At 39.9% G+C, this 144,179-nt stretch overlaps 6 protein-coding genes across 14 annotated transcripts in view; 4 read left to right on the top strand and 2 right to left on the bottom strand.

The window, feature by feature from the left end:
• eevs (2-epi-5-epi-valiolone synthase) overlaps nt 1-165 on the top strand; it is a 2,785-nt gene extending 2,620 nt beyond the window's left edge. Inside the window, exon 5 of the mRNA XM_063473204.1 lies at nt 68-165. Within this exon, the coding sequence (XP_063329274.1) occupies nt 68-165 (98 nt within the window). The remainder of the gene's footprint in view (nt 1-67) is intronic.
• A 27,342-nt stretch (nt 166-27,507) lies between these two features.
• mitfa (melanocyte inducing transcription factor a) lies at nt 27,508-46,579 on the bottom strand. Of its 4 annotated transcripts, none has more exons than XM_063473200.1 (9): nt 46,326-46,579; nt 31,515-31,715; nt 31,323-31,418; nt 31,073-31,178; nt 30,697-30,780; nt 30,292-30,348; nt 30,015-30,090; nt 29,638-29,785; nt 27,508-28,294 (listed from the first exon to the last, which is right to left on the bottom strand). In XM_063473200.1, the coding sequence occupies exons 1-9, from the start codon at nt 46,509-46,511 to the stop codon at nt 27,890-27,892; spliced, it is 1,359 nt and encodes a 452-aa protein (XP_063329270.1). In that variant the 5' UTR covers nt 46,512-46,579; the 3' UTR covers nt 27,508-27,889. The 4 variants fall into 4 exon arrangements, with proteins under 4 accessions (XP_063329270.1, XP_063329272.1, XP_063329271.1 ...); XM_063473202.1 differs by lacking the exon at nt 46,326-46,579 and adding an exon at nt 32,393-32,518; XM_063473201.1 differs by lacking the exon at nt 30,697-30,780.
• Nucleotides 46,580-63,242: 16,663 nt separating this feature from the next.
• frmd4ba (FERM domain containing 4Ba) lies at nt 63,243-105,511 on the top strand. 6 transcript variants are annotated; one of them, XM_063474756.1, is made up of 24 exons: nt 63,243-63,460; nt 82,791-82,856; nt 82,970-83,064; nt 83,211-83,303; nt 83,575-83,659; nt 84,875-84,931; nt 85,317-85,339; nt 89,233-89,316; nt 90,097-90,162; nt 90,672-90,729; nt 91,171-91,257; nt 96,345-96,421; nt 97,836-97,974; nt 99,124-99,265; nt 99,363-99,496; nt 99,576-99,692; nt 100,094-100,322; nt 100,462-100,518; nt 100,606-100,741; nt 101,577-101,741; nt 101,837-102,597; nt 102,701-102,827; nt 103,202-103,418; nt 104,391-105,511. In XM_063474756.1, exons 2-24 carry the CDS (start codon nt 82,791-82,793, stop codon nt 104,445-104,447), a joined length of 3,072 nt encoding a protein of 1,023 aa, XP_063330826.1. In that variant the 5' UTR covers nt 63,243-63,460; the 3' UTR covers nt 104,448-105,511. The 6 variants fall into 6 exon arrangements, with proteins under 6 accessions (XP_063330826.1, XP_063330820.1, XP_063330821.1 ...); XM_063474750.1 differs by lacking the exon at nt 63,243-63,460 and adding an exon at nt 78,441-78,734; XM_063474751.1 differs by lacking the exon at nt 63,243-63,460 and adding an exon at nt 78,441-78,734 and having other exon boundaries at nt 103,202-103,434; nt 104,391-104,504.
• Nucleotides 105,512-109,159: 3,648 nt separating this feature from the next.
• arl6ip5a (ADP-ribosylation factor-like 6 interacting protein 5a) lies at nt 109,160-114,068 on the bottom strand. Its single transcript, XM_063473199.1, has 3 exons — nt 113,835-114,068; nt 110,235-110,452; nt 109,160-109,978 (listed from the first exon to the last, which is right to left on the bottom strand). The coding sequence occupies exons 1-3, from the start codon at nt 114,011-114,013 to the stop codon at nt 109,824-109,826; spliced, it is 552 nt and encodes a 183-aa protein (XP_063329269.1). The 5' UTR covers nt 114,014-114,068; the 3' UTR covers nt 109,160-109,823.
• An 88-nt stretch (nt 114,069-114,156) lies between these two features.
• trnt1 (tRNA nucleotidyl transferase, CCA-adding, 1) lies at nt 114,157-123,688 on the top strand. Its single transcript, XM_063473198.1, has 8 exons — nt 114,157-114,267; nt 114,452-114,581; nt 116,731-116,924; nt 118,050-118,188; nt 118,852-118,978; nt 119,095-119,288; nt 120,041-120,294; nt 122,960-123,688. The coding sequence occupies exons 2-8, from the start codon at nt 114,452-114,454 to the stop codon at nt 123,203-123,205; spliced, it is 1,284 nt and encodes a 427-aa protein (XP_063329268.1). The 5' UTR covers nt 114,157-114,267; the 3' UTR covers nt 123,206-123,688.
• A 291-nt stretch (nt 123,689-123,979) lies between these two features.
• Nucleotides 123,980-126,520, top strand: avpr2b.1 (arginine vasopressin receptor 2b, tandem duplicate, 1). The gene is made up of 2 exons (XM_063473197.1): nt 123,980-124,844; nt 125,373-126,520. Exons 1-2 carry the CDS (start codon nt 123,980-123,982, stop codon nt 125,579-125,581), a joined length of 1,074 nt encoding a protein of 357 aa, XP_063329267.1. The 3' UTR covers nt 125,582-126,520.
• The last annotated feature ends 17,659 nt before the right edge of the window (nt 126,521-144,179 follow it).

The raw sequence follows: 144,179 nt of genomic DNA, 5'->3' as shown, positions 1-144,179 counted from the left end.
AACTGTTTGAGTTAGTCTTTTGTACTAAATATTTAAACATTTTGCTTTGCTCTTCTTTTTATTGCAGAAATTTTTAATAACACATCATATGAGATCCTGCACAGAGCTTACGAAAAATGGTGCGAGGAACTGAGCGCCGCTTCTGAGAGCAACTGTGACCCTTAATAGTGTCATCCTACAACCCCCTCAATACTGTTTTTTTTAATGTTTTGTTTTTACATTTTTAAGTGTGTATTATGTACTGTACTTTTAAATGTTTCGTACTGGTAGGAGAAACTGGTTTATAGCATTGGTCTGCTGCATTTTCAGAAACAGTCGCATTGTGAGATAACTATTTTTGTATTGATAATCTTAAAGCCTGCAGAAATGGCCTACAACTGTCAGAATTATTGCTAGTGTGTGTTCCTATTGTTATTATTGTCTTAAGTGTTCTCATTGTTGTGTGATGCAGTCAAAAATAAATTGTCACATAAGGGCAGCAACAGCTAGCAAATAATATAAGAAGCCACAGAAATATAAGAAGCTTGTGTTTGTTGCTTGTTATGTCTGTCAAATATATAAGCGCCATTAAAGATTTTTAATTGGTTATCATAGTGGAGTTTGTGTTTGTAACAGTTCACTCGTGTTTTACCCTTAAAACCTTTTTAATAGCATTATTTCAATTTTAAAATTGATTTAACATTTATTTAAAAAAATTAAATGTTAAGTGTATTTATTCTCTTATTTCATAGCAAACCTGATGTGCTAAAAACGTCAACATCAAGGCAATGATTGCTTTTGGATTGTTTTGCTCTGCTGCTTCATGAGAAACTCTGGATAAACTCTAATGGCGGCTACAACCTGATGAAAATACTGACATCAACATCTTTAAGGCCTCTGCTAGCAGTGGCCTTAAAGATGCTTTAGTCATTGTAGGCATAAGTAAAAATGAAAAGTGGAAGTAAACAATTGGACACTTCCGTAATATATATAGGGTCTAGAGGTCCCCATAAAAAGTCCTCAATTTCTGCACTGCCTATCCTTTTGGATTTGTTGTGTCCATATATAAAAGTTTATTATATTAATTCTATAAGTTAAGTGTCAGGACTATGTGAAGATGGTCAAGGTGTGGCTACGAATAACATGATTTTTTTCTTCATTTAACATATTAATCACAAACTATATATTTCAACAAGAAGATGTTTTTTTTTAAATGTACCTGTTTTGTTTTTTTTGTTGTTTTTTTCTACAAATGTAGAAACAGCATCACACAATCTTACCACACGTGTTTGTTTTTTTAAATGAATGATTAAAAAAACAAACAAATAAAAACACAAAATGCAGTTTCAATCCTGATACTGTTCCTGATCCTTTCTTCTGGAAAAAAAAGGTGCAGTTGGAAATATATGATTTGGAAAGTGGGGGAAATTGCATTTTTATCAACATCAAAATGCAACACAAAAATCTATAAAATGCACATTATTGATTAATTTCCTCTTCCTCTGCATGTCCCACATTTCCTGATATATCCTAATACTCCAACTGCCACATCCTTACACCAGCACCCTGGCATTAAGTTTTGTTTATGATAGTATGACTACTTATCTTCTTTAAATTTCTCATTTTGGCTGAAGATGCAATTACAGGTTTTACTTAAACAATTTATGGATGGATGGATAGGTTAATGTAAAATATAAACTGACTAAATATTCAATTCAATTTTAATTATACAGATGCTTAATAATGTAAGGCACAGACCCTTCAATAAATAACATTGCAGTGATAAATACCTAACCACGGGCGCTTTGATACAAATACAGAGGAGTTGTTTAAATGGCCAGTAGTTCTAAAGAAGTAAAGTAGGAGGCTTGAGGGAGACATACAGACCAGCCCGGTGTTTATTCACCAATACTGAATGATGTTAACTGGCATCCTTCTACAGGCTGCTACTTCTGCTATTGACCCCCAAGCCATGCCATTGTATCATCAACTATTATGTAATTACTTCCTCACTTGGCCTACAAGCTATATATAAAATAAAAGTCTATCCTGATTCCTCATTCATTTTTTCTAATAAGTATTTTTCTTTTATTCTTAACAGTAGTAGTTTCTTTATTAAAGTTCAGTTCTTAATTCTAATGGAAAATTCTATTTTTGCAGCTTTTAAATAAGTTTATAACTTTATAAAAGAAATCAATCAGTGTGAAAGTTTAGAAGTGAATGGTTTTTGGTTATTAGCAGGGATTCAATGTGGTTTGGAAAAGAAAGAAAGAAAAGAAAATGAGCACAACTGGCCTGAGTTGAGGACATAGTTTGTACACTGTGACACCTGGTGGACACTGCATGCTTTTTTGTGTACTTTTTTGCTCACTATCTAGCAAAATCTGCTTGAAACTGCAATTCCTCTAAAGGTCAATTAGGTTAAGCGGTGATTCTAAATTGGTCTGAGATGTGAATTTGAATGGTTGTCTCTCTCTCTCTCTCTCTCTCTCTGCGAAAGATAACAACCTCTCTAAGGTGTATCCCAAAGACATGCATGTTAGGTTCATGATTCAAGGTTCAAGATAAGCCAGGTGTGAGTGTGAGCATGAATGGTTGTCTCTGTGTTTTAGCCCTGTTATGGATGGGCTAAAAACACAGAGCCTGTCCAGGGTGGTCATGGGGAGGAGCCTCCATGACCCTGAATTGGTTAAGTAGAAGAAAATAAATATAGGGGCATGCAACAAATACATGAAATAACAAGTGGTGTATAGTTCAATGAAAAAAAAAAAATACCATAGGTGTTTTTTGTGCATCTATTTACAGAACAATCAGGTGTTGCAATAAGATGCAACACAAACAGAGGAGCACATTGCAGGCCTGACAGCAGGAGGTCCATCACTCCTCCGAGACATCATTTACATTGCAATCTGCCCTTGCTAGTTTTTTGGCAGTAACTGTGACATTCAGTTCAAAACTACTACACAACAAACTAACTCTACATTCCAAACACACAAATCTCTCATATCTGAAAACCAGGCTGCATCTTGCTGCTATACATCATCGGTCATGTGGCCTGGACACCCCAGAGGCTTAAATATTCCCTTAGCAAGTGACACACAACCAGATGCTTTTAGCAGCCACCAAAAACCTTCTGGTATAGGTCTAGCTGGATATCTGACCACTGTTCCTGAGAGATTTGGCAGAGCTCATTCATAGGACACTGAGAAAAAGTTTACAGTTTTATTTACAGGTTGCTAAAAGTGCAGAGAAAAAAACTGTCTGAAATGCAGTGGTTTCTAGGCTGCATATAAGTCTGTGTACACACACACACACACACACACACACACACACACACACACACACAACAACACACACACACACACACACACACACACACAACAACACACACACACACACACACACACACACACACACACACAGTCACATTTACTGGAGGTGAGGTCTGCACAGAAACAGAGGTTAGAGCAAACTGACAGGAAGCATTAACAGCAGTGATGGCAAAACAAGGCTTATGAAGCTCTGATCCCTTTTTCTACAACTGTGTTAAAAACTGGCCAACTACCCCAAGCTTCATTCATTGCACTCATGGTGGACATCTACTGGCAACAGTGGTTGTTGCACAGCCAAATCTGACTTCATTTGATAGGTCTTTGTTGTCTATATCCAGTACTAAAGACATATGCCTGAGTAATTCCATCTATAAAATAATAATAAAAAACATAAAAAATATAGTGAAATGGGTTTGTCATTGATTGTAAATTACATAATTGACATGGAGGATATTACATAATACAATGAGGCATTAGGTATGACTATGTTGTGATGTGTTTATATACAAACCCTGCACTGATGTCGTCAGTTTATCGTTTTCACCCACATTCCTTTATCTCATTTCCCAATATTCATCTTACCATCTTCCCATATTTATTTCCCAGCGAGTAAGAAAGGCAACTCTTGAATAATATGCCACTATGAGTATATTATATTTGAATAAATATGGAGAATAAACTAATTCTGTAGCACCAACTGTAAATATTCCCACACTTGGGAACGTTTCATCAATGGCTCTATTATTGAAAAGTCCAAAATACACCAAAGCAAAAGCTATTAGTAACGCTCAGTGTGCACAGCACAAGATGTGAAACAGTGAATCAGTCATCTTAAGTACACCGAGTGTCACAACTAAGTTTCAAAGCTCTGCTTATTGAATCCTACCAGTCAGCTGATAGTCTGAATGAAGCAGTGATGTGGTTCAAACCTAATCACTGAAGCAAGCTCTGGCCCACTGCTTCACAATAAACAAATTAACAGCTCCATGGTGCTGAAGGTCAAAAACTCTACTGGGAACTTTTGATTGGAAAAGGGAGGAAAACTTTCATTGATTTTTATTCACATATTAGACACACAGGCTGTGTGTGCTGACTGCACAGGCTCAGGCTGAAGCAGTGCAGCGCCTGGCCCTTTTTCAGGTACCATTAAAGTTACAATGTCACCAGTAGATTGCAGTCAACTGAATTCAATTCTCTTAACCCTCCTAACTCCTGTAAATCCTGCATTTGTAACTCTGCATCAGACTTTAAATACAGCTCATCTGTGGAAGAGAAAACACTGAGTTCATTCACACCTACATTTTATCTTACGCAAGTTTTGGAGAGTATTTAACAGGTATTGTTCCCAACTTTGATACAACAGCAACATTTCAATGGAAGCAAGCAGAGGACTCTACAAACCCATCAGGTTATGTGACAGTCTTAGTTTTTGCTGCATTTCAACAGTTTGAAGAATTTGATGTAGTTTTAAAAGCTGACAAACTGAGAATAGACTTAAGTAACAATGAGTAATTTTTTATTTCTTTGACAGGTGTTGTTCAGCACACCCATTTATAACGTGGCTGTGAAGCTCTGCTGGCATCTTCTGGGCTTCAGAGCTCAAGTAAGACCCACATCCATCCAAACAAAAACTGAGATCAAATATCAGATGATTTCTGAGGACCGGAGCGTGGTGGTGATTAAATGTCTCCTTTTATTTTTAGATTGCAATGATGATGGAGTTCCTTAGACTTCAGCAGGAAAATCAAATCCCACTGCACATCACTGCTGAAGAGCTGAGGGATGATTGGTGGAGAAGAGCAAAGAGACACTCAGAGAGCAGTGAGTTACTGTGACACCTACAGACCACCCACCTCACACCTAAAAGCCTGTTTGTGTGTAAATACTTTGAGAAAACCTCTCTTTTGCTTTGCTTTGAAGACTTTGGGAATTTGAATTCCCAAAGGATTTGGAAGAAAAAGAAGCCAAACCTCTTCTGAAACTGGAAATGTATTTTATTCATTGTGTTCACATAACCTCTAAATGAAACTGTACCGTAAATATCCTTTCTGTTTCAGGTGTGGGCATTAAACATAATTAATAAAATGAGGGACAGAGTTTCAAGCCTGAATCCTGCTTAAGTTTCCAGAGGCCATACCTCCTAAATTTCAGTGATTTACAATTATTAACAGTCCAGCTACAGTGTTTCAATATTTCTGTGATTCTTTAAATAGGTTTAAAAGATAATTCTTCTAACTTTATTCTACCTAAACTCCTCAGCAATGTCAGAAATGACATCCAAACCCTTAAAGAGAAGCAGCAGGAAGCATAAAGCTCCAAACTGCTCACCGCACAGGAAGTGGTGATAGAGGTAGTTCCCCCGTGTCCTTCTGGAAGCTTCCTCCTTGCCCCCTCTTGAACATGGCCTCCCAGAGTCTGAGCATACTCTCCAGCATTGTCACAAAAGCCACTTTGGATCGAGTCTCCAAAACCCTCAGAGAAATGGAAAGCCAGGACATCTTCTCCTTTTCCACCAGAGATGACATGGTCCAGACTGTCCTGAGGGAGATCAGAGAGAAATATCCAGAAGAAATTCTACTCAACAAAATTGCAAACTTTGCACCAGAGCTTCTCAGAACAATTGCGGATGTAGCAAAGAACACCATATGCAAGATCTTCAAGCCCCCTTTTGAAAGTCCACCAGTGTCTGATGTTACTCCAAATGAAGAACCTCCTTCTAAAAGTCTGCCAATGTCTAATGTTCTTTACACTGAAGAACCTCCTTTTGAAACTGAGTCAGGATTTTAAAGGGTCCTTAAGGGTTAACTTCACTAAATCCTACAAGGACTAAAAACATTTCTTATGCACTGGCTGAGCATTTTAAGTAGGCTAAAAAATCATGCAAAATATATTCAAATAGTTTATATCATCTAAACTATCACACTCCGACATATAGCATAAGTGAAAAAGTGAAAAGCAATTATAATTGCTACACACAATTATAGCTTGGAGTGCATGAAGTTGTAGAATTTCATTTGCAGAGATAGGCATTATTGCTAAAGGTTCAAGGATGCATAAACCATCACAATCAGAAGCACATATTCCACGTTTGTTTTGTGTCCTCTTTACTAATATTCAAAAGAATATTGTTGCTAACTTTGGTTTCCAATTAAATTGAATTTGGTGAAAACGATGAAAAATTGAAAGGGAAAACACGTTTCCAAAAGTTCAAGAGAGCACTGACAAAACGATTTTACAAAAAGAAAATCGCCACTGGAAGTGAAGTAAAATCCAGGGATTCTGAGAGTGAAGATGAAAAACCGAAAGAGAAAACATGTTTCCAGAAGTTTAAGAAAGCAGTGAAAAAACGATTTGACTAAAGAAAATAGCCACTTCAGAGGGACCTGACGATGAGAGTGAAGGGCAATTATATGCCTCTTCGGAGTCAATGCTAACTGACAATGAGGTTGTGCAGGATGCTGCCATTATGAAAGATCAGCTGTCACTACCAGTGATGTCAGAGAGCCCCCTTGACACAACAAAGAAAACGTTTAGTCAGAAATTATTGGATGAGAAACTTGAAGACTTGCCAATAGGACACTACGAACATGACGAGATAAAGGCTGGTCATCCGATCACTGATAGCCCGTTGTCAACAAATACCTGTGAGAGAGACACAGAGGATGTCAGTGCTAGAAGTGAACTGGGAACTGAAAGGGAAAACATGTTTCCAAAAGTTCGAGACAGCATTACAAAAACGATTTTACAAAAAGAAAATCACCGCTGGACGTGAACTGGAAACCACAGATTCTGAGATTCAAGATGAGAAACAGGAAGAGAAAACACATTTCCAAAAGTTAAAGTAAAACTATAGGTTAACATCATTAGAAACACCCAGGCCGAGCTTGGCTCAGTTGTTTTACAGCTTGATTTCCTTGTCTTCCATGTGTTTGTGAAAAGCAAGCTCCAAGGACACTAACTTCTCCCTGAAGACAATAACTGCAGTTCCAGAGCAACATCATGGCAGACTAGAGACAATCGCATTGTCCTGAGCAGTGAGACCCAGCAGCAGCAGCAGCAAGGAGGAAAAAGAAAAAAAACATCATCAGACACGTTTCCAAAACGTTTGAGACAGCACTGAAAAAACAATATTCCAAAAAGAAAATCACCACTGAGAGTGAACTGGAAACTAGAGATGGCATGTATGGGAATACATTATTATAACTTTAGGGATTTAGCTGCATAACTGTTAGCAAAGCATTATATTTTTTATTCATTTAAGTAGGTCATATTAACACTAACACACACACACGGCATAGAGAGAGAGAAAGAGAGGTAGAACTGGTAGAGTGAGCATAGCGTGCATGGAGGCAGACACCCCCTAACCCTATAGTTTCTGTGAGAATGGGAAACAACTACTGAAAAGGAGATAACAGTGAGCCTGTGGGACCCCAGGGAGGATTTCAGTACTGGTTGAGAGTCAGGTGACAGGAGGTGGGGGTGCAAAGGTATAAGGGTAACTGCTGAGTCAGGGGGGGTTCAGATCAACTAGTGTTATGTACGGCATACCATAGTTTGTGTGCAACTGGTTGATCTCCAAATGCGCATTTGTTTAATATGAACCCTAGTCTATTGTCTTGTCGTGCTCCATCTGCCAACATCAAAGGATCGGGGAGAGATAGGGAGAGCTCTAATCTCAACACACAATACCAATTTTTATGTCCGATACCGATATCATAAATTTGGATATCTGCCAATACCAATATGAATCCGATATGGTGTATTTTATAATCAATAAAACTGTTTTTATAAATATCCTGCTGGATTTTCTATAAGTTCATACTCAAGTTTAAAAAACAAAACAAAACACTAAAGCTATTCTGTTATACCTTTATGCAAAAAAACACTGCACCCAAAATATTTTATAGTTCAGCAATACTGATCAATCTAATAAACTTAAACCTACACCATCCTCCCTATTATGGTATTTTAAAATTTACTTAGCAGAAATATTTAACAACCTTACCAATAGGGTTTCCTATGGTGGCCCCTAGAGACAAAGCACGTACAAATTCCAAAGCACGTACAAATTCCAAAACACGTGCAATCTCCAAAACACAACGGAAGTGCTCCAGGGCGCTAGGTGCAGTGTTGAGCTTTTTTTACCTAGTGGCTACACAAGCCAGGAAGTACCAATGACCGGATTTGGTGTGTGGTAGTAACAGGTAAATGAACATATTTTTTTTAATTATTTGAATATATATGAGTGTGGTTGTTCTATCCTTGCAGGTGTTTTCCGCCGGTATCCAACTTCATGTGTTTGCAACAAACTTGCTGTTTATTTTGCAAATCGAGCTCAACACTGCCCCTAGCATCCTGGAGCACTTCCGTTGTGTTTTGGAGTTTGCATGTTTTGGAGTTTGCACGTGTTTCGGAGCTTGTACGTGCTTTGCAGTTTGTACGTGCTTCGGAGTTTGTAAGTGTTTTGGACTTTGCATGTGTTTTGGAGTTTGTACATGCTTTGCAGTTTGTAAGTGCTTTTTGAAGTTTGTACGTGTTTTGGAGTTTGTACTTGCTTTGTCTCTAGGGGCCACCGTAGTTTCCAACTCCCAGCAAAAATATTAGGGAACCACTCCCCACCCTCCACCTCATGATGCTTAATCGACATAATCAACTTTAATTTAATGCATGTGTAAAACAAATGCACAGAAATTTATTATTTTCCTACAATAATGAAATAGATTCAACATTTTTCTTCAACAGAATTACAGACTGCACAGATGGTACCTTCCCAAAGGAAAAAGTGCTATAGGTACTACTATTACTAGGGTATATATTAGACTTAGTATTTACTATATACAATAATGGATTTCTATACATTTAATCAGATGACCACTTTTGTTGTAAGATTCAGATAATTATTTATTAAAAGTTAGATATTTTAAATGAAATAACAATCAAAGTATTTCTTTGTGCCCCCCTTTCCCTGTTAATGTTGAATTCTCTCGCAGTTGCTCTATTCCCATGTTGTTGCAGTATATGTTGTTCCAGTGTTTTTCTAATGTTTGCTATGGAACTTTGAACTGCCCACTTTCAGCTGTAACAAAACGAATGCAATTGCGTTTGTCAAAAACCATCGGGAACTTGTATCGAGTGGAAAAAAATTTAGCGTTCATTCTCCTACTTCATTGTGTTATGCTTTATGTTATGCTAACACAGTTGTTTCGCTAGCGATCACGTAGCACAGCATTATATACCAGCTAGCCCAACTTCAGTAACCCTACATGCTGTGTAGGTTTCTGTCTTCACTTATGCTGGAAGTGATAGTAGAGCTGTACGTTTTATTTTTTTTCCAGAAATCTCTCAGTCAGAACATGATAGGTCATGTTTAGGGTAACTAGCTAAACCAGCGAGCTAACTTCCTGCTAACTTCTAACTCCGTTAAATTTAATAAATTCTGTTTTCATGGATGCCTGGATGTTAAACTTAATTGTTACACCTGGTAAAGCAGCAACGCTGATCATTTTATTAAAGATGAAAGAATTTAGACAGTTTTTAACTCTCAGTGATGCCGCAGTGTTCGTTTGACTTTGAGACCTGAAGCGCACGGAGTTTTGGACCCAGATTACTACTATGAGTCCGCGAGGCTCCTGACTAGGGTAGCCGTAATGCTCCAACAATTCATCAAGCTGTGCGGCTTCGTAGCTTACCAAAGATGTACTAAAACATTTCTGACAGATTTTTGAGCGCCATGTACCACATAAAATCGGTTCGAGGTCAGTAAACACAATCAGAATTGATACCTAAGGCGCACCGGATTATAAGGCGCACTAACGTTTTTTGAAAAAATTAAAGGATTTTAAGTGTGCCTTATAGTGCAGAAAATACGGTACACATTGGTTAGTCTTGTGGCAACTGACGAATTGAAACAAATGAGCATTCTGTGTGTGCAACAGAGCGACAAACATTACCTGTCCTTTTAGTAACTGCACAAGTAGTGCTGGTCATAGCTGCCACCTAACTGGGTAAGGGTGTCATGGGTCTGTAGCTCTGTTAGGGTTGATCATTAATATGCAAATTTTCATGACCACTGATCAACAACCACTGATCAAAACCCATTTATCAAAGACCATTGATCAATAGCCATGGGTACTGTTAAATACCCCAACTCTTTGATCTTTGGGCCGAAGGAAGAACAACACTCGGTGTTAAAATGCTCAATCAACAATCTCTTTATTCCATACAACACTTTGAGCATTATGTCCGGATGGGAGATTTGCACAGGAGGGTGTCCAGTCAATCTCGAAGTGTCTGACCGTTTCTCACATTCTTATAGCTTCGGCCCCCTCCAAACTAAGCATGCACATTATTTCTCTCTCTCAGTGAGGCTAAGTTACGACCTTGGCTGTCTGTGCAGTATGTTTTGTTCTTTCTAATCAGACAAACAAGGCCATGATTCTCTGCAAACAGTATTTCTTATAAATCAGCAGTATAATGCATCATAAAACAGTGTATCATCCCATTCCTGTTTTTTTCCTCAGAATAAACAATCAATTAAATCAAACAATCAATCTGCTGGTCCCTCTCTAGTCTAAACAACAGTGTTTTCAGTAACTTTCCACTAGAAGATGGTCCCCTGTTATCTACTTTCTCCCAGGCAAGCGTGAGCGAGAGTCTACAGCAGTCTTCAACTAACTTTAAACATCTATGAAATAGATAAATGTATTTTCATGAATAACAGGATATTTATTCCATGTTTTTTTTTTTTTTTGGTTATTATCAAATATGACATGATACAGCTTACCTTTCTCTTTGACTCTTCTGCACCTGACAATGGGAGAGCAGGTTGTCACTTGTAACCAGCATGATTTACGACTGTTGTTAGCTAAGAGATTCTTGTATAAAGTAAAATTAAAAATACTTAAAATACAACCCTAAACATGTTAAAAATATCAAACAAATTGTAGAATTTCAATCATAAAGCTATTCATAATTGCTAAAGGTTCAAGGCTGTATAACCAGTGTAGGGACTAACGCGTTATTAAGTAACGCGTTACAGTAACTACGTTATTATTGTGGTAACGAGCACGGTAACTAGTTATTATGCCAAAACCAGGAACGCGTTACTCGTTACTGGGATTTAGATAGGCTCGTTATTCGTGTGGTGGATATCGCGGAGGTTCCACAGATTCAGTAACATTAGCAAGTGGTGGAGGCCAGCAGGTGGATGAAGGAAAAGGGAGGCAAGAGGAGAGACCGGAAGCGGCCGCCGGTCCGCGTGTCAGGTGAACTGAACTTCAGGTAAGAAGTTATGACCTGCAGTCTATCGGAGTCAGATATAAACCAAGTTTAGGTGCAGTTTATTTTTGGTATGCTGACATTTTCGTACTGCGTGCTAGCTAGCATGACGGAGTTTCTATACAGCTGGGTGGGTGCTATGTTACTGATGTTGAACTTTATTTTGTTCATATGGTTAATTAGTAGAGTTGCCAACCGTCCCCTAAAAAACAGAATCGTCTGGTATTCAGAGAAAATATTACGCGTTTCGTACTGAGGTGAAAAGGAACACAGTTTGTCCCGGACTTCAGCTACAATGAAAAAGACACAAAGCTGGAGCTGCACAGCTGCCACTTCTTCTCTCATTCGCTCCTGTTTCTACTTCAATCACGAAACTGATCAATGATCAGCTGATCGTCTCTCTTGTTTATTTATCGCCCACTTTGCGCCAGAAAGAGGAAACCAGCGGATGTCGCGTTAAACAGCAGCAGCACGTTTAAGCTTGATCAGCTGTTGTTAGAATTTATTTAATATTAATTTCTAGTATCAGCTGATGTTTGCCGGAGCCACAGCTGTAAAGCTGCTGGTCATGATATCAGTTTGGTTATCTGGTGAGAGGGAAACATGAAGATGAAAGCAGGAGATGTCCTTACTGAATCATCAGAGCTGAACAGGTGATGTAGAAACAGGTTTACCTTTTAGGTGACATGAATGAGTTGAAGTTATGAACTGTTTCTGAGAGACAAATAACACCAGCATCCTTTTCTAAGTAGCTGACAGCTGGTAACTGTGCAGGGGCGGGTCTAGCAAAGTTTTGCCAGGGGGCCAGGTAGGGCATTAACAGGGAAAGGGGGGGACAAGGAAATACTTTTCTTTATTATTCTCATTTAAAATGTCTCGCTTTAAAAAAAATAATTATCTGAATCTTACAACAAACAATTGATAGATTGATACATATATACCATCAGAACAGTGTACATCACTGTCACAACAGTGTTTGTTTTCATTCAAAGGCTTTATGATTTTTCCTATAATGGTGGTCAAAATGCCCGGGACGATTTTTTTGTCCCAGTCCAGCTCTGTATGCAGCTCATCTGCAGTCTGGTGTTACCTACATCTTCCTATTCAGAAGGCAGAATTTCTGAGTTCTGAGTACAATCAAAAGCACCACGACTGCAGTTTTTGTGTTGGATGTAAAAAGCAGGCTAGAATCATGCGGCGGTCAACGACGGTCCAGGCGTGGGATTTCTCTCGTGGAAATGTGCACATTATTTTTTCCTTTCTATTGGTAGGTGGCACAGTGCACTTGTGGCAAGTAAGCAAGCTAGAAGACTGGCAATCTTGCTGGGTATCCAGTTACGGAAGCAACACATTACCAAGAGAATTCTGAGTATAACCAAAGTTATTTTCCCTAGTAACTAGTTACTTTGAAAGTAACGAGTAACTTGAAGTAACTGAGTTACTTTTTTAGAGAAGTAACTAGTAATGTAACTAAGTTACTAATTTAAAGTAACTTACCCAACACTGTGTATAACCCATCACAACCAGAAGCATATATCACACGTTTCTTTTTTGGTGCATTTTATTTATAGACTATATATATATGTATATACACACACACACACACACACACATATGTGTATATATATATATATATATATGTGTGTGTGTGTGTGTGTGTATGTATGTATATATATATATGTGTGTGTGTATGTGTGTATATATATATATATATATATATATATATATACACACATATATATATATATATAGGGCTTTGGAGTTGATGTCACGCCGCAGTGCATTGTGGGATCGCGGCGCCATGTCAGAAGGCCACAAATCAAAACAAACACACTGTGTTGATAGCAGGACTGCCAGAACCATGCTTAAAATCAGCGCAAAAGACAAAGGGCTGTATCGCGAACGATTGCGCCCATACGCCAAGAAACGGTACATGGAGACCCTCCAGTTGAACCATTCTCAGGGAAGGACAGCTATGCCGTGACTGGTTGGGGAATTTTATTTAATCTGACTGTTGTTTTGATATTATACTCTTGACAAACACACAATGCATATCAGTCAATATTTTAAAATTACAATTTTGTTCCTCAAGATCCAATTGGTGATTTAAGTGTTCCAGAAGTGTTTTGAGCAGTGTGTTTTGCCGATTTCTTTACATTGGCACAGAAAGGTGGTAAGGAGAATGGTATTTTGTTAATGTGCTAGATGGAAGTTTGACTGGGAGAGTAAGGTTGTGGAAGAATCACGGATGTTCTGCAGCACATCAATGCATACTTCCATGAATTGTTTCTTTATATCTTCAATGTCGATTTCTTCATTCAGACTAATTTTTATCATCCTCTGCAAGTCCTTCTCCCTCTTTCGTATTTGACATCGAAGGGTTTTCAGTAGATTGGTCACTTGCCTTCATCATTCTTTGGTTTTCATGACCAGTGGGCAAGTGTTGAACTATCTGATGCAAGTAATTCTGATTTGATCTTTCCTTCAGCAAGGTGTCTGACGGCACTGGCTCTGTGATGGTTGCACCATCATGAAACAGAGCTGATTCAGGAGGGGGATCTAATAACCCATCTTCAGGTGCGTCTGAAGCAATTAGGGATGGGTACCGGTATCTGGTGCCACTATGGCACCGGTTCTGACATAAACGGTAGTAACCAGACCGAAAAGCAGCGCACATTTCGGTGCTTTATTTCGGTGCTTTTTTTTCCTGAGATGTCATACTGTTTGGATTCTAGCCAATCATTTTACCTTTCCGAGGATAGTAGGCAGGCCCAGTTACGTACGTTCTTTTAGAGCAGAGCTACAGATTAAAAATGCCCAAGGCGAAGTGGTCAAAAGTCTGGCTGTACTTCACAGCAAAAGATGCAAACTCAGCAGCCTGCAACAAGTGCTTTAAGCTGATACTGTGCAAAGGAGGTAAAACCTCGAATCTGATGAAACACCTGGCGACGTATAGCATTTTGTTAAAAGCCTAGAAATGCACCGTATTTGATAGCTTGCTGCAAGACCGAGCACCGAGCACGTCTACTGCGGGTGTGGTGCCTGTTATCGGACCTGGAGTTAGCAACATCCCCCAAGAACCCGAAGAGTAGAGTCCTGGCCCCTAGCCCTGCCAGTGTAGCAGAAATGATGACGGATGATGATGGCAGCAGCAGCCGTTCTTCTCTGGGCGAGTAGCTTAATGTTGTTCGTGTGTAATTTACGTTGAGTAGGCTAACCACGTTATTAAATGAATGCATGTAAGGTGAACTAGCAAACACCGTCGTAGTTACATGCGACTGTCTTCTTGTTTGATGGCAGATACTCCCTTCACCCTGGCAAAAAAGGCTAAAATGACCAAAGAAAAAGTGGAAAACAGCTAAACATGAGAGGTTTTTGGACAAAGTTTGTGTTTTTCCATTGTTTAAGCACTGCTTCCAGCCAAGAGTGATACCATATATGCCCTATAGCTGCAGAGAAGACTAACATTGTTATCTTTTTACAAAAAAACAGCTAAACATGAGAGGTTTTAGGACAAAGTTTGTGTTTTCCATTGTTTAAGCACCAGTTCGAGCACCGTTTAAGCACCGGCACCGTTTCAAAAGTACCGGTTTGGCACTGGTATCGGATAAAACCTAAACAATACCCATCCCTAGAAGCAATGACTGTAGAAAACATGGACGACATGACAGCTCCCCAAAAATGAAGCCAAAACGTCTCTATCACCCCCTGGTGTCTGGCTGCAGTATAGGTCATAAACCCCACTTCCTTCATGTTAGCGGATGGGACTGGGGTCAGACTAAAATAAATTCTCCTCAGATAGATTTTTTCCAAAGATTCTTTCTTTGTTTTTTCAATAGTTCTCATCACACTGATTTATGTCCAAGGGGTCTCCTTTCCCATAAGTTTGATTCTAATTCCTACTGCGGCGATGTTAAATTGGGGTGTAACATCATCATAACAGCTTTGACTGGCAGCTGCAGTCACGGGGAAACTTGCGTATCTCTGTTCGGGAATTGCAGATAGAGCGTAGGCTCTGAGAGGAGGGCCAGCGTTTACGTTGGGGCGTTCGTGGCTCAAGAGTTGGGAGTTCGCCTTGTAATCGGAAGGTTGCCGGTTCGAGCCCCGGCTTGGACAGTCTCGGTCATTGTGTCCTTGGGCAAGACACTTCACCCGTTGCCTACTGGTGGTGGTCAGAGGGCCCGGTGGCGCCAGTGTCTGGCAGCCTCGCCTCTGTCAGTGCGCCCCAGGGTGGCTGTGGCTACAATGTAGCTTGCCATCACCAGTGTGTGAATGTGTGCGTGAATGGGTGGATGACTGGATATGTAAAGCGCTTTGGGGTCCTTAGGGACTAGTAAAGCGCTATATAAATACAGGCCATTTGCCATTTACCATTTACAAAACCACGACCGACTGTGTTAACCTGACAGCCTGAGGTGTTCTTCAGTAAACCGGACTACCCGACAGAAGGACCCGAGGCCCCGCTGCACTTTTTCGGTAAGTTAAACGTGTTTGTAAGCTAATCCGTAACTACCGTCCTTAGCTAGGTCCTGAGACCTAGCTAGCTAAGATGAGCACTCGGCTGTCGGGGAAACTTGTTTTGTAAAGTTCGTTTAGCTAACCCGTGCAGGTGAATGAATTTACGCTGACTAAAGAAATCAAGAGAAACGCCCCGGGCCGCTCAGTCACTAATTACTGTTACTGTACTTTTATTACAAGTATTATACTGTAAAAGCAACAGGCTGCACTCTGCTTCAGCTCCTGTGCAGAGCTTCCGTCTCTTGCCACATCTGTAAAGACAGTAACACCAAATTTAAAAAAAAAGAAGCTTGTACTTCAGTAACTCCTGATTAATCAGTAACTATAGATTAAACAGTAGAACTGAAAAAATGTAAGAGAAGAACTTCAGATCCTGGGTGTGTGAGGACAGAGAAATATAAAGTTTATTTCAGATTTAAGAAATAAACTTTATATTTCAGTTTGTGATGATTCTGTTCTCTTTGTGATTACAGGAGCTGCCCTCAGATTCAGACCTCAGCACCACCCAGTGACAGCAGACAGATCATCCAACATGTTCACATGTTAACTGCAAAATGAACTGATGAAAACAGTGCAAAGGTTAAAGTACCACATGTGCTGTCAGTGAACGCTGCAGCTGTTTTATTGATAAAGTTAAAGGCAAAAAGTCAAAACGATTAATCACCCATGTAACTGTGTAGCTATATATCAGCATTAACAGGACCTCAGTTTGGTGTTTCAGAGAGCTGCTGATCTCAGACCTGCACAGCTTCCGTTTTAAACACTGAATGTACTCTTTTCTTCTTTCACAGTTTTTTGCAGATAGTGTGTTATTTACCATAAAGTAATTCAGAGTTATTCATACCAGAGTAACCAGAGAGGATAATATATATATATATATATATATATATTTTTTCTTGACCATACCATAATTCATTTATATAGCACTTTAAAAAAAACACATGGACCAAAGTGCTGTACATCAGTCCAGCAGATCTGCCTGAGAAATATTCTGCTATTGTTTTTTCTCTCTTTCCTTTCTCTCCCTCTTTTTTTTTTTTTTTTTAACCTGTCCCGTTTGGTTCTTTTGCCATCAGAATTATTGTCTAAAGGCGAAGAAAGATGCCCAACGGATTTACTTTACCAAATGGACCATCCCAGCCTTGCCGTAATGGTCCATTTGATTCAACTTTTTATTGTTTATTTTATTTTCACTTGCTGAATACGGGACAGACTTGACTGGAGGAGAGAATGTGGAGAAAGAAAGAGGGAAAGAAAAAAACCTGAGAAGAGGGACGGGGAAAAAGGGCAAAAAACAAAAACCAACAGAATAAGCAGACAAAAAATACATATATCGATCACCTGGATCACCTGTTGAGAAAGAAAAAAGAAAGCAAGCAGAAGAAAACGAGAGTAATAAACAAGATCACAATGATATATGAGAATATGACAGTAAATACTAAATATTAAACCTTATTGTGCAGCACGTGAGATCGACAGCGCACAGTGTGCTTTGAGGTAGGAGCCAAAAAGGGTGTAATTTGTGTGTGTGATCACCCGTGTGTACACCTGTGAGCATGAACGCGCTTGTTTTTAAAAGGTTCCTTCATGTAATGATCTGCTAGAGGGTGTGGGGGGCCACTGCCCCGACCTCCAGGGCATGAAGCAGGTATGGAGGAGATCAAGACTCCAGACATCCAGAGGCCCCCAGAACACAAGAGACCAAGGAAGACCAACAGAGGGGCAGCCGCGCCACTATCCCAGAAAGAGCTGAGGAGAGTCCCAGATGAGGGGTCACTCAGCAGCCGCGGAGCAGAAGCCAGGGGGGGTTGCAGTGACGTGCCCGTGAGCAGGATAATATATTTTTAAATATCTAACTTTCTACAGGACTGAATATAATATCTTTATGTAAAAGTCCGGAGCCTCTGGGGAGTATCCGAGTATTTATAACATTACACAAACCAAAGGTCTCCATCACAGTGTTCATGAAATGCTGGGTTTATCCATCTTCTGGGGCGGGCCTACAGAGGATTTCCCTGTGAGGGAGCTGCTGATGAAGATCATGAGTCCTGCTTGATCAATGCATGAGCTTCAGTCTTCTTGGTGTTTCTTAAATGAAGCCTCTCTCAGTGGGTCAACAGAACTTGTGGCACAGGACAGCTGTGATGAAAGAAAGGGAAGAGTCGTCCATGTTTTCTATAGTCATTGGTCTGAAATGGTGATTTTCTTTTTGTGAAATAGTTTTTTCAGTGCTCTCACAAACTTTTGGAAACATGTTTTCCCTTTTGGTTTTTCATCTTGAATGTCAGAATCTGTGGTTTCCAGGAGAAATGGACCGATCCGATATTGCGTATCAGTATCTGTCCGATACTGATCTAAATTACTGGATCAGATATCGGAGAGAAATAAAAAATCCGATCTGAAGTGTCACAAAATCACCACCCAAAACGCGCTACATGGCCTAACCCAACTCAGTGCATCGGACCAGTATGCATCATTTGATAGAGCGGCTGTTGTCTGCGAGACCTGTCGGCGGTCTGGTTGAGCATTTGGAGCTTCGCTATGCGTTTCCAAACCGCGGCATTTCATCTCGGAGAAAACTATCCCAAAGAAGTAAAGCAAGTGTGTAAGTTCATCTCTGAATGTTTGTAAGGTATTTCCACATCAAGCTTAACAGCTGATATATGAGCCACAGCTGGACTGATCATCGGAGTTCCATATTGAGGTGAAAAGGAAGCGATTTGTCCCGTACTTCAGCTAGAATGAAAAAAAAGACACAAAGCTGGAGTTATTTTGTGTCTTTACGCTGCACAGCTGCCTCTTCTTCTCTCATTCTCTCCCCCTCCCTCCCCTGTTGCTACTTCAATCGTGAAACTGATCAATGATCAGCTGATCGGCTTTTCTGACGCAAGTCCCGTCTCTGTTGTTTATCGCTCACTTTGCGCTAAAAAGAGGAAACCAGCAGATAAACAACAGCAGCACGGCACTGTTAAGCTTGATCAGCTGTTGTTAGAATTGATTTAATATTACTTTCTAGTATCAGCTGATGTTTGCTGGAGCCACGGCCGTAAAAGCTGCTGGTCATGATATCGGTTTGGATATTTGGTGAGAGGGAAACATGAAGATGAAATCAGGAGATGTCCTTACTGAATCATCAGAGCTGAACAGGTGATGGAGAAACAGGTTTACCTTTTAGGTGACATGAATGAGTTGAAGGGAAGTTATGAACTGTTTCTGAGAGACAAATAACACCAGGACATACTTGCCAACCTTGAGACCTCAGAATTAGGGAGACATTCAAAAGGGCTGTTGGGGGGGCGGGGAGTGGTATACATATATTATACAAAACATTTGAATTTTACAGTGTTTATTTATGGGATAAAATAAGTTAAATGTCACCGTTATTATTATCCGGCCGGAAAAAGCGGGGGTGTCCAAATTCAGAGGCTGCGTCCACCCGAGGACCTGGCCTTCGCGGTCTAAGTGGGCGGGTAGACCAGAAGTGAGCGACTGTGACATCAGAATTACGTCACGAGCTCTCTTGGTGGAGTGAAACTCTGCCGTCTGCTCCTTGCTATCTAAATATAACCGGATGCTGGGGTAAACTCTTGACCGTCTCACACTTCTGTTTAATCAGTTTTCTGTTTGACGTTTATTCAGCTGTGTGAAAACCCCAGAGGAACTTAATAAAGTTTTATTTAATCTAATCTAATCTAATAACTTTAATCTCAGCCAAACCGACTTACTCCGGAACAAGTAAAACACTGAAAAAAGCCAAACAATAACATGTTTAAGTTATTTAAGTGACTTATATATATATGTTTAACCTGAGTAGCGAAAGACCGCGGGGGTTTGAAAACGATGTGCCGGGAGTTTGCTGTCGGCTCAGATATTTGGAATTTACACAGCTACATTCTCGCCAGAAAATATGTTAAAAGTTCATTTTGTGACCCAGAAAGAGTAATAAGAGTAATATTAAAACTAAGTAACTGCAGTAGTAGTGGCCATTGTTGGAAACTGGAATTGGCTGGGTCAATCTGGGATACGGTTTTTCAATTTTGTTGTCCGGGTGGAAAATCGGGAGAAATTCGGGAGAATGGTGGCTCCGGGAGATTTTCGGGAGGGCCACTGGAATTCAGGATTCTCACGGAAAAATCGGGAGGGTTGTATGGAAGCCCGTTTCTGCCACTAAAAAAACAAAAACAAAACAAGTATCCATAACTCGAAATTTCGAGTTATTTTCTTGAAATTTCGAGTTAGCTCTGCCAATCAGTAATCTATGTGAATGAGGTCACTTTCTTGTTACCCGGAAGCATATGGTGCAGAGTAACGCTCACTCAAAACCGGATTGCAACAAATTGGCACTTTCGCGAATACGTTTGCTGATAGTAACGCCATGTGATTCAGCTAATAACACAAGGATTTCATCATTTTTGAAGCCACGCTGAAAATACTCAGCAATCTGTGCATTCATGACTGGACGTAATACCGGTAGCTCAGCTGTAGCATTTCTACCTGAGGGCTTCAGCTTCCGAGTAACAAGGAAATGACGTCATCCATGTAGATTACTGATTGGCAGTGCTAACTCGAAATTTTGAGTTACTTTTCTCAAAATTTTGAGTTAATAAGTCGAAATTTCGAGAAAATAACGCGAAATTTCAAGAAAATAACTCGAAATTTCGAGTTATGGATCCTTTTTTTTTTTTAGTGGCAGAAACGGGCTTCCATAGAGTTGGCATGTATGTACCATACATACTGTTTTGATTTTTGATTTTAAATACTGTTTTGTTTGTTTGTTTGTTTGTTTGTTTGTTTGTTTGCTTGTCTTAATCAATTTTAAATCGTGCTTTTTATTTGTTTTTGTTTTTAATGTCTCTGTAAAGCACTTTGAATCACCTTGTTGTTGAATTGTGCTATATAAATAAACTTGCCTTGCCTTGCCTTGCCTTACCAGGATCCTTTTCTACGTAGCTGACAGCTGGTAACTGTGCAAGGGCGGGTCTAGCAAAGTTTTGCCAGGGGGGCCAGGTAGGGCATTACCTCTATATTTCAGCTTTAAAAACTGTTTATCTTGCCTTGTTTGGTATCATTATTTTCAGCACAACCTCAAATATCTGAAATTGGAGTTATTTGTTTCATTTTGACATACTATATTAGCACAATTGATCTAAATTCAGCCAAAAAGTTTAAAAACCGAGTAGAAAAAAATTATATTTTTTACTGTAAAAACCAAAAACATGTTTAACGAATCATTTTCACAACTTGAAATGCAAATAGAAATGGTACATTTCTTAAAATTATGCACAAGTTTTGCAAACAACAAAGTTATATGGTACTATTTACCTAAAAATGCAGCCAAGGCCTCAGGCATTTTTTATTTAACCATTTAAAACTATTTACAGAACAATCGCCGGTGTCACTTCCCCCTCTTCCTAAGCAATCAAATGCCACATGTTGCGATATCATTTTTTGATTGGTTGACATGGTACACTTTAACACCAATAGGGAAGGAGTTTTTATTTTTATTTTTTCACTCGCAAGCGGAGAGTGTTTGCTAGCGCTGTCCTCTGAAAATGCAGTTTTTACCGTTTCTTCCTGCTGTAAACATCACTGTTTTGTTCAGAAAAAAACATTGCATGTATTTTATATCATAACTCTGGCTTTACGTGGCCTATCGACACAATTTAGAAACTGGTATATAGTTCGAAGTCCACACTTTCGACCCAAGTTGAAATGGAGACTCTGGGTCGCTGCATCTGTGTGACACCGGTGCGTCCATCGACCCCAGAGGGTTAAGTAACGCGTTACAGTAACTACGTTATTATTGTGGTAACGAGCACGGTAACTAGTTATTATGCCAAAATCAGGAACGCATTTATTGTTACTGGGATTTAAATAGGGTCGTTATTCGTTACTTCGTGAGTTGCATTCGACTTACCTCGGAAATCGTAACATGGACCTGGGAATGATGTCACACTCGAGTAAACGGCGTTCTGGTTAGCCTTGTCAGAGAAGTCGGGATTCCAATATGGCGACGCCCTTGAAAATGGTTGTTTTTCTAGCCCTCTACAAAAACAAATTACTACTAAACACATATGCAGCTCATCTGCAGTCTGGAGTTACCGACATCTTCCTACTCGGAAGGCAGAATTTTGCGAGTCCCGAGTACAATCGAAAGCACCACAACTGCAGTTTCTGTGTTGGACGTAAAAAGCGTACGTGACGCTGTGACATAAGCTAGAATCATGCTGGCCGGCAGTGACGGTCCAGGCTTGGAATATCTCTCGTGGAAATATGCACATTATTTTTCCTTTCTGTTGGTAAAAGACAAGAATATTGTGGTGAACTGTACTCTTTGTGGAGGTTCTAAAACTCTTTCAACATCAAAGACCAGCAATTCTAATCTGATGAAACATCTTCAGAAACAGCATGCATCTACCAAGTTAGTTGAAAAAGAACCTGAAGGTAACGTCGGTGACTCTAGCTCTGCTGAGCTATTCCAGCAAAACAACGAAAGCTTGATTTCACACAGCCTGCTGCACAGTCCATCACCCAGCCACAGCTACACAGGCTGATTGGCAGGTATGTTGTGGAAGACATGAAACCCATCTCAACGGTTGAGTCCCATGCTTTCAGACAACTGATTAGTCATATACCTGGGCGAGGGAGAGCTGGGAAGGCACCATGCAGAAAGACATTTTCCAGTTACCTAGACCAAGAATATGCCAACATGGAGTCAGAGCTCAAAAATACATTTGACAAGCTAGACTATATCCCCACAACAGCAGACATTTGGACTGTGCATAATAATTTTTTTTCTTGGTGTGACCGCGCATTGGATAAATGCACAAAACATGAAAAGTGAGAAAGCAGCGGTGGCATGCAGGCGATTTATGGGTCGACATAAGTATGACAGGATTGCATCTGAGCTGAACAACATTAACTCACCTGATGGCCTATCGTTTAAAATCACATCAACTGTAATGGATAATGGCTCCAATTTTGTCAAAGCTTTTAAAGTGTACCAGCCACCACCTGAATTGAATGACTCTGAAGATGAGGATGATGAGGTGACTTTTGTTTCTATTGGGGATGTGCTGCAGAATGGTGCTGATGATGCTGATGGCGCGATTTCTTTACCGCCACATCAGAGATGTATATGAATGATGAATCTTATCTCTTGCTCTGATGTGGAGAAGTGGCTATTGTCTGAAGCTGCAACAAAAACCATCTACAGAAGTGCCACCACAAAATGTGCAGGGCCAGTCATTCCACAGTGACTGCTGAGATTGTGAAAAACATTATTGCAAAGAAGCTACTAGTACCTTGCACAACAAGGTGGAACTCGTTCTATTATGCTCTGGCGAGAATTTCAAAGATACCTTTAGTGGAGCTGAACACAATCTCGTCTCAAAAGACTCTGGCTATAAAGAATGATCTGCAAATCCTTGTTGGGCTACCAGATGCAGTTGTCCAGGTAAGAGATGATATTTTCATTTCTGTTTATCTTTAATGAAATTTATTACTCAATTGCTTTTTATATTGTGCTGTGCTGTTGTGTCACATGCAAGTGAATGGTGTTACAGTTTGAGATACTTAACCCCAGTAAATAATTAAAATAAATACAACGTAGTAAAATACACACTATTTACAAATTAAAATACATTCTGTATAAAACTACAGCATGCTGTTAATGTTTAATTAATTTAATGTTGAAACAATGCATACTTTCTCATGCAAAAATGTTTTTTGGACTCTTGCTGTGTCATCATTACAGGCAGTCAAAACAAGGTTTGCACATGTCCTTGGAAGTGAAGATGCTTTGCTGGCTGCTGTGACACTACCAAAATTCAAGCTTCATTGGTTACATGACCAGGCGTGGACGGACCTCGCAAAGGCACGTCTGCTGGTAGAGTGTCGAAAACTTTCCCCAAGTAAGATCAGCTACAACCATGTTCCAGCACCACCAAGACAACACAGCACCCGAGTTCTAGCAAAGAGGATGAGTTCTTCTCCTTTGAAGAGAATGAGGACATATATGCCACTGCTGAAGCTGAGGTAGCCGAGTACCTCAAATCAGGAGCAACAGGGTTAGACTCTCTGAAGCATTTCCCGATGATAAAGAAACTCTCTGTTAAACTTAATGCAGCCACTCCTTCAAGTCCCCCAGTTGAAAGGCTTTTCAGCCTGGCAAGTTGTCTGATCATAAGTTTGAGAAGCTTCTCCTCTTGAGGTACAATTGTTAGTTTGAGGGAACCAAAGTTGAGTAGTGCTGATATGATAATGATGTGTTTCCTTCAGTGGTGCTCTACAAGGTCAAACAGTTTAATATTTCCAAGTAAAACTTAGACCACTGAAGCACTTAAAATACCATTATATTTTATTTATCTACATGACCTGTATGGAGGAAATATTATTTTGGTTAAATATTGACTATTTATGAGGCTGAAAATACTTATTATTTATTATTTTATTTTATTTATTTAGAATTTATTTAATTTCTCTTTGTGAGGGCTGAGGCTGTAGCCCTCTGGGAGGCACTACAGGAGCCTCCGGACTAAGACCACCAGGTACCGGAACAGCTTCTTCCCTACAGCTGTCACACTCCTGAACTCTGCCTCCTGACATCTGACCCACATTAAACTCACGGACTGAACATACACACACCCACAACCACCTATAACTGAACACACAATGGACAAAAACAAACAAATGGACAACTATACCCTCATACACACAATAATAACATGGACTGAACCAACACTCACAGCCACTAGCACTTTATACAATCTGTGTAGAAATTAGCCACATATCTCACTGATCTAACCTGCACCACTGTATAGACAATCATTCTGTACAATACGATAATTATAATTCCACAACTGTTTACAACTGTTTATAACTTGCATAGTTCATATTTCTGTATAGTTTTCATATTTATATCCTGTTCATAGCTTGTACACTCACTACAGCCTGTACGTACTTATAGTTATAGCATATTCATAACATACCTTCATACGTGTACATTGCAACATACCCATAATAGACCCATATTTTGTACCCTCATACCTATAACAGACCCATTTCTGTAATATATCTATATTATTGCTAATATATATTTTGTAATATATCTATATTATGGCTAAAGCACTCTAAATGGATGCAAACTGCATTTCGTTGCCTTGTACTTGTGACATGTGCAATGACAATAAAGTTGAATTCTATTCTATTCTATTCTATTCTAAAATACTTTAAGTTTACCCGTCATTACTGAACATGAGGTCTCCAGTTGGTGCAGTTCAGCAGTTAAGTTTGCAAAGAATGGACAAACCTCACTGTGTTTATGTTGAACCATTTTTGCACTATTCTGATACCTACAGCTCCTAAATAGTCTGAGGCACAGTTTAATGTTGGCACTGCTAAAAGTATACTTTCTATCCATTTCAATGGCAAAAATAAATATACCTTTCAAAAGTTTCAACACACTGTATGTCGTCTTTTGTGATCCACTGCTTCTTCCTAGTGATACTTTGTACAATGATTTATAACACTGCTGCACCAACCCCAAAATGATGTGTTTGCATTTGTAGAGGGTTGAAACAATAGAAATAGATTAAAACAGACAGATAAAAAAGTGACACATAAAACAAACATTGTTAATTTTTAATTTAGTTTCATTCATTTCATCATTAACTTGCACTCACACTACGACACTGCCATTTTAACCATTTTCGGTTCAGGCCATTAGGTGGCACAGTGCACTTGTGGCAGGTTAGCGCTAACATGTAAGCAAGCTAGAAGACTGGCATCCTTGCTGGGTATCCAGTTAGGGAAGCAACACATTAATAAGAGAATTCTGGGTAAAACCAAAGTTACTTTCCCTAGTAACTAGTTACTTTGAAAGTAACGAGTAACTTGAAGCAACTGAGTTACTTTTGATAGAGGTAACTAGTAATGTAACTAAGTTATAATTTAAAGTAACTTACCCAACACTGGTCATAAGGGTGGTTCTTTAAGAGCCATATATTCAATGAGGTGGTAGTTATTGTGAAAAGTTTGAGAAACACTGCTATAGACTATAGTGTACACTGTACACCCTACTTACTGGTTTTTGATGCGTCAGTCTGCATCTTTCAATTGTGTGTTTCCTCTACAGCTCTGCACCACCCAGGCGGCAAAAATTTGCCAGCTTCTTCCCAACTCGTAACCAGCGCGATCTGCCGTCAAGGGCGAGCATTGGTTAATGGTTATCATGTGACTGATGCAAGCCAGATCCTTTTGTTTAGCAAAATTGTGATTAACAGTTAAATGTTATTGTTGAGGGACACAGACAGGACTCCACACCCATACACATGTTAAAACTTAATAAATAAATAAATAAATTTGCCTTTAGAAAAGAGAATCAGGAAAGGGGCAGGTGCCCCCCTCCCTGCATGTGCCTGGAGGGCCATACTGAGAAATGGCTTCATGGGCCAGACATACAGTTTTCTAAGATGCGTTTATGTAATTGAAATTATTTGAAGCTAATTAAATTACATCTGAATAATCCTTTTTTTACATGCTGTGGACGAAAATGCTTAGCCAGTGCGCCAGAAATTAAATCTAAGTTAAATACCTTTTAATTACAGTTTAATAAGAAGGCTAACAACCTGTCAACACAGAACCACATGTTTCTCAAGGCTGAATACCAAAGCAACTTGTAGTATGGGGCAACATAATTTAATGAAATCAGCACATCCTGATGTAAAAGAGCAATTTTAATTTGATAAAAACCGCTGTTACCTTCACCCTCCACATCTTCTTGCTCTCTTCTCTGAGCCCTTGATATTTCTAAAGCTTCTTGTGTTCCTTCTTCCTGATGTTGCTGCCACATCTATCACTACGGCCATCTTCTTCTGTTTGTCTACCACCACTATGTCCAGTTTTTTAGCCATCACCATTTTGTCCGCCTGTATCCGGAAGTCCCACAGGATCTTAGCTCGGTCATTCTCCACCACGCTCGGGGGCGTCTCCCATTTTGACCTCAGGACTTCCAGGCCATATTAGGTACAGATGTTTCTGTGTACTATGCCGGCCACTTGGTTATAGCGTTCCATCTATGCCCTGCCTGCTGGTATCTTGCACCCTGCTGTTATATGCTCTATATTGTCATTTTAAAGAAGCAAAAGGCAAATCTCAAAGCACCAGCACCAGATGCTTCTCCACTGCTCTCATCAGCATAGAAACCACATTCATATAATGTAATTTCAAAAGTTCTACCCAGTAAATGAGTATAATGTGTTTTATTATGTGGCCCTTTTTCTAAAAGATTGCTCTTTCCTCATAATACAACGACCATATAGTGTAAAAATTACTTTCAATAATACATGGATTTCTAATACCAAAACGTTTATTTCTAAATATTTATTATATGTAGTATTTCCAAATATTACAACATGTGCCAAGTTTTGGACTTTATCAGCAATACATTTTTACATATGCGTACTTTAGTCTTTTGGCATTGCCACCAGGTTCACTGTGTATTTAGAAAAGATATGAAAAGTTTGAAATATGACAAAAATAAACAGATTTGCAAGTCCAAAATAAGATTGTAGTCATGTTTCACAGACACTGTATATTACATGTCAAGTAATTTTGAGCTGTCTATGTAACACTTAAAACTTCTACACCAGTGTGGACAAAAATAAGAAAATATTTAAACATACCATGAGTTCTTTAATCCATTCACATTGATATCTTTAATGTAGGCGCCACACTGGTGAGTTGCTACAAATGTAAATGTCAGTGCAGCTCATGCTGTTGGGCTAACATCCATGCTCTTTCTCCTCCAAACTTGAGCTGGAAGTGTGGTGGCTGTCGATGTTGCTGGAGATATCTGGGGACATCGAGGACAGCAGGGGATCACTGGGGGAAATTGGCCCTAGGGTGTTGTCCCTTACCAGCTCCTTCATTTTACACGCACTAGAGCTGCCGTAAGGGCCAGGTTCCCCCGCATCTGCTGGTATATGGTCAAAGGTGATGGTGCCGTTGTTGAGGTCTAATGTGGTTGGAGGGGACATGTCAGGGGCAGAACTATGCTGGTAGAGCTCTGATGGGCAGTCACCAAGGACGGGCTCCTGCTTAATGGCACGAGCCATTAGCTCTGACGTACAGACAGTTGGGGATGACACCACTGTAAGACCATGAGCACGGGCTTGGATTTCCAACTCCTAGATAGAGATAAAAACGGTGGAAATATTGCACTATGTTTTAACACTGGAACAAAAAGTACATTTACGCTAATCAACTTCAAAATCATGTTTTGTGCAAATTTGCTAAGTCAGCATAAAACCTGGAACATAGAGCAAAGAAGAAAATCCAACTAAAGGCATCTTTTGAAACTCACTAATGGTAGTGCTGTATCTTGTTTGTAAAGTGCACAACAATTGGTGAAAAGATGAAAAGGGGGAGGATGCAAATACACTGCCTGGCCAAAAAGTCGCCACCTGGACTTAACTAAGCAAATAGGTACGAGCCTCCTATTGGACAATTACTGCATGGGCGATTATCGTTCAGCTGGCAACAAGTTATTTAACCCCAACTGGGCTCAGTGCTCAGGGTAAGAAGAGAGGCAGATGAAGTGATGGAGGGACAGTAACTGCATGTGTATATGTAAGTGTGTAAAAACTTCAAATAGTCAGATTAACAGCAACAGTATTTTGTCTATGTCCGCCATTGTAGAAATAATCACATATAAACAATAACGTGGCGCACAGCATCACGTCAAAAAAGGGGCACACCTTTGACGTTGCATCTCCGTTTTCCTCGTCCGCACGTAAACGCAAAAACTGAGTTTTCGAAAGTCTCCACCCTGGCAGGAATTTTTAAAAATCTCAGTTTTCAGTGATCGAAAACGCCGTTTACGTGTGGATGAAAGGTGCAAACGCATAGAAAAATCTGCGTTTTCAAAAATACTACAAAAATAATACATGTGGACGTAGCCATAGATTGGCCACCACAGAGTCCAGACCCCATTGAGAATCTGGATGGAAATAAATCTTGTGACACTGCAGAAACTTATCGAAACAATACCAGAGCGAATGCATGCCGTAAAGGCAGTCCAACGAAATATTAGAGTGTGTGGCCTTTTTATTTTGGTGACGACTTTTTTTTTGGTCAGGCAGTGTATGACCCAAATTACTCAAAATTGGCTGAAACGTCTTTTGAATAGAAGAATTTTTTTTTCCAGATAAAACGTTCTCTGGTTTTGCACACAGGTTCTTTTGCCACCCTTCATGCTATAGCTGCCAAGCTATACTGGCTGCTGGCTGAACAGGATAATTCCCTTATATATTAGAATGTCAAACACAAGTAGCTTTCTACATATTACCTGTAATAGATGCATTAAAAGAACAAGCATTTGTTAATTTTGTGTAAAATACTGTACATCTGGGATCAAGTAGATCTTTGCAGATTACTGTACTAATTTTGTGGTTTTACTTTAAAAAAAGAAGCATGACCATAATACTTTAAAAAACCTACATAACGTCTGCAAAGCCTTAGAGTGACCCACCTGTATACGCAGCATGAGATGCCGATTTGCATGCTCCAGCTTCCTCTGTCTGCACTCAAGCTCCTTGGCTCTCTGCTGCTCTCGCTGTAATTTCCGAATATAGTCCACCGAGGCTTTCAGAATAGTGCCCTTATTCCAGCGCATGTCTCTGGGGTATACATGAGACAAATATCTACAGTCAGACTCAGCTGACCAGCTGACCAGAACACCTCAGGGTTCTTTACATCCTGCTGAGCAAAACGGCAATTGCATTTTAAAGAGACTTTGACACATTAGGATGTTAAAACACGGTTAATGCATGAATCACTACAGTAGGCAGACAAGTAGATGGCTGGGCACATGCATCCATTAGCATAAATACATGCAAAAACACTTACGGATCATTTGACTTGGGTATTAAGGTTCCCAGCTCTTTAATGCGATCGTTGATGTTGAATCTCCGTCTTCGTTCAACTAGAATGCAAAGTAAGGACATGAACTGTGAACACGGATTAATATAACTTTAAAAAACAACTAGAAGTAGAAAATTAAGTATAAAAATAACAAACTATTTGCTTTTTAGGATATTTAGGCGATTGTGTAAACCACTACACAATGAAGCTACTAAAATTAAACATAAAAAATTGAAATTCAGTTATATTGTGATTGCCTTACTTAAGTTGTGGTTGTCCTTCTTCTGTCTCTCTTTTGCCAGAGCACGAACTTCAGCCTCTGTGAAGCAAAAGAAGGCTGAATAGCAGTACTTTAGACAAAAGCATCTGATTACAATGTGATTTAGTTTAAAGTAAATGATTGCATTTTATAGGTTTGTATTTCACATGCTTTGAGGTTTGTTTAGCATATTTGAAATCTGTTAATCACAAGCAATACAAAAAATAACAATCTGAAGGCTAGAACTGGAAAAAAGTTTAAAGTTTGCATCTCAGTTTTTGCAATATACAGTAGTATAATGTGTGCAATTTAAAAATACACAAAACACTCAACATACAGTTTCTGAAAGTGAAGTTTTACAGTTTACAAAACATTATGTATTTTTTTCTCTTCATTTGCTTTGCTTACCTACTGGAAAGCTCTCTGGCCTTTGATAGTTTTCATACTGGCCACAGGATCCAGGCTTGTCCAGTACTTGCTTCATGCCAGGAGCTGGAGTAATTATTTGGCACATGATTGACTTAACAGTATTTTGTGCATTTCTAAATTGCACACAATATTGACATCAGCCTAAAGTAATCTATGTATTTAGATGTAAAAGCGTCTGAGTGGACTGGGATTTCGTCATACAAAACAAGGTTATGCATGTATTTTATCAGCAGTAAATTTTTAGACACAGAAAGGTCACAGAAAAGTGTACTAATCTGAGTGTCCACAAATATACCTGTAGTAAAGGCTTATACTTTTTCTAATCCAAACTCTCATAAATTGAGTGTTAGTTTACCAGTGAATTCCCTTTTAATGTTGGGTGGACAATTGTTGATGGCGAGGCCTGGTAGCTGGAGACTTTGGTTGGTGTATACATCCAATAAATTTCCTGACACAGGTAGCTGTTGGTGTTAAAAACCTGTCATTATAGTGTCCTCTTGAAAAGAGCAACTGTCATATATTTTATTTAAACTCAAAGAAGAAGGTGTCAACATTACACACTTTGGTATTTATTGTAGTATTTGTTTTATCTTAAAATAAATTACCTGGTTGTTCATCTGGAGTCCTGGATCCATCAGTCCAAGAACATCTTCGTTGTAGCTTGACTCCAAGCTAATAATATCATCAATGACATCATCCATCTGTATAACACAAAGGCACATTTCATGAACTCCTCACTCTCTGTCGAGACATCTGCATGTAAGGATACTGAATGTCCTTGAAGTGAGCAGGTGTACCTCTTTCTCACAGTTGGAGCTGAGGGTGAGCAAAGCCATGGGACTATTGGGTGCACTGCCGCCAGGACCGGGTGGCATACTGTGTTCGGGGGGCTGGCTGCCAGCTTTACCACCCAGGGTGGTTGACAGATACTGCCTCACCTGCTGCCGCTGAGCCTGCTGGATGTGGTATTTGGTGGGACTTTCCAGGTGGGTCTGGACCTAAGTGGCAAAGTCGTAAACATTACACCACATTAGTTTTGGATTTATTCTTTGACTAAGCTCGTGTGATACAGTTAAGGGTAAGGACAAAAATACACTGACACGTAGAGAAAAAAATAGATTTAAAAATGAATGTTTTCATTATAATAATTCAAAACATCTGTCCCAGTGTGGTAAAAGCACACATTAAAAATGCAAGAACTTAAATGTTCAAATGTTTCCAACTTCAAAGTTCAACTTACAAACCCAAATTAATCACACTATACTCTGTTACATTAAAAGTTCCCCTGAAAACAGCCTTTTAAAAACCAAATAAACTTTCTTGCTTTGCAACATTACGGTGATAAGATGTTGAAATGTCCAAACAACATTTCTTTTACATTTTTTTTTACATCAAGCTCCCTTTTTTTCTAAAAGAGCACTATATAACATTTCAGCACCTCCCCAACTCGTGCAGCAATTTAAATACGACTCAGTGTAAAAGAGCTTCCCTGTCTTCATTTAACCAAAGACTTGTGAACTGAGTACACATAATTAAGTATTTAGAACTTAACCCTAGTCCTCAACCTTATGCCCTATTTTCAAGTGCAGCAAAGATATTTTTGACTCTTTTGGTGTAAAAATCGCATCTACTCTTTTTTTTTCTAAAAATATTAAAATAAGTCAGCCCATCTCACCTGATAGTGGCTGTATTCAAGCATCTCCAGCATGGTTTTTAGGTATTTCAGAAGTTGAAAATAATGCACATACAGTACAATCCCTTTATCTTGTTAGCTTACACTGTGGTCCACAAGTTAGCTTGTGCAAATCTGACAGCAGTCACTGGTCCTGCTTAATTTATCTGATATTTAAGGCTCATTAGTTATGCAAGTTAAGAAATGGAGGAGGACACCAAGACTCATCCTCCCACTCCTGTGTTGTTCCAGATTAGCTATGAATTTATGTCTTTATAGAGCCCATTTGACGTCACAACCTGCAGCTCACAAAGGAGTCTTTCTACTGGTTGGCCAGTAGTCTGCGAACCGAAGCTTGCTTAAGGCCAACTAACATTTAATCTTTAGTTCTGCTCATCCAGTATAAAACATTATTTGTTCTGAGCACCCAAAACACAATTGACACCATTGTTTCACTACGATCTGGCCATAGGAAAACTCAAACGTATGCTGTTTTCCCTAGCCCCATCCATTTAAAACATTTTTTAGAGGTTAATTACATTTGACCATCAACAGGTAAAAGTTAAAGTCACATTGATATCATGTATATATCTAAGGTGAATGTCTTGGTTTAGCAGCAAAGTATTTTTTCATTCCTGTTTTTCCTATCTGGCTACAGTTTTGTGCTGCCTAGGTCAATTCTCTTTGTATTTAGGAAAATTAACTTGGAACTGAGCAAAAGTGAACAGGGGTTTGTTGCTTTTCAAATCTTTTATTGAACACGCTTCATTTTTGTGAATTGGTTGTCACCAAGTTCAGTCAATGGTGCACTGCATTGAGCCCAGAGGGTGTGCTGAATGACTTGGAAAAAATGTTTTGGCCAGAGATGCATGAAGCGTAACGCTGGTGGAAGTCGCGTTGTTTTCTTCAAAAGCAACTGAAACATTTACACAGATGGTCCTGATATGAATAAATCTTTTGGACAAAAAAACGACAAGTTGGCTTGTCTTATATAAAGAACCGAAACGTACTCCTTATTGGCCCTTAACAAGCATAAAAGATGGAACATGCAGATAATAATACTGAAAGCTGGGAACCAGTGCTATTTTACCCACACTTACCAGAAATGGAACTATCAGGAACCATAGATAAGAAACAAAGACGGGGAAACAGCAGAAAGGCATTACCCAGGGTCTAGAATAGTTGCAATGCTTGTCCAACAGGTGGTATAGAGCCACATGTTACACACATATTGATGACACCTTAATGATCAATATTTATTATATGAGTATATTAGGTAAACCATAGGTGCTGTGTTTATCCAAAAGGTTGATGCTTAACTTGTGTTACATGTAAAATAATATCTGGAAGCAACAAGGGAACAATGGTGTAAAAAAATATAACATTGCATTTTTATGCTGGCTGTGCTTTTGTCCTTTAAGCATGAAATACATAAACTGGATGCTTCAAATAAATATGTCTTGCGGCCAAGCTGCAACCCCTGGAACTGGAAAATGAATTCAATGTGGAAGTGACACAAACTGCAGCTCTTCTAGTGGCCCGTGTGGCTAACTTCAAAAGCGAGTCAGAGCGCAAAAACGTACATGTTAATTGGCTTTTTAATGCCAGGAACAAAAACAAAATTGCTCTTTATGACTATTTTCCTTTCTCCTTAATAACAGGCATCGTTTGACCTTCAATTTGACCTTCTTCTGTCAAGAGTGTCCCACAGTGCTACAATAATGTCGAAGTCCAGGAATCAAATCACCTTGTTGGTGCAAACGTATTATTTTAGTTATGTAAAACTGTGTTGTTGTTGGCATTTTTCACAGATTCAACTGGAAAAAATGGGAACAAATTATGTGTTTGCAGTTTTTTCTTGTGATACAATATTTGAAATTTTAAAACTGTCACGGCTAACAGAGTGAGCCGTGTGGAGAAATAAATGAGGACCCAAGAGCAGGCACTCGCTGAGATGCGAAGGAGGTTTATTGTAAAATAAAACACAAGGAGAGAATGTCAAAACGGAACTAAAAATGATCTATACTGGGTTAAACTAAACGGCAAACCTGAACACAAAGGAAGGCGGGCGAAGGCACATGAAGGTAGACAGCAGGGAGAACACGCACAGGTGGGGAACACAGCTGGAAGTAATTGACAAGACGAGATAGGGCAAGCAAAACTGAATACACTCACATAAGACACGGACCTTCACAATAAAACAGGAAACAAGAAACAAGGACGCAGACTTAACCCTGAACTAAACCTACACTAAACACGAGGGCACAAGACACAAAACCTGAGAACAAAACCCTAAACCAGAATAAACTGAAACAAAGGATTATAATATTCAAAATGAGATAACTAAAGAATCAGAACATCAACCATAATACAGATAAATACCAAAATACAAGAAACTGAAAATGCTGGGTCAAATGACCCAAAACCGTGACAAAAACAAACAAAACACTACATTTTCAGAAATATTTGTGGGTGCTTTCTTGTTTGATTGGTTTTTTTTCTTTGTACTACTTGAACACTAAAGTGGCCGTCACATGAGATGACAGTGCCAGCAGTGGCCCACGGGTCATTTAAGTTATAGATGCTTCCACTAGGCAGTATCATTCGAAAGCAAAGCATACATTTTCATTCCTATGCAGATGATACCTAGCTTTCACATCTATGAAGCCAGATGACACACGCCCATTAGGAATGTCTTAAAGAAATAAAGATCTTGATGGTCTCCTGTTTCCTGCTTCTAAATTCAGATAAAACTGAGGTTATTGTACTTGGCCCTACTAGCCTGATATAATATATTATTATATCAGGCTCTCCTAAAACCTCCCTGAAAATCATTCAGGGTCGATTCAAAATACCGACAGGAAATAGAAAGAGAGAGCACAATTCTCCCATATAGGTTTCTTTACATCAGCTCCTTAAAGCAAGATTTGGAAATCTCAGCCCAAGGTCTTGGGTAATCAGGCCGCATTTTATCATAAAGACCCCATAGTAGCATATCACACCAACAGAGCACTTTGCTTTCAGACTGCTTGTTTACTTTTGGTTCCTAGAATGTTTAGAAGTAGAATGGGAGGCAGAGCCTTCAGCTTTCACTACAGCTTTTCTCTGCTTTTAAGATCAGGCTTAAAACATTCCTTTTTGATAAATCAAATGACCCTGAAACCTCCCTTAGTTACGCTACAATAGGTCTAGGCTGCTGGGGGATTCCCATGATGCAACATGTATACACCATCTGCATTTAATCATTAGTTATTATTAATCTCTGGCTCCCTTTCCCAGCGTGGCATTTGTTCTGTTTCCTTCTCAACCCAAATTATTATTGAACATTTTCAGTGTTAATGTTGCCAATGTTCATGAAAACAGACTAACCATTTTCACTGTACTGCTACTATTAAGAGTTTTTGCAGTTTTTATGAGAAACTTCATCACCACATTTATTACATTACATTTTATTTAAGAAGGGCAAATAAAGCCCACGTTCACAGACACCTGTCTTTTCTGTTTGTATAGTAGTTAGGGTTGAGGACATTTCACTCATGATGACAAGCAACATTAGACTAGCTGTGCATGTTCTTGTACCACCGACATGGTGTCAAATTTTCAGGCCATACTTCACAGAGGGGTAACATTGATGTCACGCCAAATTATTTTCCATTTTGGGCCCTGCAGATTAACCATTAAATAAAGTTCCACAGTGCTACCAGTAATTAAAGCACTCATTTGAAAGCAGATTCAATGTTTTTGCTAGGAAAACTGAAGCATCAATTATTTACACTATTTCACATTGCATTTTGTGATTGTCAATAATGTTTTATGTCTTCTTTTACAAGCAGAAAACAACAGCAAAGCAAGAGGTACTCTGCACTGAAAGCTCTTTGTGTGCTTCTTTTTTCATGATGAAAAATAGTACACTATCTCTATAATCTCACATTTATTCAGAGATCCTCTTGATGACGCTTTTTTGACGAGGGAGCTCATTAATGCCTATATGAGCTACTGCATCTCGTGTAACGCTGATAGAACACGGAGCGTCACGCCTTTGTCTGAATTAGTGGAAACTCAGTAAAAGCTTGAGAGGTGAGCACAAACAGAGGAGGAGCCCCCTGGCTCGACAGAGGTTTATACAATAAAACAGAGAAAGCATTCTTTGCAAACTCATAGTAGAACGTTTCTTTGTCTCTTCTTCACAGCTTGGCCTTTTCCTTCAGCAAAACCTTTGGGTCTAGAGGGAACTATTAACAAGGGATGTATTTCATCTATCCCTACAGCAAGACGAGCTCTCACTTTATTCACAGACTCTTTGTGAGACAGAGGTTTATTACCTTCTCAAGGAAAGCACATGGGTTCGTGCTTTAAACTAATGCCTTTAGGACCAATAACATTTCGAGATAGTCGTCACTCTTTGACCCCTGAAAAGAAATACATCCATTCATATCACTCCACCAGCCCCACTTCACTGTTTCTAACTTCCTTGGCAACCAGCCACACTCAAAGCATTCAGTCAAAAGGAAGATGCTAATTGTGTGAGCTAACATTTAAGAATATGGCTACAGTAGCTGTCCTGACTACTTAAGGTCTTTCCTATCTTAGGCAATGCGAGTCAGTAGCAGAAGTAAAGTAGATGGATTGAAAAGTCAGGCATTAAATCAATTATTTTAGAGTTCATATCTTGAGTTTGACAGAACAATATTAGTGCAGTAAAATATCCTTTTCTCTGATTCGGCCATGTGCTCACTGAATTTGAGCATGGTAGCAGCAAATCAGTTTGTGATATTCCTTCCCTCTTTGATATCAGCTCTCAGTGATAATATTGCAAAGTGGCAGCATTTAGGAACCACAACAAGTCAGCGACAAAGTGGCAGACCACGTAAAGGCACCAATGCTCTGTAGACTCAGTAACTGCAGAATCCAGCCTTTCACGGATTTATATGTAAAACTACAGAGCCCCATAGTTTACAATAAACACACGCACACAAAAAAAATTGATTTCTCTGGTCACTGGTCAAGCTAAGCCCGACTGAAAGTAGTACTAGATGTATCCAGGACATACAAATTTCAGTGCTATCAAAGCACTACGCACAAGTAATGGGGGTCAACAAAACTATATAAAACATATAAACAAAAACGGAGGACCACAAAAGTTAAAATGAGGTCCATAAGCAACAAAAAGTCATCTGTAAATTCTTTTTTTCTTTTCTTTTCCAAGTAAACCCACAAAAACAACACTAGTCATGCTTATATTTTGGATCATTTTGACTAATTTTTTTATTGTGTTAATTTAAAAGAAAAAAATTAATAACACCTTATAATGAATTTAAAAATACTAAAAAAAAAAAAAAAATACTAGCAAAAATTTTTCTTTTGTGTAATTTTCAGTAGTAGAATAATCGATCTCCAACATAATATCATTTTTATAAATATAAAGCTGTTGTATTTATGGAAGGAATTCACATAAATACAAACACAAACATAAACGTTTGTGTTTAAGGTGACAAATTTCCCAAAACATATTTTGCTGACAAATGTAAGACATAAGCTGTGAATATCTTTAGTACAGGTATTAGTACCTTGACTTTTTCTGATAATTCAGTAGAGAAAATGTCAGTGCCCATAAATGATGCACTGCAGGATTTTAGCGTGTTCAGTTAACGAACAACTAAATCTGCTATATTAATGCATGGTACCGTCAAATTCGTTTTTTCCATGTCCTGTAGCCTGATATTTACACCTTTAGCATGTTCCCTTTTCCTCCATTTCCCTTTTCCTTCTCTCACGGTGCAGAATTAAATAAAGTTGTGGCCAAAGTACTTCAGAGTGTAATTACTGCTCTACAAGGGGAGTACTACAAGCGCAAGGAACATCAGACTACCAGTACAGATCATCTCATCTCTGGACGTTCACAAAGAAAAATCTATTGTGACATACAGAACACATGATGTGACTTATTTGTAGTTGATTCTTCACTTCACTCTGCACTGCTAGACTCTATCGTAGGGTTCCTCCACCTGCCAAGAACTACTCATAACACTGTGAGACATAAAGAAGCAGACAGAACATATAGGTTAAAAAGGTAACTTTCACCACAACTTACAGTTTCCATTCTTTGTTGGTGAATAACTGTTCTTAGCTTAAATAATAAAGTTACCAAAATGACATGCTGCTAAGCACAACAATGCTTATTTTGATTTAAATGTCAATGTGGCCATTCATATCAACGAAGAAGATCTAAAAATGACATTTTACTAGTCATAAAGTAACTTTTACACATCTGAACAGACCATAGTAGAATTATTAAGATGGAGTTTTCACATTTCTGCCGTGCCTAGTATTGTGTGTATTAAATAACTTTTCTAATAATAATAATTCCGCTTATTATTATTAGATAATAAGCGGAATTATAAGTCACTGAGTGGGCATCAATGAGATAAGAGAGAGACTCAGAGAGACCGAGACAGACCGAGTCTGTGGCACCCTTGTCAAATGAAGCTGAACTCCCCACTCTATCTCTGAGGGAGAGGCCAGCCACCCTTCGGACAAAGCTCATTTTCGCCGCTTGAATCTGCACTCTCGTACTTTCAGGCACTACCCAAAGCTTGTGATCAGAGGCTCCAGTGCGAGCTGGACGCCACCACTTGATGAAGCCAACAGAACCATATAATCAGCGAAAAGCAGAGATGAAATTCTGAGACGGCCCAAGGTGCAGCTTTCCGCCACTTGGTTACGCCTAGAAATTCTGTCCAAAAAATTATGAACAGACTCGGTGACAAAGGGCAGCCATGGCAGAGTCCAATGCCCAGTGGGAACAAGTCCAACTTATTGCCGGCTATGCAGATCCACCTCTTGCAACGGTTGTATAAGGATCGAATCGCTTGTAGCAACAGGCCAAACAAATACGTGAACCGGGAAATTCATTGCCACAGAGGACAAAATTGGGTTTCTTTCAGTGCTTTTTAATATCAATAAGGACCAAAATCTGTAAGAAACTTCTTGAATAGAGGCTTTATTATATTCCTCATTTGCCATAATTTACTCATGTTGACATGATTTACTGAGACTGGCACACCAAAATACCAACATATTTGGCAACATAAGCAGATCACAAGAATATGACAGAATACACTTTTCTGGAAAATGGGAAGTGCTTTTCCACTTTGCTGTTTATTCATTTGCACTGTGAAGACACTGAGGATTCCAATGAAAGCTTCATTCCTCCACATATTTATGTGTTTAATTTCTCATGAAACAGCAAGCTTCCATCTGACAATGAGCCATCTCATTCAATTGTCCTGTTACTTTTGAAACTATGTATGATGGTAATAAATGAACATTTAATGTAATGCTTTTGTTAAACCCCTTGAATTAACGATGACAATCAGCCCTTTAACCAGATTTTACCCTGGGTTAAATTCAAATGGCGCTTTAATCAGGAGAAATTACGGAAAAATAAAACTATTAAAAAACGCTGTATTTGTCTTTGAAGTTCACACAAAGATATAGCATTTAACAAGACGAAGCAGTCACATATTTTTACACAACCGCGACCACTGTTATTCCAGAAAACCCCAAACGCAGAACACAATCTGCTTTCTACTGAAGAAATGGCCCCCATTAAAACTTTTAATGCTTTAGTATAGGTCGCCTCCGCCTCCCCCATAGCTGCCCACCCTCAAGGGCTCCTCTTTTTTACAAGTACCAATTTAGCCTTTGTTCAGACGTTTTGTTCGTTTGATGTAGATACAGTTATGAAATCCTTTGCGTACGTTGTAACAGAATACATAATAAACATAATAAATAAAATGTTACTGCGAGGCCTCTTTTTGAGAAAATTGTTTATTTTTCAAGAAGGCAGCAAAAACTCTCATATCCAAAGTGATCGTAAGAAGGATTTTGAGTTGAACAACCACACTATGTTGTTTTGACATGGCCTGAAGGAGTCAGTTTGCTCTCTTGCCCAATGCCCTCACTAACACTTCTCTTTAGCAAAGAGCAGCTACAGCAGAGACAGGCCAATTCATTAGGAGGAGGAGCTTGGGACAAAGACGTGTTCTTTTTTCTTTCCCTAAGGCTAACGGGTAACATTAGAAAGAATGTAACATCCTCTTCCAAGAATGAGACACACAGTCCAGTCAGTGTAGGATTAGAAACATGCACTTGCTTAAGTTACAAACAACAGAGCTTAATTTAGCAGCTACATAAACACGCTGTCTGGCTGTCATGTCTGATGTGGGAGCTTTGCACTCGACTAAGCTTTGAGTTTTAAAATTGAAATTTTAACCAAGCAGCGTACATTTCCATCTTGCCATAATGAGAAGGGTCACGCACTTCCTCAGTATCAGAATTTACAGATGAAATGCAGTAATAAAAGAATATACAAATGCTATATTTTAGGTTTGAAAATTCTTGTCATGGATTTTGAGACTTGTTGAGACATGTCCTACTCTTGGTAAACATTATCTCGAAGGATCGACTGGCTCTTCGAAATTGAGAACAGAGCTTTAGGTATACTCTGAGAAATGTAACAAACAAAAGACTCTCTCTTAGCTCGTTTACAGCTCAGTCTGAGCCAAACCCAAAAATCAAATAGTACAAAGATCTCGCATTATTCAGCTTATGTGCCTGAAGTTTGAGGAAAAGGTCAGTGTAAACCACAAAGGGCTGCACGTGGACTTGAATCTGATGGGTTTTTTTATTTAGGGCTACGCAGTGCCATCAAATGACTTTGGAAAATCTTTGATGGCACTGTTTAATAAATTCAATTTTTATGCATGAAGATTTATGAATTTATTAATTAGTTTACATGTTATTTTAAAAATCTAATATAAAACAGATCATAAAATAATCTTTTGCAAATAAAAGCATACTACCAGAAAACATCCTACTAGAAATAAGAACCATGAAAACATAAATACAAGCTCAGAGTTTAGCACCGAACATTATATTATCTAAGCAAAGATGGTTAGAACTGCCACATGAAAACATGAAAAATGTGACTAAAAATACAGTTAATACAATGGACAATGTACACTCGCCTGACAGTTTATTAGGAACAACTAGTATAGCATTGGACTCCCTTTTGTGTACGGAATTGTTATTCTTAATTCTTCATGGTATAGAATAAACAAGGTTCCACCACTCCCTAAAGGTGCTCTGTTGGACTGATATCTGGTAACTGTGGATGGCATTTGAGTAAAGTGAACTTATGGTTATGTTCAAGAAACCAGTTTGAGATAGTTGGAGATTTGTGGCATGGTGTGTACGTGCAAAGGGATGTACATGGCCGGCAACAATACTCCTGTAGGATGGGAATGATGTGCATTCAGAGATGCTGCAGAGATGCTATTCTGCATGCCTTGATTATGGTTATTGTTGCTTTCCAATTGGCTTGAAGCAGTCTGCAATTATAGCATCAATAAGGCATTTTCACCCGGAGATATTTTCTATTTGTTAGACCATTGTCTAAACCCTAGACATCGTTGTGTGGGAAAATCCCAGTAGACTAACCTGTGGGCTTCAACAACCATTCCATATGCACTGAGTTTGTCCCACATGTTTGGTTTAGATATTTGCATTAACAAACAGTTAAGCCAGGGAAACCAAACATAGTCAGGTAGTACTGGTCACAGTACCAGGTAGCAAGGAATTGCCAAAAAACTGTAGTTCCTCTAATAGCTTAAACTTAAGAAAAAATTGTGCAGGGGTTACATATTCATACAACTCGCCCATTTAACTTGTATTATTATTGTTGCAAATAATTGAGGCACATGGCAACTTTGAGTGGCGATTACCTTCTGACTCAGAAAGTAATCTCCAGCAGTTTCAGGTTAAGACCACTTCCTATTTGCACCGGTGTTCCACAGGAATCTATTCTTGGACCTCTTTTATTCACTTTCTATATAACCAATATTATCTTTACCCAACCCAATATCACAGTGTAATAGACATGCCAGTCAACATTTGCCCCTTAAACATCATTCAAGAAAATCAAAGATGACGATTGAATTTTTACATAGGAACAAATCTTGATGACACGTCGAAAGATTGTACAATCTACAGTTTTGTCTACCCTAGCTTGTGGCACTATTGTTTATATACATGCTTCCACATCCACCTTGAAGGCTTATGTATTACAATTTATTACAGGTGATTTTTTTCTTACTCATCATTGTATCATACATAAAGAAGCGGTATGATGCTCCCCGGGAAACTGAAGAGAGTAGCATTTTATGATATTTGTTTACACGGCTCTGCTGAAAAGATTCCCTCCTTCCCTCAGCTTCTTTACGGAATTTGAGGAAGCTACTTACAATGTCACATTACGACCATAGATACTTTGATGCTTATAGATGGACTGAACTACAAAAAATTATGAAGCTGCATTTTCTGATTTCACTGGAACATTTCCAGAGATCATATTTTGTATATCTTTAACTTCTTTTTCACACCTTTCTTAATGTGTGATCATGTATAATGTGTCCTTTTATTATTTTTTTGTATAGTTTTTGTATAGCCTTTGTGTACACTGGTCTCACCTGAAATATAGAGCTCAATCTCAAATAGACTACCTGTTAATAATAACCTATTTACTCAGATATGGTCAGTTCGAAATAACTGATCTCTTTTTATGTTCATAGTTTTTATGTTCATTTTTGAATAAAATGACAGAAAACACAAGTCTTATGCATAATGAGCTAGATAAATAAATAAATAAAATTATTATTAATCATTAATCCTTCAAACGATACCATGCAGAGTCCTACCACAAACTCAGAAAATAATGGCTTTTGAGCAACTTTGATAGGAGAGAAGCCCGGTGGGACGTCATGTGCGACAGAGCTGTAGAAACAGGTGTAATGCCTTTAAACAAGTTAACTGATACCCTCGGTCCTCTTGCTTCTCATCTTTCTCACACTGTAAGGAATCTCTGAGTTTTTAGATAGCTCCTTTGAATTAGAGAAGCAAGTGTCCACAGTTGTGAAAACAAGTTTTTATCAGTTACGTGAAATTGCCAAAGCTAAGCCTTATCTTCCTCCAAGAGACCTAGAAACACTTATTCATGTCTTCATCACCTCTAGACTGGACTACTGCAATTCTCTCTATTTGGGTCTCCAACACTCATCTCTCCATCGCTTGCAGTTAGTCCAAAATGCCGCTGCACGTCTTTTAACAGGTGTTAGATTGTATGAACACATCTCTCCAGTTTTAGCAAATTTACACTGGCTCCCTGTAAAACATCGTATTGATTTTAAGATTCTTTTACTTACTTTTAACGTTTTAAATAATATGGTGCCTAGTTATTTAAACGAACTCCTCAACATGTATGACCCCAAAAGAGCACTGAAATCATCTAGCCAGATGCTCTTAGCACAACCAAGGTCTCGACTGAAGCATAGAGGAAATCGGGCCTTCGCAGTAGCAGCACCCAGACTCTGGAATAATCTGCCAGAGGAGATTCATACTTCAGAGTCTATTCAGTCTTTTAAATTGCGTCTTAAATCTCACTTTTTTACTGGCTGTTAATTCGAGTTCAGTATGAGTACCATCAGGCCTTTTTATGCTTTTATTGTTAATTCACTGTCTTCTTATTTATCTATATTTGTTTCTCTATTGTTTTCTCTTGTTTTTAACCGATTGTGAAGCACTTTGTTCAACTCTGTTGTTTTTAAATGTGCTATACAAATAAATTTTGAATTGAATTGAATTTGAAATTGCACCTGCACACATAATAAGGGAATTTTATTCAAACACAGCCGAAGCAAACAAGACAAAGTTCTGAAACTTAGAAGGTGGACTGGCAGGCAAACTTTAAATAGCTGCTGATGGAGCTTTTTCATGTCCGTATGTTGTTCCATGGAAAGTAGAACAGACGTTTTGTAACAGCTCTGATATGATCTTAGAAGCCACAGTGTACACACAGCACAACCCCAAGAAGAACAGTTCCAGCTCATAGGCACAAATTAAGGAAGCTTTCCTATCCGTGGTGCACCATGGAATCAAAAAGCAGTTATTATTGCATACTTGCAAAAAAATCACCTTTAAAATGTTTCTCTAACAAGTTTTCAAACTGAGTGAGATTTGGTTTTTAGATGACCTAAATATAATTTTATAAGCAGTGCTGCCAGTCTTAAGGAGTCTGAATTTTAGCTGGTTCTTAAAGCTTGAGAGCAGTGTAAATATCCCAAACATGATATAGATCAAGTATTTCTAAGCTTACATTTTACCAACAAATCAAAATGATCTAAACTATTAAAGAAACATTCCACTAAACAATCCATCCTGATGTGGCATTGCAGGAAGTCTGGTTACTCAAGTAAGACGTTAGAGTTTTGTGTTGCTACAGTTACTTCCCAAGGATAACATAATAAATGGACTTTAGTTAATTCATCCCACTATTTAGCAAACACTTTTGGTTGAAGCAGTAGCTCAAAAAATGACAAAATTTCTGTAGGGTTACGAGTAGAAACAACAACATTATCAATTCCAATAGGGGTCCACAACATGCATTAAAAAGATGAAATGGTAAAGGTTAAGGACGTGGAACTACATTATTCTATTTGTTAAAAAAGGGTGAAAACATTATCTCAACTCAGGTTATTTTTTATTAATATTATAGTTGGTCTTTTTTCCTATAGGGTCTTTTCTCCAGCCATTAGGTCTGACAAAAAAGAGGCATTTGCGTAAATTAAAGTTGTTTTTTTTTATTAACAACAATATGTCTTCACTTCATGTTTTGGTGTTTTATGACCCAAATTTCTCTGCAGCTCAAAGCTGTCTCCTTGGTTATGAAACTGTCAAGCATCAAACCCCTATCGTCATCAATTACCAGCCGTCTGCACCAAAATTTTGGCCATAACTCAGTCAAATCCAAAAACAAAGTCATATGCAGTTCTGTGAAACCCAATTGTTAACACTGCTGAGTGAGTGCCTTTGTCTCAATCCCTGAACTGGTTTTACACTCGATTCTCACAGGGGTCAGAGGCAGCTTGACTAATTAAGGGCCCCCCATCCCCTTTTGGACTTCAACTGAGCTTTATGTTTTCACTTTCATGCTCCAGCAGCTCTGCCTGGTACTTCTAAGCTAATTTTGCACTGAATACATGTCTTAAGGGGGGTCTCTCTGATAATCCAGACAGACAAGGTTCAAACTGTCAGGAAGTGTTTGCCCACATGGCATTTCTGTCTGGGTTGTGTGAAAGTTATGAAGTATAAGAAAAAGATCCTCCAAAAGAATTTCATAAATAATCTGCTTTATTACAGTAATGTTGTGTTTTTCCATGTACCAAGTAACATTATGGCAGGTTTAAACACAATGATATATCAAAGGTGCAACACATCAGCAAAAAGACTGAGCAGCAGGAATGAACCCAGTGAAACAGAGCGATGGTAAAGACATTTTACTTTAACTCAGATACACATCAAATCTATAGAGCCAATCCATCAGCTACACACCAACTATAGTCAAAATTTTCTTTAACAGCCCCTTACACACTTAAAATGCAGAATGTAAATACTCATACTTTCTCTTCATCTCAAACCTGGAAAAATAACTATATTTGAAGACCTCTTATTTTAGGAAACTAATATTTATAACTAGCGCAGACTGATAAATGTGTACACTCACACTTTCAGGGTCTATCCGGTCATTCCAGGACTCAGATGAATGAAAATATGTCAGTGTAGTGGAGCAAATAGGATTAAATGAGTTTAATGCCAAATGTCTGGAAACAGGAATTCTGTTGAGAGATAATCCCCTGTATGGAATTAACACAGTCCCCTCTTAAAAAACTGTATTTGTTCATAGTCCATAATCGAGTTGAAATTGTGATTTAAAGAAGAACAAAATCCTTAAGCAGTTTTTGGAAACAAGGATCAACTGGAGAATACCCATTACTGATCATCAGTGACTCAAGCAGGTTTTCCAGAGTCTTGGAAGTCTTACCTTCAGGTCCTTTATGGATGACTGGCTCACAGCAGAAGGGCCAGGTGGAGGCGTCAGGTGGTGGACAGACCTGTGTTGGGCGCCGTGGTGAAGAGGGTCACCGGACTTCTTCTTCCTCGCTTCCCTACACTCTCGAACCTGGTAGGAGGAAAACACTGGCATCTCTTGGAGTTGGACCTGTGACATCACGGCCAGTAGAGGGGGGGAATCCTGGCAGCGCTTGTAGAGGCCATGCTGGTCCAGAGGAGCACTGAAAACACCGGCCCACCCAAGGGCAAAATACGGAGGGAGGAGTTAAATAAGCCAGGCTAAACAAAACGCTGGTGTGTATGTACTTGGCCAATGGCATTTTTTCCTGAGCCATCCTGAGTCACTGAGCTATATGAAGTATTGTAGTAGAGTACAATGCAATCATTGAGCAAGAGGGAAGCCAGAGATTCTTTTACTGAGAATATGTTATTGTTCTACGAATGAGGGTGAATGATGCATTTATGCTTCATGGACTGTTATACACTATAAGAGGCTGGGTAATTATCTATACAACCCTGAACACGGATGTAATCTAACTGATTAAGTATCCTAAAATAATATAGAAAGCATTACTGCAAGAAATGTCCGTTGTAATGTCTGTTTTCTTTTGTAACTCTGCTTTTGGTTTGCAAAAATATCAAGATTTGGGAAATAGCACCTAATGAACATCATGGTGTAACTTTGGCAGTCCTGTAGTGCTACACTGGGCTTTACAGCTATTCAAATGACCAGTGCTATCTTTAGCACTATAAAAAAGTGCCAATGCTAATAAGCATTTAGACCAAACTATTAAATTACCAGGCAATAAATGTTCCACAAAGCTAAGGGAATTGTGCTATAATTCCTGGTTATGGGTTCGTTGCATTATGCAACTTCTACCATGTTACTCATAGTAACTGACCAATGGACCAAAGGTCATTCAATGGAAAATCAGTAATTGGTTCCAACTTGACCCCCTGAAACATGAAACGTTTTTTTTGTACAGTAACCCTAACATTTTTAATGAAGGCATGCAAAACTTTACCTTCATAATGTGAAAACATTGAATTGTTAAATCAATATGTAAGTCAAAACAAAGTTTGTCATGGGTCTGTGGCCCAGCGTTTATGTGTTTGGACTCTATTATATTAAGGGTTTCCTTTATGCATACATTTCGATGCCAGGAAAAGTACATTTCTAAGCTGAGCAACTGTAGTTTTTAATTCTGATATTTACCTCACTGTCAATAACAATGGCCAGATAAGATTGGTAATATCATTGGGTCTGCTTGGGTTTCCATCTATACTCTGCCAAGTCTGAAAATGATTTCAGGGAAATTTAATGCTGACTATGAACCGTCAGACTCCAAACAACCGATCAGCTTTGAGGTGTGAGGCAGTGCCTTGGGCCTTTGGAAAACCTTTAATAAACATCGCAGATTTACTCGTGTGCAAAAACTCAGTCTGTCCACTGAGAGTTCATCCATTCGAATCCATATATATATTTCAGCAGACAGCAGCTGCACATCCCAAACTGAACTGGGTCTGGCATTGCACACGCTGTCAGGATGAGGCATTCCCTCAGAAAATGATCCTTTTGATAAAACCACTTCAAATCCGCTCAGCCTGCGCAGCTGTGTGATAATCGCACTAATTAGGCTGGCATGTCAAATCTAGCCTCGGTCCACAGCTATTGCTTTTACATCACCAGTGAAAGAGCTTCAGGAGAAACTCTTTTTTTTCTTTTTTACGCAACCTATTTCACAGAAATCTACATCTTGTTTCATTAAAAGTGATTATTTGGGGTCTTGCTTATGAAAAGTAAGTTCCAGTTCATTAAGTCGTTTTATAATGTTCAGCGTTTGTATGTCGTATATTGATTTTCCACAGAAAAATACCTTCCATTCGGCCTTTTAGAAGATACAGCAGTTTTCATGCACTTGCTATGGTTTAAATCATACTTGTGTTATAACCATATTTAAAAAAGCTGAGTCATGCTTAATTTAGTCTGCAGTTCATTTGTTAAGGTTCAGTGAGACTGGCTCTATTCTCATTGTTGCCTTGCTGAAAATATCAATAAAAAATCTATTAAAAATCTAAATAATTTGGATTATTTTTCTCATTTCACAAGAAGCTGAGTTACTGTGAAATAATCCAACTTTGTCCTTAAAATACTGTTCACCACAGACAAAAAATGATTTACCCTGTCAGGGTTTAGGACGTATGTACTTATGAGTCAAAAAAAGCAAACGCGCAAAGTAACATATTTTTTTATGCACAGATTTTATATCCATATTATGCTCATGAGCTATTGTTTTTAAGTGTAAAATAGTGAGGTATACATTTAATTTCTTTATATTTTGTTTGGAAAATGGGAAAGTCTTCTTGAAGGACATAAAAAGCTCTTGGATGTTGGCTGCCTTTTGTTCTGGTCTCTATCAAGATGACCCTACACTGCTTCAATAATGTTGGGGTGCAGGCTCTGGGGAGGCAGTTTGATGACTTCATTGCATGTTTTTTATTCACCTATGCTTTGACTTTTTTGGCAGCATGTTTGTGATCATTGTTATTTCTGAAGAACAAAGCCAGTTCCAATCAGACTGTTTCCAGATGGTGTTATATGGTGGATCAAAATGTGACTTTCTGAGCTCATAATTCCATAAATTTTGAAAAATCTCCATCTGTGAAACAGAGCCTCCGCCATGTTTCACAGATGGGTTTAGACACCCACTGTTGTACGTCTTTCCTGGCCTCCTCCGTTGGATTCACCACTCTATAAGACCTCTTGCCAATGACTTTAAATATGTAAATATGGCTTTCTTTGAAAGCCGCCCTTCTACTGAGACCATTTCTGATGAAAGTCCTGCTTCAGAAAATGGATGGATCAACTGAACGGCCTGATATATCTGCGTCAGGAATTTGCTAGATTTTTTTTTCCATTTTCTTAAGGACCTGATTCTCAGATACTCTTCATCTGCTGTAGATATTTCAAGGCCTCGTCTAGTTTCCTCAAATGTTTTAAGGACACGCTTTGTACGATGCCAAGTTTTCAGCTTCTTTGGGAATCATCTTGCTGGTGCAAAAGTACAATTTTATATCTGTCTGTTAAACTGTGTTATCTTTGGCTTTTTCCATAGATACAACAAAAGAAATGAGAAAAAAAATCACATGCTTTTGCAATAGACAGTAACAGTAAGTAAGTAAAAGTGCCTAAAGACACAATTTAAAAGTCATCAGTTATGTGTAGATCAACACTGTTTCATCCCTTAAGTTCTTTTCTTATGCTTGAATGATTAATAAGTCAATCGAGCAGTTTAAAAAAAACAAAAAACAATTTATTTTAAACGTTCAGGTACAAGGATTTTATTTTTATTTTTTTACATTATTAGCCTGCCAATTTTGTCGTCTGCCATAATGGGAACACACTGTCCAGGGAGAAAGTAAGTGTGGAGTAAAGTTAGCCTCCCCAATAAGTTTTAAGTCTAGAATGACCAGATTTCCAACAAAGGACTGTTTTTGTGCGAGGTGATGTGGGGCATGTACTAAGTAGAGATGGACCGATCCGATATTAAGTATCGGTATTGGTCGGATACTGACCTAAATTACTGGATCGGATATCGGAGAGAAATAAAAAATGTAATCCGATCCATTCAATATCACGAAAGCACCTCACAAAACTTGCGACATAGCGTAACCCAGCTCGTAACCTTAGCAGTATGGGAGCAGTATGCGTCTCGTGATAGAGCGGCTGTGGCGTGCGAGACCTGTTGGGGGTCTGGTTGAGCATTTGGAGCCTCGCTACGTGCTTCCAAACCAGCACTTAATCTCCGAGGAAGTTATCCCAGAGAAGTAAAGCAAGTGTGTAAGTTCATCTCTGAATGTTTGTAAAGCATTCCCACGCTAAGCTTAACAACCGATATTTGGAGCGACTGCCTCTCTCTCCCTCCCTCTCCTGTTGCTACTTCAATCATGAAACTGATCAATGATCAGCTGGTCAGCATTTCAGTCGCGACTCCCCTCTCTCTTGTTTGTTTATCGCCCACTTTGCGCCAGAAAGAGGAAACCAGCGGATAAACAACAGTAGCACGTTTAAGCTGTTGTTAGAATTTATTTAATATTAGTTTCTACACCAGGATCCTTTTCTATGTAGCTGACAGCTGGTAACTGTGCAGGGGCGGATCTAGCAAAGTTTTGCCAGGGGGGCAGGTAGGGCATTAACAGGGAAAGGGGGGCACAAAAACATACTTTTCTTTCAAATTGTCATGTCTAGCTTTTAATAAATAATTATCTGAATCTTACAACCAAATTTTTTTCTGATGTAAAATGTATCGAAATCCATTACTGTATATAGTAACTATTAAGTCAAATTTATAATCTAGTAAGCTATAGTACTTTTTCCTTTGGGAAGATACCATCTGTGCAGTCTGCAATTCTGTTGAAGAAAGATGGTGAATATGTTCAATTATTGTAGAAAAATTATTGATTGCTGGGAGTTGGCAACCCTATTAGTTAGGTTGCTTAATATTTCCACTAAGTACTCTTTAAAATACCAGAATAGGGAGGATGGTGTAGGTTTAAGTTTATTAGATTGATCAGTATTGCTGAACTATGAAATATTTGGGGTTCAGTGTATTTTTTACATACAGATATAACAGAATAGCTTTAGTTTTGTTTTTTAAACTTGAGTATGAACTTATACAAAATGCAGCAAGACATTAAAAAAAAGGTTTTATTGATTATAAAATACGCTATACTGGATATTGGATTTATATCAGTATCGGCAGATATCCAAATTTATGATATCGGTATCGGACGTAAAAAAGTGGTATCGTGCCATCTCTAGTACTAAGCTGAGAAGTAGTCTGAAATTCTGATACATATAATTAGAAAAAAAAGCATACATATAGGCAGGTTACAGTATGGTCTTTCTTTAAATGTATTTTTTCCCATTTTAAATGGAAGCTCGAGTTTGTTTTCTCGGGCTTGTGTCCTCACGTTCATTTTTCTCCTGCTATAACAGCTGTTATTCCAGCTGCTGTTCTATGTACTAATCCATCAATGAATCCAACTACGGCCACAATGTATTTTTTTCAAAGATATGAAATGCTAAAGGATGAGGACATTAAAACACTGTTTACATTGTTTAAGTGTAGACAGGCCAAAAAAGACTATTGGAAACAAACATGTAGACACCCACATTCCCTGCCCAAGTCGATCTTATCAGTCACTCAACATCCTACGTTTTGTCATAATTAAGGAAACGACGATCTTCTTTCCATTTACAAAAACATGCTGATGCACAGTGTACATGGATAGTCATGTGATGTACATTCATGTGTCATAGTTTGAGGTTTTTGTTTAGTTCCTACTTTATTTTGGAATCTGTGATTTTATTGAATGTTGGTTAGTTTGCTTCCATCTTTTAGCTTTATTCATACTGTTATACCATATACTGTTGGAAAATTGTCTTTCAGTGTTCCACATCAAACTTCTCTAAGTTTTTGTTTCCATTTTCTTGCTCAGGTATGAGGTTTTGCATTTTCCTTAGTTTCCTTATGTTCGTAGTTGAGTTTTTGGACTGTTTTGCTTTGCTTGCCCCTTTGCTACACTGACTGACCTCCTTCTTGGTGTAAATGTTTCAGACTTCACTCTATAGGCGTGTTGTGTTTGGGTTGATCTCCTTATTGCAGTATGGAACAAGATTTCAGAAAAACAGCTAAAATAAATCTCCCTGAAAATGTTTTGTTAAACATGTCTTGGAACAGCAGACTTCTGATAAAACTTTAAGGACTTTAAGGACACATTTTATACATATTTTCACCAGTCATAATGATCCCAGAAAGTGAATATGGCCACTGTGTAACAATACTTAAGCTTAACTGGTTTAAAAAAGAGAAACGCCATTAGTCATGTTTTGCTTCTCCATTGTGGTTTAGTTTGTTCCTTACATCTGCGTGTGTTTGTCACTTTTAAATACAGAACCAACTATCTGTCATAGCTAAACCTTTAAAAAAGGTGACTTCTAATTGCATATATGCATAAACGTGCCCTAGCAGATTATTATTTATCTTATTGTAATTGCACACCTGTGTTTCCTAAATTGATTGAACATATATTTAGTGCCTCCGTGGAAATTTGACTAAACAATAATGAGCTGATGCATCACAAATATAAATAAATGGATTGTGTCTACAGCAAAATTAGTCCTACAGAGTTGTTTGTGAAATTAAGATCTCAAAGTCTCCAAAAACCTTTTGCCTTTTGATTTTGTATAACCACAAGCCATTTCTCTACAATCGGCATTTAAGAAAAAGATTTACATGCATGTGCAGCGCAGAAAAACAGCTGATGTGTTGCCAGTTGTTGACATAATAAAGCACCAATTTAGTGAATGACAAATAAGCTTCAGTTGAGTTCAGTTTCCTTCGGGATTAATAAAGTATTTTTGATTCTGATTCTGATGTAGAAAAAGGGCACATGAAACTTTAGCATTAAGGGAAACCCAAGAGGGGCATCGACCCAAAATAAAAAATCAAACAAAGACAAGAAGCTATATTTACAGAGAATAAAGGAGGCTTCTTACCTTTTTATTTTCATGATAGTGACTCCAGGATTCACCCTTTACCACTGCTTCAGATTGAGCAATTAGATCCTTTCCTTTTTTTTAAAGAGCTCTAAAATGTCAGAAGTGACACAACGCTGTCTCACTCATGAGCTGGCCTAAAGACGAGTGACGGACGTCTCCACTTCCGTGATTTAATTGAACATATTGATTTAGGGAAGGAGAATGAGCAATTTTGGAGTTTTGCAATAGCACTGTTATCAGGCAACATTTTTTCCATTCAGAGCTGTGATGGTGAACAGTTTTGCAACCCCATTCACATCAAGAATGCAGAGGCTGCATAAAATGACAGAATTCAGTAGATCTTCTTATCATTTAATATGAAAGTAGGTAACAGAAAATGTTGGAACAGAAATTTTGCACTGCTCATTTTGAGCAGAACTTTTAAAAAGGGACCTTTTTGATGAGCTGGAAGCAAAGACCAAGAGTAAAATAAAATACAATTTTATTTATTACAGTAGAAATCTAAAAAAAAAATAAGATATAAAACCAGACTAGGTATACTAAAAAGTATAAGTCAGTAACCCTTTTTTATACAGCACCTTTGAGACACAAGTGTAAAATCAATAAGAAAATTAAGGACTTGCTGCTGATTTTTTTGTTTTTGTTTATTTGTTTGTTTGTTTCGGATGGTTTGGTTGGTTTTATAGTCACACACGTGCTGTAAAGTGCTGATTATTTGTTAAGTTCAGTTTGGAATTTGACCTTTAGTTCTGTGATTTGAGTGTCTTGTTGTTGTAAGAGACTCAAAGCAAGTTGAGCATACCCAGGGTATCTTCCTGTTATCTGGAACACTGCCAATCAGGATACGGGGTCATAGGAAGCCGGTCGGCAGCTTGTTGAGTTCACACAGGCTTTTCTGATCTGGGTATGAGTACACTCACATTAAAGGTGAGAAACTGGCAACATGTGACAAATTACACTGATTATTTATTACTGAATGGCTGACTTTACAAATGTTATAATATTAGGAAAAGGTTACACACATAATAGAATGCAAGCAACACAGCTGCTGCAGATGTGTGACAGGAAAAGTACTGTACACTAGTTTAGTGTTAAACATGCTGAGAAACTGCTGAAGAATGATTTGTTAATGAGGAGGCGATACATAAGAAGTGCTCATCAGTGCACAGGCGTTTTAGGAGCAAAATAAAAATTTAAGTGAAGATCATTATGTCTGTCCTTTACTGTATTTTATATTGATATATACATTGTTTTCATATTTGCTTGCTTATTGATCACTAGCCTTTAAGCAGTGTGTGTTTCTCTGCACTGTGTTATGTAGCAGGATAGCTTATGTAGGTCTTCCTACCATGCTGTGTGCAGCACTTGTGCCGAAGGCAAATTGACCATGTTACGTTATGCTATCGCTTCATAAAAACCTCCTGTATCGTTACACACAGCTTTTCAGTTCTGTGGTGATGGCAGCTCTGAACCACCAAACGAACCGTGATATTTTCTCCACGGGGGTCAGTGTCCTCATTTCCTTCATTATCAATAGAAAGTCTTGTCTCTAGCTTGACATCATGTTGTGTGCTCCAACAGTGAACTAAAACTAATGAAAACCAAAGGTAGAAAAAGTGTTGTGTTCTTAGAAATCTAATTAATTAGAAGTATGTCTTTTGGTGCTTTATTACAAGTAAGAAGTCTAATGACTCTCACTCACATGTGTTAAATGATAGATGCATATGGAACACAATGATATGGCAAGAGGCTATCCTTAGTCTTCCTGTGGAAGCCCAAATTTTCCGAGGTTGTAAACGCTGCAGCGCAGCCGCTGAGAAACAGGAAGCATGAGTTGTGATTCAGCCATTTCCATGTTGTAACTTGGATCTAAAATTGGTGCTTTCCTTCCCTGACTGTTTCATCACCTTCTTGCACTTGGATGATCTGACTGTTGAGTACCTTCACAGAAGATTTTACAACCCAGTATTTGTCTTAATCTGTGTGAGCACAGCAATTATCCAGTGAGTTTTTGGAGGCCTGGTATCCTGTGGAGAAAATAACTTGAAATGATTTATGGTTTAGTTTTTGGGATCAATTGTCAGAAGAAGAAAAAAACACATTTGGCGCAAAAAAAACCTGCTGTTTTGCCCTTTAGCACATTAAGTTACAGTAATGCTAGCCACAGACTGTAAATATGGTTTGTCAGATGTGTTTTGCTTCTTGCCCCGCCACCCCCCATGTCTCTCTGCTTTATAACTGAGTTAAGCATGCAAATGAATTTTACTTGTTGGTGTGTGAGGATGCAACTTGTTACAAGCTCAGTTGTGTGCACACAAAAGGACAATTCAAAGCTACATCTTGTGTTCTTCCCCAATGATAATGGGTTATTCACAGGATCTATTGCAGAATAGCACAGATAATGCTTCCTTTTCCTAGCCCATCAGTGTGTGGTCTCGTAACACACAATGCCACCAGCAAGCACAGACTGCATTGTAAACCTAGTTGCTTTGTGCTGTAATTCCTTAGGTAGCGCAGAAGTGTCTTTTAAATTTCAAGTCGAGTAGAGAAGAATACAGTAAAATGCATCTTCCCACATTCATTTGTCAGACAGACCCTTCTTTGTCGTCTTTATCTTAGTTCCTGTGTTAGGATTCCCTAAAGGTTCGGTCACGTTTCAGCAGCAGTTTATGGGAATGTCATGACTCCAAGTATACTCCAAATATCCAATCATTTCATGCTCGTGTCAAAGTGAAACGGCAAATAAATTAGAGTGTAAGCTGTACTGTTAGTACTAAAGTGGATGTACAGTGTATCTGAAGCATGTAATGAGAGTAGAGCTAGAAATTTGATTGATAAAGGGATTTTCTTCTTCTTTTGGTAAAGTAACAAGATGGTATTGAGAGTTGAAGATGCTAAGATGTTCTTTGGGGGTTACCTGGATGAACCTGGATGGATGAAGATTAGAAATGAGCATGTCACAGGGACAGCTCAGGCTGGACACAAAGTTAGAGTAGCGAGGAACAGATGGTTTGCCCATGTGGCTGTGGTGACCCCCAAAGTGAACAGCCAAAGGAAGAAGAGTGATGTAAATCTTTTATTAAGTTTACCCATAATCACTTACTTTTGAGTTTGTTACCATTGTATCAGTACTCTTACAGGATCACAGTGCAATAGGCTAATTTAACAAATATTTATACCTCGACCAACTACCTAACTGACACCTTTCTTAGTGTTGACTGTAGCTTTTAAGTGTAAGGTAAGACTCGACACTGGGGAAACAAAAGCCCATGATCTTGATGAAGACCAATCAGTGTCTTAGGAACTTCCTGCCAAGAAGGTCGCAGCTGTAGGTGTGTTTTACATGACCGTTTGTCACTGCCTTTGCTTGCAATGACAGGAACAACATCATAAATACATAACAAGCCAAACTGGGTTTCAAAGCACATCACATTTTGGCTGTTTTCCCTCTTTGAAGCTGTTGAACTCCTGTGGTTCATTATTTGTAATGCTGCAATCAGTCTGTGTTGGGGAGTAAAGCAAAAGAAGGTACCAGTATATATTAGCCAAGAACAAATATATATGTTATCTTTTGCCACTTACTAAATACTCAAAAATAGTATGATGAGGAGCAAAAGGGTTAAACAGTTATGGTATTTTTTTAAAAATTGGGATTTCTTTGTTGTAACCAATCCACGAAGCCGTCAGCTGGTCTGCTGACTTGGTGTCTGGGGCCACGGGCAGTTTCTCAGGGCTTTCCATTTACCCAGTGGTTGTTAAGGCCAAGACATTCAGTAACACCCGCTGGTAAATGTTCACGAATGCAGATATATTTTGAAAAACCAATGAAAAGTTAAATTGTTGTCAAGTGATAGCTTCTGCTTTTATAGACTTTGGACGGATTTATGTTGCCATTGTTGGAGGAGCCATCAGACTCAGTGCTTCTTTATATTGTCTAAAGTCTTTGTGTTTCTCTGGTGAGAATCTATAATAAATATAAATTCTTAGGATGTTATTTCTTGATTTTTTTCCCCCCACGTTTTTGTTGCAAATTATTTTACAGTTTCATTGTACTGTAAGCATCAATATAGTTTGATATTTTAAGAAAAAACTAAATACACCACATGACTCCGTAGCTGGTAGAATTACCTTTTGCGTCATGAATTTGAAGTAATCATTTTCTTTTTGACTTTTAAAGTCTCACATTATTGTCGAGGAATAATCCCAAGCATGAACGATATCAGCAATGATCTTGGGGAAGTAAGTGTTGCAGGCCATCAATCTGGGATGAGTTATGAGGTCATTTGAAGTCCATCATTCCACAGTGAGAAAGATTATCCACAAGCGGGCCATTGCTGCCAGTCTTCCCAGGAGTGGACTTCTCAGCAATCACCTGCTTCTCCAATCACCAGAGTATTTTTAAAGCAACTCTTTATCTCCACTCACCTTGATTACGGCAGCTCTTTCCCTTTTGTTGTATTTCTTCATTTCTTTTACAACATGTTGAGAATAATTTAGGAAGGCTGAACCTTTTTAGGCTGTAACACTTCACCATAATTTATATGTTTAAGAACAGTGAGACAGTACATCGATCTCATGTTGCATTAGAAAAAAATGTTCTGCTTTTCGGCATCTTTCAAATAAGCACTGAATTTTAGAACAAATATAAGTTACATTTTGACATGTGATAGCTGAAAAACCTAAAACAAATATGTGGGACCACACTGGTAGGACAAAATGACATACATTTATAAGCATTCAGGTGCCAGTATACAAGCATAGAGCATAATAGCAGTTTTTCATTTTCATTTTTCTTGCATTACCCACTGACATGTTTTCTTTTTACTGTGTGAATGGTTGTTGTGCAAGACCGCTGTTGGTACGTCACATAGCTGACTGCAGTGCACATTATCTTGTAGTCAGGAGATAATGTTAAAGGCTGTGTGAGGTTACTCAACTGGTACAGAAGTACTAGAATAAAGCAGCTCTGTGTCAGTGAGTAGGTCCTGCAAAACAAACAGTTTCAGGTCAACTTTCACTAGAGGGCGACAAAGCCAAAAAAGAAGCCGAACAACTTCACTCCTTTTGACCTGGAATGTTGTTTAGTGTCCAGGTTGCTTTTTCTTAATATTGTATCTGAATACTATGACCTCTTAGGATTTGGGCTAAAAAAGACTCTGTTTTCAATTAGTTGATTAATTGTTTCAAAAGAGAGTAGCAGCAAACAGAGGGAAAAGTGAGAAAATAAACAGAATTGTGTGTTTAGTCATTTAATTACATCAACATGCACCCCCATACCTTCAGAAACGCAGGCTAAGTGAATGTTGATAACAAGCTTCTTTGCATAATGGAACTTTTACCGGCGTTTGTTGATGGCACAGGGAACCGCGTTCACAGATAGCGATTTTTGGAAGTGTTCCCGAGCCCATGCAGTGATTTGCATGACTGGATCATGCCTGTTTTTCATAAAGTGCCACCTGAGAACTCGAAGATCCCAGACATCCAATGTTGATTTTTGGTATTGCACAAAGAGATTTCTCAAGATAAACAGGGAGAGTTGTTGGAATATTATGTACTGCTGCTGATGAGGCATTTTGATTTTGTTTAAGTTTTACATTGAGGAACATTATTCTGAAATTGCTCCACAGTTTGTATTTGCAGTTTTTTCTTTGCAGATTGGTGAATCTTTGCCCATCTTTACTTCTGAGAACCTCTGCCTCTCTAAGATGCTTTTTTTATATCCAGTGATGTTACTGATCTGTTTCCACTTAACCTAATTAACAGTAAAGTTTTCCTCCAGCTGTTTCTTTAAAAATATAAAATATGAGTTTATAAAATTTGCAGATCATTGCATTCTGTTTCAAGTGAGATTTTGCGCACCATGCCAACGTTTTTGGAAGTGAAAGTGTGTGATAGGAACTGATTTGTGTTTTGTGTTGATAAGCTCCTGTCTACATTTAAAGATTGCATTACACATCTAGTCCACATAGTGGCACTGCAACAGCGTGTGAATGCTGCTTCTCTCACTGCAGCTGTTGGATTGAAGTTGAAATTTATTTTAAAAAATCTAGTGTTGCACATTAGATTAGAAAACAATTAGAAAAAGAACACATTTGTACATAGGGCTGAACAACATTATAACACACAGCATGTGATTTTGTCCTGTCAGTGTGAGTGCTCTGTCTTTACTTGGCTTCCTGTTGAGTCAGTATCTCTCCAGCTGCGTCCTAATAATCTCAAAAACCTGCAAAAGGTTTCGATTCTCTGCCAGTGTGATCACATGAGATTTTGTGGCAAGAAGACAAAAAAAAGGGAAATTACCCATCCCATACTGGCTTACCTTTAGTTTTTACTACATGATCATCATCATCATCACCTTTATTTATAAAGCACTTTAAAACAACCACAGCTGACACAAAGTGCTGTACATTGGAACTATAAAATAAAATTACATGAGATATAAATAAAAACCAAATAAAAGAAAAGTAAAATAATTAATTAAATAACTAATTCGATTAAAAGAGAAACTAAGTCTCACTGAGGTTAAAAGGCAAAGAATAAAAGTGGGTTTTAAGACGTGATTTAAAAGTGGACAGTGAAGGTCCACTCATACCGAGGTACCGAATTATGATATCATAATTACCCCAAATATAACTCGAGAAACAGACTCGGGTTCCTTCTCAGCAACTATACAAGATATAAAACATGACTTTCTTGATACAAATACATAGATAGCCTGAAAAACATAAACTAGAAGATATTAAGAAAGGGGTAGAAATACATTAGGACATCTCTACATAAAGTGGCATCCTCATATCTCAGGGTTTTGGTTTTTTTGCACATTTGTCACACTTACATGTTTCAGATCACCAAAGAAATTATAATATTAAACAAAGATAACTTGAGTAAGCGAATATTCAGTGTCTAAGGGATTACTTCATTTGTTAAGGGTAAAACGCTGTCCAAAGCTATTTGACCCTGTGTGAAAAAGTAATTACCTTTCTTTGTTTAATTTAGTAAACAACTGTTAATGTTACATAACAAAATTACTCCAAGAGTGCACCGACAATTCATCCAAGAGTTCACAAAAGAACTAAAACGAACCAAAAAAATACAAACTTGTCTCATATTTGCCGGGGGAAAAAAAAAAAAACATCTTGATGATCCGCTAGACTTTTGGGAAAATATTCTGTGGACTGAGAAGGCAGAAGCTGACCCTCTTTGAAGGTTTGAGCCCTGTTATGTCTATTATAAAAGCAGTATTCCATAAAAAGAACATCATATCAACAGTCAAACACGGTGTTGGTACTGTGATGGACTCACAAGCTAGTATACTCATAGTACTGGTGCCAAGATTGGATAAATGGAAGCGGTGTGACAGCAAGGACAGGAAATCTGTACCACATCAAACAGGAGATCTGTCAGCTGTGGTGACGCCTCGGGAAATAAGGGAGCAACTCAAATTATCTACCTGTGTGTTGTGCATGAAGATTGCTGGAGGCCTAATTTTACCCTAAAGACTCATCTCCCCTTCCCTAAAGAAATAATTACACAGCCTATAAACTGCATAGTTGCCATGAACGTTGAACAGCTAGCAGAAAGGAACGTGGCAGATGTTGGCAAATCATCAATATGGTTTGAGGAATATAATAAAAACAGCCATAATATTTAAAAATGCAAAAAGGTTTGTTTTTCTTTTTGCTTTTTCTTGGCTGGTTTTGATTGTTCTTTACATTTAAACTTCACTGTGTATACACAATGTCTGTGTTCTATGAACTGTTTTTTCCCACAACAACAAACTAAAAAGCCCTTCATTTTTACAGAATATGTGGGGGTTGGGTTTCATTTAGTGAAAACTCACTTAATTAATTCACCCTGACCTGGAAAATACTAAAGACACACTGAAAAGGCCAAGCTGTGAGGAAGAATGATAACTGGTGGCACAGGACCACGGGACAACAGCTGACCTGCTTGAAGGTTTAAAAGAGGGGAACGAGGGGTCAGTGCTCGTTTATTGTTGACTTTACTTATTGTCATCCAGTCTTTGTTCATATCAACCTATTCATGAGCATGTGGAATTTGCTTGGAGAGGATCTTGGAAGTTGGCCGGAGTTAATGTCTGTCAGAACATAAAGGAAGATGACATTAGCAGCCCATCAAGGTCAAGGTTGGTGTTGGGTGAGTTAAGCTTTACTGGAGGGGGTGGGGGCAAAATGCAACAGAAGACCCAGAGGACAGGATGCACACCGACAATGGGCCAATAACTGTGTGACAGTATGTCAGTCAGAGGCCACTCTCAGGAGGGTAGACTTGTCTACGTGCTAACATCTGTTCCACGAGCACAACATAATCCCTTTGTGTTTAAAATTCATGGCTTCCTCCCTGCGCACAAACTAAGGCCCTCTTTAGAGAGTTTTCCCCGTCTTGTCAGTTGTTTAACTTCAGCTTCAAATCAGCTGCTTCGCATTTATTTGGCTTAAACAGATACATTTTCAGTTTTCAGATCTTCAGTTTTCTGTGAAGTAAAAATGAGTTCATGTAATGCAAATAAGGGTTTTCTTATCTTGGTTATTCCATTTTCTTTTTGCATGTATGTGCTTTCCCTCTGTGCTCCATATAGGACATTTTTTTTGTTACTGTTTTTCTTTTTTAAATAACTGGGTAACACAATGGTGCTGTTGTATTACCATAATGAGAGTACAGCTTATTTGAAGTGTCATCAGAACAATAGCGGGCTAATCTCAATGGGAGCCAAGGCCAAGCAGAGATTTGGAGTGCATGTGAGGAGGTTTGGGGGGGTTTGGTGCACACATGGCACTGGGGCGAGCCTAATCACAGGCTCGCAGAAATCCTCACAAATAGGAGGGGGGTTGGGGATGTCCCTGGGGTTACTCATTTAGGTTTGGTGGGCATTTAGCTCCAGTAGCACAGCACGCCTTCGTTTAAACATGAGGACCTTTTTTTGTTCTCTCCTCCGTGCATATACAAGGCTGAGGTAGCCAAGGGAACGTCACCTTATAGCAACACCAACACGTACTTCAGCTGGTTCATAATAAAATGGACAGTTTCATCCCTCCCATTTCCTTTCTCCTGGAGTTTCTGTGGATTACTCAGCTTTCCTATTGTTAAGCCAACCCCATGTAGGCACAACAGTGTGGCACTCCTTTCCTTTCCTGTGATCACTGGAAAGTCTGTAATACACTGGTGTTCTTACAGGCCTGCAATCTAACCTCAACTCCCTGCACAGTATTTCAAATATGATTGATTGATTGATATACCTTTATTAGTCCCACAAGGGGAAATTTCATGTATTGTAAATGTATGTAAATATGTTGTGATGTCAGATGGATAAACATGATGTGATGAATGAGAGTGAACCAAAGCATTAAAGCAGCCTGTCAGAAAAGCAAAACAGTGAGTAAAAACATGCTAAAAGGCTCCAAGGAGAGGAGCTGTGGGAAACTGGGGTTTTGATAGGGTTTCCCTTTGAATTTGGCACTGCAGGTGCTCCATTTGACATGAGCAAATATGAGCAAAATAAAAATGAATGGTTGGTTATATCAGAAGTTGTTGCACCTGGCCGTCCCCAAAATCTACTGAAAACCTGGTGCTATGGAGCTTTTTCAGCTCTCACCGCCAAAGTATTGTTGTTGTTGTCATTGTTTTATTGATTTGTCATGTGATGTTTTGTACAGCAACCTGTTTGGATCGGTTGGACTGGATTGGAGAAGGCATTTAGCTGGTCGTGTGCCATTTTGCATCCCTAATCCTTTTCTAAAACTCACATTCATTTTTCCGTCGTTTAAAAACTGAGCTGTGGGAAATGTATAACACTTTATTCCACTTCGACAAAATAATTCTCTGACTTCTGGTAAAACTCTCATATGATCGCCATAAAAGCTGCTTGCTATTTGTGTGTCTATTGTGCAGTTAACAACAACATAAATATATTGGGGAGGTACAACCGCCAGTGCGAAGGGATTAACTATGCCTAATGGACTAAAATTGACTAAATCTGGTGCAATCGGGAATACATTTAAAATTACAGCGGTCTTACGAACATAAATTGCTGAATCGCTTTTTAAATCGCCATTACTGAAAGTGGTTAATCTTGGGCTTACTCTGATACAGTGTTTTGTTTTTAATTGTCTCTTCCGCTGAGCAATAGCGGATTTGGGCAGCAGAGACCGCCTCTCTATTGGCTCCCAACAGCAGCAGTGGGAAATTCATCTGCCCCATCAGGGCATCAGTGGAAGGTAGCGAAGAGGAGGAGGAAGCCGGCAGGAGGCGGGGAGTGTGAATGGATGGGACTCGCCGTGTGTGTGGAGTGTGGCACAGAAGGTTACTATGCCGAGCAGGCAGCAGCCTCTTCTCCTCCTGGACTTTTCAGCACGACTTCCTCTGAAGCGGCTCTTCATTTTAGCAAGAAGTCTCATTGTGAAGAAGCACCCGCTTTTAATAAGGAGCGCGTTTTTTGTCCTTTCAAACTGACCGGTGTGCGCTCAGACGCTCTGCGGACAGACAATAAGTAGGAGCGATCACATCACAACAAAAGAAATACGGTAAGAATGGTTTCTTTTGCACGGGGACATTTGCACCGTTTTTTTCTGGAATAATCTAATGTAAACACAGTGTGAGGGGACCTGTAACAAGCTTTCTGGCAGCCACACCGTTTGTTTTGTTTGTCTTGGATTGTCGGTATGTGCTTATGTGACACCTGACAAGATGTTTGCTCTTCACCATACTCCAGGCTTGTAAATTAAACACTTCATCAACTCTTTGAAAAACTATATTGTGTGGCAAAAGTTTAAAAATACAAATCTTATGACTGTGACTATGACTGGATCCTATGACTGTACAACCCGCCTGCGTTTCCGTGACTACTACTGACCCAATGTCAGCTGGGTGCTGAACTGTTGACATGTCAACATGAGTGACTTGCCGGTGTGTTTATGACGTTGTCAATGATTAGTGTGTCCCAGTCATTAACAATTGTGGTGCGCCGTCAGGTCAGCATAAAACTGAACTCGTGAACATTTTTTTTTAAATTTAAAAGTCTTAAAGTACTCTGTGGTCAGCCGGTCACTCTCCTGTGTGTGAATATCCTGTTTCCTGGCCAAAACAAACAATGGTTATCCAAGCACGTGATATCCTGTATGGGTCTCATATGAGTGTATTGTGTAAGTGTGTGGATGGTGAAAAAACAAAAATACTTTAAACTGAGCCTCTCTAGATAAGAAAAGAAGTCAAGGCAAGAGTTTCTCTTCTCTTAAAGTGGAATTCATTGTGATGATACAGCTCTGGCATGAGGAAACCCAGTGACAGGAAGTGTGTGAGTGATACAGAACAAAGGCACGGGGCTGCTTTGTATAGGTGACTATATTGAAATTGTGCCTCATGAGTGCAACATGTGCTGCCTGTCTTTCTCTTTTGACTCACATACAGAGGCAAACTGCAAAGGCAGCGCTGCTTTGTGTTGACTTTTAGTCTAGGATGTTCAGCTGCTTTTAATGGGGTCAGCGCTTCTGATTCAATAAAGCTATTAACCGTCGCAGAATATTCCAACGCTTGCCTCGGCACATAGGAGTCATTTGCCCATCAGAGTCCATTAACAGCCTTAACCACAGGGCCGGCTTTGAAAGGGTAAACAGTAATAAACACCGCGTCAAGTCCACCTGTGCAGTGTGACCTAAGCTGCTGAAGTGTTCTCACCTCTCCTCACAGAACCTGCTTTGTGTTAAAAGTTGCTCATCAGCATTTTTTTCTTTCCCACGCATCTAATCATGCATAGGTTGGAATGATAACATTTGTCAGTTAGAATATGTGATACAGTCACCATGCAGGTTCATGCAACCCAGCACTTTCAGCAAGCAGAGATCCTGCCAGACTGGTCTGAGAGATGATGTCTTCCACACTGGGAGATCAAACTTACTATCAAAGAGTGCCATGTGACATGACAATGTAAACAGCAATTCTTATTCTTTATACAGAAGTATAAAATTTGCTTGCTCCTTTAGCAAGCTTGTGAAAACTTTTAAAAGCGGACATCAGGTATTTCAAGGGCACGAGATTCAGACAAAATATCATAAAACTAACTTAAAGTATGTAAAAGCGACATATTTAACAGAGCAGGTGTCATCTTAATCTTAACTTTAGTATCATTTAAGCACCAGCAAAAATCTGCATTAGTGCATTAGTACTGTATTGTCATGACATTTTTTAACACTTCAGAGGTACAGAATGCATTCTTCACTCATTGTAACTAAATGTGTGTAAATCCAATGCTTAGATAGCTTAGATAGTTTTACTGAAATGTTTAGATGCTGCCGGCCATTTACAATTTGTAGCTACTCATAAAGAAGCTACCAATTTGTGGTAGGTAGCATCAGTCTACAGAAACTCTAGCAGAATCTCTAAATGTGTTTATGCTAACTTTGTTTTCTCCCTCTGTTAAAAGCAACAAATCACAGAAGAGTCTCTTGTGTGACTTGTGTTCAGATATTTCTTTTAAATTTAAGGAAGCTTGAACTCGTGGCTTTAAAATGCATTGTTTTTGTGCGTCTCCTCATTTCCTTTAATTGCTACTGCATGAGGGACTTCTGGAGTCTAAATGACTGCATTAACGGGAAATGAGTGAAACTGAATTCTTCATTTGTAAAACGAGAGTTAGCTTTGCAGAAATTCCAAACATAAAATAGATGTTGCCCTTTGATTATCTGACAGTATTCAAGTGTTGGGTCAAAAAGATTTCTCATAACTAAAGCAACAAATGTTTGTTGATTAGACCTCTCGGAGTGCTTGAGGCCTAATTAAAAGGTCAGTCGCTGGAGTGTTTTTCAGTTCTGTGTTTGTGGGTCATCAGTAATCTATATTCACAGTGGAAATCTATTCAGATCACCAGACCCCAGGACATCTGAATGAAGAGGTCATGCGGATGTTTAGTGAAAATATTTAGTCCTAAATGTTTTATCACTAATGTGTCAGTCCTCCAGTGTTTGCAGTAAATGACTCTAGTTCTTTCCATAACATAATCACCGAAAAGTTGTGTCAACAGGAATCTGTTCCTCATTGGTAGTGAAACAGCCAGGCGGTGTGCAGACATCTCTTTTCCTTTCAGAAAGGACATCCTGAGTAAAACAAAGAGTCTGGACCACAGTTTCGCATTCAAAACACAGACACTGGGAAATTTCCCACTTTCATTGCCAGTTTCAAAATTTGCAGTACCAAAAATGCCACATGTGTACAGTGATAGTTTTCGCGTGGTTGCTGAGGGATGCGGTCCTTTAATGCGGTGTGCTCAGACTCTGTTTGTGTGTTTCCCTTCAGAATAAAGCAGAAAACACTTGCATCAACCTTGGAGAGTGGATCTGAGCTGGGTTTGGTATTCCTCTGGGAGTCTGTTTCCATATCATTTAGATAAAAGAGACTGCATTAAAACAAGCTCCAATCTGTTTAAGGGCAGGCCCTTCCCAGTTTGTGGACAAATTCCCCCCCAAAATGCATCATTCAAGACCACCTCCTTATGAATTATTTAAAGGATGGACACAAGGTTATATTCACGGGTTACCCACGCGTATCAGTGGCTACTGAACCAGGGACAGGCACAGAATAAAAGGGTAACATTTGTGGTAAAATAAATCACAGTTTCAACTGTGCATGGCTATACCAACATAAGTGTGTTCAAATTGGGCGAAACAGGCAGTTGGCGACCGTCTTGATAAGAAAGCTGGTCCACTTCAGAAGACTTTTGCACAGTATACCACAGCCCACCTTTTTTTAAATTTTTTTTATCTTTATTAGATATTGCTATATAATGTTTTGGTTTTTTTTACACACAGCTAATGTATATACACTCCACTCCCAGTTCAAACTCCCAGTTAAGTCCAAAAACTAGCTGTGATGCATTACATTCAAACTCCTGCTTTCTGGGTGACACTGCTGTCTTGTCAGTTTTTCTACTTCCTCATTTGACAAGATGTTTATCTGGAGCATAACCCTGCAGGCTGTACGGGAGCCCAGTGAGTTAACAAATGACAACAAGGGGTCCCAACAAAGTATCAGTATCTGAAGAGATAGGGTGACAAGGTGCTGTTAATTAGGCATCTGAAATGTTGCAGTATCACTAAAGTGTCAGTGAATACAAGCCAAAAATCCCATCTTGCAATTTGTCTACTTGTATCACCAAAAGTGTTATTAATTCATTTATGGTCATATTTCTGCACCCCTTTAAGGGTCATGAAAGGATACTGCTCGGGATCTAAGGTTGTCCACTCCACTGTTTGGTGTCACAGTCCAGTGCTTTATTCATCCACCGTCAGCCTCATCCTCTTCCCTCTAACGTTTCTTTGGTACATGCTTTGTTTATCCAAAGAAAGTCATTGCCTGTGACCATAATCCAGCCAGCGATAACATTTGCCAACCTTGTGTAATTCGGAGAATAACTGAGGGTGTACAGATAACAGAAGAAGCAGTTTCAGTAATACTTGTTTCTATTGCTGCAAAACCCTGTCGTGGTAGTATTATTTTTTACTATGATTCCAACAGCAAGCGGGTCAGTAATGTTCCCATTTATTCCAGAGGATGAACAGTAAAACCCACATAAATGTGTTCGGGAATAACTGGTTCCCTTAATAAAGCTTCCAGGGAGATGCGTAAGCTAGAGCAGACTCACTAATTTTATCACAAATGTGGGAAATTATGAAGCAGTGGATACCAGTTTTTTGACATCATCTGATTATTTTTAAAGAAAAAAGCATTGTTGTTAATTTGAGCCAGATACAAACACATACACTCAAAGTAATGATTCTTCATCCTAATTCTAAAATGCAAAACGCAACTGAAATATATAAAAATCAAAGATTTATTTATTCAAATAATTAATAATGAAAGAAAGTTTGAATGTGTACCAATTAAGTACATTTCATTTGACCTGATTGTACTTGTGTAATGAAATTAGTTAAAGTCAGATATTTATTATTATTATTAATTTATTTTGAGTGTATAGACCAGGGATGTCAACCACATACAGCCACTCTGATCTTAACTACATGTTAAATGAGTAAAATTGCAGAAAAAAGTCACAATAGTTCATTGCACAGACTGTAGGAAAGTCTGTGCAATGAACTATCAGGACTTTTTAATAAAATATAACATTTTTGTTCATTTATCTTTTATTTAATTACTTTGGTGGAGTATGAATGGTAATGGGAATGAACAGTCTTTATCAACAGGAAATCGTTGACTCCTTCATGGATTAGAGTTTTTGTCGGGCCAATTTGGGCCCCCAGGCCTTATGTTTGACACCCCTGGTATAGACAGACACAGGCATTTGAGTGTCACGTGGGTATCAGGATAGGCAAATAACCATTTTTAAACAATGTCTCTCCAACCACTTACATTTCCTGGTTTTCCCAACTGTCTGTATTCATAAGACTTCTCGAATCATAATACTGTGTACTGCTGCTCAGGTGTGCAGTTGAGATGTGGATCTTCTAGCAGACCTGAGCAGAGGAGCGCCTTCCTCCTCCCAGTTTCAGCCACATCCTCGGGCATTTAAGGGAACCTTGAACCCAACAGCTCGGTGCACAGTTCCGCTCCAGAAGTGAACACCCCCGTTTCTGTTCTTCCTCCTCCTCCTCCTCATCATCGCGTGTTTTTCCGACTAGAATATAATTGCTGTGAGGCTGAGAAAATGAAAATAACAACAAAGCAAAGCCCTCCACCACCTTTCTTTCTATCTGTGCTGCTGCTGTCGGCTTGCCCGGGAGGTTTTTTTTGGGGGGGAGAGATGGAGGGGAGTGACTCTCCCTGAAATGATGCCGCTTGTACACCTCTCTCTATCTATTCAACAATCCCTCTCCTGTAATCATTCCCCATTTCTCCATATTTCACTCCTGAATACACACTACACCCAGATTACACATTAGGAGAGCTGCGAGGTGGTGATGTAAAGGCGGGTGCTTAAAAGCCTGAATGGTAATGCTCAGAATGAGAGTCCCTGCCCGGCAAATGTGTGTAAGGTAAAGGCGGAGGGATGGACGGAAAGGGCCTGAGTTGCTATTATTATCCTCTCAGGCACAAATGGAGAGGTACATGGTGGTGGAGCTGGAAAGAAAAAAAACAACCGTGCTTCCCAAGCAGACATACCCCACAGCTTCATACCCACAATGATCAATACTCCTCAGCTCTTAAAACCCCATGTGAGTGTTTCACACATTTAGTGCCAGAAGGGTTAGAGGCATGTTAAAGACACACACTGGAGACTTCTGTGAATATGCGATGCCCTCATAACTCCTCACAAAGTAATTTCCTGCTGAATTGGCTTGATTTTTTTTCAAATCATATCTCTATAAATAAATTTTATGTGCATCTGTGGCCGTACAGAGTATATATATTGATGGCTGGATATCGCAGGTGCTCGCTCACTAGAGCGTAGCATTCATCATTAATAGAGGGGTTACCTGAGCTTCCTCTTGTACTGGGTTAATAGTGGAAAGCAACGCCCCCGCTCCAGCTACTACACATACACACACTAGCTGCTCACAGTTCGCGTCCCCCGCAGTTTAGAAAGACAGAAATCATCCAGCTGCGGTCACCTTCACCATGGCAGCTTGGGATGAGGGGAGGAACTGGAGGAGTTGGGGGCAAAGGGGGTGGGGGGTGGGTTAGAGGGATCTGCGGGAAGTAATTATCACCTGCCCTGTGGACCGAAAACGAGCATCCTGCTGGTTCACTCAGACAGATCAGACTGAGCTCTCAGACATGGATGAGCGTCTGCATTTTAGCTCTAACATGCAGGAAAGATTTAGGAGTGTGACACAATGACAAGGAAACTGCGTCATAGGGGGAAAACCTGTAATTCAATAGAAAAATACGACTTTGATCTAGAGGGTTTTTTTTCAAGGTTGCATTGTGTTCCTAAGAGGCTTGTGTACTGGGTTTGTACAACGTGAGAGTACCCTTTAACCTACTTTATACTATTGTATCATGCTTACTAAGCACTTCATAAAAGCGTGCTAAGCAACAAGTTGAGGTCTTCCCTCAGCAATGTTACCCGCAGAATCAGACCTGGACTAGAAATAAATGATGTCAGGACAGCATTTGATGACACTTTACACTGGACTTGGATGGAAAGGTGATATGGGGGTTGTGTGCAGGGCACAGTTATAACAGGTGTCGAGCACACCGGGAAGAAAGATGACACTCGGTGTCCTCAGGGGCAGGCGGTGGTTGTCATAGTGGCGAAGATGATCAGTGGTTTAAAATTTGTGTGGTTACATTTAAATGGTTTTCCACAATGGACTTCTGAATATCATCAAAATTAATCACATTACATTTTAGACATGCCAGAAATACCAGACATTTGGTAGTTTGTGGTAGTACCAGTAAAACTGCATGAGTCTCGATATCAAACCAAAATTTATCCCATGTACTTAATAATTGTGAAAAAAAAAAAGTAGACGGGGTACTGTACTGTACTGTAGCATTAGCAATATTAGCGTCATTAAGCTAGCTTACGCATTTAATGTTAGTCATTACAAACCATTGACTGTAGAAAAGATCTTTTCTACAGTCAACGTTACAAACATTTTGGCGTATGGAACGTAGCAGCTAAGGGCAACGCTAGCTGTCAATATGGTACAGTGTATTTCCAGATAACATAAGCAGGATAATACTTTGGATTTTGTTGAATACTGGACTGAAACTTGAATTTGTTAAAAAGATCTAGATTCCCGTCTTTTAGGCATTTCCTTAGAATAAAGTGTTTCCTGCCTTAAACAATGATTTGGATATTGTCATTTGTGAATCAGTTGTCAACTTCTGGCTCCAGATCACACCTGACTCTTTCTTATCAACTTGTTGGGGCAGAGCTGTCAGTGCAGCTACTTTAGTTGCATCTTCCACATGTTGTTTTTCCTGTGCTAGCGAGCACCATTCTTCTTCTTCTTCTTCTTCTTCTTCTTCAGTTGTACAAGGAAATACTAGAACACTTGTAGGCATATGCAGAGGTTAAAGTGGGATTTGGCAGGTGGAAGAAATCTAAAATTGGGTGTAGAAGGAAAATAATTAGTTAGAAATAAATTGTATAATAATAGATTTTGCTTTTTATACAGCCAACTGAATTCAACAAGATATAAACAGAAGATTTAAATTTCTAGTTTATAAAATTTCACTTCCAGTCCTCACCTTTGGAAATCTCGCATCTTCCTCTCTTGTCCTGTGCTTCTCTCTCAGTCACACTTTAACGTTCTACCACGTAGAAAAACGTTGCTCCATTTACATTTGCTGCTCTTCTGTTCTACTAGCATATTGCTAAAGTACTGTTACCGCAACTTTACATCTGCCCCTTGAATGCATCACAGTGACGATGAGGGAAAAGGGAGGTTTTGAAGATGTAAGCAGGCTATGTCCTTATTTTCCGAGTAAATATCACCATGGCATCAGATGGAAAGGCATGAGAAATTAACTCATTTGACAGTATGAATTAACCTGCCCATCACATTTAATTGCTCATTAACTGAAGGTGCCAGAATGTCATTCCACGCCTGTTTAACCTCTGGCCGTATGCAGCTTCCTTCAGTTCCAGAAGAATTGCTTCCTTGGTAGATACGCTGCAATAAAAAACAAACAAAAAAGCAATATTAATAATATACCACTGTGTTTTCAGAATTTTGGTATTGAAAAGTATTGTGCTATTTATTCAGGTAACAACCCTGATTTCATGTCATAAAAAAAAAATTCAAACATTTGCAACATTTTCTGCCTTTATTACTTTTATTAATATTATTATTACAACTCACAAGTTATTTCAATTCAAAAGGTGACTGGGCACCAATAATTTGCACTTTGCTGACAACTTTTGCATGTTGTCTTTATCATTTTCAGTCAAGCCACAAAATTAGAGTTCAGAAAGAATCAGATGCTGTTAATGTTTCTGTTTTGATGCCCTTCGTGTTGTTTTCTTCTTGCTTCTTGCTCGCTGGCCACAAAAACGGTTACATGTCATACTTAATGGTCTCTGGTTTTAGCTCAGTTTAGGTCTCCGCCTGCTTCACTCACTTCGTCTGATGTTTTTTGCTGTTGTTGGCATCTTGGTCAGTCTGTCATTCTGTTCTGTGGGTCTCTGAGTTTTTTTTGGAAAAGTTGGTTTTTGGAAGCTGCAAATACACAAAAGGAGCAAAACAATGAACCTAAGAAATTGTCAAATTTAACACAGAGGCGTATTGTTTTATTTGTTTTATGACCTCTTTTTTTAACCACAGAATCATTTAAACCAGTTTCAAAATGCAAATGTGGATTGGTTCAGCTTTGTGCTTTGCAATGCAGCCTAGTGGACTATATTTTTCAGCTACCTCCTCATCTCTCTTCCTAACCTCAATTTTTGGATGCTTGTGTGTTCCTTTACCACAAGAACTGGGTTCTTTGTCTGTGCTTTGAGCACTTTTTCTGTCTTCATGGCAACTCCTAAGAATATTTACAGTTAAAATTTTAATTTGCTCTCATGTGGTGTGTTTTCAAGTCAATAAAATATTGAAAAGCAATGAGACATGTTTTCCATCTGCTGTGTAGCAGCTGTTTCAGAATTTGTAACCATATAAACAGTAAAAGTATTGAATTAGACATACTTGCAGCAGTAAAGCAGGAACAGATGCCCTGTTTTTTATATTTAGGCTCTTTGCACTACAAACTCCATGCACATATAAATCCCCATTTGACTCGCAATGAACTCAACTCCACTTCAAATCAAGGCACCTGATGAAATTGCTCTGACAATGCCAGCACCTTTGGGAGCTCTCGGCCCGCTGAGAGCGCTTGTATTCATACGACAGGATAAAAATAGAGGTATTCTACCGTATTGGTGGCTTAATACTGACAGTACAGTATTCCCATAAGTCTTTACTTTAAAGTGATGTCTCCGTGAGTCTCACAGGTTCTGCAGTGTGCCTGCGCAGGACAGGGGGGGTAGACATGTGCACTTCACAGCTGCACATCTGTTGTGGTTTCTCAGACATGTGTTATATGGCCAGATAAGGCCATATCACTGATCTGATTATCTAGTCACTAAATTGGATTGGGAATGATAAGCCAGAGGGACTCACATGTACAGATGCAGATATCATCTGCCAGGTCTCTACTAATCGCGAACCGTGGCCACAAAATGGATTTAGACACTTCAGAACGGAAATGTTTTGATTTAACAGACGGGAACGGGAAGACAAAGGAATTTCTAGTGTCGATAACTTTACGTGTGTTAAGGGCACGATTTCTGTTATCAGATGAAACCCTGCCAATACATCAGAGTATCAGATCACTTACCCGGGATGTAAATCAGATTAAGAAGCAACATTAGGAATCAAATTGAACATCCACCAATAATGTAACCACAGATACTAAGAGTAGCATTAATGCAGTCAGGCTCAGCCACAGTACCAGCTGACATAATTCTAAATTCCTCTGGGAAATTTCTTATATAGGGCACCGACAGCTGCTGTACCTCTGCAAGCTGCTTGGCAACCCACCTTCTCCTTGCAACCTAGCTCTCCCTGTTATGCTGTATCTAGCTTAGTCAGTGTGCTGGGTCTCAGATATAAATGACTGCGGAGCAAAGATCGAAATGCATTTTTCAGCCAGCTGGTGAGCTGTTTTAAATATTTGCAAATAATTGTCTGTAAAGTGTATGAAATTTGTATGAATTGTGTCATAATTTTTCCCAGAGCCATCTTTTTAAATTGTCCAAAAGTAACTGATTGACAGCTGACTAACAGCTGTATTTCTCTTTAAATTTACCTATGACTTATGATTTCATAGGGTTCCAAAGCATCATATTTCAGTTTTTTGTATTTGCAAAACAGTTCTTAGTATTTCAGATTTAGATCATAATACCCTCTCAATAACTTCACCCCGTGCATGGCCTCAAGGCTCATTACAGACTGATAGTGTCTCCTCCCCTCCCCCCCGCCCTCTGCTCCGTCCCTCTTTGTTTCACTGGGACGCCTGTGGTGATGTGCACAGTGGCCATTCATGTTTTTCGTCACTTGGATATGATATTGAAAACTTCTGACACTGGCTCTTTATGCTTCTTCCAAGAAATGCCTGGGCAAATCTGTGCACCCGCGGTCCCTTGAGGCAACATTTTGTCGTGGCAGTCAGTGTTGGGGCTGTTGACTCATATCGTGGCCTCTAGGCCCCCTGCTCCCTTCCCCCAGCTCCTGACCTCTTCCTCTTCATAGCATCTGGGTTATTCACACACATGGTTTGTTGTGGCCTGTGGCCTCCAGCGTGCCCCTAAGGGCCATCCTGTACAGCAAGAGGAGCTGGCCCCAAATCCCCAGTCACAGCCTAAAAGCCGATAGGTGCATGGTGGCAGCCTGAAGCCCCGGGCCCTTGCCTTTTTCCCCTGTCTTCCTTTCTTTTTCCACCCTCGACACTGCCCAAACACACAGACACACACACACACGCAAAGCTTTTCTGTCTCACCAGTGATTGCCAAATGGAGCTCTATCACACAGTGTTAATTGGCTGTAATTAAGATGTCTTGTGGTTTCTTAAACAGATGCGGTGACAATTTCAGTCAAGATGCATAATAGTAATCTCTCACTTATGCTGCCTTGGTTGTCAAATCTGAAAGCTTTTGTCTTTAAAGGATTAGTTCTTCCTGATTTATTGATTTCAAGCCATGCGTCAGGGGGAGGTTAACAACAGTGAGAACACACTGCTTGCACTGCAAGCCATGCTTGCACTATTAAAGCCCTTTAAAAAGTAGGACATAGACTATGCATGACCAAAGATGGCCTTTTTAATGTTTTATGTTCCACATTTGTTCATCTGTGATGTATGATTACAGATCATGCTCTGATCGGGTGTCATGATCTCAGACAACTGTGTCCACCTGCTAAATTTCTAACTACAACTGACAGTTGGGAAGCGTGATAAGTGTGTGTGGGTAGGGTCCTGTGAGGAGACGGTACTGTAAGTGAGAGTGCCGACCTGCGTGCGTTTGTGTGTGTGTGTCAAGCATACTGTCCAAAATGTCTTCCATTCAGTGTGTCAGCTGCAGTCTCTGTATGTGGCAAAGCTCGTCAGCTGCAGGCGTGTGTGGGTGACAGCTGTTTCCCTGCCCTGCTTCGGCTCTGTTCTGTTCACCGGGAGGCCTACCCCGTTTAGACTATTAATCTACCACTTACTGTACACGGTAATTGCCATCCCATGTTGAAAAGAGCCCCGGGACAAGAAACCGTGATGATCTTGGCAGCGTGGCTTCCCCTGTCATGCCCTGCCTTGTATTCTCTACAGATTCAAGCCTATTAACACGAAGCTTCAGGGATAGAATACAGCTAAATTGTAACAGCTTGCCTGTCTGTACTCTTATTACATTTTCAATCCACATGTCACAAGTGAAATAAGAGCTTTATGTGAGGAGAAATGGCGTGACATTGGCAAAAAAAAAAAAAAAAGCATGAGGAAAACCCTCCAGACAGAATAATTTACCACAAAAGGATTGCCTCCATTTGCCCCCAAGGGTTGTCTGACACCCTGTTACCCCATCTGCTGGCAATAAAGGTGCATTGCAGTGTCCGCAACAATGATCGTATTCTGTCTGAGGTGAAGTACAACAGCAGCTGGAAAAGAATGAGCCTTTAAGTGAGCACAGCCTTGTGAAAGCACATGACTAATCCAGAGAAATGGAGTGACATAAAAGTGACATCAGAGGGGGTGACGGACCGTGTTGTGACCTCATGGTATTTACGGCTGCTGTGACAGTGGTCGATAAGAGGGAATACAGGTGATAAATTCTCTCTGTGAAAGCATTTTATTTAGCTGTCGAGTAATCGCTTTACCTTGAAATGAGTGGACAAATTTGTACTTACAAGCTTGTTTTGTGTGAGATTTCAGAAGTTAGAATGAGTGTGTCACTATGATCACCAGGAGACAAAGAAACCTATTTTAGGCATGCAGAGATCAAAGCTGGTTTTGTTGTCTTTTTATGTTGTTTTTAAGCTTCAAGCTCATTTAGATTAATGGCACCCATCTTTACAATTTTGGTTTGTGCTCATGAGTTTGCAGACACAAAAAGCAGAAGATGCGCCATTTGTCACGATTGGCCGACACCACAGAGCCCAAAATGCAAGTAACTTGGGAACATAATGGAGCAATTATGTGCTAATTAGCCACACATCCCCTCTAAGAGTTAGAGACTGAATGACTATTCAATATGAGATTTAGTATTTGAGTAGTTGTCACAAGGTGTATACAGTATTGCATCTGCCCAAAAAAGCAGTTATTTAAGATTTAACATTACTCACAGATCACACAAAGTCACAGAGTATCAGATAGATATTCTAAATATGTATCTACCCAACGGCTGATATTAACTTTTATCTGGACAAGTTAATATCAGTTAGTTCCTCTTTGAGACTTGGTATAGAGAGTAAAACTGTATATGTGTCTTAAAGACAGCGTCTGCATGTCTATACACTGATAATTGTTTGTTTAACCAGTGTATCTAGCTAATTTATTGTTCACTCTACATAATGAATGTACCCACTTCTAAATGGGGTTCATTTAAATTTGCTAGAATCAATGAGTGATCTTTTTTTTTTTTTTTTAATGCAAGAAATTGTTTTCAGGCAGTTTAAATGCTTATTAGCCAGGCAGTTTATGTGACATGCTCTAAGTGGAAAGTCAAGATGTTTACATGGCAGAAATGTGTGCCACAGATGCATAAGCCCCTGTTCATGTTTCAGAGTGATGTGGACCAGAACACATCGGCCTCCTTTGCACACATGGTAAGCACGTGTGTGTATTCAACAGCAGCAACAGTGTCCACCATATGTTTGGCTCTCGCGCCCGCTGCCCTCCAGGCAGCTGTGGCTTTGCACGCCTGTCCGTGTTTATTATAGTTAGCTGCAACTTTACATTTAGGACAGTGAATCCTTTCACTTAGAAGTAGATCCATCTGATTCAAGTGAGATGGATTACAACATCACATGTATTTAATCCTTTCTGGATGCTTGTTTGCATTTTGATATGATTTTAAAATGAATGCAAGCAAATGAAAGTGTATCCCTGGCATGCTGTTCAGTACAGTGATGGCACATTACCAATCTTTTGTTTGACAGGGGCTGCCAATCTGAAAAAAGCTGACTTAAATGAAGTAGGAAGGGAGCTAAAACAGACAGTGGATGAACTGAGGGGCCGAGGCCCAGCATAAGTTAAAGAAGCATGATTTTTTTTTTTTTGACCTGTGAATCATGCAAAGCTACTCTAAACTCAAAAATGGGGAGCTGGGAATGAGGATTGTAGCGACATCCTTGAAGTACAGCACATGGATTTGTTTGTGCTTTGATGGGAAACTTTCATTTTGTAAGTTATAATTTGTGTAAAAAGCCAATGTCACAGTTGCTCAGAGTAGCCTGTGCACTTCCTGCACAGAGACGGTGCATGCATAGCTGCGCACACAATGCATTTTAGATACATGGCGGCTCCTGATGGGTGCTAAGGTTGTGTTTGTTTACACACAAACCTTCACTTCCTGCCCTGCTTTTTATTGGTAACTAATAATACACAATTTTCACTAATAGGCTCCTTCTCTCACCTCTGTGTCCACCCTTCTTCTGTGTTGTCATTGCAGATGAAGCAGACGGTTACATTGATCATGTTCATTGAAACGGCACCGTGTTGTCTGTGGCCACTTTTAAATTTCTCAGAAACTGGGATCACATAAACAAACATCCGGATATTGCTTCCATGTGAGCCGCAGCACTCTCCCATCTCGCCTTTCATGCTGTTTTTGCTCAACCTTCTCCAAGTTGTAGGTCTGACTCAGGTGTTCAGCTCACGTGTGAAGTTCACCTATTATTTACAGCCGTATGAAAGGAAGAAACAAGGCGTGTTTGCATCAAAGCCCTCCCAAATGATTTTCCCCAGACGGTATCACTTTTAGTTTTGCCTCGTCAGTTTTGCCAGCCATGCTGATCCTAACAGGACCAATTATTTTTAGTGCTTCTGCAGAATATAGTGGGTGGGAATGTCTGGACTCCTCAGGAAATTGCTCCCCACATCCCAGACAAAGTGACGGACCATTCCCACACCCTTTCTCAGACAATGAAACTGAAATAAATACTGAAATAAAAAAAGTAATGCGAGAGATGAAGTCATTCACTTTTGCACAATCCCCCCCCCTAAAAAAAAAATAAAAAAATTCAACATTATACTACTGTGAGCCACAGATGAACGAATGTGTGACTTTAGAGTGGCCAGCCGAGGTTTGTTCGCATGTAAGTTGTATTAGTATACAAGTGTGTTTATGTGGTGGGAGATGGAGCCTTTGCAGCAGGGGCTTTGTGGTTCTGTCCTGCCCTCCCCTGCACTCCGTGAGGCAGTGTTTTGGACCGGGGCCCAGGACCAAGCCGGAGGCACGCTGCTCTGCTCCAGCCTCTCCACAGCGCCGACTCTCACTGACATTACATCAGCTGGGGGAGACATAGTAGACCAGTGTGTGTGTCTGTGTGTGTGTTTGTGTGTGCTGGAGTGTAAGTGCTCCCTTTAAGCTTGTTGCTCTCAAGCAAAACAAAGTGGTCCGCAGATCAGCTCTTCTACTCATTCTGAAAGTGCAAGGTGTCACCAGTAGAAGAAGAAAGAAAGGTGGCCAGCGGGGAGAAAGAGCGCTCGGACATGGCTGTGCGTGTCATACGTGGGATGGAGGATCTGGTGGCATCGGGTAGCCAGCTTGTCTGGAGCCTGGCGCATCAGACACTGAGGAGCTGGTACAATCGTGGGCTGATGCCATGCAGACGCTTCCTAGAAGCCTGGTTCAGGATTGGGAAATGCTACCAGGTATGAGGGCATTAATGTAAATATCTCAAGTGGGAGGAAGTCAGATAAAACTGATTTTACTAGCTGCCTGGGCAGCACTTGTGATTAATTACTGTATTGGATTTTTATAGCCAAACTTTCCTCTGACTGAAGTGAGTCAGTGCTTTTTCCTCATCTGGCTCATTAGTGCATGCATGTGTTTATTTGTGTGAACGTGAGGAGGCACAGGCTGCCTCATGCTGAGTCACAAAGTCTGTTTTTTAACAAGGGTCCCTCTCCCAGGACACGTGGTAATCATTTTGAAAGCAGCGTGACTGGCCGTTTGATCTCGGCGTCCGGGTAACAAGGGGCACTTCCAAAGTTTTCTTTGAAATGCGTGGTTCCTGGAACACCTGAGCACTGTCTGCGTGGTTTACGTATCTTACTTTCATGGACGTCATCTGGGCAGACTCAGGTTTTGCGCTTTCCCTGCATGCTATCATGTGAAGGTAAAGTTCATTTGTGTCTTTGAAAGGGCAAACAGAAAACCTGACACTGGCTTCTTTGAAAAGGAGTTCTGAAAAAAGACAGGTATCACATCCCTTTAATTTTAAAGCAGCGCTATTTTCATTTTCATAGTACTTGAAATTGACTTCCTCAACCCCCAAAATGCACATAATACAACAATTAAATGTAAGCATTCTTCTATGTCACTGAAAAGTTTGTTGTTTCTTAGAATTAATGGCTGAAGCATCAAGGTGGGCCTGTCTGTGTAACTTTCAGTCTGTATTATTTGTTTAACCTCTTCATATATTTATAATATTAGAATTTTGTTTTCCCTTGTATAACCACGACTTATCCATGTCAATACAGCCTGTATTATTTGAACGAACTGATAACTAGATTGGGAAACCCTGGGTTAATTTAGTGAGTTGATAACCTGATTTTAGTCATCATAAAGAACGATACTAGACCGTGTTTCTGCTGTGCACATTATTTTACGGAGGACTGTTATAGACACTTTTAACAAATAATTAAACATTGACACGGAGAGTAAAAACTTAGGGATGTGAGGCTTTGTGTCCCACACAGTTTTAGATAGTGAGCTCACATTTAACGACTGGCTGTGAGTTTAAAATCGGACCATTATCTAAAGACCTTTGTCCCTTTCTTTCTGTTTTGATGTCCCCGGCTTACAACAATACAGCATTGATAGATAGGCTCTTGGAAGGATTGTGGCTTGGACAGCAACAACAACTCATAAAAGGGTTGCTATAGTGATTAATCCCTGTTTAAACAATGGACATTACTGTCATCTACTATAATTCTTATCAAGGCAAATCTTGTTATGTGTGGAGTTCAGGAGAGTCCTAAATGCAAAAATGTGGCTAACAGGTAATATAACAATATCAGCTTTAATACAACTTACCAAAACTGTTGCAAGACACAGTTCAAACATAAACCATCAGAAGATCAAACAGCACAACACCAAATCAGAAAGGCAACCGTACAGGTGGCCAGTAAACAGATAAATTGATGACTAACAAGGGGAGGACAGGAGTCTAAATACACAGGGAATTAATGAGACTCTGGTCAACACAATCAAGAGGCATGTGACAATAACAAGGCTGGAAAAAAAAAACCCAACAACAACAAAAACAGGGAGTAAAAACGTGACATGACGCACAAGGAAAGATAAGAAAGAAACACTGACAGACACAGACAAGAAAGCCCAGGAGACACAAGACAAAAGAGAGCAAGACACAAAGAAGTATGAAAAGAGAACCAAATAATGGGCAGACCACAACAAAGCTCCCAAAGATGTGTTTCTCATACAGTCGAGCTGCTGTGATTCTCTATGTTTGTCACTGGCAGAGATTCAGAGGCTTAAACCTTTGGACACGTGCACAGTAGACGGAGGAGGTAGTTTTAAAATCTGGAACTTTACAGCTTTAAGCAAAATTATGGCACAATAAAAAGTTAGCATGACTGTACACACAACCGAACACACACATCCAGCTGTCTCTGGAAGCGTAAGTCTCACTGAGGTTTTGGGTGTTGAAAAACAGCAGCTTGGAAAAGCAGCCTGTGCTGTATAAAAGTGAAATGACTGCTCTGTTGTGGTGCTGAGAACGATATGTCCTAGTACACTTAAGGTTAACACAGTGCCAGAAGACGTCTTCCCTGCCTGTGGTCTCCCTGAATGGAGGTCAGCGTGACCCTCAGTTACCACCACAGAGGCCAACTAGCTGAATGTCATGTCTTTTGGGGGGGGATTAGCTGAAGTTAGAGAAATAAAAGGTAACCTGAATACATTCGTTGGCAGAAAACAGCATCCAGTTAACATGCAGTTAGCAGATCTTGACATTACGGGTTTGCCTAGTGTTGCTGAGATCAGATAGTAGGAAAGTACTGCTAACTGAACTAAGTTGCCCATCTCATAAAGACACTGTTATTGCATTAAAAACATTATTCAGCTCAACCCAATTTCCTTTATAAAGCACCAAATCCCAAAAGTTGTCACCTCAAGTAGGGTAAAGACCCTGCAGTGATAGAGGAAAAAAACCCAACAATCAGACTATGAGCAAGCACTTGGAGACAGTGTGAAGAAAAAAACTCAATTTTAACAGGAAGAAACCTCCAGCAGAACCAGGCTCAGGGAGGGGCAGTCATGTCCTGCGACTTGTTGGGGGTGAGTGGAGGAAGACAGAACAAAAGACACTGTGCGAGAAAGCCAGACTTTCAAAATAAAAGATTAAATAGCATAGTGGTGTATAAACACGTGGAGCGTTCCAATGATGAAGAAATGCTCAGTGTGTCATGGCAAGCACACAGCAGCTGGGGCCTATTGCATCTTAACTAAATGATCACCTGATCCAGCCCCAATGAGAAGCTTTATCATTATCACTATAAGCTTTCTTATATGTTGAGATTGTGTTTGCTGGCACTTCTTCCCTCTAGTGTGTTTCACAGGCTCAATCTACTGCATGATATTACAAAAACCACTTTGAGCAGGTCAAACTAAGAGGGACTGAAGTTTTTGAAAGATGAAATAACATTGAACCATGTCAATGTTTCAGCTGTGCTTGTAGTTGAACTTCCTTTTGACAGTACCAAGCTAGCTGCTTCCCATTGTTTCCCATCATCATGCTAAGCTAAGCTAGCAGCTGCTCATGGCAGCCTTATATGCAGCTACTCTACAGACAGGAGTGTTTGAATAAAGCCTGCAAATATGAAGTGTGTTCATAGTACGTTGTAACAGACCAATACCTCTGTAAGGAATAATATATGTTAACGCAAGGAAATAAATATAGCAGTGTCGCTGCATTCCTCAGTGCTACATAGAAATCCCCTTTCTGTATTAATGGCACTTGGAGTGTGTAACACGTCTCAAAAGATCAGAACCAGATCGAAGTGTTGGTGACAGCTCAACATGCTGAATTAAAAAAGTAAGTTATAAGTTATCACAAGACAATAATGTTTACGGTGCTCTGCAGTGAAAGACAGTTCTGCTGACTGCAACATAATGAGTCTTACAAACCATTCATCATAAACAATAGACTGGGAATTCAATTAAACTCTGGAGGAGGACATCATTGTCTTTCACTGCTCTTTCTTTACAGGAGAGGAAAAAGTGGGATGACGACATCTTAAACGTTTTCATAGGACTAGTGTTGATGCAGAGGAAGGATATGTGGGTGAAAAGGACACACCAGCAGACAGGATATGGGATCCTGTCTGGCGGCAAAAGAATCTCCAACTCTTTTTCTGAGATTCACTGTGGCCTTATAAAAAGCAGACCTGTGGCCAAAGTGTTGCCAGTGGACTTTTAAACAATAGTTTTCAGACATGTAAAGAGAATGATCTTGTGAAGACTTTGATCTTTGGGAGCGTGGGTCCCAAATGGGTGCTTAGCTTGTGGATTTTCTTACCTATTCACTCCTTCATCACAAAGCCAATCGTGACACTGAAGAGGGCCTGAGAAGAGGCCTGAAACAGTGGAGACACAGCTTTGAGCTGAGACGCACAGGTGGATATGGAGACAGTGAGGTGTTCTGGTGTTGTCTTACAGGAGTTGTCTTTGTTTCTCCCCTCTAGATGACAGAGGGCCGCCTGTGCCAAGTTCACCTCCTTGATGACCGCAAGCTGGAGCTGCTGGTTCAGGTACCTCACCCTTTTAATTTATTTCACATTGTATTTATGGTGTTTTATGTTTAAAAAAATAATAATAGTAGTAGTTTAAACTGAGCTCCTGCATATTATTTAAAACTTTACAGCCCAAGCTTTTGTCCCGTGAACTGCTAGATCTGGTAGCGTCACATTTTAACCTGAAGGAGAAAGAGTACTTTGGATTGTGCTTCATAGATGACACGTAAGTACATTTCCACATGTGTACACTTTAATGCAAAAGTGCACTTGAGGAAAATTTACTTTAACAATAAAAGGGAAATAAATGAAAAATAGCTGTATTGCAAACATGATTTTCTTTTTTTCCTTTTGCAATTTATCCCTGCTCAGTGGCCAGAGTAACTGGCTCCAGCTAGATCGTAAAGTCCTCGATCATTACTTCTCCAAGACTTCAGGGCCTTTGGAGCTCAAGTTCCTTGTGAGGTGAGTGAGTGTTTTACTGGAAGCATCAGCCTATCATGTCTTATTGTTCTACACACTATAATAGTGAGAGCCCCATTTTGAAGCAACATCCACTGTTTTGTCATGACCAGCAGGTGGCAGTAATGTAACATGGTTTCAATCCAGCTGTATGTCTTCCAAACAGCATTACTGTATTGAACATGATGATGTGCTTAATGCTCAAACACTGGCTGACTTGCACTGGCAATCTGTTTCTAGTAAGCCTTACTGACCCAACATAAACTTTTCACAGGTTTTACATTGAGAAGATCACCCTCTTGAAAGAGAACACAACAGTGGAGCTGTTCTTCCTAAATGCTAAATCTCTAGTGTTTAATGTAAGTATTTGCGAGCAAAATGTGTCATTCATATATATTTATTTATTTACTTTTGTATAAGGGTATCCAAAACTGGCATTTTAATAAATTGCACACAACAGCTGATTGCATTATGGGAAGATGCATAACAGCTCAGGGTAATTTAATTTTGAGTAAATATTAAGAAAAAAATCTACATGATGCACATTTTAAAAATAAAACATGCACAATCTTTTCTACAGAATTAATATTGCCCATTTTGATTTCCTATTGTTTTAGCATGACAAATCACAAATCCCCATCATTTTGCTTCAGATGTAACAACGCTGATTTCCTTTGCTCATGGTTCTTTACACTGAATTGTTGTGCCTACGTAATATTTATTCATAATATGCTGTTAACTGGGGTTGTATATCTCTCAGTAGGCCCTCTACCACCGCTCAAGAGCAGAATGCTGCTTTCAGTGGCAATTGGAAACCACCTAGTGTTGTTCTAATTTACTAACGGTGTTATCAAAGTCGAATGTTAATGTTTAGGGTACATTCAAACAGAACAAAAGGTTTCAACACAGAAATGAAAAACTCAGAGCTCCGGACTCACTTTCCCTTTGTATTTTAGTTAAATTATTTATTAAAAAAAAAAAAAGAATTAAGCAAAATGATTATGCTACTTGCTGACAAGAGTTAATAAACGTTAATAGATACTAGTGTTTGATTATGTTTAATCATTTTGAAATAAACTGTTTAATGTGTGAAGTTCTGCGCAAATTTGCTAAAATAGGACAGGGGAACGTGGGGTATACGAGGAGCACATGAAGGCAGCACGTGATCAAACGTTGCGGTTGCCGTTTTTTCTTTTCGCGGGGAGAGCAGACTGATCTCCATGGGAGACGCAGACTGTTGAACCTGCTTTCGGACCGTACCACTTTGCCGAGGGGGCAGCAACTTCAGTCAGGGCATTAACCCAGGCTCTCTCTGCACTCCGGTGTGTGCGTTACGTTTTAGAGTAAACGATAGGATAATTCGGGGACTGAAAAACATGTTAAATCCTCTTCACGGGCAGTTTTTTTTTTTTGTAACACGGGGTTGACTTTGCGAGAGTGGTTCAGTCGGTAACGGTGGGACCGAGGTACGGGACGGGAAGGTTTTTCTCTCAAGTCAAGTGTTTCAAACGGGCTACACATTGTCTTTTTAAATACCCTTGCCAATTTCTTCTTCTTCTTCTTTTTAACAATAGGAGACCATTGAAGTGGAGAGTGAAAATGTGTTCAAGTTAGCCGCGTTCGCATTGCAGGTAAGAAAGAGTTTGTCGCAGCCTTTCCAGGCTAAAGTGTTGTCACTCAGCCCAAACGAGGACGCTCGGTGGGCTCGCAACATTTGAAAATAGTTGTCTCTTGAGGGGGTGGGGGGGCTACAGTCGGAGCTGTTGTTAACCAAACTGTGCCCTTTTTTTATCAACAGTGACGTCTAAAATTACCTTATGCTTCGACTACATGCTTGCTTTTAGTTATTAGCTATTCAAATGAATGAAATGCTTAATTAAACGTGTTGATGTTTACTATGTAATGTTGCCTTTGTAGGGATTGACCTCTGCGGTAATGTTAGCTACTAGCACAGTTTATTAAGTCTTGACTTTTCTAGCAATATTTTCACTAATTTCTTTGTTTTCACATTATTAGGAGGCCAAAGGAGATTACAGCAGGTAAGAACCCCTTGAAATATTGCCTGGTTCAAAGGTCTTTATTACATCAAGTTGATTTTCATTCAAAACAGTACTATCTGTTGAAGTTTAGAAAGATGTTTTGACGTATTGGATAAACGGATTTCCATACACATTTTTATAAGTTAGGTTCTGCACTTGAATGCAGGCTTTGCATAATCTATAAAGTATTTGTTCCTGTCATCTATAAAGGAAGCAGAGTTTGCCAAGTTCATTGGTCAGTTCTGTGTGTTTAAACGATGGCTGTCTGTTAATGTACAACTTGCTGGCTCAGATTTTGTATTATGGTGGACTTATCTGAGTTAATAATTTTCTTTTTCTTTTCTTTTTTTCTGGTTGCTCTTGTGGCATTTACCTGAACCTCATGTGGCTTGGCGTTATCCACATAGTGCTTTCAAAGACAGATTTACTATTAATTCCTGCCTTTGCATATGCAGATGCAATAATGCAATGTGTTTATGCTCTAAACATGTGGAACACTTACAGATTTACTTTTTGGCATGTAGTGATGGCGTCATCTCTTAATAAATGTCACGTACCCTGACAAACATGGCCTGTATGACACATGTACAAACATGGGACGTAGTGTACACGATTGGGTCGATGACACTGGTGGGAGATTCTGTTCCAGAGCTCAATAATCTGTTCACTAGTTGTGATAATGCTTTCATAGTCAACTTGCTCTCAGAAGCCTGCCTAGTGATAAAGTGTGTGGTTTTTTTTGTTTGTTTTTTTGTTTTTTTTTCCCCCCTCCAGTCATAGAAGTGAAGGACATTTGCTGCCACTAGTAAACACTGGCCTGTCTGATTGAATGAGCAAGCAGCTTGAAGCAGCCTGAACCTGCATGTGTTGTCTCTTTGCTTTGCCTCTAAAGGCCTCTCCGTCCATTGTGCAGAAACAAAGATTTGTGCTTTGTAAGGCGAGTGCGCTTGTGTTGTTTGAATGGCGATATATATGCAATGCTGAAAATGCAGTTCAACCTCTTGTCAAACCTTTGCCTTTGTTCTCCTGCAGAAAAAGAAGGGAAAAACACAACTTGGCTGCATCTGCTTGTGCTCATTAACTTGCTCCGTTTTCTTACAAGCGCAACTGACCTGATAAATATTAATTACCATTTATTATAGCTTCAATGCAGATTTATTCCTCTTGTGTTTTGATTTCAGGCTTGTTATATCCTTAAAGTGTAACATGCACTTTACTGTCTGAACTTTCAGTTCATGTGGGTGTAGGGATGGGCTGTACTTTGCCCTGACTCTGAAAGCACAATAAAAGAAAACTGGCCAACAAATCTGGAAGAATGAGAGAGGATGATGGGAAGTTTCCAAATCAAACAGTTCTGTTTTAGTTTTTTGGGAGTTTCGTTAGTCTGTATTTGCAGGGGTATCTACTTGCATTGTGGTTGCTAGATTTTAGGCTGTAAAACACACTAGATTTTGTTTACTTTACACATTAATAAATAGAATGGATTTCCCTCAGTGGCAAAATACTTTTTTCCTTGTCTGACTTGATCATAGCACCCCCATCCCATTTATCTACCACCGTTATTGTCCTGGTGCATCCCCCACTTCTCTGTTGAAGTATTTCTCATCCCTGTCAGTGATCTCCTTTATTTCTACTCCTGTGAGAGAATAGGCCAAGTAAATCCCCTCAGGAAGCATATGAATGTGCCTCCCATACACTGTATCAGCGAAGGGTCCTGGAGCAGTAAAGATTAGCTGCGGAGGAGTCAGGGAGCCCTCCGCATACAGACAGCTGCCTTAAGAGGGATGAGCCAGACCCACTGTCCAATTGCAGACAACTTGGCGTCAGGAGGACTCACTGTAGTCATGCTTTTGTTTTGGTGTGGGCTGGCCCCCTGCTGTGATTTGAATTAATGCGCCATCAGGTCTCCCATTGTGTTCTGTGTTAGAATTCCTTTTCCTGTGCAGTATTGCATACTGATTCACACTTTATTGCTGTCTGCTCCGCACCTGCAGGTATAATTCACAGCAACAAGTTTCAGCAGTTCTCTGGGGTTTGGTGGAAGCATTGGAAATCACTGAACTGATTGATGGCTTTAATTATGCCTTACAGTTTTAAGAGCAGCTGGGGATTTTTTTTCTTTCTTTTGCGTAATTGTAATTACCTTCAAAAGTAATCTTCAGACATTTGTCTATTCATCTGTTGGTGATTTCGAGTTAACTTGAGTGTCTGTTTAGTTCAAAATGTGCGGCGCATAAACCGGCATTACACCCAGACAGTTTTGGTCTTCAGTTCTATTTGCAGGTGTACCCTGTAGTTAGTGGTCGATTCACAGCAACCAGCTCTCTCATTGTGCTCCCTTCCAAAGTCGCCATGTCTCAGCCCTGTGGAACAGCTGACACATGAGCATTATCGCTCCCACACTGGGTAGGCTGCTCCGGGTTGGGCTGCACTGGGTGTAGGAATTGCCCCCACGCTGCATTCTGCGGGAAGATAACAGACATAGTAATGAATTCCAGATTGCTGACACGGCAGTGCGGCTGCAGAGTAGATCACCTCGACAACACCAGGCCCCAGCTCCCCATAAAATGTATGCCATCAAACACACAGCTAAGTGCCGTGGCAGCAAAACCCAGTCAACCTAGGAGAGGTAACTACAGGGGAAAATGAGTCAGGAGCCTCTGTCCTTGTGGTGGTTCACTCTTTTCCTTTGGTTTAGGGAGCAGGTTCGCATAGCTGGATCGTTAGGGTTCTGTCTTCTGTTTGATTCCATTACTCTCTGAAAAAGATGAGCTAAAGTGATGACCACAAAGTCGGCTTGAGGTTAAATGGTTATGATCTTAAAGTCATTCAATATTATTTTCAAGGTTATTGTAATTTAGTTAGATAGCACAAGAGCTGAGGATGTTCTAATAGCTTTATATTAAATATGGTGTGATCTACATATTATAGGCCTGTCTGAGAAGACATGGATTGTTTTGTAATAGGACTGGCCCATACAGTACTTTTCAACACAGGCAGAGGCTGCCAAGTGCTTGTGAATGGCTTTTGTTCAGGTCTTCAGTGGACTGGCCCGCCAAGCCTGAGCTGTTTTTGTCTGACAGAAACTGTAGACCCAGTGCTCCCATCTACAAGAGGCTGCAGTGACTCATAGTTCAGTATCAGAGACCTTGACAGTCAGTAACACCACAGTTCTGTACAGATAAAGTGGTTACAACAGTTGGTTGGTTTGTGCATGAGAGCACCCCTTCTTTGGCTTACCCGTGAAGAGGAATCGATATACTATTATTTACCTGCAGTAAATTACATAACTGAAGTGGCTTACTGCGGAGAACCTGCATAGAACGGCTTTGATATTTTTTTAAGAGATTATTTTTCTCCAAGCCCTTTGTGACTTAAAAGCTCTGCATGTGCTGCGCAAATTAAGTCTGGCAAGACATGAATAAAGCCCAAGTTTTGTCTTGGCGTGATGTTATACTCTTTCTACCTCAGATAAGAAAGATGAAAACAATATCCTGACAGTGCACCTTTTCTAAAGATCTACAAGGTTGAGTTATTGCTGCCATGCCTTAAGATAGAAATCCAAAACACACTGTGAAAGTCCGAACATGTGGAGAAATGTTCTCGACACATTTTTAGACTTTGGGCTGAGATTTTTGCGTAAACACTGAAATTTGCTTTACTCATGGTCAACATTCTGGCCCAGGCCACTTACTTTAAGGCCAAAACAGGATACCTTGGACTTCTAAGCATGATTCCCATGCATAGGAAGTCTTGTACACTATTGTGTGTTGACAGGCAATAATCGGTGCAGTTTTGGTGCTTTACTGTCACACTGCCAGCAATAAAGGATAGCACAGTAACTTTTTTCTGTAAGTTACTGTAAATTAACAGAATTTTTTTTCCCACTCCAGTGCTGAAACTGCTACATCAGACCTGAAACAGCTACCAGTCCTGCCCACCAGAGTATTAAGGGAACACCCGTCTCTCAATTACTGGTAAGATATCTGAGATCTTGTGGTCTGAGGAAACCACAAAATGCACGAGGATGATGAATGATTAAGTAGTTTCGGATTAGCACCAAAGAAACTTAGGTTTCAGCCAACACCACAGCCCCTTTCTTCACAATTTACTCTAACAAATCTGCTCACTGGTCAGCAACGCCTGGTTGAACGCAGCAGTTAACTCTACTGATGAGCTTTTTTAGGTGTCAAGGTTGAATGCAGACCTAGCCTCTTATTGTCAGAAGCTTTTTCCTCTGACAGGGTGACTCATTAGCGTCTGGGTCGTGTTAATTACGTTTGCTCATTAGTCCTGGAAAGCACTGGGAGGTGCTGACAGCCACAGACTGTCTGAAAGATCACTGTCTGCCTCTTCAATCCACTTTGCTCTTGCTTATCTTGGTCATCTGAGGCTGCTGCAGTCTCTGAAGCTGATACAGCAGTTTAATATCCTAATTAAAATTACATTGTTATGGTGCTTGGGTGACCACATGTCTGTCATTCTCGCGTCTGTCATTCTCGCTTTCTCTGTGTGTTAAATTTCAGTATGTTTGCAGTGTGGCTGTTAAGAAGTGATTACAATGGGATGTAAATGTGAGGCGTTTGCAGGAGAGGTAGACGAGAGCCATTAGCAAGCCAGTAGGCCAGACTGCATTTTCTGCATGAGCAGTCAGAAAGTGTGTCGGAGAAATGGCCCTCGCACAGCAATCCCTCTGTGGCTTCAATATGCTACACTTGATGGATTATTCATTAAATGTTTTATCTATCCGTTTACAGTGAGGAAAAAGTGATTGAACATTACAAGAAGCTGATAGGACTGACCAGAGGGCAAGCCATTGTTCAGTAAGTCATGAAAACAACTTTGTGTGTGTGTGTGTGTGTGTGTGTGTGTGTGACTAAAAATGATTTACAGCTGAACTTCTCTTCTGCATTACAGCAGCTTCTACGTCAGGTCTTACTCTTTAACCTAAAATGTCTGCTCTGTAGTGGCTGTTGTTTTAAGAGGTGACTGTCACCATGCCAGAATGTGTCATTAATTAGAGGAGGTGCTCTTAGAGTGGGCAGTTTGCCAGCCAGCCTTGGGAGAGTGTCAGCCCTGCACTGTTTTTCCCAGGACTGTAATTCTGTGCAACCCTGGGTCATTTACACTCCGATGATTTCTGCCCTTGAACTGATCAATGGACTCTGTCACAGCCCTGAAACAAATCGATCAGCTTGCCACTGCAAATGATTGTGGCTTCTCAATGGCTGTAGCTTAAATCCCACTCAGTCTGTTGTATTACAGCAGCTAGATGACAGTGATGAAGTGTAAGTGGCTGAATTCCTGTTAACCTGTTCCTCTTTCACTGAAGGTATCTGGCCCTGGTGGAGTCCCTGCCAACATATGGGGTCCATTATTACCCAGTGAAGGTAATGGCAGTGCCCTGTGTCATACAGTAGCTTAACATTAGATGTAGACGTAAGCTTGTTTTAATCTAAACACATCAATCTAACCCCTATTTCTACTTTTTTTTCCCATGATGGTTGAAATGTGAGCTTTTTGATTCAGCTAAGACAGCAATCTATCCATTCAGCTTTTCTCACTTTCTTACATTCATGCACTGCTTTTTTTCCCCCTTACCAAACCTAATTAAATCAAGGTGTGTGAGGAGATCAAACAGCAGTGTTGAAGTTTTAAGAGCTTAAATGTATTTGATCTCTTCTTGAGTTGCAATTGTTGTGAGCCTAACAGGGTAATTGCTTTGGTAACAGGCCTCTTTTTTTTTTATTATTTTTTTTTTAGACACGCCAGTAAAGTTACCTCTAAGCAGTGAAAGTGTGGTTTATTTGCATGTGTGTGCTTTCCTGCAGGACAAGCAAGGAATACCGTGGTGGCTGGGAGTCAGCTATAAAGGCATTGGCCAGTACGATTGGCAGGATAAGCTGAAACCTCGACAGGTGGGTTGACCTCTCGTTATAGCTGCTGTATTTGCCACAGTTGCTCTTCTTTCTCTTGTCCTGTCTTTGGTGAAGGTATACTTGTACTGCATTCATCTGTTTGTCAGATGAATCTACTTTGCCAAATTGCATGAAACTTTATGGAGACACAGAGCCTGGACTAAAAAGGGATGTGTTAAATTTTGGTTTGGATCTGCGTTCCTATTTATAATTTACTTGTTTTACTTGTTTGTTGCTTTTGTTTGGTTTGTAAAGTTACTCAGACTAGCTTAGGGTGTGGGCTTTATAAATAGACCTGGCTTTCTTACAAGTGCTATTTAATACTTGATCAAGTCACTCATCGAATGTAAAGTTGAAAGCTCTTAAGTTTGTGGAAGTATGATGCATTGAGGGTCATTGAAATGCTTTGTCTGATGAAAACTCTGCTTCCACTCATGTGTTTATTGCTGGCTGGTTAATGATCCATCCAGACTGTAAATAGGCGTAATTAAGACTCTGGTTCCCATGCCAGTCATGAGAAAGAGGAACACCGATAGGGGGGGAAATATTTTGGAGTGTCAGTATGTGCGTAGTGCTTTCAAGGCTGCAGTATGGACCAGTATTAGCAGGAGTGGAATGCAGAGTGGTATGGATTATAAAATCTGCTTGCTAAGTTTAAGTGGTAAAATACACAAAGACCTACACTTTGAAAAAATAGTGTGTCATAGTCCTTTTTTGATTAATTCTAAAAACGTATCACCAGGCCAGTGTGTTATTAAAGTAAATAAAAATAACAGCTCTTGCAAAGCAGTTTTTTTCTATAATTTGTAGCTTACTCCAGTTTTATAAGATTAGTGGCTTTAAAATTATACTTATAACTTGTACTGAATTTGTAGTGGTGTGTGTCTTAAAACATCACTCTGGTAATAATGTAGTTTGTATAGTATCCATTGCAGTTTAAAGATTCCCTGCTTATAGGGCAAACGTTCTTAATGTGTAGCTGTATCCGTGATTGTTGTCTCCTTTGTCTGGGAGGTGTCATTTAATAGTGTTCTACCCAGGCATTTTCGCTGGCCTCTTTCTTTAGTCTCATCATAGCTGCTTTTATACGGCATGAACCTGTTGACATAGCAGGGTGTGCAGTACTGAGGCAAGGCATTAATGGGCAGACGCACAGCGTGGCTCTCCCAGCAGTGCTATAGGAGGGGCAATTATGGTGCTCCAGGGAAGCAGCAAAGCTTTGGGACCAGAGTTTGCTCCTCGACAGCCAAGTGGATAGGTAGAATTTGTATTTTGGGATGTTGGAAATGTTCATCCAAAGCAAGACTGCCTTTTCTAAGTCTTCTACTCAGGGCAGGAGCATAAAAACTTCTAGAGTTTCCTGTTTTGGGGGGGGGGGGGGGGGGGGCTTTTTTTTTTTTCTTTTTTTTTTTAAATAACTCTTTTTGTTGTTCTTGCTGGTAATTAGAAGCCTCTGCTTCCCTCATTTTCCTTTACCTTGAAGGGAGGTCTCTATATCCGGGTAGTATTCTTGTCTTAGTTCATAGCCCTTGTATTCCACCCATCCCATCCCTCCTTGCCTCCTGCCCATCCCCTCTCACCATGCTACATTCATTATGGTGTGTGTGTGTGTGTGTGTGTGTGTGTGTGTGTGTGTGTGTGTGTGTGTGTGTGTGTGTGTGTGTGTGTGTGTGTGTGTGTGTGTGTGTGTGTCTCAGAGGGAACACAATTGATCAAACAAAACAGTTATCTGCGGATGTGGGCGAGGTGCTGGACTTTAGTATTAAGGGGAGGTCAGTTGACCATCACAGCAATTTTAAATGCAATTTTCAATTCTGTGTGAACGCTTTCCCTTCACAAAAATGTTGCTTTGAACAGTTTTTCATTAAATAGATAACAGAAAATTAGTACTTGCTGCCATTGTTGTAGTGCTGATTTAAAGAGGACAAAACATTTGCTCAGTGCTGCTTTTTTATTTTTTGATTGTATAAGTCTAGTAAAACTAAAAAGCAGCTATGATAGCTTAACCCAATATTATCTTCTTTGCACACACGCCACTTTGATCACTCTTAACCGAATACCCTGAAACTGAAAAGGCCCCTTTCCCTGCTGTGCTTTAGAAAAGTGACATATTTAGTAAAGTGAATACTCTCCCGCTTCCATTATACATACATAATGGAACTGTATATAAGCATGTAGATAACAACCACTGATTATGTATCCCAAAGATCTGAATGTGGAACGGGAGGAAAAAGATGCAGAATTGTAATTAGGAAGCCTGTGACGCTTTAATATGAAGGAGCAAAACTGGAGCGCCACAATTGTTTCTGGGACTCAGGCAGATGGCAAGTCGACATTTAATTTCTTCTTAAATTAAACCAGGAGAGTCTCTCTCTCTCTCTCTCTCTCTACGTCACTTGGGCTCTCTCCCTTCATGTAATGGGACCGCATGCTGGTCCACACATACGATGAGCCAGCAGAACCAAAACCAGTCTTCAAGTCATTACGAGACACAGTGTCAGCTGGGGGTATAAAAGTGTTCTCACGCTCTGTTCAAGAAAGATAAAAACTGAACAAACTTCTTTTCTATGGTGTGTGTTTTTGTTTTTGTTTTTGTTTTTTCCTATTTTCACTCAACTCACCTCACTCCTGTTATGAAATAAAACAGGATGCTTTTTGTTCCGGGAGCTACATTTTTATCAGCTTATCACAACTTTGAGCTGTGTGTCATGTTGTGTCATGCCGTGGAAATGTGCAGTGTTTGCCATTCAAGTAGAGCCCTGGTATGTGACGTACTCTGTGATGGGTGTGGCAGATCTTTTTCTGTATTGGCATGTGAGTCAGGGCTCCTTTTTAAAATCCATGTATGATTTTTGAGGACTTGTGGCCCTGGGGGTCCTTGGGCTTGTGGGTGTGTCTCCATGAGAACAGCCTGATCCCATCTGAAACCACAGGCATTTCTGGCACACTTCCACCTGCCTGTAATGACACATTTGGCAAAAACAAGGAAGATGACAGAAAATGAAGACAGAAAATTTTTGTGTGCTGTTAATTCCGGTTAGTTTTCTGGTTTTAGCAAACTGATTCTGCTTTCTCTAAATGTGATCTGGGTGATTTCATGGACTGTTTCCTCTTTGAGAGGTCTTGTGATTGCCGAATTTGAGGTGTGTCACATCTCTAACATTTTTTCGAGCAGTGGTTCTACCAGAAGCCACCTCAGAGTTTTATTATGCGCTGGCACACAGGTGTGGAGTTTCTCTAGCAGAATGAGTGAGCCAACACAAGTATCAGTTGTTACTGTGTGATTGATGCTAAATGGTGGTGACTAGACAGTGGTAATTGGCGTGAGGACCTCCAGAAGAAAATTAGGTCTTTAAATGTACCTACCAGCTGCTTTGCTTTATTAATTAAGGGCAAGGAGTGCAGTATTTAGTGGAATGATCTGCCATGCTGGAATACCCTGTTTGAACTAAGCATTTATGTACAGTTTCAGTATTGTAGGCTCAGGTTGTAGGGTAATTTGGGCCATGCTGTGTGCTCACTTGCTCTCACAATGGCAAAGAAAGCCACTGCTATTAATGATTAGCCCAAAGTTACTTATTGCCAGCATGTTTTCTTGGTGGGGGAGATGGCTGTAGTGGATTATTATACATGACTCTGTCTTCTGTTTACAGTAAGGGCAGCAGAGCACTTCCCACATTTAGTGTGGGGCATTTAAATGTCTGTGAGTGACAGTAAGCGGAGCAAAGGTGAAATATCTGGTTCATCAAATAGTTGTGTACAACCTGTTTATCTGGTTTGACTGAAAAGGAAGAGAGCTGCGTAGAAGAGAAGGGGGGAAAAAAGAGAGTGCAGAGCAGTACTAAGCACTGAAGGCTGCAGGAGGTGTCCCTGCTATCATAGGAGGAGAGAGAGGTGGAGGAGGGGTTGGGGTTAAGGAGGGGGGGAGGGGGGGCGTGGCTATCTCAACCAAAACTCTTGCAACACCTATCTGGCTTCACAACAGACAAGAGAGAGTATTGTTCGAGGAAGCTCAAGCCCTGTGGGAAAGTCAAAGGATTCAATACAAGTCCAGAGAATTCCTCAGAGATTTGATAAGCACAGATACAACGTTCACGGTAAGCCATGTTGTGGTGTCCATTAGTTACCTGTCAGGCTGATTTAAATAATCTTTAAGTTGGCATGTTTTAGTATCTTTGTGCTCTTCTCTAGACTGTTAGTGTGCTGTGCTCTTTGTAATGTGTAAAGCATTGTGTCTGTCACTGCTGTGATGTGCTGTACTTGTTTTACTGAGAATAAACTGTGAAAATCAGTATGCCTTTAGGGATTCTTATCCCGAAAAGCGTGTGTGTGTGTGTGTGTGTGTGTGTATATATATATATATATATATATATATATATATATATATATATATATATATATATATATATATATATATATATATATATATATATATATATATATATATATATATATATATATATATATATATATATACACGTTTTTGTACAATGGGGGGTTTCAGTCCTTGTCTTGTGAGTTGGTATCAGCCCCATTGTTTTGGTCTTATTATTTTTTTCCTGTACATGAGCAGAGAAGAGTTCTTGAAAGGCAACAAACTATAAATCTGTTGTTTCAGTGAGTTGTTTCAGTATCGGTAGAACAGATGTTTCTTCTGACACAGAGAAGTCGTGCCTGTTCTCTTCAACAGAGAGAAATGAAAAGCTGGCTTGCTGCCTGGCACAGTTTTGTTCCTGCAGTTGCAGCAGCTTCATAATTACTCTTTTGTTAGCCTGAACTTACACCTGACTGGCTGGCCCACTGAGTCCCATTCATGACTTGAGCAGTTATTTTGTATACGTTATAAACCGTCTTCACAGGCAGGCTGCTGTGACTGAATCTAAGCCAGTTTTCTAGATGCCTGCCTCTCTGCTTAGTATCTTTTGGTGGTATTGATTCCTCTTGTATGGAAAGCTTTTTTTTGTTCATGTAATGTAAATCCATATTTCTGTAGTGTTGTGTTGGCTGATGTGTGCCCAGTGATGTGTAATCTATCTCTGTCTGTCCCTTCCCCTCCTTTCCGCCGAACCCTCTCTGTGTCTCTGCAGTTGTTTCAGTGGAAGCAGTTGGAGAATTTGTATTTCCGTGAGAAGAAGTTTTCAGTGGAAGTGAACGATCCACACAGGTCAGAAGACAAACCCACTTACTTTATCTTCACTTAACCTAATAGCTGCTTTTCTTGTATTCTGAAGTGTTCCCATTTTAGCAATTGCTCTTGCTTCCTTATCCTACACCTTACACACTGTGAAGGTCATCTGCAGCCACTGGCCCATTTAGGACACCTTGTTAAAGCCTTTTAACATGTCTGTTAAATGAGTCTTTTCCTGCTGCTCAGTGGCTGTTTATTATTCTAAGGTTGTTATAAGCCCTCTGCCCTTAACACAAGCTTTAATGTGCCACTTACAGCAGTTAAAGCCATTATTAAACCTAACAGACAGCTTCAGATTTAAAATTATTCCTCATATCTACTTAGTGTATTTATACACAGAGATCTAGAAGTTTTAATTATTAGTTTTAATTAGATTTAATAATATTTTTGTTCTCCTTGTGCTGTCTAGTTATTTCTAATTTCCTTTGATTTGTTATATAGCTGTTATGTATGTAACGGGATCTGTAGTTGGATAACAAACACTGTTGCTGAACTACTTGAAATGCTTCGTTGACACTTGAGCCCTTACTTCCTTTATGTACCCATATAAATGTGTTATCCATGTTATCTCTCTGTAATCAGGTTAACTAGCTAGCAGCTAGTTTGGCACGCCCTTAAGCATAGAATGACTGCCTCGCATTCTTCATTTTCGCCAACTTGCTAGAGCTGTGTCTGCTAGGTCTGACTTTAAAATGTTTCGTCCGCAAAAAAGCATGTTCTTTTGCTGCCAGTAAGAGCAGACTTTTAGGAGTTTTTAATGCTCTCTGAGAAACTGAGCACCCGGTGGATTAGTTTTTGATGACAGTGTCCTCACAAGAATAGGAGAGTCTGTAGTTGCACTATGCTGCGAGCTAATGTGGCTGACGTAAGCATTTGATCATTTGCCCACAGGCCAGAGCTAAGTGAGCACCGTAATACTGAGGGACAATCAAAAATGACTTAAAGATTGATTTGAAAACAATAAATAAGAATTGGCTGTGGGTTACTGTTTTTTCTCTTTGTGCTATAGTGGAAGCTGAACTTGGCTGGATTTTTTTTTCTTTTTTACTGTCATTCCCTTGTAATATATATATTTGTAATATAAATACATGAAAAACAAAACATTTTGGAAGTTGATGAAAACCTTGTGCTTTATGGGATGATGTGACGAGTAGTCTTTTCTGGATACATACCAGATTCATACTGTTGATACCAGCCAACAGATCTTAGACCAGCATTAGTTTGGCTTATATTTCCTGGGACTATTTGGGGCACACTGGGCTTTAGGTACACACCCAAAATAAAATGAGGAATCTTTAAATGAACATATTATAGGCACTCGAATTTAAGCAATTAAACAGATTGTATCTGCAATACAGCACGTATTGGATGTCTATCTTATCTTCTACAGAAGAACAGTGACCAAGCGAACCTTTGGACAGTCTGGCCTGGTTATTCACACGTGGTATGCCAGCCATTCACTGATTAAAACCATCTGGGTGATGGCCATCAGTCAGCACCAGTTCTACCTGGACATGAAGCAAAGCAAAGTGAGTGTCTGCCTGTTTTTTCTCCTCCATGATTCACTTTGCTTTGTTCACACTGTCTGCCAGCTTTTCTATTGTGAAACACAAAGAAACAGTCTACACCAGTTTACACCAGTAATTTACACTGTTTGATGTGTTTAGAGAATATGCACGGTGGTTTCTTGGAGTAGAGTCAATCATAAGATTGAAGAGACCATAACGGACTTTTTGCTTGTTTTTAGTTTTTAAATTTTGAATGCTAAATCTTCTTGTTATTTGCATGTTTTTAGTTTGTCTTGTGGTGTTGACCTATTTTCAATAGGCTGTAAAAGGAGTAACCTCTAGACGGATTGCAACAAAGAAAAGCTTGCCAGTCTTTTTCAGTTTGAACAGTGACCGAATGATGTTTAAACGGTTTGTTGTGTCACAGCCTTTTACAACAATGACTGTTCTTCATGTGATACACTGCCTGATCCGTGTCCCTTACTCGTGACTAGAGTAAATATCTTGACTCAGGGTTTATCGAGGGCTTCCAGTTTTAAAGTAAACAGATTCCATGCCATTGAGTTTTATGTTGGGAGGTTGTTAGGTCTTAAGTGTAAAAGCTGTTATAATTCATGTAACCTGACCCTCTCTAATTCACTTTTGCCAAATGAAACTGAAAGTGCACAAAGTGCTTGAAATTGCACCCCATGAAATACTTTTATGATGTTATGCATATAGTATTCATTATAGAATTGTAGTATTTTACCTATTTTTGTTTTATTTGTAGCTTAAGGTAAAGGCACATGTGCACAAAGAAAGTATTTAGTTTGGAAAGCACAGAAAAGTAAAATACACTGTGAATTAAAAGCAAAGATCCTGGAACAAGTGTTCAACTCTTCCTGAAATTCACACTGGGCTTGAGCACTGAGGCAGGTGTTATGTGTGTTATGTGCATTTCATAGTTAAGATGGTTGAGTGTGTGCGGTTGCAGTTATATGAAGTTATTCAGGCTATGTCTTGGAGGCGCATGGCATGTCAGGTTTGATGCCATGCGCAGGAAGTCAACACTGATTGATGATAAATATTTAGCATGCAACTGCAGCCGTCACGATGTACTGTGCTATCAATAAAATTAAATACTATCACCTTCCCTTTTCTCCTCCTAATCTTCTCTTTCCTCACTTACAGTCAAAGATGACCACTACCAGGAGTTCAGGAGACATCGCAGTAGACCTCACTGAGATCTCCGCCCCCCGGATCACTAAACTTTCCAGTATTGAGAGCAAAAATCACCTAATAATGGCCAGCAATGGAAGCCTCATCTCAACTGGTAAGCAGACAGATAATCAAATAATGACTTCTGTTCTACATCAGATTGATAGGTGATAATGTATTATTTTTTTTTATTTATTTTGTCCCTGTTCCAGGTTCTGCTGACTCTGAAGTCAGCGAGGAACAGAAGAAAGAGAAGATCACTGAATTAAAAAAGAAGGAAAAGGAACTTCAAGACAAACTGTCAGCGAAACTTGAAGAACTGAAAAAGATCTGTTTAAGAGAAGCTGTGAGTGTCTGTCTTACTGGATTTGTTTCCAAAAGTGTCAAATTCTCAGCTGACTTCTGGCTGCTATTCTCATTTGCAGGAGCTTACAGGAAGATTGCCTAAGGAATATCCCCTGGCCACAGGTGAGAAGGTTCCTCAAGTGCGACGGCGTGTTGGGACAGCCTTCAAACTGGATGATCTTTTCCCCTATGATGAGGTGAATGCAGATATTTGTTTGTGCTGTGGTTTTGCTGTGTGAGGCTGCTGTGACACTTGAAACACCATTATTGCCCCACTGTTGTTGTTTAGCTACGGCTCATTTAGATCAGCTGACTTTTTAAAGTGAGGCTTTTGGAGTTCAGTTCTGTTTTTGAGGCCTACATTGTGTAACATATCATATGAGACTCTTATGGGGAGCTGTACCTAGTTTCTGTCTTTAACTAAAGATGAATATATAAAACGACACTAAAAGACTGATGTCTTTAGATAAATTTGTGTTTTTCTCTTTGAGTGCTTTATGTCTGTTTCTTTGTTCATATGGGTGCCTCTGCTCCGACAAGATCTGTGTGTTTTTTGGAAAGTCCCCATTAACTGTGTCAGTCTTGTGTTTTCCTACAGGATCCACATCTGAGGAATCTGGAGAGTCGGTTTGCCTTGCAGCAAAAGATTGTGGAAGCAGCCATGAAGCTAGCCAATGAGGCTGACCTGTGCAAGACTGTGAAAAGGAAGAGGAAACACAACTATCTTGACGCTATGAGAAACCTGGAAGAGATTGAGAAGCAGATCAACGACTACAGGGTCAAAAAAGGACAGAAACCCACTCAGAGAGCCTCACTGATCTTACGAGGTAGATTTCATGAACAGTGGCAGTGACACATACTTGCATATCAGAGCTTGTAGAACATTAGTCATAGTGAGACAAGACTGTGAATAATAATATCAGAGACATTTCTTAGAACACTTGTCTCTCTCTGTCCTCTGACCAGATGATCCCCAACCTTCAGAACTCAGCTCGCTATCTGACAGCCTCACTCTGGATGATGGTTAGTGTGCTCAGTGTGCATGTGCTTCCTAATCCCCATCTCATTTATGAATGAGTTATACTTAAAACAATGACTTTTCACTCCCAGATGATGAGCTTGGCTCCCAGAGGCAGCGGTCTCGTTCAGTCCAATACTCCCCCAGACCACACCACGCAGACACTCTGGATGCTCATTACAACAAAGACAGACGAGCTTCTACCAATGACCAGCTCGCAGACAGCAGGTATGCGACCAGCACCCACACTCATTGAGCATACTTTATTAGTGTCCTCACACTGTGACTGAAGAGGAGGCTGATTATGAGCAGCTACACAACTCTATTCAGACACAGTATTGTCACTTTTTGGCAGCGCTCAACACACAGGCAGTTGGAAGTATGCGTGTAAAATGCAAGAAAATAAAAACAAAGATACGTGTAGGCAAGTGGAGAGAACCGCTGGATTGATGGGTATGATGACTGATGACAGGGAAACATGGCTGAACTGTTTTTCTGTGGAGATACGCAATGCCTGTTGTTTCTCCAGGGGCCTGAAGCATGAAGCTAGTACAGACCTGTAGAGTAGATCCAGAGCTACATTCCTGACAGTCAACCTCCTCCCTCCTTCTCCTGCCTCTCCAACAGTCTGCTTATCAGCCCAAACACATCGGCGTTAAAAATAGATGAAAAAACAACATGTCTCTGCCTGTAAAGGAGCAAACAACAATCCCAAGCTGAGAGGAAAAGGGAAACAGAAGGTGGTGCTGGAAATGTTGTTTAAACACCAGCTACCGCGTTAGTGTTTAGAGTGGTGCGGGTGATGTTTTACTCTCAGGTTCATTTAAAAGAAGGGGGGAAAAAAGTCATAATGCTTGCTGCTGCATGAAAAGATTAATGGTCTATGCAGTGGAACTCATTCAGGTGTAAGGAATGACTAAAGTGCCGCAGTCAAGCAAACCCTGTTTTTTTTTGTTGTTGTTTGTTTTTTTTTTCCTTTCTTTTTTTTTCTGCCTTTCCTAGATTTATTGTCGAGAAGATAGTGGTGTTAATCATCTGAACATATTTCCTATCTGTGTTCTAGATTACATTATGACCAAGACCAGGAAGCACACCATTACAGTCACAATGACACCTTATCAGTCTACAGCAGCCCATGTAAAGCAGCTTCCAGGCAGCCACGTGATGCCCGAAGCATGCCACCCACTCCCCTCCTCACCCGCAACGCATACAGCAGCACACAGCTGAGGTATGAGCTTTATGTATTTCTTTCATTATTTTGAAGACCCACTTCATAAATGGCTCTTATGCATTGCGTTCACTAAACTTTAATTTTAATTGCAGATCAGAGGATTCTCCACAACACTTCCGCCAGCGTAGCGGGAGTCTGGAGTCACAGTCTCAGCTCATGATCGAGACCAAACCAACCATGCCAACACTGACTGTCCCGTCAGCTCGACGCAGCAACAGCACCGAAATGCTCGATGACGGTTCCTCCTACACAAGCCAGTCTAGTGTGGAATACAGCGTCCCTGGTAACCACACCCACGGGCGCAGAGTGCGCGGGCGCCACAGAAAAGACATGTACGCCAACACGGGCAGCATGCCCAACCTGGCTCAGCCAGACACTCGGTGCTATGCCTACCAGCCTCGGGCTCGGCCCACCACAACAGCCTACTATGTCACAGGCTATCCCAACTACCCAGAACCGGAGCCTTACTCCAATGGAGCCTATGTTTACGACAATGAAATGGAGGGACACTATAATGTTAACCCTTCCTACCACCACAGCCAAACAGCTTATCAAAGCCCCAGTGTGTATGGTCAGTACGGTAACGACGAGATAGACGGTGCATCGCAGAACGTGTACGCCACTATACGGCCATCCAGGCAGCGTCCAGTACCTCGAAGCAACGAACAGATCAACAAGAACATCCAGAAGGCCCTGGTGGCTGAACACTTGAGAGGCTGGTACAAACGCAACACTGCACAAAAACAGGCTGCGTACGACTATGAGTATGACAGAGGCTCCCAGCAGAGTCTGGGCTATCCAACCACGCATGCACCACAAGCCTACAGCAGCAGGAACTTTTCCTACTCGTCAGGTTAGACAATTTCACAATGTCCTCTGATTTATGTTTCTAACACTGGTTCTACATGTTGGTGGGTTGTTTTCTGACTTGTACCATTTTTCTGCAATGTCCTCAGTGGCCTCCAGTGGAAACTGGCACAGTCACATGACCGGCAGTGCTATGCTGGAATATGACATGCCCGTGCATGCACCGCAGTCTTACTCTTACAGCACAGCCTCCTACGCCCACTCCACCCACAGCAGGTAAGAGGAAAAAAACCTGGCCCTCAGCTCTTCTACTTATCCAATAAGCCACTCCCTGATCCTTCTTATCCTCAGAGTTAAGCGCTAGTGTTTAATTACCTAGAGGGGATGGCTACAGAAAAGACGAGCTGCTATTTGGTTTTTTATCCCTTACACCCATCAGCAATGTGAAATAATGTGTTGCCAATGTCATCTTTTCTTTACCTTCACCTATAAATTATGAAACTGAATCCACAAACAGGCCAGTGTTTAATTTCACAGCCGTATTCAGTGATGGGATTAGAGGATCTGTGCTGCCCGCAGTCAGTTCCTCCTAAGAGCTTAAAAATGGTTCTGCTCTCCCTAACTGTCCACTGGCCCCTGCTCTCTTATAGATATGGCGACTCCTGGCACAGCCCTGATGGCCAAAGGCGCTGTGCCTTTATCCCTGCTAGTTCTTCCTCCTCTGGTTATCCTTCCACTTCCTCCCTGCCCTCTTCTTCCTTTCCCTCCTCCTCCCCCTCCTCCTACTACTCCCCTGGCTGTCGGGTCAGGCAGGTGGCCTCCAGCCCTGCGCAGCCACAATCCTCCAGAGGGCACAGGCTCAGTAAGGTGTCTTTTTCTAAAGGTAGCTCGTAGTAAGTAAACAGCATCGGCCAGACCCCGTGCAGTTGCTTCTTTTAGTGTGTCCGCAGTCTGACTCGTGAGTCTGCTTGTTGATGTTTTGAAGTGAACTTTGCATTTTTGAGATGTTTGACTGATCATTCAGTGTCATGTCTGATACTGTGATTGCATGGCTTCCTTAAGAAAAAATATATAAATATGCTTGTCCTACTTCCTCCTCAACTGCCACATTGTCATGCAGTGGTCACATTTCTCCGCAGTCTTCCTTTACTGTCAAGATTTTGTTTGTTTTTGTTTGTTTGTTTTTTCCCTCCACTCTTTGCCCATGTGCTTCCATTCACCACTGACCTTTGCCCCCTCTCATGCACAGATGTCTCCCAGAGTTTGAGTGGCGAGGATGTGATAGGATGGCATGCCCCCCTGGGTATTTAGAGAGGTGTGGTGGTGCTTCCTATGCTACTGACCAGGAAAATTATCCCCTCCCCCCCAGTAATCAAAGTCACAGGAGAGAAGAAAGGGTGAGAAAGTGTAAAAACTACCCCACGTGGTGATGGTGATGTGTTAATTTTTATGCATAGCAGGGACTGACAGAAAGCACCAGATCATTTGATTTCACTGACGAACTTTGGTGCCTCGTGGTGGTGGGAGAGCACTTGTGTGGCAAAGGGAAAATGTGACCCCTGAGCACTGTTGCATTGGAAGGCCATGTGTTTGTGTATAGACAGCTATTGTGTCTGTGTGCAGCCCTATAACTGGGTGAGAATGTTTGACCCTGGGTTTGAAATCAGCATTCACATTACAATATCTGAAACACAGGTGATGGCTCACATTGCTGTTTTATATTGACATATTACCTTTGTAGTTTAGACGCACAGCCCAGGGTTAATCCATTCTAACCCCGTAGTCAGTCACAGTCAGCAGTTTGCAGCCTAATGTGTTTGTTTTGTGTGTTCATTACAGATCCTATATAGATGTCAGCCAAATGGACTCCCACATCAACAGCCAAATGCACACTAACATGGACCCCGAAGAACAGCTTTACTGGCATGAAGACTCAAAACCAGGAACAATAGTTTAGCCGGATACCTTACAACTGTGCAAAATCTTCACCTTGACAAAACGTCACTGTGCCTTAAACTGCACTTACCTGTTTTGTAATTTCCTTGTAAAAGGAACCCAAAGAATGAAGGAATTTAACTTCTGTGGAACTCAGCACGTTAAATGAAGTATTCTCATTTCTGTATCTCTTGAACGCAGTTGCCAAACTGATGCCCATCCCTGTATTTTAAATCACAACAAGAACCCCATTGGGGTGTCTAATCATGGGGTTGCGAGTGTTTGTAGTGATGGGACCTGTGCACTGAAACTATACCAAGCCCTGCAGTGGACTGAATGGTATAGCAAAGGGTATAGCATTACTCTTTAGAGATACTGAACCAAGGACTAAAACTGTCTCTAAGAGGATACCGAGCGGCAATGAACAAAGAACATGACTGATCCTGTTGTGCTACTTGCACACACATATGAACACTGTAACCATGAAGGATTAGACACGGATTTATAAGGTCATTAATGAAGCACTGAACTCGTTAAATAGGAGTCGAGAGAAAAGGCTACTTCCTGGAACATTCTGCAGTCACCTGATCCACGTTTCTATTACAACATCTGTTACCGTTCCGGTCTCTACACTCGTTTGTCATTTACAAAGTATTCAGTTTGCTTCACTGTCAGTACTTACACCATAATTAAGCCAAATGCTTATTTGTTGCACCACTTAAGTATTACCTGAGTCACCAGTTTCGAATATTACTGCCTCTGTGGGAAGACAGAAAATCCAGTTTTGTTTTGTTTTGAACATGGTTATTTCATCCATGCTGGAAATCATGGACTGGTGCTCCGAATTTCTCTCAAGAGATTAAAACTGTGTAAATGTTGGTATGTAAATACACTGGCTTAGTCTTTTTTTATTATTTTAGAGCATTTTTATGTATTTGAAAAGCATGTAATATATAGTAAACAATTATTGTTAAGCTGGTTCTTAGTAATTTGTATAATTGCAATGGTTTGGATTAAAAAAATTGAATTTCCCAGTGCTTTTGTTTGTGGGTGATATTTATTTAAAACTGAGCCTTCGAAGCGTCTTATCCCCCTTAGTGCAGGACAACACAGGATTTAAATCCAAATCCTGTGAATTAGCTAAATGAACGTCTGCTGGGCCAATTCAGTTAATGAAATTGAGTATAAAAGTGCAATAATCACCACTTCCAGAAGGAAAATAGGTAGAAAAACCTAAAGTGTCATTTACATTTAATGACTGAAGAACACAACACAAATGAGTTTTCCATATATAAATGGTTTGGAAGCTGCTTATTTGGTGTTCATTCAAGGAAGCAGATTATAGTGAGAGAGATAACTCTAAAGTACTGGGGGGGGGGGGTTCTTTCGAGCGTCTAAGGATGAATGAATACAGAGCTGCAATCACTCATAATGACAGTCAAGTATGAATAAATGAGCCGGTTTTAGAAACGCACTGCTCTGCAGAGTTCTGTCGCTCTGCTGTACTTTCTCACTGCCTTGCTGTGTAACCAGGCACTTTTTTGTGTGTGCGGGTTCTTAAGCTGTAAACCGACCAAACCAGTCTTTAAAGGCTGTCACACCCACTATGGGCTATAAAACCTCTCCTTGTGTCTTCTGTGTGACTGACAAGCTAGTGTTTATAGCATCAAACCCTCCCTGCAGGCATTCATGTTATGAGAAGTCTGTTTTACACATGCTATCCGAGCCCTCCTCCCTTCACATTGTACTATAACCTTTCACAACCATTCCCCTTCCTTTCCTTCCTGTGCTGCCGCACATTTTCTATCGATGTATCCTGCCTCGGGTCCCCTCTTTAAGATGGCCAGAGTTGAGCAGCTTTCCTTGCTCAGAGTGCCTCTCAGTTTTATGCTTCTTGAGCAAGCTCAAGGGAGGTCTTGGACAATTCCAGCTCCTCGGGCAGCGAAAGAGGGGGAGAGCTCTTCATCCAGCTGTCTCCCTGTCTTGGCCGCGCCAAACCAGCTGTAGTTAGACATCATGGGAGGCTGTTCCAGCTGACACTTCACTACATAAACAATAGATTTCTATTGACTTTCTCTTTATCTAAAACGCAACACACAAAACTCTTGTAATGCAGAGTGGATTAAGGCTGTGCATGGACTCCAATACTTGTGCGACTAATGGAAACGTCAGTCACGCAAAGTATTGAAACCTGTCAAGTACTGGAAGTACTGGCATCAAATATCTGCATTACAAGTTCATTGACTGAATGGTTTCTGATTTAAACCTGCACTAAACAGTGTTGAATAGTGTATTAGATTACCATGTGAACCATAGATTGTACATAAATGATCGACATAGCTCCTGGATCCTGAAGTGCCTTAAACCTGCATTCTGCATAGAGGCTTATGGGAAAAACAACCCTGGGGGCAAACTAGGGAAGAGAGTGATTGGAGACTGCAGCACAACCCAAATTATCATGAATGTGTGTAATGAACTCCTCACTTCGTGTCCTTGATGGGGTCGCTTCGGAGACAGGGACCATGTCTACAACCACTTGCTGTCAGTTGGCTTCTTCAAAAAGTCTTTGGTGCCTCGAAGTGGTGATAAAATGATAAGATGGAGTCAGTCTGCTATCAGTTTGCAACTGAATGAGGTCAAGTGGCAGTTACAAGCAGTGTGAAAATACTGAAATGAACTATAATAAACTACAAATTTGTTACAATCAACAATGGGAACAGAAATTTCAAACCGCTCCCGAAGGACAGTGATCCAAGTGCAAAATGACACGCCTACTGGGCAGCCTTACTTTATATAGGTAATATAACCAGTATAACGGTCATATTTTGTGTATGACAACTCATGAGTGGGTACTGTCCGTCGATTTTCTGTCAGGTCCGCCCCTCACTCAGCAAGTCTGTTTCCAAAACGACAATGGCGATGGTGGAAACACTACGCTCGATGCCTGACAACTGGACTTCAATAAACAATGGGTGGCGTCATGGTGGCGTGGTGTCCATCTTTTGTATACATTTTCTTTTGTGTAAATAAGTTCAAGCAAAAGAAAAACTCACCAAATCCCCTAAGCTCCATGGCTGTCCATTTTAGGACCTTTCAGCTTCTTGTTTCCGCATTACAGCCTGAACTAATATGTTTTAGTTCAGTTTCACTTTTTTCATTAATCCTTGATTTTCGTCAGTGCAGGCAGTTATATGATAAAGACTGTAATAGACCAGCTGTACACTGAGTGATTATTAAATATAGAATGTACAAAGTTCCCAATGGTAGCACACACAGGAAGTGTCACACATGAAACACTAAACTGAGCAGCCACAGGGCTCAGCCAAACTGAGATTAAAATGGCTTGAAATCATGCTGTGCTTACTCCCCGAATCCTGCAACTTCCCCAGGATTCAGGGAGTAATGACTCTGACAAGCTGTGAAAGGTGAACGACTGGATTAGCTGACCAGGTCACATGCTCTCACAGCTCATTCCTGTCTCTTCCTTCAAAAGGAGGCAACAACAAAAAAAAAACAAAACAACGTGGACAAACAGGAAGGTGGAACAGCTCACATGAGGATACAGCAGACTGCACAGGTCATGGTGGGTCATCATTAATGGGTCACATGATCGGCTGTGGTGTAGGTCTAAGCAGCCGAGATCTGCTGAATGACAGGCTGTTTGAGTTATGAGGCTAGCTAACCAGCTTAGCTAGCCACAAGCCAAAGCCTCTCAGGGAAGAGGAGGGGGGTGGGGGTGGGGACGCAGGGGTCAAGTGGAAGGCAGCACAGCAAGTACGCGTAACCATGCAACAACAAGCACTGTGTACTGTACATTGCTCAGTGTCCCGTGCAGGAAGCGCGCAGCAGGTGAAAGCAGCTAGTTTTTGCCCAGAAATGCACAGAAACAAGATTTTGGTATTGTAGAGTGTAAAAGAGGCCTCACTCCTGGAGAGACCGTGAAGAAGAAAAGACCAAAGACACACACACACACACACACACACACACACACACACACACACACACACACACACACACACACACACACACACACACACACACACACACACACACACCTGTTGGGTGTGCAGCAGCGCACGTGCCGATACGATCTTCGCAGCAGCTGCATCAGCAGCTAGAACAAGGGCTTCCACTGTGCCCTCTGAGACATGACTTTACTTGACTAGACTGCCACCGGTGCTTATACTCACTCGTCCAAGTTTCACAATATGGATGCTGATGAAGCACCGCAGGACATAAATCAGCGCTGAAGTACAAAAAGGGGGGAAAACCCAGCAGCTGAGTCCAACTGAGCAATGCGAAGAGATCATCAGCTACAGCAAACTTAGAAAGCAAAGGGTTAACATGGACCATCCTCCCGTTTTCCCCTCGCTGCCGCTTCAAACCGAATAACAGAGCATTAGGTTCTGGATGGATTCTTGTTATCTGCAATCAATTTTAAATGGAATCCAATAAAAGAGGGGAAAAAAAGAGAAGCTGACACAGCGACTAAATCGGGTTTGGAGGTGAATGAGTGCAGATGAATCCACTGTCAGCTCTCTGCACTATAATCTACTGCAAGCCCATTGATTAGCATTTGGGGTAAGTGGAGAGGAAAGTAAAGTTAACCAATCCATCACCCAGGGGGCACTGTCAAGATGAAACACTCAGAGATTCAGAGGGAACACTGATGGTCACGGGTCACCGTTGAAGTCTTTATTTTACAATATTGACAAAGCAGTTTGACTTGAGACACAGCAGTCCTCTCTCTTTTGTCTACTTTTTATTTGGATGAGCATCGGGTGGGCTGGTGGACTGAAGCTGGTGTTACATTTTACGTGAGCAGATTATTCAATCCAGCCTCCGAGCTTCTTGGCAGAACAGCTAAGTTGAGCGTGCACTCTTCATTCTTTGTTAAAAGGCAACACTCGTGCTGCTTTCACAATTTTAGCTGAGCACAAACAGACAGGGCTGACGGCTGTTTCTGAGAATGATTGAACACAGATTTCGTACCCAGGGATAAGTCTGCAGCTGGTTTTACAGGAACACTTGCACACTGCATAGCAGAGATGTGAGGCTGCACTCACATGCCCTCATCACTGTTGGGAGAAAAAAAACAAAAAACAAAAAAGTACCCTGACAAGTTCTGGGTAGAGTGACAGAAGCCCTGAGGTAAAGATAAAGCCCTTCAGATAACAATCTTTCATTTTAAATCACAAGCTGTGCATGAAACTTCAAGGGGTTTAGACTGAGAGAAACAAACGTATGAAATCTAAGCAAATTTTTTTAAAAAAAGTCATAATCTTTGGTGCACAGATGTGCATTTGCTTCTTCTCAAATCCAGTCACTCTTTAACTTTTAATCCAGAAAGTTGTGGATCTTTTGAATGGTTTCCTCCTGCTGACCCAGAGAATCCAGCAGAATGCCCATAAACGTCTTCTTCAGTCCATCCATCTTGTTCTCCAGTTTATTCTTCATATTGCGTTTGCGACATGAAGCATGTACAAATATTACTGAAAAACAAGCCCGTAGAAAAATGTCAGCTGTGATATCACACTTTGAGGATCTGGAAAATGTGTTTCATTGATTTCGAAACATTTCATGATGTCACAAATGCAGTGATCATTATGCTCTGAAGAATTATTAGACATTCAATCACCCAATCCCCCTGAAAGCCCCTGCTTTTGTGCCAAATTTTACATTAACAGGTACATATTAAACTTCTGCTTCACTCTGAGCGATTATAAAAGTCTATTATCATCTACTTACAAAACAGGGGTAAAGTGATGGCCCACATGAATACCACGATGCTCCCCAGCATGGAAATCAATATGCAGCTGGCAACCATGATCAAAATGATGAACGCTGAAGGTTTCTGCTTCTTAAAGTTGTTGATCGCAGCTCCATTCTCCCCGACCCACACCGAAACCACGAACACGACCGACACCACGACTATGGCTACGAGCGTCTCTAGAGGTTTCAGGATCCTGCAAGGCAGCAGCATAGAACATATGAGGACAAGTTTAAATAGCTTTGGCATACTGCTGAACTTGACCCCATGGTAACTATGTACAACCCTTGTGTGCAATATTCTTCTGCCCAATTCCAGGTCCTACCCCTCGGGTTATACCTCCTTATGTGCATTTTATAATATGTAAAATCAGTTGTGTAAAGTGTGCTTTTCTACTGCTCAGCTTCACACGATTATAACACTCAGGTATATACGTTACACAGACATACACAGCCAGTAAATAACTTGTGTTCAGTCCAAGCATGCAATAGGCCCACTTTCACTGTGTACATGCTGCATATAATGTATTTTGTCAGTATATTTATGCGATTTAAGGCTTTTTTTGCCTTAATGTCGTTATGCTTGCATAATGACAATAAACAGTCCCGAATCTTGAATCTGACATGCAGCTGGAGCAGAGGCGCCGTTCTTGTGTGCTAACTGGCTCCATCAAGTGGTCAGATGCTGTGTGTGCAACAGCAACTGCTAAGTGGATCAGATTGGTTTGCAAAAATCAATCTCAGATTAGTTTAATTGTACGAAACAGCAGTAGGGGGAAATCAAGAAAAAAATAAATGAATAAAAAGAATTTGAATAAAGTCAAAATTTCAAGATTAGAGTTGCAATTCTATTTCGAGAAAAAAGTCGAAATGTGGAGATTACAGTTGTTTCAAGACAAAATGCCACGGTTGTTCTACCCTCTGAGTCGGTGAAACTGTACTTCAGAATCAGTTTTAGCAACAAGGAAGGAAGGAAATTATTTCTCTTTTGAAACGGCTTGTAATGGACAGTTCCTAGGGCATCGATAGTTTCAATATCAGAGCATGTATGTTGTATCACACGCTGGCTGATCACTAACTCATGTACACAGGCAAATGTGGTAGTTTGTCTTGAAACAACTCCATTTTTCTTAATGTGCCCCTAATACTTATAATTGTGTGTACACTTGGGATGATTAATATTTTTCCACTGAAACTGAGAAACTCCCCTTGCTGTTTGCAACCTGATGCCACTAAACCTGTTTCATAAATGAAAAATGGAAAAGTTGTGAAATGCAAACAAAACAAAACTAGACCAAAAAAAACCCCCAAACAACTATGGTGGAACATTTCACACTAAAACTTAGAAATATGACTTGATAGAAAACAAGCATCCAAAATAGGATGAGTTTGCCCGAAGTGTTGCTGTTAAAAGATTCAGAGAAGACAGTCCAAAAGTGTGGCGGTTTCGGTGTCACTGAGTTAGCTGTGACCTCTTCAGACCCCTGTGCAACACTGCATAACAGCACAGGAACACTTCTAAAAACTACTGAGGAGAAATAAAATTTAAACTGGTGCATCCACAAATGCAAAGTTAAAACTGCATATAAGCAAAACCACAGCTGTCCTCTTTGCGCTGACCACATTCAAGATGGACTGAAACAGAGAGGAAAACTGTGCTGTGGATATTCTCAGGGCTAAAGAGGAAAAGCAGAATCAGTGATGGTATCAAGGTGTGTTAGCGCACATGCATGTGTGAAGGCCCTGATAACACTTAACGATTTAAATACTTGGAGCAACGTATACTGCTATGCACATGATATCCTTTTCTTTTTCTTGTTTCATGGAAACTACAGACAGTGCAAAAGATGCCAAACCACATTCTTCAACAGCAGGGGTGCTAAACTGGCTCGTCTGCGGCTCAGATGTCTCACACACTAAAAACATTTAGAGCACTAAGGAACAAAAAATAGAATTAACTTTTGTGAGGCTGAAATCTTACAAATCCAGGAAAGGAAAATTGGAGCATTTATTACATTTTCAAAACACAATAAAGTTTCTCATTGTCCAAATTTGATATAATCACTTTGTCTAAGGTTTAAATAAATCAGCAGATTGAAGCATTCTATTCTCATCTCCATCAAGACATCAAGATATCTGTTGTGCCTGTGCAGACATAAAAGCTTTGTGATAGATCCAGCCTTGGCACGACGACAGTGATGCCACCAGGCCAAGTCCATGACCTCAGTAAGTGTGGCTAGTGGCCTGCTAAGCAACTTAGTCAGGCTTTGTTGGATTACTGGCATCAAAAAAGCTCAAGAAAACTTCAGGAAACATGGCTTGATGAAGGTGGAAGCGGTTAAAATGTAGCATGATCAACTCACTGTCATATGCAGATGTTCGTCCTTTTATAGCAGAAAAGTTAATCTCCACAAAGTCAACAGAGGCTCTTTGGGAATTCTGATGTACTTTTTCTTGGAACTTTTCCTTTTGTAGTGACTTTTTCTTTTAACGTCTTGTTACAGTCACCTTATCTATACTTTGACGGTTTAGCTCTACTTCCTCATATTTAGCTCTATTGTTTACTCAACATGGAGAGGTGATTTCTTGCTGATTTGTAGGAATGTTGCTCTAATCCTGAAAATCCTCTTCTTCTTGTAGGTTTGGTCTACATGTATAATACTGAGTACACTGCACATAGTCCCTACTTAATCTGCCTACACTGACTTTTAATACTTCTTTGGTAAGCTTGCAAAAATGCCTTCAAACCGTACAAACAGTATAATATTACACTGATTTATTTTCTCTGAGTTATCATATATCATATACAATAACACTATAAAACAACTGACTTTCACAAACACACAGCGCAGAGACTGTGTGCTCTACACTAAATGGAAATAGCATCACAGAGTTTTCTGAAAAACCAGACATGTCAAAGTTTGAGTTTGCAGGTCACGACTCCCTGACAAATTTTCCAGTGCTCACTAATCAGGGGACCGGGGGCATCTGATTAAGTTGCTGTTTTATCACCAGTGCTATCTGCAATGGAACAGCTGACCAGAAGGTTTGTGGGGCTTTCATGACCACAGCAACAGTGTCGTGGCACAGCTCAGTGGACATCATTATTTTTAGCACGCTGGGCTTTAGATGAGGGGTAAAGTGAGAAGCAAAGCCAGGATGTTTTAGATCAGAGATAATATATGTCACATCTACCTTGTATGGAGTTACAAGATAATAGACGACTTCAGAAAATCCCTCTGCATAAGCATGTGTCTGTGCATGGATCTTGTTTTAAGTTATTCTACTTAAGTCCATTCTCAAAATTGTCTGCAGATACCTGTTTCACTGTTTATAGCAGCCCCTACAAACGCAGGCTGTTTCTCAACTATAGAGTTAATATATGTGAATTTTAACACTGCTTAAATTACATTCCCATTTACTGATCGATCGTTGGTTCTGGCACCAAAGAAATAAAAGTTCATATTGATAATATAATAATAGCAGTGCATCACAGTCATTGTACTTTATGCGAGCTGGGTAAATAAACAAAAAAGACGAAGTTGTCTGATTGATAGTGACTGATATAACATTACTTACCCGACGAGGAGGAAAACGGAGGTGACCAAAGCCAGATAATTAGTTTGATAATAAAGCAGGTTGCTGACAACTCTGTTGTTCCATTTCGTAAAATCTTTTGTGTCTGGTTTTGCGAATCTATCTGAGCCCGGAAAGAAGTCGGTCCACGGTCGGAGCGGTGCCACCTCCACCCTAGCCATCACTTCTGCCCCCTTTACTAAATCTGACAGCGCACAGAATCTGACAGACAATCGCCCTTAGCTTCAAACCAGAATCTCGCGAGACTTGTTGTTGCACGTTCGTTAAAAACACTGCCTGACGAAACCTCGCGCTATTGGTTAGTAAAGTGCCCGGTATGGAAACTCTTCCGGCCAGCTTTCACGAGAGATAACAGGACGGTGTTATGGAAAATAGTGGCGATTTATGCGCATATAATCTCCTTATTAAGTTGTAGGTCAGTTTGTCTGTTGTTTTTGGTTACACATACGTTGGCATGGAAAAACATCAACGTGAAATGTTCACGAGAGCTGCTCGAGCGCAGGAGCATGCATTCAGTGACTCATAGCTAGCTAGCTCGATAGAAGTAGTGATACACAACCAAGCAGAAACCCGTGACAACGTGTGTTTTGTCTGTGCAGATGTGGAGCAGGTTACTGAGTCCTCGTGTGAGTGGTAGAGCAAGTTTGTGTTGGAGAAGCCTGTTTACCATGCAGCTAAAGACCAGCGAGTTCCAGTCCCTGTTCACTGATGGACTGAATGGATTGGCAGGTGAGGTACATCTGCGGAAGGACACGTGCCAGCTGCGGTCACTTAAAGCTCTGAGTTTTCGCCTATTTGTAAAATGTTAATACCCGTGCACAATGACAGAGTGACTGACAACTTGATCACTTCCTATTAAAAATAAATAGGACACTCGGAGAGCAGTTAAGTAACGAAGACCGCCCGTCGGTCTGTTACTTACTTTCTTATACAATTAATTATTAATGCAGTTTTTATTCAAGACCGAGGTTTTTTATTAGGTACAGGTTTATTGTTTTAATGCATTGCGCTTCCATGGCGAGAAATTGAGTTTACCATACCGGAAAGAAGGGTTTTTAACAATTTTCACAAAATGATGGTTCTTCTATGTTGATAGTCATAATTGCTTTATTTATTTAGTATTAAAACAGAAAGCTTGGAAATTGGGACCAAATATAAAACGGGATTTAAAAAGAAAATAAATATTAAGACAGAAAAAGCACTGCATCAGAAATGTATTATATTGTAAAAGCCAAAAAACACATGAAGCACTCTGAGAGCCCAAATCTCCACCAAGGCAGCTCACTCGCTGGACAGTAAGAAACACTTCTAAATAGCTCTGTGTAGCATTATTATTGTTTTGACCTTCAGATCAATCAACTAACCTTGAATGAGAGGTTTAAAGCGCAATTGGGACATGAAATTCTAAATCTTTGTATAGTGCTAACCACACTTGTAAAAATCATAGTTTCTAAGTTATAAGGCTTTTTGTCAGTTTATGAGCAACAAGTCATTAAGTTGACCTTGAAGACCTCAGTGGGTCTAAGCCAAAATTTAATGGATATCATAATTAATGTCAAACTTTTGAGCTGTCATGTTTACAGACAGAAATACACACGTACATAAACAGTACCAGAAACATAAGCTCCTTGGCCGAAAGCACAAAAGAATTAAAAACTAGATGACAATATAAAGCAGCAATAAGAGGGAGAAAGACAAACGAGAGAGATCAATGACATCACAAAAGCAAGTTTATAAAAATGTGTTTTTTCTAGTGATTTCAAGTAGTCACCAATTTTACCTTATCTCCTCACGCAGATTGTTTTCGAAAGCTTGGGGCTGTGATGGTAATAGCACGGTCACCTTTAGATTTAAGTCTTGACTTTAGAGCAACCAGAAGGGCCTCAGCTGCTTTAAAAGTGACTAGTAAAATAATTTAAAACTTTTAAAAGATATTATAAAACATGTAGACAGGTAGAAGCAGAGCTGCTGCATTTTAATCTGGTTGGAGGCGAGACTGACTTTTCATTTATGCCAGAATGATTGAATAGCCCGTGGATGTTATTTTGAAGAAGCCGGGCCAAATAGGTTTTCAACGTTTGCGTGAAAAGTCACCAAGTTATAAGAAGCTGTCATTCCCTGATATTGTCCCTCAACCTGCCTGAATAAATCCTGTTGATTAAAACAGCCATAGACCCTTTTTTCACATATTTTGATGGTATGAAAAGCAGAGTTGGATTTAAGTGGGAGTCACGTCAGTAAAACATGATGGTGAACTAATCAAAAACAGAACATACCCTAGAGTGACTGATTTAACTGATATTTGTGATGGCTCCATTTCAAACTTCACTTTAGCGTCTTTGATGCAGTGCTTTACAGATGATGCAGCTGTTCTTTCTCTTCTGTGGCAAGTCAGAATGTCTGCTTCAGGACCAAAGCAGTGTGTAAAACTTGCCCCCTTTTTTTAAAGGTATATTTAGACGAGAAAGAGATTGTGAGATGTAAAACTCCCTCTTTTATTAACCTCCTAAGACACGAACTCTTCCACGGCATGCATTTTTTTTTTTTTACCTTATTTTTGTTTTTAAGAAAAATAAGAGCCACATATGAGGATATTTGTTTAAAATTTCGATAGAACAGTAGCAGTATAATGTCCTCGTAAGTGGATATCAGGCCCTTGTTGAACAAAATTGAGTATTTTGGTCTAAATAACCCAAAATGTGATGTCCACATATGTGGACGCCAGGTCCTAGGAGGTTAACAGACTAAGGATAAAATAGTTAAAATTTTTAAACTTGTCAGGTGATTTGCAAGAGAGCAAATACACTGCAGAGGTCAAAACAATCTCCAGGCACAACTTCTGAAACGTTTCCTGAGTGTGTTTGCATGGTTTTTCCAGAGGTGTTTGAGAAACACCAGCATGAGCTGAGGATAGCTGGAGGTGCTGTGCGGGATCTGCTGTCTGGGAAGCGGCCTGAAGATGTGGATTTTGCTACCACAGCCACTCCAGAGGAGATGAAGCACATGTTTCAAACGGCTGGGATCAGGATGATCAACAATAAAGGAGAGAAGCACGGGACTATCACTGCACGAGTAAGAGGCTCTGCTGTGTAACGCTGATGAAGTCTTTCATTTGTCTAAATAATGCTAGAAGCTGATTTGAACAGTGTTAAACTTAACTGTCAGCGACTGCTTAACCAATAGCTAATGTTGTTTGAAAGGAATAATAACTTTATTACTGATTTCTAAGAAAATGTATATTTTCTGGCAGTTTCTGTCTAATAGAAAATAAAATGTACTTAAGAAAATGATAACTATTTAGACAGCTAAATTTGAAGTGTACTCTATAGATAGATGCTGGGTGTCATCTTTAAAGATTCACATGAGGTTCAGATTTTAGAGTTGGTATTTATGATAAATATGGGTGAAGAGGAGGTCATGTGAGTTAACAAGGCAAGAATTAGTAAAGCTTAAAAATGCATCGCAAATATTAGAGCTAGTTTGTCCAAATCAACACTTGTGATGATTCTTAAAATAAAAACAAAATGAAAAAACCAAGCCAATCAAACAAGGTTTTAGGCTGAATGAGCTTTCTTCATAATTAGGATTAAGATTTAAATATGTTTTAAAATTTAAATGAACAAATCAAAAATTAGTCTCACACAGTAGCTGTTTTATATTTTAGGGTAAATAACCTACAGAATTACAAACTAAAAGTGTAATTGTCCAGATTCTTCACATCTGTTTATGACCACATGGTCATGTGAGGGTCGGTTTTAATGGTGGAACAAAGTAAGTGTGCAAATATAAAGTATATACGTGAGCAAAGATTGTGATGATTCACTGAGCAGCCAGCTGCATCATCAGTCTGATCAGTCAAATCTTAAATCTTAATGGAAAGATTGAAATGGTTGAACGGCCCTGATGCATTGCATAAATAAGCAGCCCACTAACAGGAAGCTCTGCTAATGAGTGATGTTTATATTTCTAGAATATGTAAATAGTTTGTGCTAATGAGCAGGTGCAGCAGGCTGAAAGGTATGGCTCAATACGTTTGGATGTTTATCAAGTGCAACAATGTTCTAATGAACTAAGCTAGATTTGTTCTATAAAGACTGAAATGACTCGGATAGTATTTGTACTTGACACCAGTTGAAGAACTCGGCCTTCTCTGTGCCTCTGATCTTGATGACTGTTTCCTTTATTGGGTGTTTGCAGCTGCACAATGAGAGCTTTGAGGTGACCACACTGCGAGTGGATGTTCAGACTGATGGACGTCATGCAGAGGTGGAATTCACAACTGACTGGCAGAAAGATGCTGAGCGGAGAGACCTCACCATTAACTCCATGTTTTTGGGTAATTTCCCTTCTTCTCCACTGAGCCTAAAAATGGACTGTATAAAGAATTAATAACACTGAGTTTCTTTCACCTGTACCTTCACCTTCACTCACAATCTGAAAACCATTTTCATCTAGCACGTCCAGTTTTATTTTTTTTAAATTATGATGTTTCAAGTATTGTACAGCTGCGATAACGGGACAGATTCACCATTTAAGAAATAAATCTGGTCTCCAGAAAAGTGAAGCCAAAATTAAGGAATGTGTTCTTGGTGTTTTTCCTGAAATCTGTTAACTGATGCTTGACAGTGAGTTCAAAAGGAAACTTAAGCCACGGGAAGCACTCGTGCAGGTTGTCCAGAATTTTCTTGGCAATCACAGAGCAGAGAATTTGAGTTTGTATTGAGAATAAACACATTAAAACAGTTTTGGAAGTACTTAAAATGTCAGAAATTTTGTTGCTATATTGATATTTAAAAATGTCAAAACATCAGTGATGTGCATCTCAAACCTGACATGCAAGCTTAAATCAGTTTTCATATGCAAAATCAATGTAAAAACAAACAAATTAAAGAGAACTAGAAGAAGAGTCGGTCTGAAGTTCCCAGTTGCAACCAAAAAATATTGTTTTTGCGTTCCAGTTTTTTTTTAACAAGTGGTGTGACTCTGCTTCCTATAACAGGTCTGGACGGCACATTATATGATTATTATCGTGGATATGAGGACCTGCAGAACCGTAAAGTGCGGTTTGTTGGCAGCGCTGAACAAAGGATCAAAGAGGACTACCTGAGAATACTACGATATTTTAGGTAGACTTCCTCATTTCTTTTTTTATCTACTTGAGACTGTGAAGTTTAAAAAGCAGATTGTCTTCCTTGTTTGACGTGAGCGTATTAACCACCTCACTCCCATCATTTTGTCGCAGGTTTTACGGCCGAGTTTCTTCGGAGCCCGGTGACCACGAGCCTGAGACACTGACTGCCATCAGGGAAAATGGTCACGGACTGGGTGCTATATCGGGAGAGCGAATCTGGGTGGAGCTCAAAAAGTTGGTGGTCGGGAACCATGCTGCTCACCTGCTGGAGCTGATCTATAGCCTGGAACTGGCTCAGTACATTGGTGAGAAAGGGAGGGCACGGCTGGGTGTCTTAATAATTTTAAACTCCAGATAAAGAAATGTTTATATGTTTCTGTTCAGCTGTTTTTAAAAAGAAGAAAAGGTAAATCTAACATTTTAAGAGTTTTTCAAATTATATCCAGCCCTACCAAAGATGAATTAGAAAAATAAATTATTTAAAAAAGGAAATCATGATGGTTGCAGCTCAGATGTCAACATTAGTTTTTCCCTGTAGATTTTTTAAAAATTTTATGTATCTATTTAGCTGATGGTTATACCTACACTCATACTAATAGAACTGGTTATGATTTGTGAAATATGCTTTTTGTAGACAACATTTTTTTTACCCAATATGGTCAAATTTGGTCACTTTGTGTAGAGCATGGTATCCCTTTTGCCTTGGCACTGATCCTTCTTAAAAGTGGCCTGAGGGGATGGCAGTGAAATCATTGTTTTCTTAGCATAGGTCTGGACATAATGGATCAACTGTGCCAACGGTTTTCTTGCAATTTGCAGCTGTTTATAACTGGAAGAAAGTTTTGGTTTCCTTCCCTGAGATAAAGAGGATTAAGTGCCTCCTGATGTCTGTGGTCCTCTGAGCTCTATTATTGTCTCGTATCTAGTAAGGTTCTATTTCCTCTGATTTAACTCTTGTTAAATTAGTATTTAATAGGATTGAGGGAGAAATCATTCTACCAAACATTTTCTGTCTTGTCAGTTCTGGTCACTCCCTCCTGTCCCTGCTGCTCCTCAGGATTACCTCCAGATGGCGATATTGACGAGATGAAGCGAGTGTGGCAGAACGCCAAAGACCGCTCTCCCAAACCCATGACCATCCTGGCTGCTCTGTTCCGCTCCCCAGAGCAGGTGGAAAAGATGGACATCCGATTGAAGGTGTCCAGAGAGGAGAAGAACCTGGCACTGTTTCTGGTCAAATACAGACGGGAGCTCTGCAAGAGAGAAGATGAGCCAGACAGCCTCAAACCTTTCACTGACTTTATTATTGACGTAAGTTTCTTCTTCTTCCACTAAGTCTGTACAGAGAATATTATTTCCAGACCAATGTGGTCACTGATATTAGTCACATATGTGTTTAAAAAGCCATTTTCACAGACATTAATTAACCCTTTGAGTCTGTGAATGTTCCCTACCATAGCCGGGATAGCCTTATCCCGCTGTCTCGCTAATGTTCAAGAGTTGCCAGCCTGCAGCCGTCATTCACAACAGACTGCAGCGTGTTCTCATCCGACTGTTACGGCTTTGTTTTCAGAGGCAGGAAGTATTTAGGAAATGTGTGGCATCGTTAACCAGAGCTAAACCAAAACCACTGCTGCTCTTTGATGAAATATTTATCTTTGCAATGTTTGTAGAAGAAAAAAATAGTTTCCAAAACATTCTGATAGTTATTTTTGTAAATGGTGCATATTTCACAAATCTTAGCTGAACCTTAGTTTGTGTTATAGTTTTATTTGTTTTAGCTGTTATTTTAAAGTTGTTTTGTTTTTTTATGTGGAAATGTCAACATAAATCGCTCTGGTGTTTAGATTGGTAAATTGATTTGACACTAGTTTAAGCTTTGATCAGCGTTTGCTACAACCCAGCTCATAAGCTGAAACACACTGGAGAGAGACTGACACCAGAGTTTATAGAAACATCAGTTTTATTTTTAATTAGTTTATAATCTCATCTATCAAAGCCAGCCAACACTGTGCACTGCCACTGCAGGAGAGCAGGGGGTAGCAGAGGAGCCTAGAACCAAAACCAGATCTGTTAGGGTCAAATACTCTACAGCTACCAAAACACTCTGCTAGTTCTTTCTGTAGTTAGTGCATCTTTCACAAACCTTAGCTCAACTTCAGTTTTAGTTGTAGCAGTATTTTTTTTAAACTGTCATTGAAGTTCTTAAAGACATAAATATGAAATTGTATTTAGATTTGCTAATTAGACACATGATTCCACATTCAAGCTAAAGTATAATAGACAATTTCAACACTATAAAGCCTAAATTATTGACATTCTACACTTTCTTTATATTTCCATGTATAACTAGACATACATGCTGGGCAGTATTTACTTATAAGGGAATAGTATTGTCTTTTATATGTAGTTATTTTGTTTTCTTTGTTCTTTTTAAATGTACTTGAAGTTTAGTGCAGTAAAAATAACACATTTTAGGGACTAATTGAAAAAAAATGTTGCCAATGCAAACAAAGGCAGAATTTTACAGATAAGACACTTTATGAAAGTTTAACCTAACTTGACCGCAAAGAAGAGGTCAGAGGTACAAAGTTCTGTGATATTTAGAATCCCCGTATATCAGTCGCTATATGCTTGTGGTCAGTACAAACAATGGTAGTAAGAACTATAGTTTTAAATGGCTCTATACAACATTATTATTATTACTTTGACTTTAAGATCAGTTTATTGGCCAGGGGTCAAATGCGACATACTTTAAATCTTTCTACAATATTTTCTATATGTTGAAAATACACACCGCACTTGTAAGTATTGTTTCTAAGTTATAAATGCTCCCGTGCTATGGAAATGTGCTTTGCTACCAGCGCGAGTAGTCGTGTCTTGAGCTGCAGACAAAACTAATTATGGAAACTAACAAACATACTGTTTATGACACAAAAGCCTCTAAAATGTCAAGATGAGGTAGACTTTTAAAATGTCATGTTTTGTACACAGACAGTAAAGACTATGACCATCAACAGGAAGTATCCTGAAGTTTAAAAAGAGCCATCAAGACATTTATGCAAATATAGCGAGTAAGGAGGGAGCTGGTTTATTTCTGGTTTATTTAATCCAGTTAGTTTTGCTTCATGTCATTCAATCAGTGAATGAATATCAGCTGAACAAGTAAGAGTTTTAAGTTCCACCATTTAATGGTCGCAGCTTTCTTTAAAAAAATAAAAAGTGCTCGGTGCAGAGTCAGCTTAGGCCAGGAGGGCTGCCTGGTTTATAACATGCTGGTGGATCCCTGACTGTGAGCAAGGAAGTGAACATGTACAACATCTTGTAGGATTAAGCAATAATTGAAAGATGGCATGTTTACTAAATATATAAAAAGTCAGTTTGGGAGAGACAGTGTTCTGTTCTCACCATTTTTCTGAAGTTATTTTCAAAACCAAATTTGGCCGCTGGATCTTAAGCTGTCACTTTTTTTAGACTGTTTTTGTTCTTATATCTTTTAATTTATTTATTTTTTTTACTCAGGTTGACATTGATAAACAAAAACACAATACTTTAACCCTTCCATTACCAGAAGCACCACTGGATAAAGTAGACGGAGAAAGAACGAAGACTGGTTTCTCTGGTTTCTCACTGGGCTTGTCTCGCCTTATAGAGCAGATTTCTTTATTTGGGTTTTGCTGTGTGCATGTTGGTTTGACGTTGGCTGAGAGTCAGTTGGAAAAATGTGCAGCTGCATATTTTTAACCACTCAGGATTTAGGAGAATTTGAGTCAAAACGGTGGCGACAGTTAAAGATTTGTCTGCTTCTGTTGCCAGACCACTGTCAGTCAAGCCTGATCAGACCACAGTGTCCTGAACAGTTCAGCCAAGTATTTACTGTAAATGGTAAACATTTCTTACTGTTGCTTGTGACTGGGATGTTCTAGAAAATCCCTCTGTGGTTGCTTTGATTCACACACATGTCGCATCCTTTCAGAGTCGGGAGCTGGATTCCCAGAGTAAAGTGTGCGAGCTGCTCAAGTACAAAGGTGAGGAGAAGCTCCTGTCAGAGCTGAGCAGATGGTCCATCCCTCGCTTCCCCATCAGCGGGCACGATCTGAGGAAGCTGGGCATCACCTCGGGCAAAGAGATAGGCGCCACCTTACAGAAGCTCCGTGACATTTGGAAGAAGAGTCATTACCAGATGGACAAAGATGAACTGCTGAGTTATGTAAAGCCTTAAACAAGCAGAGGAGTGGAAATGTTTTTGTTGTGTTTAGATGGTAATCACATGGACGCTTGATGCTGCGACTGCACTGCTCCTGGGTATTGTTTGAGCAGCCTGATGCTCAAACAATCAGAAAGGACACTACGGTGAGTGAGACATGAAATCGGGCGGAAAAATGCTCTTTAGCCGGAGCCTGCAGCCTTGGGCCACTATTGTTGATGCTCAGCCAGTTGAATTCTCATCATTTGCAGTAAGTAAACTCGCTCTGACCTGTAAAGGACGACGACACATGGAATAAATTCAGTTTATTCACAGTAGATGTTTATTTTCATTGTTCACATGATGACAGGAAGCAGAGGAATGTTTGTGTCTGTGGCTTTTTTTATGTTGACTGTATTTCTGTTTTCTGTACAGATCATTTTACACTTCTGCTAAAAGGTTCTGTTTTCATGGCTGCCCTTTTCTGCATGCTCTGTACAATAAAAGGTGGCCCCCTGTGTGTGAATTCTAATGTTTCTGGCACTGAGAGAAATATTTTTTTGTGTGTGTGCTGGAGTGAGATTGCTCCTCCCTCCCACAGAGATGAGACATAAAACCCGCTGATCTCCTTTACTACCTCTCTCTGTGTATGAAGCTCAACAGTTGTTCAGCCCGTGTCCCTCCCACCGTCGTTTTTACATTTTGATGAAATCGCTAAGAGATTTCTGCATCGTTCACATGCCGCCTCTGCCGCTGGATTCACCTGGAGTGGTTTTTTAATCCCCTCTGTGCTGCGCTTGGGTTGAACGCATGGCTTGGATCGGTGTAAATATCAGTAACGTCTCTTCGGAGAGTGCACCGTTTGGCGACGGTCCTCGGGATGAGCGCTTGGCGCAGGTGGAAATCGCCCTTCTCGCCATCATCTTCATCACAGCGGGGATCCTAAACTTTGGGATCTTGCTGGTGCTGTGGAAGCGCAGGAAGCCGCTCTCCAGAATGCGCGTCTTCGTTTTCCACCTGTGCGTCGCTGACTTGGTGGTCACATTTTTCCAAGTCTGCCCCCAACTCATCTGGGACATCACCGACAGATTCGTCGGTCCAGATGTGCTGTGTCGGGCTGTGAAGTACCTGCAGGTGGTCGGGATGTTCGCCTCCACGTACATGATCGTGGTGATGACCATAGATCGATACCAAGCCATCTGCAAACCCATGGTAACTTTCCAGAGGCGCAGGGCGCGCTGGAACGGTCCGGTGTGCGCCGCCTGGTGCGTCTCCGTCCTCTGCAGCCTCCCGCAGGTCTTCATCTTCTCTCGGGTCGAGGTCGCTCCCGGCGTGTACGATTGTTGGGCGCAGTTCATCGAGCCGTGGGGACGGAGAGCCTACGTAACCTGGACGACTTTGGTGATATTCGTCCTGCCAGTTCTCACCGTGATCGTGTGCCAGGTGCGCATCTGCCGCGCAGTGCAGCTAAACTTCCACATGAAGACGCACCACGTCGGGGAAGCGGTCAGCAAGCCTCCGTCATCGAGGGCCAGCAGCGTGGCAGGAGTGTCCAAGGCCAGGGTGAAGACGGTGAAGATGACCGTGGTCATCGTGCTCGCATACATCCTCTGCTGGACACCTTTCTTCACCGTGCAGCTCTGGTCTGTCTGGGACGACGAGGCACCCACACAGAGTAAGAAGACAGTGATCCCACAACACGCAAAAAGGGCACAGCCTGACATAAAAGTCACTGGAAAGCAATAAAAAATAATGTTATTACTGCAAGTTTAACTGGCTACAAACGCCATCATGCTCAGGAAAACAATAGAGGAGGAAACTGGAATTTTCTGCACAATTGCTTTGAACCCATTTCGATCGCTCACATTCTGCAGACCAGAATCATTCCACTTATACAATCCCGTTACACTTAATACATCCAGTAAATTACATTATTTCTAAGTGCTTTTAAATTGTCTAACATCTTCACCTTAAAATCTCTTAGTATTACAATGAAAGTGTACTTTAAAGGTGAAATTACGAGGAAAGGATGCCCTCTCCACTTAAATGAAGTCACTGTAATCAACAGACAGTACATTAGGTCAAAGGTTAATGGTCCTTAATTTCACAAAGCATCAACAGATAACTTAAAATAGCCACAAATCTGTAAGAGGTAACCAAGCCCAAATAAAGTGACTCTCATGTCCTCCTCATCTATCTCCAGGTGCAACCTTCACCATCTTGATGCTGCTTGCCAGTTTAAACAGCTGTGTGAACCCCTGCATCTACATGCTGTTTAGCGGAAAGCTACCCAAAAGGGTGGTCAGCCTGCTTTGTGTAGGTCAGCCTGACCTGAAGGAGTCCATGCAGGAAGAAGCCACTGTGGTCAGCTCCATGTACATCAGCCTCAAGAGCCTATCGGACTGCAGATGAAAGCCCCGATGATCACACACTAACTACATCTCATTTCACATGGTGTGAAAGTATGACTCCCTCATGGTAAAGACTGAAACTCTTCTAATAAATGTGAAGGCAAACAGCCTAGCAGTGTAATGTTCCTACTGTACAGATGATCACTGCATACAACGCTTTCATAAAGAAAGTGCCAGACACACTATCTTGCACATCACATTTTGAAAACATTTTTCAAATTAAAAGAACAAAAACAATAAATAAAAAAAGAAGCTGTGACTGAAATATGTCCTCAAGTACTGGATGAATTCACTAAAATTCCAAATTTGACATTCGTGGTGCTCAGAGGAAGAGGAAGAGTCTCTCTGCAAGCGCTAACCTGAGCTTGAATATTACTTTGACTTTATTAGCAGGAAATGCTCAGATATGAATGGTCTCCAGCTGATAATAACTTGAGCAGTAGCGTTTTCTTCTGGCACCGTTATCAGGTAGGAGTTTTATTTTGTCTGAGACCAGCTGACAAGTAAATACCTCGAAAGCCAATAATCACATCCCCATCAGCTTCAGTTGTGATTTGATTAAAAAGACTGCGGTGCATGACTTGAAATGTTGTTTCTGATATTTTACTGCGTTGAATATTTTCCCCAAAAGGTTGTTTATCAGCTGATCTTGTGAAATGTTTCACCTAAATGCGGTTGTTCCCGTGTCCGTGTTTAAATATCTCGTATGTCATCTGAATTAAATCCTTCCAGCCCTTTTTACGCCCACGTGTACATACGATCATGTGTATGACAGTGTCCGACCTACACTCGGTGGTTTAAATAGTTGCAGACGACATTAATAGTACTTATTTTCAGACACTCTGTTCAGTGCCCCTAGAGAGTCATTGATACATTTTGCCATTTTTCCTTTCATCCCCCAAGGATCTAGGGCTGTGATTTCTGATGACTCGTTTCTTTCTTCCCATCAGCACTGTCACGTTGAGAAAAGAAAAAAAAATCCCTTTGTATTTAAAGCTCAACTATTTATTTGCACTCTCTCAGAGGCCTCGGTTACACATACTTCTGTTTGCTCACTTTATATCTAGGCCTCAAATTTTCTGCTGAACGTCACTTAATAGCGTTTCCATCTTCCACGAGGAGGATGGAATGCAAGCTTATGTAATTTTTCAATCGTGCGCTCTATATTATTATACAACATATCATTAGAACTCACGGAGAGCGAGGTGGGAAAGATTAGCAAAAACCCAGCACGCTGCACATCTTTCTGAAGCGAGCGGTTAAGATGTGCATGTTCTGTGTGTAATTTGCTAGCCAGGAGAAGTGAATAAAACATTTCTGTGAAACATCATTACGGCCACAAGAAATGCGCTTCTGTGCTTTCATTAGGCTGCACAGACAAATCCGACACAAATTGTCCAACAATAAATCTGCTTTTACCCTCATCAGTGAGCGCCCAGCAGGGACTCGGCAGGGACATTTAACAGTAATAAGAACACCGGCTGCTGGGCGCTCGTGAGGTCATCAATATTTAAACCAATCAGCGCATCCCCTAAAATATAAATGGTTCCCTACACCAAGACCAAAAGTTCATCATAGAACTTGATAAATAAAAATATTTGCCACCCCACTTCAGTTTTCATGCCTTACAGGGTCGCATTTCAGTTCTGTTTGGTAGTGTTTATAGTATAAAACCCTATGACATGTCCTTATTCTGGGATTATACTGACCACATACAGCGTTCAATTGGAAATTACTAACAATAACAGACATAAAATAACGAAACACTGACTGCCCAGTACTGAAATATATAAAGGCCTACTTGTAACAATTGTGTGTTGTCCAGAAAACCTCAATAAAGTTTGTTTGTGCTGACCTGTGCTCTCTGACTTCAATTTCTATCATCACATTGATCCGTCGTCGAATCCCAAAGCTATAGTAATGTTCTCCAGTATCTCATGATTAGTCACAGCATCTAAACTACTTGTACATGAGGACATTAAAATAAACATGTGAGGCCCTCCCAGAAAAGTCTTTTCTTTTTAATGCAGTAATTTGTACCTTTTTCTGTATCTCATGGCTGAACATGGCTGAAGGAAAAAAACAAAATTATGCGCCAAAGTCAGCACACATGTGAATGTGATTAACTCTTCTGTTCACTGTGTTATTCATCTCCGTCTGTTAAAAAATAAATAAAAATGAATTGATCTCCGTCCTTTAATGCAAGTATTGAACTGATTATTCTGTCTGATATTTGCTACTTTTGCATCTTCTTTGAGGAAGCTTGAATGTGCATGCGTTAACTACTCACATCAATGAAAATGATTATTATTATAAAAGTTCACTTTTTTCAGCACCCTCCTGTCTATGTCTCAGATGTGTTTCAGCAAGATTTCTGCAGATGCTCAAAACCTTCTGCACATTAAAAACGTACCACACCTGAGTGTTTTGGGGATATTTAGGAAATGAGCACATCTCAGCCATGTTGCTCAGCCTGACTGTAAACAATAGAGACAACCTTACCTTTGGTCTGTTAGAACAACAGAAATATTTCTGTGATCCAGCCCCTGGACAGCGCTCAGCACAAACAGTGGCCACATGAGGCCATTTTCATGTTTCCAAGTTCCTAACAAGCTTGAAAGCCAATATTTGGTACGACCACTTTTGTTCTTCAACACAGTCTGAGCTCTCTTATGTAAGCTTTTCTTGTCTTTTTTCAGTGCTGTGTCAAACTCTGACAGTACCTTTCTGAGTTTGTAATTCCACCAATTTTGACAAGATCCCCAGCACCACTGACTGACATGCAGCTTGATACCATGATGCTGTTGTACCTCTCTCCTGACTTCCCCTGTTAATGATATTAACAGTGATGTGAAATAAAAAGGTGAAATTTGGATTAATCACTCCATAAGATCTTTTCAGCCCAGTGCTTGTGTAATTTGGCATACATCAGGGTTTTTTTCCCTGTTTCCCTTCCATTCAGTAATGGCTTCTGGACAGCCACTCTTCCCCTGACACTGAAGTATGCCAAGTTTTCAGTTAATGGCTCTTTGGGAATCACCTTATTGGTGCAACAATACTATTTTATGAATGTCAAACTGTGTTATCGTTGACATTTTTCATAGATTTATCTAAAGAAAGTGGCAATTTTTTCTGACATAGTAACAAAGAGTTAAAAGATACAATTTAAAATTGGTTCTCTGCTAAGTTCTCTGTTCATTGCTTAAGTTAAGGAACCTTGTTTATGACTGAATGATTCATAGGTCATAGCCCCCCCCCCCTCCCCCGAAAGACCTTTAGAAAGCCTGCACAACTTTTGCTTAAGACCACTTTAGAAATCTGAAGAAAATCTGGCTCCTTGGAAAGAAAAAAAAGAAAGAAATGTGGGTTTGCTACATTCGGCTTTACTATAACTAAATCAAGCCTTATACGTGAAAGAATGACTTCCAGTCTCTTCCTCACGGGGAGGTATGCAGTTTACTGACTTGATAATGGTACATACCCAAAGCCAGGACACGTGTGTGAAGGCAGCACTGAAAAAAACGTACCCAGGCTTTCTGTCTTCACCCAACAACAGTCAAGCCAATCTTCCCTGGCAGAGATCTTCAATTCTTCAATACGTCAGACAAAAAGCCTCAAATGACCCAGACACTTGAGATCCAATATGTCTATCTTTGTCACCACAATCGATTCTATCACTGAGCACAGTGTGTGTTCAAGTGGCATTTTAAATTTTCTTTTCTGCCTTTGTCTTCTTAAGGCTGTCGACGCAAAAACACATAAATCTCAAAAGGTTGATTGAAGAAGGGTGTTATGATCCGGCCATTTACCATATGGTGGATGACAAATGCATTACTTAACAAACCACTTCATGTGCACAGAGAAGAAACTGCTTGTGTCCTACAATTTAGAACAGATTTGAGAACAAAAAGTCTTAGAGATGTCACGAAGACACAGAACAAATCGCCAAACATTGTAAAAATAAAAATAATAATAAAAAAACACCACACTTAAGTGATACCTCATGTTCATATTGTGCGTGAGCGCAAATGTGTCAGGGCGTGACTTCTGAAGATGTTTGAAACAGTTGTGAAACTGTGCGTGTGAAATGAAACTTGGTGGAAACCACAAAAGCTTCAATTATTATGGATTACGTCTGGAATTTAAACAGAACCATTTCCTTACTTTCTTCTATCCTGATGCAGTGAGCCAGTAAACACAACAAACAGACAGAGCACGTGCAGAAGAGTGTATACCTGAGATCTATTATAGCATCCAGGACATGTGTCCAGGCTGCTGTCAATAGAATACCATACATAATCAAACAGATGTGCATTAAGGTGCTTTGCAATACAACACTTTCCCATCACATGCGCCGATGATATTTGGAATATGGGAAAATTGCATTGGATTATGTAACGGAGGGAAAAAAATATTCACCAAAGGTGTTTCGATCCAGATGTGTCACTGTCTGAGGGCTTTTGCTATTGTCCAAGCACGAGTTTCTAATTAAACTTTTAAAGAGAGTGCAAAGATGAATAAAGCGCTTTATAATTCATGTGCATGACCTCAGCTTGATTAAAATAAAATGTGGCTGTGACTCCATAATGGCTGCTAGTCCCAGGAATAGGTCTGTCTTCTTATTATGGTCCATGCCTGAGGGCTGTGTCCATTTATCAGAGCGGCTATTAGGCCCAGATAAGACAGCTCTATTCAGAGGCTTGAGGGAAGCAAGGTCAGGAAGTTCCAGTGTTGTTAGTATACTTAGCCTATATAATATGTGGATTATGCAATGTGCAATGATATAACCTAATTTTTGTGTTTGTAACAAGCTTAATGTTGAATATGATCCCATTATTATAACAAGAAAATTTCACACAGATAACAGTGGACTGCTGCACATCTTACTCGACTGGTCTGATGTTCTTCTAGAGTCTAAAAGGTGCATAACATGTGAATTTTTTTATATTATTGCTGAATAAATGATGTATTCAAAAGTAATTTGAAAATCAAGAATACCTGTTTATCAGAGTTAGTAATGTTATGGGCAGGGTCTGCCATGCATCTCACCCTGTGACAACTGGTACTCCCTCAGGACACTAAACTGGACGAGCAGATGAGAAAACAGAGTATTTGCTATTTAAGATACTGCACTGTTTATTGCTTATGAATCATATATAAAGAATTGATGGCAAAAACCATCTGAACTCCTTTATTCCTTTTCTTCATGATGTAACCACTGACTTTATATAAAAGATGTGCAAACCCAATAACTTAACAATACCCACTGGTTGTCAATGAGTGGCACTTTTAGCATTTTGGCCTTCACCAGGTTAGTTTATAGGGGCCACAAATGACCATATTTGGACAAAGAGGGCCGTACAAATGTAGGTATCTGATAACTAATGCAGATGAACAGTTTAATTTAGTAACATTAAAATTTTACTCACCAAACTCCCTGGATGCTTAGCACCCCACAGTAAGCCATATTATTCATCTGATAACTCCAATAAAAATGCTCCAAAAGGCACTGACAGCACAAATAGGATGCAAAGATTGAGTTCAGTGACTGGAATAAGCAGAGGTGAGGCCTAGCAGACAGGCAACTGCTACAGTTTCTTGTCTCAGCATGCCATAGATTAGAGCATGTGCACCCCTAACCATAAGCATTACCAGTGTCCGTACAAAAGTCACGTCTTTTTTGAAGGACGTTTATCCACAAAAGACATTTTTGTACCAGGTTTCTTACTGCTGTGAACTTGTGCATTTTAACAATGGAAAATAAGCGAATTGACTCAATTCTGAAGTCAGCCTCAAGTGGCCACTTGAGGAATTGCAACCTGTTGATCATTTCTTTTCTTCTCTTTTTATCCCACTTGGTCGTATTCTTTCTAACACATGACTCAGATGACCATCAGGTGGAATAAAGCAAATAAGTAAAGGAGATTTGTTCTTCAAGTATATGAATATGATATACCAGCCACTTTATTAGTTACAACTAGCTATCACTGGATTGGTCCCCTTTCACCTTCAGACGTGACGTCATTGTTTGTGCCATAGATTTAACAAGGTGCTGGAAACATTCCTCAGAGATTTTGGTCCATGTTGATGTGATAGCATCACACAGTTGCTGCAGATTTGTTGACTGCACATCCTTGATGTGAATCAACAACATCCCAAAGATGTCAGAGCTCAGTCTATTTTACTGAGCTCTGGTGACTGTGGAGGCCAATGAGTTCACTGAGCTGACCAGTTGGAGCTCAGTCAATAAGCATACATGAAGTGTTGATCTTGCTAAGTGTACTGTGGCTAATACTGCATGGTGTGTAGTACTTTGAGGCATTTTAAACCTATAAAACATGTTTATAATTGCTGCTCTTTATAATTAGGTGGCCTTTTGGTTAAGCTTCACTTGTTTAACCCTGTCTTGAGATAATTCAATGCAGAAAAGAACAGTCTGTTTTGCTGTAATTATTTGTCCTGCTTTCAGTGTAAAATGGCAACAAAGAGGTTTGTTGTGGCAGCAATAAAGGACACACTGCTGCTTCATAAACAGTTGCTGTTTCATGGCAGAATAAGGAGTAAAAAACAAAGCTGCTATTAAATTAACTGCATATAACATTTGGACTTTCTCTGGAAAGCCTGCAGGAGACTGCTGTAAGCTTGGGCATTTTAACATTGGAAAATAAGCGAATTGACTCAATTCTAAAGTCAGCCTCAACAGAACTGTGGCAGCTTTTCAGCTTCATCAAATTATTTCAACATAATTCATTCAACATTAGATTTTTGATTGATTTTAAAAATAATGTCTAAAATCTTAAAACAGAACGAATACTTGTGGAAATGGAAACAACCGCAGCTCAGGACTCGTGCACAAACTGTATTCTAACACTTTTTAGACCTTGTCAGTTGTAGCACATCCTCTACTGAACACCATCAATGTAATTAATAAACAGTCCCTGGAAAGAATTTGATGGGCTTTGAATAAATGAATTTTCAAACCTTACTTCTTGCAAATGAGATGGAGAATTCATTATGAATCTGTGATACGCACTGATCGTCAGCTTCATCTATTATACCGTTTGATGACTGCCTCGAATGCCCCACTGAGTTAAAGCGAGCAAATATTGATATAGATCTTGGCAAGATATAAGAGAAAATATATGATCAATACAAAGACAGCATGAGGATGTCAATCCTCCCTCGACCGTTGTAGACTTAGCACGAATCAGAGCGGTGGGACGGCATTATAATAAGACATGAATTCCAGATGAGATCTTTCACACCTGAAAGCCTTCTCGCCATTAAAGGAACTTATTTTTTTTATTTTTTTTCCCTACAGAGAGTGATTTTTCTTTTTGTCTCATGACAAAAGAATAACCACTCTCGCTTTCTTTTATCATCACTCACATATGAGATCTATCCATTCTTTGTGCATTTTATAGAGCCACTTCCAGAACAGTGAAGAAGAAATGGCACTACTACCTTTTTTGCAGACAGTAAATCAAATTATGCACCAAAAAATGAACAACCGTGACACCAGACCACAAGTTTAGCTTTAAATTTTGTGCAATAGTGTATGTATGTAATTTGCTCCCAGGTCTGTCTTTCCTATCAAGATGTCTTCATACTGAGGCTTCTGTGTTCTACTGATAACAGATAATTTCACCTCATCTTCATATATATCATGATTTACTTAGTGTAAGCTGCTGCAGTAAAAAGTGAGAGGTCTGTATCCTTGTCATTGTTTTTCAGGTGTGTTGTCGCTTCAGATAAAGTGTTTTACCTTCACCTAATTTCTTCACTCTGCATCGAGGTTGAACCGAACTGCTGTCAAGGGGAGGCGGCGTGCACAAAAATGAGGCACGAGCGAGGCTAGATTGAAATAGCTGCTGCATATAAATGAACAGGATGTACTCTCTGGAGCAAGGGTTAGTGCATGGCTGATTGAGTGCTGCACAGCAAACATCGACTTACATTTAATGCTTGTGAGGACTGATGTTTTAAATGGTGTGTGGTGCACACATTTTAGCTTCATCGACAAGATTTCTGCTCTTAAGTTTTCATTTACAAACTCTGTTTTTCAGCTCCCCAGTCTGAGCTCATTTCAATCTCTTTATTAACTGAGGGAGTCGATTATCACAGTCTGCAAGGTGGCTCTGAGACACCGCTCCCACTCACCCACTCAAAGCTTTTTCACATGGGTGTATTTGATAAGCACATTCACTGTGGTTCCCTGTCACTTTTAAACACACTGTGATTCTTATATGAATCTGGACCTTTCTGTGCAAAAGTCCCGAGTCACCGTTCATTTCTTAATGTCTCTCTTGGCTCTTTGGGTTCAGTATCAGAGTAACTTTTGGCTCCTTCAAATTTGATATTGAGCTAAAAAAAATGCAGACTTTTAGCCAAGGTAAAGGCCTCTTAGAAAAATGCAAAATTTTGTGGTTTTACTTCTTGGCTGCTGTAGTCGTCATTTTGCATTCTCTTCTTTGTCTGTTTTTAAGCAAATATATATATCCAGCCCTGATATATTTTAGTTTAGTTGTTTTTAAGTAGAGATGATGGCGCACTGATCACTTTATTACAGAAACAGCTTCGTGCGCACTGCCTTTATATCCAGCCACACACACAAACCAAACCGCTGCACACTGTTGTAGACCATCCTGTTAACAGAAACTGTAGCAAAACCTTTATTGTCAATCACTCACAGTATTAGACTCCCCACAGCTGACCTCCCGTCCATCTCACAGATTGATTTTATGACTGCTTTGTTGTTTTTATATTTGTCTGTGTTTTTTCCCCCGTACTCCAGTCAACTCTATTTTGTGGCTGGTTGACCTGGCTGACTTAATCTTTGCTGTGCTTTTACTGTTCTTAATATGTCCATAGGTGTAGTTTGTGCTGTTGTGTGATTTTGTTTTGGGGTTTTTTGCACTTTCTGAACTCTTTTGAGAGTAAATTTGACCCTTTCACAGCAGCTCATAAATCACACAGAATGGCAACATAGCTTCTGCAGGGTTTATTCTGCTTACTATTGCATATGGTACTTACTGTGACAGGGAATACATCTGCAGATGTATGTGGTTGGCATGTATAAAACCCCATTCCCTCATTTGGAAATTCTCTTTCTGCCTGAATGTAAACAACATAGTGCACATTTATGCAGGGAAAAACCTAACTGAGTTCAGAGTGCCGTGGGGCGTCATTTTACATGCACGCCAAACTCTGGCTGCTGGAAATAATGGAACTCCATTTGCATGTTGACCTAAACTGTGGCTACAGCTGCTGTGTAAACATTTTTTTATTCAAAAACTAGAAAAACACTTTCTAGTTCCCTAATAAACAGAAATACCAAACACTCTGTGGTACACCTTGATGTTTTAATTACTAACAGAGCCCAGGAGGGGACTGAGAAGAGATGTGGAAAACGGAGAGATGTGTGGGAAAAAATACTCAGAGAGGGAAGAGAGAGGCAAAAGGTTAGCCTTTCAGAAGTATAACTAACTAACTGATACACTGGTGATGGACACTATACTATTGCAGGATGGTTGATATCTAATTTAGACTGACATAATGTCTTGTTTTTCATCTTTTTTCATCTTTGCTAAAAAAAAAGAAGAAGGAATTTTTGTGTTCAGATACCTTCCAAAGATTGTGTGACTCTGGACAAAACTTGAAGTACACTTGGACAGGTGTAGCGTCCTCCCCGATTCTGTACTACCCTTTAAATGGCAAGCTGAGCTGTGCGTAGGCCCGTACTGACAGATGTAATTGTCAGAGTCAATACCTCCTCACGTATCCACACCTAGCTGCAAACTATTGAGAGAGACAGAGCAGCTAGACGAGGCAACGGGGAGCATATAGATTTCCTCTTTCTCCTGAGCAGGAGGAAATCTATACGATCTTCCTCCTATCAAAGGCGATATTCAGGTATGGTTCAGGGTGTCACTTTGTTTGCAGAACAGCAGACTGAAATGCTCTCTGCTAAAGAGTAGTCGCTGTGGTTGTTTGTTTGAGTGAGTCTTAACCAGCCTGAGATTTATGGATTTTAAGAACTGCTTTTTGCTTTTCTGACGTCTTTTTTCCTTTAGTGCTGAGAAAAGGGCCGGTCCAGTTTTTTTTTAATGATGACATTTAGCTTGCAATAGCTACTTGTTTTCATTATTACACTCGTCTCTTCTGCGTTTCTCTGTCTACATTTACTGCAAATCATCCCCGTCTCCTGTTTAGTGTCTTTTTGTCTTGTTTTGGTTTTTATTTGTTCTTCTTACTTTCACCGGTGTCATGCCCCTCCTCTGTCTCATCACTAATCAGTCCATATTTTTAACTTCTATATTCTTCTTTAGTGGATCATTATTGTTCCCTGACGTGTTCTCAATGCATTCGTTAGATTATTTATTTATTTATTTGTGGTTGAGTCTTTATGTTTTGGACTTGTGTTACATCTGGCTCAAGGGTTCCTTTCAGCTTACCTCACATATCTCATCCATTGAGTTAGGTGCCTTTTTTCTGCTTAAATGACTCTTAGGTTAGGGTTAAGTATGTTAAAAAGAAGCAAATAAAAGCACTTCTCTGAAAATGGTTATGTACAAGAAAAAAAGCAGCCAGTGCCCAACGGAAAACTTTGAAAGATCCTCAGAAAGCTGAAGAACTATTACTCAAAACTGCTTTAAAAAAATCAGAAGAAAGTCTGACTCCTTAAAAACAAAATATAAAGAAATGGCTGGTGGCTCAAGATTTTTGAACAGTAATGTGTCTCCAAAATGGAACTGAGGTTTAAGCAGAATAATGTGCACAGCTGTAGAGAGATCCCCGCTGCTTGCGAAAAAGCTAGCGAGATTAGTTTATTGATTCGGGCAAAGCAGCGAGGGAAAACAATAGCTGGTTTCTTTTCCAACTTTAGCTGCAATTATGGTTCTGAATTACTAATTGGACTCCGAAGAGGCCATTTACATGGAAATGCTGTCTGTGGCTTTTCTGTGAACCTGCCCCTGTGTTTTTAGATTTCCTGTCTGCTGGATATATTTGCTTGTTTAACCTCCTATGTCCTCATATGTGGACATCACATTTTGGGTTACTTAGACTAAAATACTCAATTTTGCTCTACATGGGCCTGATATCCACTTACGAGGACATTATTCTGCTACTGTTCTATCAAAATTTGAAACAAATATCCTCATATGTGGCTCTTATTTTTCTTAAAAGCAAAAATAAGGTAAACAAAAACAACAACCTGGTAATTCTTTGTTTTTACATTCATTGGGCCCCAGTATGCCCAAATATCAAAGAGAAATTAAAAATGCATGTCGTGGAAGAGTTCGGGTCTTAGGAGGTTAAACTGACAATAGGTTCCCAATGTTGACCAGATCACAGTGAAGCTCTTGTGATTCACACCTTCCTATGAGTGTCTAAATTACAGTCCTCAACCATACAACCAGGTTACAAGAATTGAGTACCAACATTAAAGTTAACGCTATTGTCAGTGTGGTAATAATGCAATTTGTCAGTCTGGGCACCAAAAGGAATAACCCAGCAAACATGCCCCTCTCTGGGGCAACTGTAGGCAGACACACACAGTCCCTAGCACCAGTGTAAAATGTATGGCACATCTGGACCATCCCCAGTGTGACACAGAGGAGTCCATTGTGGTCCTGGACTGTACGATCATTATGTTTCTTTATTATAAATGATCATAACTAATACAAATGAGCCCACAGTAAGTAGGTGTGCTTAAATTGTGAAGGTCTGTAAGCACATCCACACTTCTTGGCCCTGTGTTGGTGTGCCCACAGAGCACTGATGGTAGTTTTGCCCTTTGAGGCTCCTTTATGGGTTTTCAATAGGCAAACCTGCTATGGGTTTACTCAGAAGGGCAAAACTGGGCAAAAGGGGTGACATAGCCTACATAGGGCTCCCACCTGTGGGCAATCCATAGAGGGCTTGCCCTTAAGAAACGGTAATGGGTGTCCAAAGGGCTAAAACTATTGTGGTGCCTTTCAGATTTCAGTGGGAAAGCCTGCTGTGGATTGCCTACAGAAAACACTCATGGGGGCCCCAAGTGGTAAAACTACTGTGGGGCCTGCATGTGTCAAACCAAAGGGGACCCCATGCGGGTCTTCTGTGGGTAAGCCCACCGAAAAGTGGATTTATTGGGGCCCCAAAGGGCAAAACTGCCATGGACTCTTTATGAGATCATCCACTCAGCTTCCACATGGGATGACTGTGGGTTTGCTCTGCCCACACAACTACTCACTGTGCTCCCACATGAGAATGTTTGCTGGGAAGCAACAATATAAGTAACTAACCACCAATCATGCAAATAAATCCCAGCATTTGATGTGTGGCTGCAACACAACGACAGGAGAAAAAAAGAAAGAAACTGCAGAACGGACTTCACTAGGTTTGTGGGGTCAATGCTGCTCTTATTTAATATTTGTGTCACTGACGATGTAGCTTTGGTCCATCTGGTCTACTTTAAAGCAACACCTAAAGCTTTTTCCACTTTCAGTCTAAGGCTAATCCACCTTTTGCACTGTTCCTTTGTACATGACAATAATCACTGTATTTCTTACATCTTCCATATTTTAATCAGTCTTTCAAAACTTTGTATTAACAGAACTGAAAGGGTAATCTTCTACAACAATGCCTCTTTTTAGTCCTCAGACCCAGCTATCAGCACACACATCCTTAGACAGGAAATATATACAGAAGCAGTCCAGCTGTTCTACACTGAAATAATCCTATCTCACTTTGCTTATTACTAAGGAAGTGTTCTGCATGCATTTTCCTTTCAGTGGATGTCAGCAACTCTATCATACATTGTTTCAGTGACTCGCTGTGCCGCATTCAGGACACATACAAATGACTCATCTTTGACACAGAAGACTTTTCCTTTAGCTTTGTTGTTCCTGCTGGTAAAATCATTTATTGTTGTCACAATCTGTGAATAAGGAGCTTTCCACGGGAGCCTTCTGTTTAGCTTTGTAAATAAACATATTTTTTAAAATACAAAATTGTTTTTGATGTGATTTTTCTGGCTTGCAGCAACATTTTTTTAGGTCATGAATTTTAAAAAAGCACCGTTCCATCTCCAAACAAAAAACAACTAAAAAACAGTGGTTCCTTTGCCAGAATTTCACACCAACTTAAAACTTAAAACTGATGGAGAATTTGTTTATTACGAGAGAGACAACTGCTGTCTTGCAATAAGGAGTACAAAAACAGTACATAAAACCGATGCCTGCGTTCAGCCACGTGAACTCAGGCATGGAGTAATAATAATTATTGAAAAAAAAAAGTGGTTGTGTTGTGTTGTAATGTATTGAGAGCTGACTTTTTGTTGTACAGTCTGATGGCACTAACAAGCATTCCTAATGCTGAGAAGGCTGTGCCGCCGCACACTGTCTACAATATAATGATGTTCCCGTACAAGCAGACTGCTCAACTACATCTACACGGATACAGCTTCTCTCCACAGAGGCTTACATTTCAAAAGACTGAAGTCCACATAAAGCATGTTGGAGACATAACTCACAAGGCCGTCATCCAAGAGACCAGGTTTTGTTAACTTACGTTACACATGCTTTTTTTCATAGCTTTGTTGTCTAAACCTTATCAGTTCACAATAATACAAAATCAAAACACTGGGCCACTCATTGCAAAAATGTACTTATTTTAAAATATATCTATTTCAAATATTTTGCCTTATAACCAGTTCAAAACTATCTTTTGTAGGCCTAATTTGTACAAAAAGAGATACAAGAGACACTGAAGTCAAAGAATCCTGAACTGAAATTTCCAAAACAAATTCCACAACAAAACCATGTTGGTAGAATTACAAGTTCCTGAGAGGAAAAAGCTTTAAAGTCTTACTTTGAGGCAAATCCAGAGAAGACTTTATGCAATTTGTAGCAGACTTGGCCTGGTGATCCTATGCATGGAGTTTCTATGTTCCTGAGACCATTATACTTGAAGTTTATTTGATAATGCATCAAAAGAAAAACCTGTACAAAACCAAGTTTGTACCTGAATCCCTTCAATATGACGGCAGAGTGATGAGACTTGCTTATTGAGGTTTCTGTGACATCGTGCATACATTGCTCAAGAATTGTCCACCACCAGTCATGAGGGGAAAATGCATATTCTGAATGCTTTACTGCTGAATGGTTCCTGGAGTTCACAAGCAGCAAGGTGAAATTACTCGCAATTACAGTGCAGTATTATTTTAGGGTGTTGAGGTGACTGTTGTTGTGATTTGGCGCTATCACAACCACAATCACAACAGCGCTATATATATATAAAAAAAAAAACTAAATTGAATTATTGCACCAAGAACCTCCTTGTGATTGCTTTGGTTTCTAGCAGATTGGCACAGCTCAGGCAACAATGTTACCTCTTGATCTGAATTATCATTAAAGTTGAGAAAAAATGAATGTTGGATCAACATTTAAATACCTGATGAAATGATTAAACCTGACACCGTCATGACAGTGACGTTATCCTGGTGATGACTGCCAATAAGGATGTTTTACTCCTAAATATTCATACTCCTTGAACTTCATCACATTTTGCTCCATTACAACCATGATCTTAAATGTATTTCATTGTAATTTTTATGTTATAGACCAACAAAAAGTAGGGCATAATTGTTAAGCAGAAGGAAAATAATATGTGGTTTTGAACATTTTTCACAAATAAAAATCTGAGAAATGTGCTGTACATTTGTATTCAGCACTCCTGAGTCTATAATTTGTCGAATCACCTTTCACTTCAGCTTTTGCCCATTCTTCTTTGCCAAATAGCTTCATTTCAGTCAGTTTGAACTGAGAGTGTCTGTGAACAGCAATTTTCAAGTGTTGCCAGAGATTCCTAATAGGATTTAGGTCTTGACTTTGTCTGGGGCACGCTAACACGAATGATGCTGCCATCGCCATTTTTTACGGTGGGGATGATGTGTTGAGGTTGACGCCCCCACCCCCACCCTCCCGATCCCACATGCCAGATATGAAAACGTCCTGCATTTATAGTCTACATTACTGTACCCTAGAAATTTCCTCTGTCAATACACAAGGTAAGAAATCACTTACTGTTTTATTATATCTGAATTGTGCAAAATGTATTTTATGCGTATTGTCAAACACTACATGCAGAGATGCATACTGTAGACTTATAACTGTCACTATTAGATGCTTCTTAAATTTCATTCACTGAAATTAGCTTGCTAATATAACTGAGAACTTAGGTGATGGTAGGATTATATTAGCTGGGATGATTTAAGGAAAGAGAGACATATATTAGGGAAAACCCCCAAATCTGAGCAGAACATGCTCCTTGCATATTTTTTTTTATATGCATAAGCAAATGGCACTTTAGTGGCACTCTGAGAATTCTCCTTTACATACAGGCTGTTCACAGCTCTGATCCAGACCAGGTGGAGGCAAGTCATGGTACCATGTAGGAGTGAATTCACCAAATGTGATTTTAAAATAGTAATGATTTGATAAATTAAACTAGTCAAGTGGCTTTATTGTCATTCCAACCATGTGCAGTGGTACAGTACACAGTGAAACGAGACAACGTTCCTCCAAGACCATGGTGCTACATATGACATATAACAGACAATCAACACAGGACTACATAAAGTGCAATGTGCCAAAACTGCAAAAAACCAAAACAAAGACAGTGTAACAGCAGACAGAACGATACAGACACAACAGTGCAATAGAAATGTGCAAAAGACTGTGTATTGTGCAAAAAACACACAATAACTTTGTTTTTCCTTCTAACTGATGTCAAGTTTTTTGTTGTTATTTACAGGCCAGATAGAGCCTAATATTTAATGACAAAGTTCTAAGATTATAATTTGATACATTTTAATCAACATGACTGGAACATTTCTTCTGGCCGTAGATAAAGAAGGACGTGTCCTGCTGATCTTTAGTAGTGATGTCCGTGCTGTGTCATTATTAACCGAGGATGCAAAAATGATCAAGAATCAACATCAGAATACAAAGCTGGTTCGCTTAAATTAAAGTTGACAGTCAGTTGAAATACCACTGGATCACTGTTTATCTTTGGTCATGAATTCAACATTACTTCAATATTAACCGCAAATGCAAAAGGGATTAAGAATTTTGGTTGGGGTTTAATGTTATTCTGGTAAATTTAGTCTAACAGTACAATCTAGACTTAATATAAGTTTGCAAACTATCAGTATTGTACCAATTTTACCTGTATACTCACTTTTACCTTGAGACCATTCACCATTAGGCTGAGGAATACAGACTTTTCCTTTGGGCCTGTATTCGTTGCCACTACAGTGTCACACATCCAAAGAGACGTTAGAGTCCATTGGTTAATGCTTACACAGGAAATGTTAGCATTGTTAGCCAGTCTTGCAGTACAGCTGGGGTTCATGTAGCTTTGGAAAGTCTCAAAAGATTTGGCATTTATCTGATTCACACACGTTTCACAAACCATCAGCCGCACGTTACATTTACAACTGACAATACTGATTGACATAATCCCAAAGCCATAGATTTGATTGTTATGTATGTGTAATTCACAGATCTGTCTTTTCCTCTAGGCCATGTGACAAGACCTAAACATAAACTGACACATAGCCTTAACAAATGCTGCAGTGTTGCTATGGCAATAACAGGAAGGATTATGATTGTGAGCTAGCGGTTTTAAGGTCAGCAATCCTTGAACCAGAATCTAATGAAAGCACAGAGTACGTCAGTTTCTTCGTCTCTGGAAGTGTCATGTTGTGGACAGAGCTAGTCGGTCGACCAGGCTTGCATATTTCTGCTGTATCTCTAATAGCAAAGCATTTACCTTGTAGTGCACCGTGTTTGAGCATTACCATAAATGAGCTTTTTACACCATCAGATAGCTTTTCACCAGCCCTAATTTTTCAACTCTAAAACCGTAAATAACCCAGCATGAATAATTCAGCTGAACGATATGCATAGCCACAGATTAATTTTAATGAAGTCAGCTTGACAAATGAAGCTGTCATCAAGTGCTGTGTCTGCCTGGTCCAGATACACAGAGGGAAGCATGGAAACAAGCCCAACCCGGCAGCGGAAATCGATGGACGGCTTTTCAAGCCAACAATTTTGTGCTGGTGAGCAGCCTACGCTCAGACCCTAAAAGTCAATAAAAGACACAATTAAGGTAGTCGTTATGTGCACTGGAACACAAAACACCACTGTCTCATTAACGGCCATCAAAAACTACAGATGATATCGAGTCACTGTGCCATACTCGGCAAGATAGAATTTCAGGTTCAGTGTCAGCCGAGAACTTTGCTAAAATGACAAACTTGCAAAAAAAACAAAACAAAACCCCAAAACAAACTCTATTATTCAGTGAGAAAACAGTGGCTTATTGTTTCTGAGAATTTCCTCTTGGTAAAAACTAAGCATCATCTGCGGAGTCCTTGCTCTAAACCCACACCAATCCCACGTACACTACCGTATCCTACCACACTGTTTAAATTCAAGGGAACTTATTTTTTTTTTTTAAGTTTACAAGTTTTGTAAAACAAACAAACAAACAAAAAATCATCTTACCTTTTATTAGTGCTATGGTCCTACCTTTGATGCATGTTCCAAACCGGGGCTGGTTATTTTCTGTAGACCACCACGTCCGAACATTTCATATTTGCACAAACATGCAACATGTAAAATGCATTAGTGTCATATTTTCTAAGAAAGCTGGATTGCTCACTGGCTCGCCTTAGTAACTTAAACAGTGATAGTATGTACATGCAGTGGTTGGTTGGTTATTTTTCAGCATTTTACCAAATACAGCATAGCCTAGGCCAAACCATACACAGCACATAGACATGGTGTTAGGACCTTTGGTAAATGGTCCGTGACTTTACACCAAACAGCTTTGGATTGCCCCAAGCAATTCACAGATAATTCCACAATTGCAGCCCTCAGATTCTGATTCACCTGCTAATTTTATTCCCACAGAAATTACCTTGACTTCTGCTTTCAAAGGCACCAAGAAAAGTACTAGATCCACCCTAGCCCATGCTGGTATCTGATATTTCTTCTTTCAGTAGAAATATCAGATATTATTTTGGTGTATTACAATTATGTCGCTGTTTTCCCAGTTTAAATGAGGTAACAGGAAACATAACCTGGGTAGCAATTATCTTATCCAAAAGCTATAATTGCTAAAACCATTTCCTAGGTCTGTGGATTATTTTTTTCATTTCATGAAGGGGCAAGCCAGCACTGAAAACCCATCTGATGATTATCTCTGTAATGGCTTTGATGGACTTTGCTTTTCTTCCAATTAGCATTGACTGCGTGGACTGCAGTAAACTGCCGAGCAGAGATTCATGACAGAAGATGATTTGTGCTGCACTGTAGTATTATTGTCATCAGTTCAACATTTTAATTTGTCTAATTCTTACTAATGACTAAATGCCATTAGCCCCTGATGTACTTGTTTTATGTGTTTGCGTTTATTGTCAATTGTTTAGAATCAAACTTAATAAGCTGGTGAAAGGATATCTGCTTAGTATCAGTACGTTAACATTATTATTGTGAGTAGCAGCGCGCTGACATTAGCATTTAGATGAAATCCCAGTTGCATCT

This window comes from Pelmatolapia mariae, linkage group LG5 (assembly GCF_036321145.2).
Source record: "Pelmatolapia mariae isolate MD_Pm_ZW linkage group LG5, Pm_UMD_F_2, whole genome shotgun sequence".
NCBI classification, from domain to species: Eukaryota; Metazoa; Chordata; class Actinopteri; order Cichliformes; family Cichlidae; genus Pelmatolapia; species Pelmatolapia mariae.
Note: the sequence above shows the minus strand (reverse complement) of the source record. Positions and strands in the feature narration are given on the sequence as shown.

Bases quoted from the DNA above. Each gene is read 5' to 3' on its own strand.
- mitfa (XM_063473200.1), bottom strand. From the start codon at position 46,511: ATGTCACAGGTCCAACTCCAAGAGATGCCAGTGTTTTCCTCCTACCAG. The intron at 31,716-46,325 runs GTAAGACTTCCA...TTTGCCACTTAG, and splicing joins CATCCATAAAGGACCTGAAG to GTCCAGACCCACCTGGAAAG. The intron at 29,786-30,014 runs GTAAGTGTTTTT...TGTATACCCCAG, and splicing joins ATACCCAAGTCAAATGATCC to AGACATGCGCTGGAATAAGG.
- frmd4ba (XM_063474750.1), top strand. From the start codon at position 78,573: ATGGCTGTGCGTGTCATACGTGGGATGGAGGATCTGGTGGCATCGGGT. The intron at 84,932-85,316 runs GTAAGAAAGAGT...TCACATTATTAG, and splicing joins TAGCCGCGTTCGCATTGCAG to GAGGCCAAAGGAGATTACAG. The intron at 99,266-99,362 runs GTAAGCAGACAG...TCCCTGTTCCAG, and splicing joins TGGAAGCCTCATCTCAACTG to GTTCTGCTGACTCTGAAGTC.
- arl6ip5a (XM_063473199.1), bottom strand. From the start codon at position 114,013: ATGGCTAGGGTGGAGGTGGCACCGCTCCGACCGTGGACCGACTTCTTT. The intron at 110,453-113,834 runs GTAAGTAATGTT...GCTGCCTTGCAG, and splicing joins TCCGTTTTCCTCCTCGTCGG to GATCCTGAAACCTCTAGAGA. The intron at 109,979-110,234 runs GTAAGTAGATGA...CTTGTTTTTCAG, and splicing joins CATCACTTTACCCCTGTTTT to TAATATTTGTACATGCTTCA.
- trnt1 (XM_063473198.1), top strand. From the start codon at position 114,452: ATGTGGAGCAGGTTACTGAGTCCTCGTGTGAGTGGTAGAGCAAGTTTG. The intron at 118,189-118,851 runs GTAATTTCCCTT...TTCCTATAACAG, and splicing joins CATTAACTCCATGTTTTTGG to GTCTGGACGGCACATTATAT. The intron at 119,289-120,040 runs GTGAGAAAGGGA...GCTGCTCCTCAG, and splicing joins GGAACTGGCTCAGTACATTG to GATTACCTCCAGATGGCGAT.
- avpr2b.1 (XM_063473197.1), top strand. From the start codon at position 123,980: ATGGCTTGGATCGGTGTAAATATCAGTAACGTCTCTTCGGAGAGTGCA. The intron at 124,845-125,372 runs GTAAGAAGACAG...ATCTATCTCCAG, and splicing joins CGACGAGGCACCCACACAGA to GTGCAACCTTCACCATCTTG.